At 41.8% G+C, this 144,179-nt stretch overlaps 3 protein-coding genes across 7 annotated transcripts; 2 read left to right on the top strand and 1 right to left on the bottom strand.

Moving 5' to 3' along the window:
• Positions 1–32,722: 32,722 nt before the first annotated feature.
• SUPT20H (SPT20 homolog, SAGA complex component) lies at positions 32,723–70,393 on the top strand. Of its 5 annotated transcripts, none has more exons than XM_086476412.1 (22): positions 32,723–32,802; positions 34,982–35,017; positions 36,146–36,204; positions 36,289–36,355; positions 44,505–44,631; positions 45,651–45,754; positions 46,268–46,384; positions 46,513–46,566; positions 47,432–47,571; positions 50,322–50,478; positions 50,571–50,627; positions 51,649–51,720; positions 52,546–52,703; positions 54,369–54,401; positions 56,500–56,617; positions 58,714–58,819; positions 59,053–59,214; positions 61,234–61,303; positions 62,378–62,532; positions 64,914–64,969; positions 68,616–68,721; positions 70,251–70,393. In XM_086476412.1, exons 1-22 carry the CDS (start codon positions 32,800–32,802, stop codon positions 70,358–70,360), a joined length of 2,067 nt encoding a protein of 688 aa, XP_086332538.1. In that variant the 5' UTR covers positions 32,723–32,799; the 3' UTR covers positions 70,361–70,393. The 5 variants fall into 5 exon arrangements, 4 of the variants coding, with proteins under 4 accessions (XP_086332538.1, XP_086332526.1, XP_086332531.1 ...); XM_086476400.1 differs by having other exon boundaries at positions 44,502–44,631; positions 60,991–61,303; XM_086476405.1 differs by having other exon boundaries at positions 44,502–44,631; positions 58,711–58,819; positions 60,991–61,303; positions 70,254–70,393.
• Positions 70,394–70,728: 335 nt separating this feature from the next.
• Positions 70,729–83,796, bottom strand: EXOSC8 (exosome component 8). The gene is made up of 11 exons (XM_086476421.1): positions 83,752–83,796; positions 80,835–80,871; positions 79,668–79,731; positions 77,267–77,340; positions 76,646–76,691; positions 75,510–75,615; positions 75,377–75,422; positions 75,040–75,136; positions 73,914–74,034; positions 71,343–71,449; positions 70,729–70,943 (listed from the first exon to the last, which is right to left on the bottom strand). Exons 1-11 carry the CDS (start codon positions 83,766–83,768, stop codon positions 70,828–70,830), a joined length of 831 nt encoding a protein of 276 aa, XP_086332547.1. The 5' UTR covers positions 83,769–83,796; the 3' UTR covers positions 70,729–70,827.
• A 213-nt stretch (positions 83,797–84,009) lies between these two features.
• ALG5 (ALG5 dolichyl-phosphate beta-glucosyltransferase) lies at positions 84,010–107,389 on the top strand. Its single transcript, XM_086481902.1, has 10 exons — positions 84,010–84,087; positions 85,044–85,215; positions 86,486–86,532; positions 87,224–87,292; positions 88,925–89,017; positions 90,521–90,634; positions 91,922–91,981; positions 95,155–95,306; positions 104,906–104,991; positions 106,184–107,389. Exons 1-10 carry the CDS (start codon positions 84,010–84,012, stop codon positions 106,294–106,296), a joined length of 984 nt encoding a protein of 327 aa, XP_086338028.1. The 3' UTR covers positions 106,297–107,389.
• The last annotated feature ends 36,790 nt before the right edge of the window (positions 107,390–144,179 follow it).

Below are 144,179 nucleotides of genomic sequence, written 5' to 3'. Positions count from 1 at the left end.
TATGCCTGAAGTCCACCTTGTATCCAGTGGAGGGAAAAAAATGTGTCAAACCACTTACAAATCACCCTCTGAATTGCTCCAGTAAAGACTGTGGTATTTAAGACAGACGAAAACTAGTGACACTTTACTTTAAATCATGACACTGCAATTTTTCCACTTCACCAGCTGATAAATAGCAAGTTCAGCTGTCCTCACACAACAGAGGGTGAAAGAAGAGGGAAGGTAACGTCATTAGCCATCTTGCTTTCTTCTCCTTTCCTCATGAATTGAGGCTCAAAGCAGAATAGACTGATGAGCAATGGGAGGGAAGGTGGTTGTCCTGCAGACTCATAATGGTTAGAGACAATATTTTGAACCCAGACTTTTCGAGTGACTTCTCAACTTCATAGCAGAGAATCCTCATAGACCATATGGTGTATTCATAAATCAGTTGATGGAAATCTATGTTCTGCTCTGTTTAGAATTATAAATAACATGAGGAACTGACGTGCATTGTTTAAAACTACTGAGTATACTTGCATCGGCTTTGGCTGGATAGAGTTAACTTTCTTCATGGTAGCTGGTATGGGGCTATGGTTTGGATTTGTGCTGGAAACAGTGTTGATAACTCAGGGATGTTTCAGTTACTGCTGAGCAGTGCTTACACAGAGCCAAGGCCTCTTCTGCTTCTGCTTACGTGCTGGAGCATGTCCAGAGAAGGGCAAGGAAGCTGGTGAAGGGCCTAGAGAACAGGTCTTATGAGGAGCGGCTGAGGGAACTGGGGTTGCTTAGTCTGGAGAAGAGGAGGCTGAGAGGAGACCTTATTTGCTCTCCACAACTACCTGAAAGGAGGTTGTAGTGAGATGGCGGCTGGTCTCTTCTCCCAAGTAACAAGCAACAGTACAAGAGGAAATGGCCTCAAGTTGTGCCAGGTGAGGTTTAGTTTGGATGTTAGGAAAAATTTCTTTACTGAAAGAGTGGTCAAACATTGGAACAGGCTGCCCAGGGAGATAGTGCAGTCACCATCTGCAGGTGTTCAAAAAATGTGTTGATATAGCACTTCTAGATGCAGATTAGTGGGCATTGTGGTATTAGGTCAACAGCTGGGCTTGATGATCTTAGAGTTCTATTCCAACCTAATGATTCTATGATTCTACGATTCTATTCTCTCACCATCCCACCCGTGAATGGGCTGGGGGTGGGCAAGAAATTGGGAGGGGACACAGCTGGGACAGCTGACCCCAGCTGACCAAAGGGATATCCCAGACCATATAACATCATGCTCAGCATATAAAGCTGTGGGGATGACATTCGGAGTGATGGTGTTTGTCATCCCAAGTAACTATTACGTGAGATGGAGACCTGCTGACCTGGAGGTGGCTGAACACCTGCCTGCTGATGGGAAGTAGTCAATGAATGCTTGATTTTGCTTTGCTTGCACACAAAACTTTTGCTTTATTTATTAAACTGTCTTTATCTCAACCAATGACTTTTCTCACTTTTACCCTTCTGATTCTCTCCACCATCCCACTGGGAGGGAGTGAGCAAGTGGCTGTGTGGGGCTGAGCTCCCTACCAGTGTAAACCATAAAATGCTGTAACTACAGTCTTCATCTCAATGTTATATTGCCTTTTCCTCAGAAAGATATACAAAAAACCCCAGACAAACTAAACAAAAGCAGTAGGAGAAAACCTGATGGGATAAAGAAAGCTCTGTGTCTAAGGGAGGAATATCACTGTGGTTACAACAGCTTAAAAGAATTTTTTCTAAATGTTGAAAACATTTTAGTAGGTTTTTTTTTCAACAAGGTGAACTGCAATGTCCTACACCTGGGGAGACACAACCCCAGGCACCAGTATATGCTGGAGGCCACCCAGGTGAAAAGCAGCTTGACAGAAAATGACCTGTGTGTCCTGGTGGACATCAAGTTGGACATGAACCAGCAATGTGCCTTTGCTGCAAAGAAGGTCAATGTTATCCTCGGTTGTATTAGGCAAAGTATTGTCAGCAGGTCAAGGAAGGTGATCCTACCCCTCTATTTGACACTGGTAAGGCCACACCTGGAGCTCAGTTCCGGGCTCCTCAGTACAGCAGAGACAGTGCCATACAGGAGAGAGTTCAACAAAGGGCCACAAAGATGATGGAAGGAGCATCTCTCCTATGAAGAGAGGCTGAGAGAGCTGGGACGGGGGGATCTTCTCTAAGGGTATAAACACCTGAAGGGAGGTCTAAAAGACAGAGCCAGGCTCTTCAGTGTTGCCAGTGACACAACATGAGGCAATGGGCACAAACTGAAACACAGGAGGTTGCCTCCGAACATCAGGAAACACTTTTTTTACTGTGAGGGTGACCAAGCACTGTCACAGCTTTCACACGGAGTTTGTGGATCCCCCATCCTCAGAGATATTCAAACCCACCTGGACACAGTCCTGGGCAACTGGCTCTAGGTGGCCCTGCTTGAGCAGGGGAGTTGGACCAGATGACCTCCAGAGGTCCCTTCCAGCTTCAGCCATTCTGTGCTTCTGTAAAAAATAAGCAATTATAATATTTACAAGTGCATACTCATCTGCAACTTATTGCATCTTTTCTTATTTTACATTTTATAAAGTAGTTGTAGAATGAAATGAAGAAGAGACTTATCACACAACACTATCACACAGCCTGTCATATACATGCTTGAAAACATTATTTTTTGTTGACTGGAAGTCTTTAGTACACTAAGACCAGGATTCACCTTACTTAACTCTATTTCTGTAGGTAACAAAGTAAATTAGTTGTCTGGGCTCCTGCTACAGGCAGTATGGTTTATTCCACACATCATTAACTGTGTTTAAATGGGCACTTTTATGCAACAGAAACCTGAACTGCCACCAAAAGAGGTATTTCCACATTCCCCATGCTCCTGCATCCCTCCATGGAGACAGGTAGTAGCTGAATCCTGACCCTGCTCATTCCGCAGCTGCTAAAAGAGACACAGAAGGGGCAATATGATTAACAGGTCATGAGGGGATACCTCCTTCAGCAGCATCCCAGAGGCATGCTAACTTAAACTGGGCCTCTGACCATGACCTCAGTCTACTTCTCTCCACTGCCTGTAAAGGAAGTTTAAAAATATAGCTCAGACTAGGCTGTCTGCTAGACACAAATTAATCTCTTCTGCTGTAATAAATGCAGTTCATATTAAATCTGACCACTGCTGTTCCCCAGACAGTAGCAAAACCCTACAGTCTTCAGTGGTTCAAAATCAGGCCTAGTGTATCTGCACGCAGTTCCCAATGATGACAATATATGCACAAAAGAAAGGTAGAATTTTATTTTTGTTACTTTAATCAGATATCTTTAGGTCAATTGTTGGTATTTTAAATTTATTGAGAGTACAAATCAAAACTCCTGTTACTGGGATCTACCTAGTGCTATATCCAAATAAAAGTGAATGTGAATGATAAATCTTCAGAAAACACCTGCCTAAAAGTTCCACTTAGGCACAGAAAAATACATCATGAACAGCATGATAATAACAAAGAATGTGCTAATTATCAGAAATGACACTAAAACAGAAACACGCTGTCTTTGTGACAATAATGTGATTCACAAAATCTCTCACAAGAGTAATGAGATCAGTTTCCAGTTATTTTTAACATGGTCATTTTTCATCTGTTCATTAATCTAATTGCTTTCTCATTTACAATTATATTTACATTAAAGATTTGCATATTTAACTCATTGGACATCTGTCTGTTGCTTTCAGTCTAGCTTGTCTGACACAGTCATATAAATGTTCCCATATGTCAGTGACTTCATTCTAGTAAACACAGAAAAGCAATGAGGGTGCCAATGAATATTGCTAAGCTTCTTCCATAACTGAATCACCGTGGCACAAAAAATCAAATACTATAAAAGAATTACTAGTCACGAGAAACAGCTGCATAGTTCCCCAGGCAGGATTAAAGCAATACAGCTAATGTTGGAACCTCTGGGGCTATGACTCAAAGGAGAAACAGACTGTTTGTGGATATTCAGGCTACTTCTCAGTCTTTGCTTTCCGTATTACACAGCAACACCCTGCCATCCTACTGCTCCAAGCAATGACCTACTGACTGTGTATGCCCAGAAATCCTAGAGAAGTGCCAGCTACACAGGTACAAATCTGTTCTACATACACAGTCAGTCTAATGTAGGGGACAGGGGAAACTAAGCATGTCCAGGTTTCTACAACTTTCTATCCAAAGTTCATTACTGTTCAAAGCGCAGGCAAAAGTTTAAAACAATCCTACCAGAAATGTTAACACTTATCTGCCAGAAATATAAACATCTGCATTCATGTAAGTGAAGAAAGCTGCAGAAGCTATGCAATACCTTTTTGAATACTGAAATCACTGATTCATTACAATATTTGAACATGTTGTCAACCTATGTAAGCCACTACGGATTTTGGTGCCTCCAGCTTACTATAGCTTTCCTTCCTGAACATGGATTTTGTAACAAATATGACCATCAGAAACAGAGGCTAGGCATGGGATCCATCTCACCTAACTTTAGATCTCTATACAGAAACATTATCATTATGGTTAAAAAGACAGATACTTCTACGGTATGGTTTGTCTGTTCTATATTTGGTGAACGCTCCAAGATGAGATTACTTCCTTGAATCTTTTTAGGATTGATTGTTTCGTACTGTTGAGCAGAGATTTATCTCATTGTCTTTCAGCTACTCAAAGATTTACAAATCTGAACTGAAGAGCAAGGTCCCCTCAACAGTCACTGAGGAAAGGAATCTCCAGAGGGTGATCCCATCCAAATACGGACATCTAAGATAGGAACAATGGCAGGCTGTGGAAAAAACTCACATCATTTCTTAACTCCATTGTTTCTCCTGACAGCATAGCAGCCCAGGGTGGGAACATATTTCCATAATTATGTATGAAGCTAAATCAAAAAGCATATTATCCCACTACTCATATCAAAGGTGAGCGGGTCTGTTTCTTAAGGGTTTTCTTCTAAACGTAAAGAGGAGATAAATATGACTACCCAATTGATTTATATAAGCACTGAAAGAAAAGAAGAACCAAATTTTACTAGGTTGAGAAGAGTGGTTTTTCTTTGAGACCTTTTTTTTACTGTATTGTACTGTAATCCATACATAACACTGTTGAGCAATCCATGGAGTAATGTTCAGAAAGTGTTAACTCCACTGTCCTGCATTATCAGTCCTACGGGCGCTATCAGATTCCTCCTCTAAAACCTCTCAGTCCCAGAAATGCATGCTGAGCAGAAGCACCAACCCACCACAGTTTCCACAGGCAGGCCCATGAGCCTCAGTGCTTGTTCTTTCCTTCACACAAGAACCTGAAGCAGACCAGAGAGTCTCTGAGATGCCAAAGGGTCAAAAAATGGAAATAATATTCAAATACATGTCTTTTGCTTAACTTATATAGGTTCATCCATTATCCGTGTGTTTCAGCTCCTGGAGAAAATAACAGATGGATGGAAATAAGCTGCCTTGAATACAAACTAGGAAAAAGATGTCTGACAGTGATACACGAAGATAATCACTTCCAATACCTTGTGGCCACACCAGTCTCAACTTCAGTCATGGGCTGTGATCTCCTATAAGCAAGGCAGCAGAAAACCCAGGACTCGTACAGGTTCTTCACTACTACACAATCTGTAGAGCGACAAGGAATGTCCTTTGCTCCTGTGGCTCAGCAAAGAAATTCTGTTACATATGAGAAATCTGAGACAGGGACTCATTCTGCAACTTCTGCCTTTATGGTATGCTGCTTTGAGTCATTGAACCTACAGTCATATCTGGCTACTGTGTGAACAGCTCATTCAAGTTGCTAGAGTCAGCTTAATTAATGACAAAACTAAGCATTGACACACCTCCTCCATGCAGGCATCTTCCCCACCTTTCTGCTTGCTTCTGCCTCAAAACAAAAGTCGCAATATTAATTTAAGGCCCTTAGAGTGCTGGGACCTGGTAGACTCAGGCAGTTTAGCAGCTACTCAGATAATCTGCAGAAACGCTGCAAAAAGAAAAATGCCTTCAGGTAGATGGCAGGACACAGGATTCTCAGTAACAGGCTATCACATATTAATACAAGCCCTAATTTTAAAATGCTTTGCTAAAAATACGAAGTCCTATCATTGCTAAAACTTACCCAAGAATGAAAAATAAGAGAGAGTAGAACTCAAGTACTGAAGTGGAAAGCCTGGCAGTGAAAGGAAGAGGGAATGATGCATTGTTCTGTAAGTCTGTAGCATTTCCCTCACAACAAGAAACCAAGCGCACTTCCACCAATAAAAAATTAGGCCCCGGTTTTAAACCTATTTAATCTTTATTAATTATTAGCCTTTATACTGTTATTTTAACAGTGCAAATGTATGCTGAGTCATCTGCATGAACATAAAAATATCTGTCCTTATAAGTTTATAAGGATCAATTTAATTTCTCCATCTAATTTAGCTGAGTTATGCCATCAGACCATTTGAGACATGCAACTGTGAACAAGGTGGAAGCAGAGGAAAACCACCAAGAGAAAAGTTTTCTTCCAAGTACAATCCATATTTGTCACATAAAGTTCTTCATCTCAACATCCAGTTTGCTACCCAGGTTTTCAGTTTGCACATGTGTCACAGGTAGTCTTGGACATACGGGAGTTGGGGAGTTGCGAGTAGAGACCTAACAGTTCAATTTGTTCCCTGTAAATCAATGTGGCAAGCACAGGGATCTCCTCTGTCCAAATGACAACCTGCAGATTGACTTCCCTGGTCACTTGCTTCCAGCTGCTACAACATGTGCCTGGTCAGTGGCAAGAAGACTAGTTTACAGCTTTACCTTCATTTCTAAATGAATGGTTTGTTTCATTCAAAAAAGACTTTCTTGTGATCATCCCATAGCTGTTTTTCCCAGTTTTTCACATCATTTCTTCATCATATGGAATACACAGAAATACTGAAAAGTATGGCCTGCAGCCAAAATAATTCCACGCTCAAACATGAAAACACTAAAACATGAAAAGTCAGTGAGAGAGCCATGCAGTGACTCAGCAGGAAACATGTAGGACACAGATGAATGTGAGTCAGAGACACAGAAGTTTATTGACAGTATTGACTGCTACATGTCTTTCCAAGAGAGATACGTCAAACAACGGGCTCTGAAACATTCTACTCTCAAACTGGAAATCTAAAACAAAGAACAATATTTCATTCATAAGGCAATCTGCATGGACTTGAAAAGAAAAATATAACATTAATTAAAGCAGGTATTAACACATAAAATAATCTAAAAGTGAGGACAGTGTGGGAACCTAAGAACAGAAGAACTGCCCTTACAGATACAAAACCAAGCTCATGTGATTCCAGCACTGGTCACTAGCACCTGATTTAAGGAAAAGAGCAGGAAAAATGTAAGTATAGAGGGATCTGCTTTTAGTAATATTTTCTTCATTCCCCACAATGATAAGTCCAAGGACGTGCTGAGACAGAGTCTGTATCTAGACCACCATTTCTAACAGTTATGCAGATCACCATCCATCCATTTGACTAGTCAGAAATGCCCATTTTTGCTCTTCTTGTATCATGAGAAATTGTGCATTCTCTTACTCAGCTCTCTACCAAAAGGTATAGAGAAAGCATGAAAACTAATGACTGAAAACAACTTTTTCTCTTTTCAGCACTCAATACAAATGAGTTAGTAAAGTTCAGAAGTTTCCCACCACATATGCACATATTTTCTCTTTCATCCTTTTTTTTTTTGCTATTTTATGATTTTTTCCAATGAAGAGGTTCTAAAACTCACAGAGTAGAAGGGAAAAAAAAAAAAAGAGAGAGAAAAAAAGAAAATAGCACAGGTCTTAAATGTTATTCTATTCCATTCTAAGACAAAAAGGAACAAAGGAAAAAGTAGCAGTGAAAAAAACAACCCTAAACCATTTATTCCACCTCTTGCTGGGCTTGCAAGATAATTCCAGTTGGAAACCCTAGCTAGTATGTGGTTTTATCATTTATCTGTCCAAAGTATATCTACTATATCTGCTATGCAAGCCACATGCTATTTGCAGTGCGCAGTTTGGGGGTGTCGGGGCAGGAAAGGAAAATCTATCAGCAGCAAATCAGACATATAATGAGAGAATGACATAATCTGTTTTTTACTGAAACCTCTCCTATTCTTTCATGCAACTTTGAGCTTTCCATTTAAGTGCTTGGCTAACTTTCTCCAGGTTTACAGAGGTTGCTCTTTTTCTTAAAGTGGAATTGATTGGAAAGATTGGGGGGCAGGGTTCTAAAACAACAACTGGATATATGAAAGAATTGTTTCTTACTGGGTGCATCTTCAACCGCTTTTTCTCTGAATAATTAGAAAAACTCTGAAGCAACAAAATTAACAGGCAAAGTTTACTGGTCAATCAATTTAATTATGTGGTTTATGTGCCATCAATCTGTTGCAGGAATCATATTTCTTTTACCTTGTATTTCAGTGTAGTCATTTCAGTACCACTCAGCTGTAAAAATAGAATACCCTAAGCTAATAAAAAAGCACCTCTCTGTGCAACACTTTTGTTACACAGGACTAGCTATGTCAGGACTAGGCAGACAACCTATGTGAGGAGCAACAGGTGACACTGATCAAAAGGGGCAGAAGGAAACCATTAGCCAGAGGAACCCCAAACAGAGAATAAAGTATTAACATTATCTGAACAACTTTTTCTCATGCAGTTGCATGGGCAGTTTTTCCTGACTGTAATAATCAATACTGATAAAATTAATAGAGTACCAAACTAATGAAAGTGTGAGGAAATATGGAAATAAACCATGCAATATTCACTGAACTATACAATAAGTAATACTTTCCAAAAAAAATTTGTGGAAAAACATCTGTGCAAAAAAGTGCACTGGTTACAGAAGAGAACCTGGTGCCTGTGTGATGCTGGTTTGCTGACATCTGGAGAGCAGACTTTCCTCGGTCAAAACTGCCATGTTGCAGGAGCAACACTTTGAGATAAAACCCACAGTCAGCGTGGCAGTGAAGGTGACCTCAGCTACAACACGAGTTCTGATTACCAGATCATGTAACCATTAATTTTCTGTCAAATCTTTTGTCACTCGCTTCACACACAGACCACCAATGTGCCAATGACCAACTGTTTAATGTTTTGTTTACTCTGTGTTCACTCTCATGCATTATTCATTGTAGGCTATTCAACGCTGCTCTAAAGACAAAACTGTATGTTTCTGGGTAATTTTTCATACTTATTCACGGTAACTGAAAATGTATCTGTTTCCTGAGTGTATTGAGCGTTATGTGACACTTCAAAGGACAGCTCCATCGACTTCCATCCAGCTGTGAGTCCTTAGCACTTCTACAAACGTAACCATAAAATCTCAAACTGGGCTGCTATTTGTTGACCATTTATTGGCCATCAGAAAATTACTTTTCCGGTGGCATAACATATCCACGACAAAAACACAGGATTCGCCAGGGCTGCAGTCATACATATAACTAATAAACCTAACTTTTTTCTTGCAAATATTTACTAACAGAAACTTTCCGGTTTCAGTAATAAGTTGTGGGTCCTGCAGGTTCCTGCACATAAACCTCATTCATGTCCAAAGTAGGTGCATTGGTTTTACACAGCAAGGTTTTGGTACCGGGGGGCTGCAGGGGCGGCTTCTGTGAGAAGACATAAGAAGCTGCCCCCTCATTGGACAGAGCCAGTTCCAGCCAGCTCCAAGATGGACACACCACTGGCCAAAGTTGAGCCAATTAGAGATGTCGGTAGTGCTTCTGTGATAAAATATTTTAAAAAGGCTAAAAAGTGCTGCACAGCAGCAGCTGGGAGAGAGGAGTGAAAAACTGTGAGAGAAACAACTCTGCAGTCATGAAGGTCAGTGAAGAAGGAGAGGAAGGAGGAGTACAATGTAGCCTGTCGTGAAGACCATGGTGATGCAAGCTGTTCCTCTGAAGCCCATGGAGGACCACAGTGGACCACCCAGCAGCCTGTGGAGGACCCCACACCAGACCAGATGGGTGTGCCCTGAAAGAAGCTGCAGTCCATGGAGAGCCCACACTGCTACAGGCTCCTAGCAGGAGCTGTGGCCTGTGGAGAGGAACCCATGCTGAAGCAGGTTTTCTGGCAGGACTTGTGATTCCATTGGGGATCCTCACTGAAGCAGTCCATTCCTGAAGGACTGCACCCTATGGAAAGGACTGGTGCTGGAGCAGTTCTTGAAGATCTACAGCCTGTGGGAAGGACCACGTTGGAGAAGGTCATGAAGGACTGTATCACATAGGTAGGGACCCCACAGTGGAGCAGGGGAAGAGTGTGGGGAGAAACGAGCAGCAGAGACAACGTGTGATGAACTGATCACAGCCCCACTTCCCAATCCACCTGCACCACTAAGGGGAGGAAGTAGAGAACTCAGCAGTGAAACTGAGGCCAGGGAGAAGGGAGGGGTGGGGGGAAAGGTGTTTTTAGATATGTTCTTATTTCTCATTATCCTACTCTGTTTAATTACCAATAAATTAAATTAATTTTGCCAAGTTGAGTCTGTTTTGCCTGTGACAGTAATTAATGAGCCATCTTCCTGCCTTTAGCTCAATCTACAAGATTGTTACTGCATTTTCTCCTCCTGTCCTGTTCATGGAGAGGAAGGGCCAGCCAAGGTCAACCCACCAAAGTAGGACAGGAAAGCATTGGCAGATCAGGGGTATACAGCCCTGTACGTATGTAAAGTCCCACAGCTAGTAAATAAACCTTTCTTTCTTGTGACTTAGCCACAAGAGTGGTGTTTCTTCAGTCTTCCTCTTTGCCCTGTCAGGAGTCTTCCTACAACATCTTGGACTGTGAATGATACAGCATTGAGACACCATTTGAGTGTTATCTGATATGGGTCAATCAGTGCTGAAATAAATCTTCAGCAAAACATTAAAAAAAACCACTGAATCTAAAGGTGTCTCTTTACAAAGAAACACAAACCTAGGCCCCACATACTCTGACCGCTCTTTGCAAGTCTCTGAAGTCCAGGAAGGCAACCCTAATACCTGGATAAACTCAAATTAAGGCATTTCTATTAATTCCTCACAATTCATTCTCATTCATTTATTCTCATTAAATGTACACTTTTTCATTTATTATATAGTAAATGCTGTGTTTGAAAGAGGTAGCTGTCTGAAATGATATAAAACTTAGTTATTGTAGATGGCATTAGTTTGAGACAGAAATAGCAAAAAGCAATGCCAGAGACTTCTAAAGCTTACAGCTGGACTGACTTCAAAAGCTGATTTTTTTGTCTAGCAATTCAGAATATTCTTTGCTGAGGAGAAGAGTGAGGTTTTATAATTAAGCCTGTTCATATCATCTGCAGAACTGGATAGTTGCCATCTACATCAGAATAATGCTGGAGTTTCTTAAAAGATGATGTTATGAAGTCAAGACAAAGGACATCCAGTATTTATAACCCACATCATTAGATAAACTGCATTGGTGGTAAAACTTTTATTTAAAGCAAATAACAATTACACCAATGACACTAATTCAGAAGGATCCCAAAATTGCAATTAAGAATCTCTTCATGAATAACTGAAACACAGCACAGACTTGCACTTGAAAAATTATGTTACATTATTCATAAGGCATTTTGTAAAGAACATACAGTTATATAATCTCCAATTCAAATTTCTAATTAAAAAATTTATCAGTATGTTTAACTGTCTGAGTAGTACCGTGAACTTAAAACAGGATTATCTACATGACATAAAGTTTGAAACACACACTGCCCAATACTTCAGGCATGACATAAAAATCTGAGGCAGATTAACGGAGAGGTGATTAGCGGGACAATGAAGGACAAAGGCTGGAATCAGTTTCAGATTTTCAAGATGACATTTTGATGTTCCCTTACCAGATCTAAGGTGGACTCACGTGGCCTTAAGAGAGATTATCCAGTGTCATGGACAATCCAAAACATCTGCACAGAGCTAGCAGCTGTGTCACAGGACTTGCAAGAAAAATGTGAAGCAGCAGCTGAAGTCCAGGAATGTACCCCTACCACCAAAAAGGACATTAAACTCATATGCTTAGGAAACTCCATCTTCCTCCATCCTATATAATCAATTGAGCTTATAGGGTAATCTAGTTTATCTTAAAAAAAAAGACACATACAGGTGATCAGTCAAATAATCTTCTAAGACTGTTGGGCTGAATTCAGGCAATCGAATCCCACCCTGTTCCCTGTATTGATCTCTCTTTACTGTATCAGCATCTGAGGCATCGCCCATAAATGTGGAAACTTCTATTGAGACACAGAAGCTTAGGTGTCCATAGCCTGGACATGATTCTCATTTTGGGTTCTTGAAGATACAAATACTTGAATGATACTTGCAAATGTTTGTAAGAATTTAAAATAGAAATAACATAACCTGTCTGGAGCTCCATAGAGATTACAAATGTACAGAAACATAGGAACAGATGGATTATCTTCAGGTATCAAGTCTACTTTTCCACATCTGTAGAACGACAAGTCCTAAGCAAGAAATGTCCATTCCTTGCCTTTACACACACCAGAAGCCATCACACACTTTCTATTTCCCATACTAAATGTGATACTATTAATACAAAAGACCAGAAGCATCAAAAAATAGCCCTTGATGTACCAAGAGCTTAGACAGGAGACAACAATTAAAAGCATGATCGAGTTGAGAATATACAAACACGTATTGTTGGCAGAGTCAAAAAAGCATATTATTCCCCAGGCAGCAGTTTGTCCTGGACACAGTAATTAAATTTTCTAGCAAAACAAAACAATGACAAAACAAAAGGCATCTCAGATTGTGGAGGCATCCAGGTTAGTGAAAAGTGCACTATGCTTCTTTTAAGGCCACAGGCCTTGGGCTGGCCAGTCTCCTCAGTTAGCCTACCTGGTTACACACTCTTCCAGGACTGAAATGGACTCCATAGGAAAAAGTCCTTAGAATCATGAAGAGTATGTGTTAGTATTGATAAGACATTTATTTTAACACAGAAACAGAAATTACAAACCAACTTTTCATTACCATATGGACAAATTGGCTTTGTTCATGTAAGAAAGTGCCAAACACTCTTGATTTCAGTAACAGTTCAAAGTTTTGGATTTATTTATCATTTACAGCATACTGTACAATAATAACAATAATAATACATTAAGGAAATAAAATTAAAAGCCAAAATGAAAAGGAAACAAATTCCCATACAAAAGCATTATGGATCCTCTACAAAAAAAAAAAAATTAAAAATTTAAAAAATTGCAGTGACTATTCTATCTGGAAAGCAATAAAAGAAAATGGCTTTGAGTCAATGTTCTTCTTAACAGACACACTTGAGTCTCATAAAGCTGAAAAGCAGAGGCTGCCAATAGCTGGAAAGAAACATATATTCTCAAACAAAATTATGACCTGATATATAAGACAAAGTTACATCATAAGGATACTTGGCCTTCTCACCAGGTGATTTTTTCCATGCTATGTCAGTTTAGGAATATTTAATCTGACTTCTTTTCATAACTACTTCTTCATAGAAGTAATACTGTTTATACTAAATAACATTTTGAATTGACTTAAAACAGAGGTATATTGAAAATTTTAAAATTTTGAGGCACACAAAGAGAAATATAATGTAGCAGCATTCTTTCCGGGCTTGAGAAAAAAATGAAGGGCCTTGCTTTCAGCTTCTCCATTGATCAGTTATTAATTTTACTACAGTTAAAATTAGTATTAAATAACTTAATCCAGATTTCCCTTAAGTGCCCGAGTCTCACTGTAAATGAGTCCCAACTGCCATTTTAGGTGTGTTAATTCAAAGTGTAGCCCAGCAAAATCACCATTTGGTACCTGTTCAAACTGGAGGGACAGAAATGGTGCAGCTTGCCAAGTTTCTGGTACAAGAGTTCATCTGATGCCTAGAATGCTGCACCTGGGAATTCTCAGAAGAAATGTACTCCTGACAGCTCTGAAAAGCCCAGCACCTATTTCAAGCATTAACCAGATTAGGTGTTCCTCCAGTCCCAGGCCTGTTACTTTAAGAGCTCAATTGATGAGACATGTTCAGAGCACACACAGTGGATGAATCTCTCCATAAAGGAGAATGAAATGTCCCTCTTTCCATCATTAGTGGTTGCAGAATATTTAGCGTGATTACCAAAGATGTGGGTGATGGGCATTTAAGTGCAATCCTTGCTTGGGTGATTAAAGATACTGTTCCTTCTTTCCAAGGGAATTGCCTCCCCGCAGCTTTAGGATGTTCAGGAAAATGTGCTTTTGTAGTATAAGATAGTGTGAGGGAAGAGTGGAGAAAATTGGAGCTGGTTTTGATAGCTCCATTCAAATTAGGCAATTTTTCATGGATCAGAAAGTGTTCTTCAAAACAGAGGAGAAAAGAACATGGAAGAAAGTGAGGAAAAACCCAGAGAAAGGACTGATAAAATGTGTCTCTTGAGAGAAAGGGCGGATGTCTCCTCAGTTTTGTTACAATGGCTTTACCGTCAAAGGAATTTCTAGGCAGTGATTCTGCTGTGGAGAATGGTGGGAAAAGTTACAATTAACAACACTACTGTTTTCCACAGTTTTGAACAATGTAGCATGTATGATTTCCCAATCAGCATGTTGGCATTCATGAAACATTCATAGGTGCTTAACTCTGCCTAATTTGGACATTACAATATGTTTCCACTAGTAAAATGAAAGCACTTGCTCTGGCCTTCCAGCAGGTTGGCACAGCATGGCATGCATCCAGGCTAGTAAACTCATCACCTTCCAAAACAGAGTGACCTTGTGCCGCACGGCAGAGACCCAGGCACAGAAAGTACCTCTCAGTGCTTTGAAGTTACCTACACACCTCTCTAGCATGTTGTATAGGCCACACACACCCTTATCTACCCCACATAGCGGACAACTTCAGACCCACACATGCTCTTACATGGGCAGTTACTGAGCACGCTGTGTCTTAACATGCTGACTCTGGATGCTCATATTCCCAAAGCTCCTACTGCTTTGAGGTTTTGTTACTTGCATCCATATCAGACAGCCTTCCATGCTTTCTCAGGCTTGCCTTCTTGGTTGGGGCCAACAAAACCGCTAGTCAACTGCTAGAGGCTCCACAACACACGCATCCCACACCTGGTTCTGGGACATGGCAATGCACCAAAGAAAACTGCTACTGAGGCCCAGACCTCTCTGCCAAGGCCAAGAGCAACAAGAAGGCTCCAAGTCTGCTATACATCACCTCTTAAGAGAGGGGAGGTCTAAGGCCTGAAAGATTAACACCCATTGGCAAGACTACATTATGCTACAAGTGGGGTGACCAGCAATGGATGAAGAACTTCCCCATACAGAGGGCCACCTTTGAAACTCTCCATGGAAAACTGGCCCTGGATATCAAGCCTGAAATCATCACAATACATCAGCCCATCCCATTGGAGAAAAAGAATATCATTCTTCCCTCTTTAGAGCCTCACTACCCCAACTCTTGCAAAATGATCTGTAACCAAATTAGTTTCAGAAAGCTTCCTACATGCAGAAAGATGTATGAGGTTGCTAAGGCTATCAGCTACATCATCTACACATGAGTACTATGTAGCAGCAACACTTAAAATTTAATTTGGCATTTATTTTGGCATAAATAGTACGATAAAGATGCACTGAAAAGGTAACTCTTCTTAAATTGTGTGTCCTGAAAGACAATTGTCATGGTTTGAGGCTGGGCCGGCCACTAACGAATGACAGACGCTCTCTACTAACCCCTCTCCCCTCCCAAAAGGGAAAAGGAGAGAGAACAAGGGAGAGAGACTTTACGGTTTGGAAAAGAAAACTAAGACAGCTTTAATGGAACAATAACAATAAAAGAAAAGATAAATAATAAGAATAAGGAAAAAATGAAATATATACAATATGTACAAATATATACAAAACCAATACCAAACCCAACTCCCCCCACCCTGATGACAATACGTCACCACCACACCGCAGGGCTGGCACTGGGGCAGTCCCAGGCTGGACTCAGCAGCAGACAGGGATGGGATACAGGAGCTGGACTCAGGCACTGGATTCAGGGATGCACGGATCAGTCCTCCTCAGATGTCGGCCATCGAAGAAGAGAGGAAGAGACCAAGAGAGCGAGACCCTCGTGATCTCTCAGCTTTATACTGAATATGACGTATATGGGATGGAATACTCTGTTGGTCAGGTTTGGGTCACCTGTCCAGTTCGCTCCTCCCTGTAGGTGCGACCCTTTTCACTACTGGCACCCCAACACGGAGTACAAGATTTAGCAGTGACCTTGGTCGCCATAAGAACAAGTATAAGCAAGGGCCTCTCTGCATACCATTCCTTGGTACGAACTATAAACATCAGGCCTTATCACTGCTAGGAGCAGTCACTGTCTAGAAAAACGTGCTGCTGTTTCAGAAAGTGCCGTTAGTTAGAGGGGACTTAACTGAAAAGTTAAAGCACTAAAACAGAATTAGTTCTGATTTAGCCCAAACCAGGACAGCAATACCATGGAAAAGTAAAATGTGAGAGTCAAAAGGCTTAAAGCAACTGAGGTTTCAGAGTGGCAACTTGATCATACTGAGACACAGGTCAGGCCAGTCAGGCCCAGCAAAAACCAAAAGAGGTGATCCTGGACTGCCAACGTGCTACAGCAAAAGTAGAATAAAGTCTGTGACAGCAAATAAACAATTGGTCAGTAACTCTCTTGCAAATCACCTCACTGATTTATTTTCCCTCCCTGCCTACTGGAATGGCAAACTGTCTTCCAGAGGCAATGCTGTGCCATGCAGCTGTTTCCCCTTTTTTGGAACAAACTCCACATATAGCATATCAAACTATACACTTAATCTGATAGAATTCGAGCTATGAGAAATTTACAGGTTATTTTACAGTGTTCCTCACAAACATGTTACAGAAAAGGATCTCTGCCTCCTCTTCTCACAGTATATCATACAGTCATAGATTAGTCTGAGTTGGAAGGGACCTTTAAAAGTCATCTAGTCCTGACCCCCCTGCAGTGAGCAGAGACATCTTTAGTTAGATCAGCTCTTTCAGTTTGAAACCGTTACCCCTCATCTATCGCATGAGGCCCTGCTAAAAAGATTGCCCATATCTTTCTTACAGTCCCCTTTTAAGCACTGGAAAACCACAATCAGGTCTCCCCGGAGCCTTCTCTTCTCCAGGCTGAACCCCAACTCTCTCAGCCTGTCCTCACAGGGGAGGTGCTCCAGCTCGCTGATCATCTTTGTGGCCCTCCTCTGCACTCACTTCAACAGGTCCATGTCTTTCTTGGGCTGAGGGACCCAGAGCTGAACACAGTACTCCAGGCAGGGTCTCACCAGAGCGGAGTAGGGGGCAGAATCATCTCCCTTGACCTGCTGTCTAAACTTCTTTTGATGCAGCCCAGGATATGGTTGGCCTTCTGGACTGCAAGTGCACATTGCCAGCTCATATGCAGTACTTTATCCCTATACCGACTCATGGATGGTGGCACATGCCCTGCGAGGGTAGTTACAGCAGTGGAAGCAGAGCAACGGGCAACGCAGATGTAAACCCATCTCGGCTTCTGAATTATGGCAAGATATTGCTGCTTGGGTAGAGAACCTGGTTGTGAAAGTATGTCCCCTAGATGCCCATGTACCCAAGAGCTGGACCACTGAAGAACATTGAAATAACCACCAGGTAGATCAGGCTGTTAAGACTGAAGTGCCTCAGGTGTGTTTTGGACTGGCAACATATGAGTGAATTATTCATAGCTCAGTGGGCCCATGACAGCTCAGGCCATCAAGGAAGAGATGCAACATATAGATGGGCTCATGACCAAGGGGTGGACTTGACTGTGGACACTATCACACAGGTTATCCATAAATGTGAAACATGAGCTGCAATCAAGCAAGCCAAGTGGTTGAAGGCCTTGTGGTATGGAGGGCAATGGCTGAAACATAAATATGGGGAGGCTTGGCAGACTGATTATATTACACTCCCACAAACCTGCAAAGGCAAGTGCCATATGTTTACAATGGTGGAAGCAGCCACTGGATAGCTGGAAACACATGCCATGCCCCATGCCACCACCCGGAACACTTATCCTGGACCTTGAAGAGCAGGTCCTATGGCAACCCGGCACCCCAGAAAGAACTGAGTCAGACAACAGGACTCATTTCTGAAACAACTTCATAGACACCTGGGCCAAAGAGCATGGCATTGAGTGGGTATATCACATCCCCTATCATGCAGCAGCCTCCAAGAAGATCAAACAATACAATGGACTGCTAAAAATCACACTGAGAGCAATGGAGGGGCGGGACTTTCAAATGCTGGGATATACATTTAGCAGAAACCACCTGGTTTGTTAACTAGAGGATTTATCAATTGAGCTGGCCCTGCGCAATCAAAACGCCTGTGTACTGCATAAGGGGATAAAGTCCCCATAGTGCACATGAAGAATATGTTAGGAAAGACAGTCTGCCTCAGGCAAGGGCAAACCCATCCGTGGGACTGATTTTGTTCAAGGACCTGAGTACACTTGGTGGGTAATGTCGAAGGATGGGGAAGTTCTATGCATACCTCAAGAGGTTTTAATTTTGGGTGAGAACAGCCAGTGAATTAAATTGTATGATGTTAACTGCTAAATAACCCTGTCGCTGTGTGTTATCACTACCGCAGTTGCTGTGTGTCATATCAATGGTGTTACAGTAAGAATCACTCAAATCAATGAAGGATGGACTTTTATGAAACTGAGTGAGGAGCAGCAGTGATGGAACTTGAACTGGCTTCAGAAAATAGCACCCAGCAACTTCCTCAAGATCAACATCTTCAACCTGCAGACTATGAGCATGGGCCATGCCAAATACACCAGCCGCAAGCTCTGGATGCAGCATGCAACAATCCAACACCACCTCTCTTGCCCTGAAAGACACATTGCCCTTCACACTGATAGAGATAGCTAAGTTTGTTCTGCACCATCTTTCAGTATTGCGAAGAATTCAGAAGAGTCCACATTGCTTTCTCCACATTTAGTTCACAAAGACAGATTGAAAATGGAACGCTGACAAATCCCAGCACATAGTCAAAAGGATTTCTTTTGCTAGAGCATTGACAAATGTGCAAACCCATCACACTGTATTCTCCCACAAATATCGGTATCAGAGCTGCTCGGAAACATAACCACAACTTCCGTTGTTCAAATTTGAACAAGTTCTGTAAGTGTGAGATTTCTAAAAGAATAATTAAGCCATAAATATAATGGAAACAATCTTAGTTGTTTGGGGTAAATACACAACTGCATTTGTGAAATTTTAAATTATTGACTTTTTCAAAAACTTAGGGGGGTTTCACCCTATGAAAAACGTTAAAAACAAATACTAGCAGAAACCTAGAAACCTGCCAAACCTCTCGCACTCAGTTTAACTCTCAATCTTCTGGCTCTGCCATGGTACCTTCAGTTTTGCAGCTTCACTACTCCAGAGCCCCACATGTCAGATGTCACACGGCACCCTGATCTGGGATTTGTTGACTACTGGTCAGGCAAAATGGCTACTGGGCTGGTAGAATGTCAGCAAAGCCAGGAGCTCGATCCCACTACATGAGCCTCTAGAGCAGTGCTCTGCACTATCAGCCCTTCGCTGCGGCACCCCCGGCACAGTGCCCAGAGTGCACCTACTCCAAATGCACGTGTGACTCACTCCTGCGGTGCTACAAGCACAGCAAGGATCTGGTGCTGCTGTCACTGGCCCCCCACTTGCAGGCACACATCCATGATACAAGCAGACATCAATCTGGCAAATGAATCCTGTGTGTTTGAAGTCCGGTCACTTGAGAGAGATGGTTTAGATATTTTAGACGCTGATGTCATAGCAAACAATGCCGAAGGAATGAGTGCTACTACTAGTCCCAGGACGAAGACTATTAATTTCTCATCTGTTCACGTTTCCTTTTCTTGTCACAAGGTGGAGCTATCTACCTCAGGCTTGCAGTCTATATCAGGAAAAAGAATGCCTCCTTTCTTACACCAGAAGCAGTACTAAGCTCCGCGCTCAGCCTTCCCTCGGCTATGATGTACACCGACGTGGTCCGTGTAATTAACCCTTTGTATAGGTTTGCCATGAGCCTTGTGGCTCCCTTTTGCTTTAGCACGCACGAATTTTACAAGACGGACAATACTGAAGAGCAGAATAAAATAGTGTTAACAAATACTGATCATGTGCTATGTTTTATTCGTTCATAACAAGATGAAATAAGTTCTTACAACCCACAAGTAAAGAGCAAAAGTCCCTGAACTGAGTGTCAAGCTATGAAATATTATGTAAAAGACCTTGCCCATCTTTTGGATTACAAACTATTACTATTGTAACCGACTCCTTCAAAATGCAGCTGAGAAGGCTACACGACTGGAATTAACCCTTGTTCTACAGAACTAAGAAAAGTCCCTTATACTTGTCTCTGATCTTCTTTAAGTAGACATATAAATAACCAATGTATAAAATGCAATCAGAAAGCTGGAAATAAAGCTTCAACATCAATTAAATAGAAATTTAGAGATATATGGATTAAAAAACATATTATTGGGGGGGGTTGTCATTGCTAAATCAAGCTATATAATTTTATAATAACCATGGAACTGCCAAATAGGCTTACTTCACCAGTATTAAATACAGTGGATTATTTAATATTAACTGAATAATATATATATAACATCTTTTACATCTCTAAAATTTAGAAGCCTCTGACAAAACTTTCACCTCTGGTAACATCTTAAGAGATTTCTTCCTAGCTGATTTTTAACCATCTACATTAGCAGTACAGCCCTGACCTCTAGTGGGTTGAGTGAAACAGTCATTGCAGGCAGGATAACGCACTAATTTGGTTTCATAAATAATTTCATTTAAAGCTGGAAAATGCAGAATTTCCACCAAAGCCATACAATCAGCCAAGGATTACCTGTTTTATTAAACAAACGAAAATCAGTTACAGGCCAACAGCAGCACTGTGTTTGCCTTATGCCAAGAGCTATCTGACTGATGAGGTGTTTATGATGCTCAGCAGCTGAATGCTCATTCCTGTTGGGCGCTCTGCATCAAGTAAACCCTATTATTAGCCTCTTGGCTATCTGCATAGTTCGGTTGACTTATCTTTTTTCAATTAACCTACCTTTTGCCCAAGAGATATCTATCATTGGATTCAGAAAAACAAATAAATCAGATTAGGGATTTACAATTTTTTTATAATCTAAGAATACTTGATTGCTGCGAAGACTTATGAACCCCCTGTTACATCCAGTGAAAACTTAACGCTTCCATGATATACTCCAGACTTCGAAGATTAAGGATCTTAGACTTCCTGTTATTTTTGTCCCACAGTGAAAATTAATTCCAGAGCTTTGAAAAGATTGCTGCAATGATTTTCCAGTGAAATACGGGAGGCTTCCATATGAAGACTGAAGAAAATATCCAAGATGGAACATTAGATTTAGCTGTCTTCATCCAGAAGGCCAAAGAAAGACACAAAATGATGGGAACGAGGGCTGTCTCTTTCAAATTCATAACATAGGGTAAATGACGTATCAACAGTCTTAACAGGATAGCCATAGTTACTCTGCTCTACTCCTCCCTGTATATTCTAGTCTCCAGCACAGAAGTGCTAATGAAAGGACTCATACAGTTGACTGTCTTAGTCACATTATCTACCTACATTTATGTAAGTAATGTTGTTCCGATTTACCATGAACTAAGCAAAAGGGAATCAGACCAAACTAGAAATACAGAACACAGCAACGACATCATTATTGGAATAAAAAAAAAAAAAAAAGAAAAAAAAAAAAAAAAAGAAAAGAAAGAAACAAAGATAAGTCTTCCAAAGAGTCACAAGTGTGCCACACTTTCACAACATCTGTATAAGTTCAAAATGCAAATATCCAGATATTTTTTCCAGGCTCTCAGTACTGCAAGACCAACAAATCTGTTGCTTATGAAGTCTGGAAAACTCAGCCAAAGCAGCTCATCCAAAAGTTGATTACGTAGAAATGTTACATTTCTTTGCTTATTAATTATAGAAGGAGCTCAATAAAAGATGCATTTTTTAATCTTTGAAGGAAAATAAAACATTCTTTTTCTATCATTATTATAGATTAATTAACTCAATATCCACATTAACTTTGTTCATAATATAAATACATATATATATTTTACCAAACGAAGAACAATTTGATAAAAATTTCCAGGGATTCCTAAGGCTGTCCTAAATTTTGTTATGTTGAGCTTCTTGCATTCAGACATCATTACCTTAATTAGAGGGCTCCATTTTATTGTTCCATGATGGTTTGCATTGGCAACTTCACTGTTTAGTAAAGCCAAGTTGACTGCTATGTTCTGTCATGTTGTACCAACTGCTACTGGACAAATTCTCTCCCCTGAAATACTCAAAATTTAAGAGATGGTTTAAAGGTAATCCTCCCTTTATATGCTAGCATTCTACAGTCCATTACATAAGCTTGGCATCATAGACTCATACTTAAATTTTTGGCTGTATCTGTATTGTCTGAAGTTCTCCTCAAAGTGCCCTGAGAGCCAAACTCCTCCAACCACAGGTTCCCTGGCTTTTGAAAAGAGAATGGCAGCTATCCCAACTCCAAGAACAAGCAACTGAATGTATGCCAGAATCCTGTGACAACATTAATTATTAAAAGCATGCTTTGGCAGAGTAGCCTTTCTACATAAATTGTAACCTGGACTGCATAGCCTCCTCTGGCCCTAGCTAACCCTGACTGCCTTCCTCCAGATCATCAGGGAGCTACTCTACATTGACCATTGATCATCTCCCCAGATCTCACTTCCTTCTCCCTCTCTTTCTCAAGGAGGTAGAAAAACCACATCCTAAAATCACTCCTAGTAACCTCAGCCTGTGGCTTACTCTCTGTGGCCCATGACATTTCAGATTTACCACCGGTCTGCTGTTAAATCTTCTTGCTTTATTGGCTATCCTAAAGAGGATGTCAGCTCCTAAATTCAGTTTCCAATCTCCACATTTCTGTGTACAGAAATTCCAGCAAATCTTTACTTCATCTCCTATTGACCAGTTTTTGCCGTTCTAGTAGGAGCTGTTAAGTTCAAGCAAAGGTGAAGCAATGAAGAAGGGATGGTAATGAAACACTCTGGGCCAGGTTGCCCATCCTGCTCCTCCTTTGTGTCCATGAGATGGTAGGAGTAAGACAGTCTCTTACGTAGACTGGGAAGTAAAGTGTTAGGGGTGCAAATACATTCAGGGTAGAGCAAGACTGAAATGTTGAAGTTGAAACGGTCTGGGGAATAGAGGTTGCCTCAAGGTATTTCATACATCTGCAGTATGAATGCCCTGTTCATCCTCCTAAGGCTTCAAAATGTCTTGCAATGTAGAGAAGGTAGTCCAGCTTTGGGTAGCTTCACTGCAACTGCCATCAGAAGAGAAAATTCAAAATAACACATGTGGTTGGAACTTAGTAGCTTCAACTGTTGTATTTTTCTGACAGAAATCATAAATAATTTGCAATGATAAATCAATTTCTTTAGCTGTCACACCAGAAACCCAACAAAGATGCCTGAATCACTGAGTGTAATTCAGAACATTCTGAAAATCAAGGCTGTTTTTAAGGTGTCTCTGGCTGAGCAGCCCAGAACTGAGGCATGAGAACTTCTGCAGAAAAACTCACTTTGAGATGGAGACACCTAATTTTAGGTGTCTACATGTGTTAATGCTCCCATAGTCAGAAGAACTCATCAAGACAGCCAAGATGTCCAAGAGAGTGACTCAGCTGATCAGCCACAGGTGGACTAAAGACAAGGGTGTAGTACTATTCCAGACTCCATTAGGTAACCTCTCCAGATGAAGAATACAGATGTCCCTCAAGTTCTGTATCGTATCTGCCCGTGCTGAAAAAGCATCTAAGATCCAGCAGGGGCATCACAAAAGGAACTAGATACTTATTTTCAAGCAACTGAAGCTTACCCAAGATGCCTTCTTTAGGGAGCTGAACGAATTTCTAGGCTTTACTGAGTATGATGAATACTTACGCTCCTAGCTTAATTACAGTTACTTTGTGTGCCTTAATTATACACTGAATCCTACCCCAAGTCACTTCAAAATATTTATTCCATGGTGTTTCATGTTTTCTTGACTTCTACCGCCTGAAAATAAATGAAGGGGTTTCTCTGTAATTTTCTGTGTGCATTTTCATGAAGGAAAAACAAATGTTCATAAATTGAATAAGAATGCTGTTCATCTCTATTCACCAATTGTAAAATTCTATTTAAACAGTGAAATTAAAAAGATCTGCCTATGAAAAAATGGCTGGTTGTACTTGATAAGGTGTATCTGACCTTAAAAATAAATAGAAGCTGTGTGTCTTCAGCATGTCTGCAAGTCATCTAAGCCCTTGACTCCAGATGTACATACCCAGGGTAGGAAATGTTAGCCACAGGGATTTGTAACTGCCCACTAAGAAAGTCAATGACATAACTGAGTCAGAATTCAGGAGTTCATGGCTCTTTGCCCTAAGTTTCATTCACATGCCCACAGTCTGTCTGACTTGAACAAAGAGCTTTCTACTCATAGCATGCTGTCACTTTTTTCATCTGTACTCAAAATGAGAGGGACCGTAATTAAATCACTGTCTCAGGCTGAGCATATAAATCTGACTCAGATTCATATGCCTGCATGCCATTTAATTTTGGAACAACAAAGGAAGATGAAAAACAGTTTTGCAACTTTATACTGGGACGTGTGTACCACTATGGCTACAGAACTCTAGTACTCTGTTCCCATGAATGCATCAAACACACTAATCACGCAAGTCTGTTGGTAGGCAGATAGATATTATGAATTAAAGTTTTTTATTGTTTAAGAATAATCCAATTTAGATAGATTAATAATGTGACTGACTTTGCACCTACACAGAAATTTTTAAAGTTAAAAACCCCACAGTCCCATCACAACACTTGGATCTGAAAACTCTTGCACTGTCCATTCTGGCTTGTATTTTTACTGTTCGATACAATCAGCAAAGTGAAACATATATATCACAGAATCACAGAATGTTAGGGGTTGGAAGGGACCTCAAAAGATCATCTAGTCCAACCCCCCTGCCAGAGCAGGACCACCTAGAGTAGGGTATATAGTAAAAGTTGCTTCCTGTCTAAGAAATTTTGAAAAAAAATCTTTTTTAATCTCATAATAAATATCACAGATTCAGAGTCAGTCTTTGACTGATCTTATAGACAAGTGAGCTCACTGCTCTTTGTAAGCTATGTCATTTATAAACCAGGGCATCAAGAGCCATAGCAGGTTCACAGCAGTTGCTGTTATGCAAAAGTCATTGGCTCATCGGATAATTCAGGACCTGAAGAGTCCAACCTCCTGTTCATAGCAAGTTCAGTTGTGTAGGCAGACCAGGTTGCTCAGGGTTTTGTCCAGTCAGGACAACAGATAGGTAAGAAAGATAAGGTAAGAAACTGAGAAAGCTTTGGCTTTTGTCTCAAGAAGGTAGCTGAGGTTGCATGTGCAGGGAAGTACCTTTCCGAGAGAATTAATTATTTACACAGATGCTTTATAACTCTACCTTTAATCATGTTAGATGTATTATTGTCATATATGTGATTTTTAGCTAGTCAGCTCCAGCTGCAAGCTATCTGCAGTAAAAAGACTGATTTTCAGTAAAATACATGTGACTAATACATGCCAAGTCAAGATGAAGAAGGAAAATGACCATAATAGAACAGACAACAAGTGTTCAAAACACCTTTACAATACTCCTTATTATTGTGTAAATGTTGGCCATGTGTTCATCTTTTATTCCATCTTCATACAATAAGGAATACATTTTTATTTGCTTCTGATAAGGGGACAAAGCCGGGATAAAGAGACAATATGCTTAGACAATATGCAAAACCATCTGTGATTCTAACACATGCAGTTCCTCTTTTGAGAAGAAAGCCCATTTCCAAATCCAACACTGAGCTGCCTTTGTAAACAAAGGCTCACACTGAAGTAACAGCAATATGTTGTTTCTCACCCACCACAGCATGACATTCGGCAAGCTGAAACCCACACACAAATAGGTAGGTTGTGGCCAGATTCTCCAGTCCAGGCATAACCTAACTTGGAGGCAGCTCTGGAGGAAGCTTGTAGGCCCTCCAGAAAGCTGAGCATAATACAGGTTACTGCCTAGGTCTGAGGAGACATTTCTGCCTTGGATACAAGTTATTTTGGGGAGTCTTCAGGCGGATCATGACTATGCATTACACCACTCTTGAGAGGTCAGATCTCCTCATTCCAGCCTAAAGTGAACTGGTGAAAAAAGACACTCAAAATGTGAGCTCTGATGGTACAGGCTAAGAATATAGCTCAAGTGTCAATCTTTCATTTTCTATAGCCAGACAGTGAATAGTGGAGATTCTTTACGTGAGGATCTTTTTCACATAATCTTTTTACAACAACGGACAGGGAAACATGACATTTGCTATATTAACTAAGCCTTTCGACAGGAGGTCTTACGGAACGTGGAGCCTTCCTGAAGCTATTCAGGTCACAATTTTTCTGCAGTGAGTCCCTGTGGGACTTTCCGGCATTTGGCACACCGGCGCAGAGCTGCTCCCAAAGGCAGCACCACACAAGCCAGCCAAAGGCCTGCTCAGATGTGCACTGAGCAGTGACAGAATGTGCAGTCAACTCAGTGTTGCCATCATGGTCACCAAGCTAGACTGTGGCAACAAGAACATGTTAACATGCAGGTCCCTCAAAGGGGATGGTGATGTTGCTGGGTAGAAAGAGGTTGCCTGCCTATCCCAAGTGAAATGTAACAGAGTTCAGAAACATGACAACTTTCTGCACATTGCCACTCTGGTGGTGAGCCAGCACTCCACAACCTTGCCCTAGGCATCAGATTAAGCTGAGGTGAAATAAGATTTAATTTATGCCTGTATTTTGCAATCTTCAACTCTGACTAATCATATTAAAATACAGAAAGCTACAGACTTGAGCAGAAATTAAAAAATACAATTAATCCTTTCAAAACAAAGCCTAGCTAACTATGTAGCACTCTCACATTCCCAGTGTTCTTCAGTTCACAGAAAAAAGTGACCAAAAATGGCTTCCATAATGACAACTATGTTCTGATAACTTTTATAGTTACTGGGTGATGTAAACCAGCTGTACACAGCACAGAACTATGGAAAAAATTAGGCTGAAAGATAGTCCAACTGCCTACTCAGAGGTGGGCTAGCTTCAAAGACAGATCAAATGCAGCTGCAGAACTGCTGTACTGGGCACCTATTAGGACTTACTGAGTCCAGGAAGAACTGTCACCTGCTTCTGGACCAGGATGAGACCCTGGTCATCTCTCCTCTGGTGTTGAGGAACAACATGGGCTCCTAACAAACCATTGAAGTAGCTTGTCACATACCGAAATTAGGTGCCCATCTTGTTTAACCCCACAGCTGAAGGACATTGATCCCATCAGAGTTTTTTATTGTATAAGAACCTCTGAGGAATTCTACGGCATCAACAGCAATTATGACTTCCAACATTTTGGCTACGCTCTGAGTGTGAGACACTCAGGGCTACAAAGAACCTCGTGCTGACACCAAAACATTGTCAGCACCAACAAGACATAGTACCTGGGTTGTCCTGCAGGAAGCACTCCACTCGTTGCCCAGAGCTCCCTGCAGCTCCGTGTCTAAATTTCCATGAGTTTTCCTTTCACCACTTGTTAGGACATGTCAGCACTGCAAGGTTATCAAAGGCATTAAAGGGTAGTGCTAAGTGTGGTCTTTCAGGTAGGACAGGCTGCTGAATCACAGGGTAGCACATTTGCTCATTGCTATGAACAAATGAACTGTGACTCAGCCAGAAGTGCTAGAAAGGTCTGGGAATAACAGACAACGAGTCAGGTAAGTGCTGTGCCCAGGGACAGTATGTGCAATGTATAGCATAGATGTGCCTGGGAGAGCTCAGAATTACTTAGACTATGGATACCAGGAGTGCATCCCAACCAGGAACCCTCCCGATGGGATGCAGCACTGTAGGGATCTCTTGTGAACCCAGGAGCAGCTTATTTTAGCCATATCCTTTGACTTTCCTGTCCATGCTGAGGGACGACGAATTTAATTTTTTTTTTCCTAATTCTTACTCTTCTAAGAACAAAAATCCTACTTCAAACTGTTTTTCTAAAACGATGATGCTTCAATCCTTTATCAGAAAGATATTTTATCGAGTAATTCTGATGTTTGTTAATTTGTAAGAACATATTATTTAACTTTGCTTACAGACAGACCTAACTATTGTTATACAAGTATCTGTCAAAAACAATACAGGCATTATGTAACCTCTCTGGAGGGAGAGGTCACAGTAAACTTCTTCTCAGGTTCCCTCCAATCCTTTGTTGTTTACTATGTAATTCAAAGAAATTCCCAATATATACACGAACATATATATGAGACCTGGCTACCCAGGATATGGAAAAGGCTGAGTTACTCCACAAGTTTTTTGACTCAGTCTTCACCAGCAAGTACTCCAGCCACACCACCCAAGTCACAGAAGGCAAAGGCAGGGACTGGCAGAATGAAGAACCACCCACTGCAGGAGAATCGAGACCATCTAAGGAACGTGAAGACGCACAAGTCCATGGGACCTGAAGAGATGCATCCGCGAGTCCTGAGGGAACTGGCAGATGTAATTGCTAAGCCACTATCCATCATGTTTGAGAAGTCATGACAGACTGGTGAAGTTCCCTCTGACTGGAAGAGGAAACATAACCCCTGTATTTAAAAAAAGAAAGACCTGGGGAATTACAGGCCAGTCAGTCTCACCTCTGTGCCCGGCAAGATCATGGAGAAGATCCTCCTGGAAACTATGCTAGGGCACAAGGAAACTAAGGTGACTGGTGACAGCCAACATGGCTTCAACAAGGGCAAATAGTGCCTGACTGATTTGGTGGCCTGCTACGATGGGGTTACAGTGATGATGTATAAGAGAAGAGCAACCGACGTCATCTACCTGGTCTTATGCAAAGCATTCAACACTGTCCCACACAACATTCTTGTCTCTAAACTCGAGGCACGGATTTGACTGATTGCCCACTTGGTGGATAAGGAATTGGCTGGATGGTCACACTCAAACAGTGACGATCAACAGCTCAATGTCCAAGTGGAGACCAGTGACGAGCAGCGTTCCTCATAGGTCGGTATTGGGACCAGTGCTGTTTAACATCTTTGTTGGCAACGTGGACAGTGGGATTGAGTGCACCCTCAGCAAGTTTACCAACAACACCAAGCTGTGTGGTGAGGTCAACACACTGGAGGGAAGGGAGGCCATTCAGAAGGACCTTGACAGGCTGGAAGGTGGGCCCGTGCAAACCTCATGAAGCTCAACAAGGCCAAATGCAAGGTCCTGCACCTGGGTTGGGGCAATCCCAAGCACCAATACAGGCTGGGTGGTGATCAAGAGCAGCCCTGCAGAGAAGGACTTCGGGGTGCTGGTGGATGAAAAACTGAATATGAGCCAGCAATGGGCACTTGCAGTCCAGAAAGCAAATTGCATCCTGGGCTGCATCAGAAGCAGTATGGCCAACAGGTTGAGGGAGGTGATTCTGCCCCTCTACTTCACTCTGTTGAGATCCCCCTCTGCAGTGCTGCATCCAGCTCTGAGGCCCCCAGCACAAGAAAGACATGGACCTGCATGAGCAGGTCCAGAGATGGGCCAAAGATGATCAGGGGGCTGGAGCACCTCTCCTGTGAGGACAGGCTGAGAAAGTTGGGGTTGTTCAGCCTGGAGAAGGCTCCAGGGAGACCTTATAGCGCCCTTCCAGTACTTAAAGGGGGCCTACAGGAAAGGTGGGGAGGGACTCTTGATCAGGGAGGGCAGTGATAAGATGAAGGATAACGATTTCAAACTGAAAGAAGAGAGATTTAGATTAGATATTAGGAAGAAGTTCTTCACTGCGAGAGTGGTGAGACAGTGGCACAGGTTGCCCAGAGCAGCTGTGGCTGCCCCCTCCCTGGCAGTGTTCAAGGCCAGGCTGGATGGGGCTTTGATCAACCTGGTCTAGTGGAAGGTGTCCCTGCCCATGGTAGGGGGTTGGAACTAGATGGTCTTTGAGGTTCCTTCCAACCCAAACCGTTCTACAATATACCAAATCTACTGTGTCCTGCTTTATCTATTTCGTCTGATTTTACAGAAAATTGAACATTCCAGAAAAACAAACAAACAAATTAATACTGCAAATGAGGCATTTTATCACTTTACAAACAGCAGGCTTTTAATGCAATTTTAAAATTAGCTTTTATCACTTCAAATTGATGGTTGTGTGCATAGTGGTCTGATGAATCACCCAGCAGCTCTAGCAAGTTACTCAGAAGCAGCAGCTAAAACACTCGCAATAATCTCTTACAGAGAAAAGAGGCTTAAATATTCCCAGTATCATTCTTTAGAATAATTCCTATATACTTCAAATGGGAATTATGAAAACACAGAGCATCATGATTGCGTAAAATTTACGTTCAGGCACTGAGCTCATACTGAGCAAAGCTTCCCCAGCCATGTGTCCACCATACGTTTTCCCCACGTAATCCTTCTCTACCCTTGAAATGCCGTCACACCGCCCACCGCCCAGCCTTTCCTCTCTGCCCTCAGAGAAACCAGGTTCCACAACGCGCTCCTGCCCGCGAGTCACACCCAAAAACCTTCAGAGCGCCCCACGGAAACCTGTTCAGACCTTCCCAGCGGCATTACCCCTTGGGCCTGCAGGGGTATCCAGGCTCTTTATTACCACTGAACCCTACGGACTCCTCGGCCTTAGGTCCCGTCCGCCCCTCCCGCCGCCGCCCGCCCCGCCCCGCCCCGCCCCGCTCCGCTCCGCCCCGCCCCGCTCCGCCCCGCCCCTCAGCGCCTAACGGCTGCTCCCGGCGCGAACGGGGCCCGCGGGCCGCCTGCCAGGGGGCGGGGCTTAGGAACCCTCCCTCCCGTCTCTATGGCGACACTGCGAGTTACCTCCCGCCCTCAACCTAACCCACCTCGTCGCCATGGCGACTGCTCCCGCCCCTTCCGGGAGCGACTCGGAAGCGGCGGGGCGGAAGCGGCCGGGGGCGCCGCGGGGGGCTGAGGCGGGGGCGGATGAGAGGGCGGCGGGGGCCGCTGTGCGGGGGGCAGGGCCCCGCGGGAGGCCGGCAGGTAACGGCGCTCGGCGTCGCGGGGCTCCCCCGCCTGCGCCGGGGAGGGGGCGGTTGGTCGGGTGGCGGCGGCGCCCCCCTGCGTCCTGCCGGGCTGGGCCGGGCGGGCCGCGGGAGCTGGGGGCCTGGCCTGCGGCCTTGCGGCTTGGCCCGGCCGGGCCCGGCTGGCTGCTACGGTCGGTGACTCCGTCCGGTCGCGCTCTGCCCTGGCAGATAGGCCCGTGTCCGCGGAGGCGGCGGGAGCCCCGGCGGGTGCGGAGGTGCGTTCAGCCCGACTGTCCGCCCGGCGGCGCTCGGCGGGGCGGTCACAGCAGGGCCTGGGCGGATCGGGCCGCCGTCCCTGACGGGGCTATTACCGGCGGCTCCCTCGCAGTCGTGCCGGCTGCTCTCCGTCTCCCGCTCCTAGGACCTGGCTTCAGCGTGAGCCGGGGCGGGGGTGGAGAGGCTGCTGGCTTGTAGGATGGCTCGGATGGACGCCCCCCGGGCCATGCTGTGCAGGCTTTTTTTCGCCCACCACCTCGCCATCTGCCAGAAGCCAGCAGGTTGCAGTCTTGCGCGGAGCTCCGAGTCATTCTCTGTGGGTTTTTTTCCCTCTATTGAAATTGGTTCCACGCTGAAACAGCTGAGTAAGGTTTAGGGAGGTGTGAGGTAACAGGCATATGTCATCTGAAATCTAGGAGGGTGTTTGCCAGAACCAAGGCTGATGTGAAATGTAGCTGCAACAGAAATATTTCTACAAATTAAAACTATGTGTGGTGGAATTTCTGAAGTGAATGTTTCATATATAGTGAGGCACTGTAATGTTCGAATGTGAAAGTAACATCGACTTGAATTTTCACATGTCTTCGTTGGGAATGATACAAAGAGTGGGATTTAAAGATTGGGGGGTTTGAGCTAGTTTTTTCTTCATACAACTATCTAGTTGAATTTAAAAATGAAATGGTGTAGGGCCATGGTGTCAGAGGGCACCGACATCTAAGGAAGGTGCTAGTGCTGTGCAGATTTTATTCAGTTCATAATTGACAGCCTACTGTGAGTCAGTATTAAACTAATATCTCAAAATAGTGCTAGAGGGCACTGCTAGTGGAGGTGTTGTCTGTGGAATAATACCTTCATAAAAGCAAAACAAAAAGCGTAGTAGGTTATGCTAAGTATTCTGGCTGCTTGTCATGAAATGTCCTAGCCTTTTGTGCCTCTGTGGATGTGATATTTGGGGTGTCTAGGTAGACTGCTGCAGTAGAGTACTTGGCTAATAATTGCAGTTATATGCTTATTGTTACTTTACTATGTAACTACTGTAAAGTGATCGTGCAAAGTGTTAGTAGTCATTAGAATAGAAACCTCTGCACTTACACTGAATGGAACTTTTTCTGTTTCTTCTTTTAGGGGAAAGGATTCTATGCAAATGAGATTTAAGGTCAATTAACCACTGAAAATGTTATATTTAAATAAAATGCTTATTTAGTTTCTTACTGATTTTTTTTTCTTAATTTTTTTTTGTTTTTTTCAGTACCCCAAGTGTGACCATAAGATATGATTCTTTGCCTGCTGCACCAAACTTCTTAAGTACTTCTTTTGCCACTTGGTCACCTGGCTTCAACTACAATGGTAAGTTATCATTCAGATAATGTATTTGCAGATCCTTTTGCTGTAGTCATAGAATCATAGACTCATTTTGGTTGGAAAAGACTTTTAAGATCATCAAGTCCAACCATTATCCTAACACTACCAAGCCCACCACTAAACCATGTCCCTAAGCACCACATGTATACATCTTTTGAACACCTCCAGGGATGGTGACTTCACCACTTCCCTGGGCAGCCTGTTCCAATGTCTAACCACTCTTTCAGTAAAGACATTTTTCCTAACATCCAATCTAAATCTCTCCTGGCACAGCTTGAGGCCATTTCCTCTTGTCTTGCAATTAGTTACTTGGGAGAAGAGACCAACACCTTTTAGGTAGTTGTAGAGACCAATAGTCTGTGAGCTGTCTGGCTGATGAAGAGAATGCCATTAATGTTTCACATCTTCTTAAAAAAAAAAATAAAATAAAATTTTGTTTGTCAGTCCTGAGTTCTGATACTTCTTTTGTCAGAGATGTCTTCCTTCATAGCTTGTGAGTACTTCCAAAGACTTAATCACTGTCCAGTGCATCACAGGAATTATCATATAAAACCAGTGGAATGTTTTAAGTTAGGACTGGTGTTAGACAGCTGAGTGTGTATAAATTCTGCCTCCACATAATATTCTTCTATTCACAGGTGATAATATTGCCATGGATTTTTACCTCAGGCAGTCTGAACTGAATGTCTGAAATCATGCAGTTGTCCACTAGACTTACACAGAAAGCATGAGTATTTGACATTTTCATATAAACACCCAGACACTTGAAAACTGAAATGTTCTGTAGCGGCAGGTTCTAATGAGTGATAGCATGTTGTTAAGTGCCTTTTTTTTTTTTTTTTTTTTTCCGAAAACAGGTAGGAGATTTTGTGTTAGACCCACTGTAGCTAAATGGTAAAAGGCCTGAGTTTTTTTACTGTATATTTCTTTGTTGTTACTGTAGTATGTTTTTCTCCCCTGAAATCTATTGTAATGTATGAAATAATTGGTACTCCCTTGTATTGTACATGGCTCATGCCTTCTGGTCCTTGAGGTATGAGTAAAGGTATTTTCTTTCGTGAACAGCTGATACAGGTTAAACTGAGGAAACAACACAAATATATATGTGGGAAGAAGTACCTATTACAAATGTTTCTAAGCTTTACTGAAGAGTGGAGGATTCTCCAAAATGCTTCTCTTTATTTTTTTGAATAGTGTAGCCTATTTAAAAGGTCCTGGCTATGGGGATTATGTGTAAGTTGTTTTTTTGGGTAACAGGTTTTTCTACTGTATTAGAGCTTGTCACCAATACATTCTTAAGGACTTTATCCACCTGCCACTGAAGTGAACGGATTGCTTCTCTTGACTTCTCTGGAGTTGAATCAAGCCCTAAAAATACTAAGAACCGAGGTCTTGTAGTAGAATTGTCCTCCCTCTCCTTTCTACCCCTTATCAGTTCCATTGTCTGGTTCATTTAGCAGCTGTACATTTTTCCCTGCACAGAGTCTGTGTCAGAGCTAAAGTAACTGCCAGAGAAGGAAAGTTAGGGGCCAAGGGAGACTTTCTCTTTCTTTTTTGGGGCTGTGTTTGTTTTTTGGTGGAGGCTGTGTTTGTTTCTTAGCCATCTAACAGTATGTTCTGAGAAACTCTTCTGAAATGGTATTGTGCACAGAAGTAACATTCTGAGCTCAAGATCGTTGTTTCCATTTTGTAGAAAAATAACTGTGCTTGGGCACCAGCGTCTAAAAGTTAAATGTTTTCTTCCCGGGCGACTGTTCAGGGATACTTTGGGCTAGTCTTTCTGTTGAATTAGTATCCAGCTTAAGAAGAGAGAACAGATTTTCTGCTTGTTATCATCTCTAATTGTTTTGGTTAATATTTGTTACTACTTTTATTATGTGTAAATTCAGTTCCTACTTTTAATTCTAATTGCCTTTCATCGTTCTAAGACTTCATAATTTAGACAAGACCTTCCAAGTGTAGACACTTGTTAGTGAGTTTAATTACTGTTGATGCAGTTACATGATGTTTCAGCTGCTGATTTCAGTATGTGCCAAAGAATGTTTGAGCCCATCTTCTAACTATAAATTAATATCAGTAGTAATACAGTTGTTGTGGTTTTTTTATGTATGAGGATGTTTAAACAGTTAATGTAATTTCTAAAAAACCTTTGTAATTCTTGCAGCAACAAGCTTTAGAACTGGCATTGGATCGTGCAGAGGTAAGGAGTAGCTAAGTTATTTGTTTGCACATAATATATTGGTCTCAGTTAAAAAATAACTATTATATTTTTATGTGTCTGAAAAGCAGTGGAGGAGCACATTATGTAAATATATATGTGTGTATAAATAATTACCCATACATGTAACACTGGTTTTGCAAAATTCTCACTAATATTGCTATGTCATGTGTTTGTCTCTTACCTGTTGTACTGGGAACATCATCAGATGCAATGATGATAGACTATGCAGGACTTCAGTTTCCCCCTTTTAACCAGCACATCTGTGTGCTATGAAACAAGCAGAGCTGTACAGAGGCAGTAGGCAGAAATGTATGGCAAAATCCTATTTGTTTTTTTAAGGGCAGCCCAGCTAGAGCGAAGAGGCAAGTGCCTTCACGTTCCTGTTCTTTCATGCTGTCCTCTGATACAATGGTTACCTTGAACCCTGTTATGGGAAATGCATGTTTCTGTGGGAGAACCTCTTCATTGAAATTCTGAACTGAGCTGTTAATCAAAATACTTCAGACAAACAGTAGAGATTTGGGAAAACCTTGTTAGAATAGAAGCTGCATTTAATGTAGGATGATATTTTTCTTACATTAAATATTTGAATTAAATATATGAAGTGTATTTATAATACACAGCTCTAGAGGGTACATGCAAGAGACAAGAAGAAGATTAAACTTTCTGAAGTTGGTTTTGTTGAGGAATTCTTGATTTGTAAATGTTGTCAAGCCAGTACACATGAATTTGATTGTATCTTAGCATGTCAACTTCAGTGTGTTCCCATGTTAATTTCAGTAGCCTTAACTAAGTACAGTAGTGTTACTACCACAGTAGTGTTATTTACTACTGTAATTACAAAACATGAATGTTAAATCAACACTTTGTGTGCAACTCATGCCATAGCCATGAAATGCCGTGTTTCACAGCTAAATTGAGGTGTGTCCTTGTTGATGACTATAACATACCCCAGATCATGTTTAGTACACTTTCGAAACAGTCATGTACAACAACTGTTAATGACTTTGTATACATAGAACGCTGTCTGGTAATGATCTAAATTTGCACGGTAGCTGGAATTAATTTTCTTTGTAATATATATCATTTTTTGCTTTACTTTTCTAGTATATCATTGAAAGTGCCCGTCAGAGACCTCCCAAAAGAAAATATTTATCCAGTGGAAGGTAGTAAGAGTTTCGGTATTTTGTTTTTAAATAACGTTTCTTTGATGTAATTTTGGTTACACTTTAAGCTTTTTTTAATTTCAGAAAATCTGTATTTCAAAAACTCTATGACTTATATATAGAAGAATGTGAAAAAGAGCCTGAGATAAAGGTAAGTGGAAATTGCTGAGAAGCTTTTCATTGCTGTCTAAACAGCCAAGTTCAGAAAATACTTTTCTAATGTCTCTTAATTCTTTTGTTAAGAATAAACTCTGGTTACTGTAGGAGTTACCTAAGACTACGTGAGAAACGATTATTACAACTTCAGTGTACTAAACTGTGTAATTTAATAGCATCATCTTAGTTCAGGTGATGGGAGGGCCAATGACTACCTGGTCACCCTGAATCTGTTTTTCAAGGTAATAAAGTAGGAGCTGGCAAAGGATTGCAAAGATTGTGCTCTTGAGATGCTTTTCTATATATGCAAAGAGAGAATTTCAAAAGAATGGTCTAGAACGGACATGTATATCTGACAAGTTTATTAGATAACAGTACTATTAAAATAACTGAGTGTTATAATAGGAATAGTAAGGCCTAGACTGGCTTGAGTGACCTGTTCATTCTGAGTTAATCCTGTGTCACTGAAGTCAGTTGTGACCAGCTTAAGGGCCAATGTCAATGCCACGTGCGTTGTTGTCAGTATCACTGTTTCAGAATCAATTGCTTAGCATGACTGCCGTGGGAAAAAGCACGGAGAACTTTTTAGAATCCACGCTTTGTTGTAAATTCAGATTTATTTCTCGATAACAGATGAACTGCTAAAGATGTCTTGTGAAATTTTTTGGTAACGTTAGCAAAGAATCTCAAACAGGCTTAGCAACAATAAATCTAAGATGTAAAAGGCACAAGCTACTTTGTGAAACTGGGAATATGAAATGGAATGAGAACGAGCTGTGGAATCTGCTGTACTGCTGCTTCTCAAGGAAGTAAAAACCAATAAGAAGACAAATGGGAATGAGGTGGTAGTTACTGAGCACCTGTAATTCTTTTTGTTGATTCTGGTGCAGTTGGTTTTATTCAGCATATGATGCTGATTCGAATCACGAATGTGGGTAAGGTGTTAAACAAATTACAGGCTTGCATAGATGAAAATATCAGTACTGAACGGGTAACAAAATATTTGAGCAACAGGGAGAAGGTCGGTCTTGCTAGACTGGAATCTGAGGAAAAAAAAGTAGAATTTTAGTGTGATGGTTGTTGCTAGACTAGAAGGCATTCAGCAAACCTACCCAACTATAATAAAATAAAAGTAGTAAAGAGGGTTATAACATCACAGTAGATGGAAGTGGATTATTGCTGATCTAGATTTGAGTAAAAATTTAAGTTCTTTATTGAAGGATGAGAAGCTTATCGTGATAGAAAAAAATTGTATTTAGAACCCTTATTCACTGAGCTAAGATGTGGGTAGTTAATATATATCTTGGTCTTGTGTTAGGGATTGTAGTTACTGAAAATGAGAAGCTCAAAGATTGAGGTGCAAAGGTTAGAAGATAATGCTATTGTGAAACTTCACCCATGAGCATAGGACTGTTTATTTGTCTCTTAAGTTGCACAATAAAATTGAGGAAGGAGGAGATAATATTCTGACTAGAGTTTGGCCAATGACTTGAATGTAGCTTAAAGGTTTTGCTGTATAGAACTGTCAAAGTTTCTATTCCAGTATTGCACCATTTTGTTGGTACAAGTTGTAATTGTTGTCCACTCAGAAGCAATTTTTAACTTGGCACTGAATATTATTTTTCAGTCTTAACTTTCTCCCTTTATCTTAGCTCTTCTAATACGACATCTCTCCCATGTTCCTGTTTTCTACCCTGCAGTTTACTTGGTCACTCATATCCTTGTTCTTGGTGTTAGTTGGGAAGACCAGATTTTCCACAGTAATTCACAAAGTACTAATTAATTATTCATCCTCTATTAGTCCAGTCTGCCCAGCTTCATTACTTCTCAGTTGCTCTTCTATTTGTGCATATGCACACTGGAGAGAGAACTAACTACGTTGAGGTGATTATTTAGAGCCATTTGTTTCATCTGGACTGGAGTGCAGCACTCCTGTAACTAAAAACTGAAAGCAATAAAAATCAACACAGTAATTTTGGAAGCAGTGTTAAACTGCTTGAAAGTAATTAAAGTTCAGTGATCAGTCGCCCGTTCTCAACTGATGCCTTCTGACAGCTGCACATGGAAGCATCAGTGTACAATCAGGAAAAACACCTCAGAGTAATGAAAGTTTCAGAACACCGTTAACAAAAGCCACTTGAGTTCCATGTTGGACTAGTGCAAAAATAATAAAGCACATAGAAGCATTTTTACAGCGAAGTAGCAGATAAGAGGTACACTGGTAGCTGTGGGGAATGAGTAATTATGATACATGAATAAACCAAATGATGCCAGATAAGCGGAGAGCGGTTTTGTTTGTTTTGGTGGGGTCTTTGGTCCTTGATGATGAAACTGTAATAGTGATGAATGATATGCAGGGTTGGATGTATTTGGGAAATTGTATAAAACATCCTATTGCATGCATCTTTCTGTTCTTGAAGAAGATATAACTCATGTTTTGTGTGTGTAAGGTGAGGAAACAAGTGCCTGTAAGAACATACTTTAAAGCAAGCTAACTTCTTTAGGGTGAAACAAGCAGGCTTTGTTCAGATTACAGTATTTCTGAAGTTAGATCTGCAAAAACTTACCTTAGGCGTTACTTGGGAAACTGAAACATTTTCTTGCCTCTACTACAGCAGCTGCATGGCCCTTTCCTTTGAGCTACATTAATACTAGTCTGTATTAAAATGACGGCCTAAAGATTGACACAGCCAGTTACATCCTAGTGGAAATATACTTAGTTATGAGTTGCAGTCCTCTGGGGATCTGATTTTGGTTCAGCTAGGTCACAAAGATCTTCAGTTTATTCCTTGTGTTTTGTAACCAAAAAGTGATGCTTCCTCAAGTTTTACAGAGTTACTTTTCAGTCAATATGTACAAAATTCTGCTTTGCTTTTTCTGCTTCCTGAAAGAACAATGCTTAGCTTTGTTCGTGAAGTTAATTTTCAAATACTTAATAGTTCGGTTACAATTGTGACAAAATTATACCTTCCAAGGTGCATCTTCTATGCATTTGTAAAGTGGTGCTGGGATTAATGAAACATGTCCAAAGTCAAGGGAAGAACCTGGGATGGTTCTTGGAGATTTCCATTTCACAGTGACATAGTAAATAGCTACAAGAGCTTTTTTTATGGAGGTGATCTATTTAAGTTTTTTTTTTGACTGACTTTTCGGTCTTAAAGGTAAGTGGGAAAATCAATTTAAGATGCTACAGTGAGGGACAAGAAAAGCAGTCATGATAAAAGCAAAATTTTGTGTAACACCAGTGCACCATTGGAGAAGTAGGTATTAGAATTAACATTTCACTCATAGCCAAGGATGAGGGAGTAATAAACAGCATAAAACCACTACTTCAGTCTTGTTAGGCAGGAGTGCTCAGTATTCTTTATTCAGTGGTAGTTATCAGAAGTCACTGGGAGCAAAAGGAAACACCTGTGGCTTCTCTGCGCTGCTTCCCAGCCATCATGCAGTCACTGCAGTGCGTGTTGAGGAGGGAGGAGTGCTGCTTTTCTGTGGATGAAGTCAGAGAGGGTTAGGAGTTTTAGCTGATGTTACAGAGCAGTGTAACTGGCCCAGTTGCTTGGTATCTGATCTCTTGCAATATACTGCGATGGACGTTTAAGAAATGTAATATACCTCAGGCCCCTCCTCAATCTTTAAAATCATTCCAGACGAGACCTGAGCTAATGCTTAATATCAGCTCTGAGCTGGTATCTCACAAGGATCGAAGCTCAAAGGCAAAAGCTGATTTTTGTAGTCATGAAAAATTTTCATCCTTAGTGAAATGTAACTTTACCTGCTTATTGAAATGTTTGTACTTAAAATGCTAATTTACTTCAGTGTCTTGGAGAGGCTTTATATATTAAAATGTGCTTAGAATTGTGATGGGTTGACCCTGGCTGGATGCCAGGTGCCCACCGAAGCGGCTCTGTCACTCCACCTCCTCAACTGGACAGGGGAGAGAAAATATAACAAAAGGCTTGTGATCGAGATAAGGACAGGGGACATCACTCAGCAATTACAGTTACAGGCAAAACAGACTCAACTTGGGCAAAAACTTAATTTATTGCCAATCAAATCAGAGTAGGGTAATGAGAAATAAAACTAAATCTTAAAACACCTTCCCCCCACCCCTCCCTTCTTCCTGGGCTTAGCTTTACTGCTGATCTCTCTACCTCCTCCCCCTGAGCAGGCAGGGGCTTGGGGAATGGTGGTTGTGGTCAGTTCATCACACACTGTCTCTGCTGCTCCTTTGTCCTCAGGAGGAGGACTCCTTGCAGTCCTCCCCTGCTTCAGTGTGGGCGTCCCTCCCACAGGAGACAGCCCTCCACTAACTTCTCCAATGTGAGTCCTTCCCATGGGCTGCAGTTCTTCACAAAATTCTCCAGCGTGTGTCCCTTCCAGGGGGTGCAGTCCTTCAGGACAGACTGCTTTAGTGTGGGTCCCCCATGGGGTCACAATTCCTGCCAGCAAACCTGCTCCAGCATGGGCTCCTCTGTCTCCATGGGCCCACAGGTACTGACAGGAGCCTGCTCCAGCACAGGCTTTCCATGGGGTCACAGCCTCCTTTGGGCACATCTGCCTCTCCAGTGTGGGATCCTCCATGGCTGCAGGTGGATACCTGCTCTACTGTGGACCTCCATGGGCTGCAGGGGAGCACCTCCTCCCTCTCCTTCCCACTGACCTTGGTGTCTGCAGAGTTGTTGCTCTCACATATTCTTCCTCCTCTCTCCGGCTGCAATTGCTCCTGAACAGGAACTTTTTCCCCTTTCTTAAACATGTTATCACAGAGGTGCTGCCACTGTAGCTGATGGGCTCAGCCTTGACCAGCGGTGGTTCCGTCTTGGACCTGGCTGGCGTTGGCTGTATTGGAGATGAGGGAAACTTCTAGCAGCTTCTAACAGAAGCTGTGCCTGTAACCCCCCTGCTAACAAAACCTTATAATGCAAATCTGTTACGAAAATATGTCTTTAAGAAGTTCAGGTCATGAATGCAGTGTCAAAAATATTCTTAGGCCTGTATGATTGTCCTCTCCTCTGTCCTTTACCTGTCTTTACCCCCCTCAACATCTGAGCCTCCAAAAAAATGAAACCTACCAAAAAAAAACCAAACCAAGCCATAACTGGCCAACTATTATTGACCGAAAGCTAAAAATTAAAAAATAAAAGTAACATGTCATTCACTGAAGAAATTTAAATTAGAGAGTGATGCAATTAACTCAATCTAATTACATTTACAATTGAATTACTAATCTGTATTTTACTCGTGAGGTGTTTAAGGTGCAGAGGCCTTGCATAAAATAAATCTCATGGCTGTTTCTTGCATGCAAAGACAAATTTCTATTGAAAAAATATGAACTGTTTAGAAATTCTGAGTGGTTACTATGTAGTATAAATTGAGTACCTGTATTTTGGATTCAATAATGCTCTTAATTGAGTGATCCTTTTCATGAAAATGATAAAGTTGAATTAGAAATGTTAAAAGTATTATCAGTAATAACTTCTAGAAGCAGTATTGATTCTGTCCCAATAATAGAGGAATGGAACTGGATTTTGGTTTTTTATTGCCTTTTTTATTTTTAAATATAACTTTAGTTTCAATAATTAATTTCTTCTTAACCTGTCTTGCATAACTGGATGATCCTTTTTTAAGTCAACTGTTACAGAATTCTCATATTCCTTTCTGTCCTAATGCCATTGCATATCTAAATATGAAAGTATTAATCGTAGAATCATAGAATCATGAGGTTGGAATAAACCTCTGAGATCATCAAGTCCAACTGTTGACCTGATACCACCATGCCCACTAAACCATGTCCCGAAGTGCCATATGTACATGTTTTTTGAACACCTCCAGGGATGGTGACTCCACCACTTCCCTGGGCAGCCTGTTCCAATGTTTGCCCACTCTTTCAGTGAAGAAATTTTTCCTAATGTCCAATCTAAACCTTCCCTGGTGCAACTTGAGGCCATTTCCTCTTGTCCTGTCACTTCGTACTTGGGAGAAGAGACCGACCCCTACCTCGCTACAACCTCCTTTCAGGTAGTTGTAGAGAACGATAAGGTCTCCCCTCAGCCTCCTCTTCTCCAGACTGAAGAACCCCAGTTCCCTCAGCTGCTCCTCATAAATTCTCCAGTCCCTTCACCAGCTTTGTTGCCCTTCTCTGGACACGCTCCAGCACCTCAATGTCCCTCTTGTAGAGAGAGGCCCAAAACTGCACACAGTATTCGAGGTGAGGCCTTACCAGTGCTGAGTACAGGGGCACGATCACCTCCCTACTCCTGCTGGCCACACTATTGCTGATACAGGCCAGGATGCTGTTGGCCTTCTTGGCCACCTGGGCACACTGCTGGCTCATGTTCAGCTGGCTGTCGACCAGCACCCCCACGTCCTTTTCTGCCGGGCAGCTTTCCAGCCACTCATCCCCAAGCCTGTTGCATTGCATGGGGTTGTTGTGACCCAAGTGCAGGACCCGGCACTTGGACTTGTTGAACCTCATAGCATTGGCCTCAGCCTGTCCAGATCACTTTGCAGAGCCTTCCTATCCTCCAGCAACACTGCCACCCAGTTTAGTGTTATCTGCAAATCTACCCAACACTGAGGGAAAAAACCCCCAAAATAACAAAAAAAAAAAAACAAAAACAAAAAAAACCCAACACCGAAACAAACAAACAAAAAAACCCCAGCTTTTCCATCAAAAGATGACTGAGTTCTTAAGACAAAAGAAGTCAGGGTAGTTGAGTGTTGACTTTGCTTTCAAAGGGCATTTACTGTACCTGAGGTTGCATCATACTATTTCTGAGTGAAAGCCCAATTGCTGCTCAGTGATGTATCTGAAAATTGAAGTGGTGCATGTGCAGCCTCCTGTTTTAGGGCTGATGTTGTGGAGGGGTTAACAGGAGTTTTAACTCAAGAAGGTTTTGCTAACAGGCTGTGTGAGGAACTGGCTTTCCTGAGCACACTCTGCATCTGTTGCTGCCCTGGCATGTTTTCCTCCATTGTCCCTTGCTGCTACAGTTCTTTCCCCATTAATTCTCTAGGGTTTATGTGCTACTTTGTCCTTTTCTTGTGTTAGTTTCCATGATTTCTAAACTCTAAAAGCCAGTAAGATGTAGTCACCATCACTCTTGATGCACAGGGAAAAGTTGACTTTGGGCAATGGTTCTAAAACTACATAGCAGGAGATGGAAAAGATTCTCCTTTTTCTCTGCATACCTGTTAAAATGATCTGTTGGTTTGTATTGATGTGGGATTTGGGGTTTTGGTCTTTTTCTCTTAGTTCATTCACCTATAAGTAATGATTCTGCTTTCTATCTTCTCAGTATCTCTGGAAAGATAAATTTGTTCAGAAAGAGATAGCCCACTACTACTTAGTTGGGTGTAAGTGAAATGAGTGGTTAGGTAGGCTTGGTAGAGCACTAGGGTTAATTTCCCGTGAATGGCTCCACCCAGAGCTAGTGTTCAGCTAGGAAAACTAGCCTCCAACCTGAAGGTATAAAATTATCTGAGGTTTAGAATTGATTGTTTTAAGTTATAAGTGGGCTTTTAAAACGTTTAAATTTGTAGAAAGTATATGGGGTCTTTGAAACATACTAATTAATTTTAAAAATCTTGTTATATGTGGAAAAGGTAGTTCTTACAATTAAATAGGGGAGTAGTCTTTGCACCTGCTGGATTGGATTTCAGCAAATGCAGACAAGGCAATGCAATTGAGAAAGTTTCCAAGTGCTGTAATTCAATATTTTGATCCTAGAAAGAAATATCTGCTTCTGTTAGGAATATCTGAAAGTAACTAAATAATGTTGTTGTTATCAAAAAATGTGTAGCGTATAAATGATGCTCATAGAAGTGATACAAATAATAGTGTAGAGTAGATTTACAGCATTGTAGCGTAGGGTCGTTCTTGTTAACTGTGTTGTCTGTGGACTTATAATTCAAGGGTTTTTTAATTTAAATGAGTGGGTTTTTTAAAAAAACCTGTGTATGTAAGTATGTATAATAATACTTAATGTATATACTCTGCTGAATACACTGCAATTAAATTTAACTGGGCTTGTTTAGATATATACTTCAACATTAAATAGTACTCATTCCTGCAATTGTTTTTATTTCTAATAATTGCTTGATAGTATTATGTTCATGAGCAATGTTTACTTTTAAAGCAGAAGCTGAGGCGAAATGTGAATTTACTTGAGAAGCTGGTTATGCAGGAGACGTTGTCATGTTTGGTAGTGAACCTCTATCCGGGAAATGAGGGTTATTCACTTATGCTCAGGGGAAAAAATGGTTCAGGTAATATTTTTTTTTCTTTAATTTTTTAAAATACTCAGAATACTCTATATAGAATGTGTTGTTGCTTACATTTAACTGTTTCACTTCTAATGTAGTCCCATCTGAAAAAAAAACAACAATTGTACTTGAACCAAAAATTTACATAAAGCTGTGAGGTACTCTGAAACAGTCTCTAACAGTGCAGCATAAATCAGTGGATTTGAGCCTTTTTGGTAGCCTTCCATTCTCTTCTTTTCCCATAGCTTCCTGAGTTGCTTATCTGAGTTTCTTCAGCTTCAGGTTCCTTCTGTCAAATTGTTTCTTTTACTTCTTCCTGAATCTAGATCTGACTAAAGGCGTCTGTGTACCACTTTGGTTGCATCTTCATAGAATCATAGAATGTATTGGGTTGGAAGGGATTCTAAAGGTCATCTAGTCCAACCTCCCCCTACAATAAGCAGGGACATCTCAGAGCCGCATCAAGCCTGACCTTGAATGTCTCCAGGGATGGGGCTTCCACTACCTCTCTGGGCAACCTGTTCCAGTGATTCACCACCTTCATATTAAAGAACTTTTTCCTAATGTCCAACCTAAATCTACCCTTTTCTAGCTTAAAACCGTTACCCCTTGTCCTATTGCTACCAATCCTTGTGAGCAGTTCTTCCCCTGCTGCCTTATAGACCCTTTCAGGTATTGGAAGATCACTATAAGGTCCCCCTGGAGCCTTTTCCAACTCTCCCAGTCTGTCTTCATGCCGCTGGTACTGTGGTGTGCAATAAAAGCATACAGTGTATCAGCTGGGAGCCAAAATTTTGTCCCATTGAGCTATGGAGGCATGTTGCCTTTTGGCACGATAAGAGCAAAATCAAGCTCTGGGAACAGAAGTGGATGTAAAAATTAATACTGTGTGAAAAAGTTGCCTGTTTGATTAGATTTCCACTGGCCCTGCTTTTTCCTGTGGCAAGCTTGTTTTAGATTTCATGTTGGAGAAGGTTGAACTTGAAAGGCAAAAGAAAGCAATATGTTTTGTTTAAATCCAGATTCTGAGACCATTCGGCTGCCTTATGAGGAAGGAGAGCTGCTTGAATATTTGGATGCAGAGGAACTACCACCTATTTTGGTTGATCTTCTAGAAAAATCTCAGGTCTGAAAGTTTTGTTTTCAGAAAGAACTTGCATTTTGTACCCAGATAGACCTTGATTTTTTTGAATGCTTTGCATAGGTGATAGCCACAAGATGTAAAACACTTGTGCATTTGAAACTGTAATATTTTTATGCCCCAAATAAATATTTTATTGATGGATAGGAAAAACAGTAAAATACTGGGGAGAAAGGGACAGAAGAGAGATTGCTATGGTTTAGGCTGCCAAGCAACTTCAGCTCTGCGCTCTAGTAAAATGTCCTTTGTTCTTTCTGTTGGCATAAGAATTTCTTAGAACTACATGGCTGGCATATGAGAAAGCTACATTTGAAGCCTGTGTTTTAGGTATGTCTAGGTATATAGTAAAGACTGCTGGTCTGACAAAATTGGTGATTGGGATTATTCATATTGTTATTCAATTTCGTGTGATCTATAACAAACTGCTTTTTGAAGGGAGGGGCTGAGGCAGACTGGTAAGTATTTGACTATTTACAAATTTTTTTTTGTTTCAACTAGGTTAATATTTTTCATTGTGGGTGTGTCATAGCAGAAATACGTGACTATAGGCAGTCTGGTAACATGAAGTCTCCAACGTACCAAAGCAAGCACATTCTTTTGCGTCCTACAATGCAGGTGAGAAGCGTTTTAAGTCATTCCTCAGTGTTGTGGTAGTTCCTAGGCTGGATATGAACTGTTACTGAACATATGTCAAGAAATCTTATTTAGTTGAAAGCTAATTCCTGTTATATCTTCTTCCTCAGACTTTAATTTGTGATGTGCATTCTATAACAAGTGACAACCACAAATGGACACAGGTGGGTTAGGAATTACTTTAAAACTTTACAGTGATGCAGTAAATGTAAAATAAAATGTATTTAAATTGTTTGTTTAGTAAATTCTGATAAACAAAACTGATGATATTTTTTATTAATTCAAACTGTCAGTCATGAGCATAGTGGTGCATGGTGCACAGTCCAGAGAGCTGTTAATAACATCTTCCCACAAGATGCACTAGAAAACAATAGGATTTGCTAAAAGTTTAATAGAATCAGACCTTAATTTTTGGTAATGCAGAATTATTCTAACTAGTTTATCTTGCTTCATTCATCTTCAACTTACAGCCCCAGAACAGCAGTTGGGGTCTAATGACACAAGTACTCCTCTAGCATCATTTTGCTATTGATAAAGAGAATCCTAAGTAACTACAGTTGTACAGTTAGAGTTAGTTAAATGCTGAACAGCATGGTATACTCCATGTGCTCGTTTGTATTTCGGAGCCACAACCATGCTCAAATCCATTTCACATTGTAATCTGAAGTCCCAGGTAGATCATCTCTATGGCACTGATTGTGTCCGTTAATATAAGTCACTGACAGGAAAAGGATTTCATTGCCCCTAGTACTGTGTTTAAAACAAACACAGAAAACACAAAAAAGCAGAACATGCCCCCTACTTTTCAGAAGGATTTCTTTTCCTGTTAGAAAACCCACCCAGAGCTCTGTAACACATAATGATGGTTAATGATACTTAACTGTTGGATATTTTCTTTTGTTGACTATCCACACACAATATTTTCAGTTTTCTTAAAGATAACATGCACATATGCATAGGTATATATCAACTTAATTAGTGTAAAAGTCCTCATATTTTGACGTTTATTAATAGCTGTGTATGTTACAGGAGGACAAACTCCTACTTGAGAGCCAACTTATTTTGGCTACTGCAGAGCCTTTGTGTCTTGATCCTTCAATAGCAGTGACCTGTACTACAAACAGGCTCCTGTACAACAAGCAGAAGATGAATACTCGCCCCATGAAACGGTAGGTTTCAGTGTGAAGCACGTTGAGACTTTCTGTGAAATTTTATTAAGTGTTTTAAAGAAAAATATAAGTAATGATTTATGTGAAAATTTTGCTTCTCATATGTCATATCTATTTAAGTATTAGGAATATGAGGAACAGTCAAGAAATTATATCTTATTTTTTAGTGCTCAATATTGTACTATGTATCAATTAGTAGTAGATACTGTAATGCTTATTTTTGTATATCATAAGAATGTGTATATAATTCTCTTAACAGAATGCATTATATTGCAGGTTTGATTTTGTCCTTTTAGAGAATTCAGCTGTAAGCTGAGACAGATGGCAGCTCAGTAATGTAAAACATATAAATGGATAAGATGCATGATGGTCTACGATTTGTTAAAAGCTATGTACAAATTTAACCCTGAACGAGGAAATCAAGGGAATTTATTTATATGCTTGATGTTCAGACTAAACAGAAGTGTAGGCATACTAGAATCTTAGAAAACTTAAAAGTAATGTGGAATGCACTATATACAAAGCATTGAAATTGTTTCACTTTTGTGCATGGTTGTTCACTTTTTTTCCACAAAACCTTGAAGTGGTTCACATTTGTTCTACTAAGAGAGTTGCATTCACTCTGTAGAATGAAAATGTACTAATGGTCTGTCAGAATTACTGAAATATTTAAAACTAGATTTGCATTGCAATACTATGCTAATGTACAACCAGTGGTAATGTCTAAAAAAGTGTAAACAGTGAAATTGATTGAGCTGTCACAGAATCACAGAATGATAAAGGTTGGAAGGGACCTCTGGAGATCATCTAGTCCAACTCCTTGCTAAAGCAGGTTCTCCTAGAGCAGGTCGAACAGGACTGCATCCAGGTGGGTTTTGAATATCTCCAGAGAAGGAGACTCCCCACCCTCCCTGGGCAGCCTGTTCCAGTGCTCTGTCACCCTCAATGTAAAGAAATTTTTCATCATGTTGAGGCAGAACTTCCTGTGCTCCAGTTTGTGCCCATTGCCCCTTGTCCTGTCACTAGGCACCACTGAAAAGAGCCTGGCCCCATCCTCAGCACCCGCCCTTTAGATATTCATAAGCACTGATAAGGACCCCTCTCAGTCTTCTCCAGGCTAAAGAGCCCCAGGTCTCTCATCCTTTCCTCATAAGAGAGATGCTCCACTTGCCTAATCATCTTTGTAGCCCTCTGCTGGACTCTCTCCAGTAGTTCCCTGTCTCTCTTGAACTTGGGGGCGCAGAACTGGACACAATACTCTGGATGTGGCCTTACTAGGGCAGAGTAGAGGAGGAGAAGAACCTCCCTCGACCTGCTGGCCACACTCTTCTTAATGCACCCCAGGATACCATTGGCCTTCTTGGCCACAAGGGCATGTTTCTGGCTCATGGATAACTTTCTGTCCACCAGGACTCCCAGGTCCTTCTCCGCAGAGCTGCTCTCCAGCATGTCAGCCCCCAACCTGTACCTGTACATGGGGTTATTCCTTCCCGGGTGCAGGACCCTACACTTGCCCTTATCAAATCTCATCAGGTTCCTCTCTGCCCAGCTCTCCAGCCTGTCCAGGTCTTGCTGAATGGCAGCACAGCCCTCTGGTGTGTCAGCCACTCCTAGTTTTGTATCACCAGCAAACTTGCTGAGGGTGCACTCTGTCCCTTCATCCAGGTCATTGATGAATATGTTGAACAAGACTGAACCCAGTACTGACCCCTGGGGAACACTGCTAGCTCCAGGACCAGTTCTCAAACCACATCACTGTCCACTCATTTATCCCACACTTCTAAAGCTTCCCTATGAGGATGTTGTGGGAGACAGTGTCAAAAGCCTTGCTGAAGTCAAGGTAGACAACATCCACTGCTTTCCCCTCATCTGCTCAGCCACTCATACCATCAAAGGAACCTATCATGTTGGTCAGGCGTAACTTCCCCTTTGTGAATCCATGCTGACTACTCCTGATAACCTTCTTTTCCTCCACCTGTTCAGAGATAACAGCCAGAATGAGTTGTTCCATCACCTTTCCAGGGATGGAGGTGAGGCTGACTGGCCTGTAGTTTCCTGGGTCCTCCTTCTTGGCCTTTCTGAAGACTGGAGTGACATTGGCTTTGCTCCGGTCCTCAGGCACCTCTCCTGTTTGCCACAGCCTTTCAGAGATGATCGAGAGTGGTGTAGCAACAGCATCTGCCAGCTCCCTCAGTGCTCACTGGTGCATCCCATCAGGGCCTGTGGATTTGTGAGTGTCTGTAAAATCAGAGCTTGATGATCAACAAACATTCCACCAGAAAAAGAAGCAAAGGTGTTAAATGAATGTCCAGAACAGCATTAATGTAAAAATGGGTTTGGCAGATGACAAAGAATGGAGAGTAGTTACTGTCTTTCTAACTTTATAGTTACATAAGCAGTACACAGATCTTGTGACAGAACTGAAATCTATAATATAGAAATATTTTAAGCTTGGCAACTTCTCAGTTAGTTACTCATTTTGACAATGTACTTCAATCATGCATTTCAAAAATAACCCCATTCTTAGTGCTGAAAGACATGAACAGAATACTAGTATTTTTTAAAAATATGAAACTAAGAGTTTGATTTGTACAGTGTAATCCAGTATAGCAATTTTGTATTAATATTTCAAAACCTGCCTTTTCGTCTGAATGTAAGTAGCATTTTTCTGCATATTTTTGTGTTTGTACACAGGCAGTGGGGAATTTAATTTTGATGGTTTCACAAGCTTATCTGTCATTTTACCATAGGTGCTTCAAAAGGTACTCAAGGTCGTCTCTGAACAGACAGCAGGAAGTAGCTCACTACTCAACTCCACCTCAGCTTAGACTACTTGACTACTTACAGAAAAGAAAGGAGAGGAAAGGAGCCCAGCAGTATGACCTCAAAATTTCTAAAGCTGGAAATGTAAGTGTTCTGAGACATCGGTGGGTATACTTCTAACTATTTATTTAAAACATTTGATATATTAATACTTCTTCTTTTTCTTCACTTTCCAGTGCGTAGATATGTGGAAACAGAACCCTTGCTACTTGACTGCACCTTCTGAAGTGGATGTAAGTCCTGTTGTTAGCATTAGCAATTATTAGCAATTGTATTGTATAAAGAAGTGACTACAGAGTATCCAGTGTCAAAGAATGACCTTTAAAAAATGGGAGTGATTTTAATGTTTAAAATTATTTTTCTTTTACTGTAAGGTATAAACACAAGCTAAACCACATTGGAATACATTGCAACTGTAATGTGGTAGTTTGGATGAGATAAGTAGTTCAAACAGACCTTTGGTGTCGCTCATCTGTGGGTTCAGTGAGCACATGTCTATTTGAAGTTTGGTAATATAACAAATAGGAAAAGTAAGGAGAACAAAATTATTTTAAAATTAGTAATTTCTCAGCTTGGTAGAAATACTTCTTTTTTGACATGTTACCATACTATGAGACATCGTATTTTCAATAGTTTAATTTTTTATACAGAGAACTTGAGTTGGGGATTCTTCTGATCACTCTCTGTTGTGCGTTCTTCTCTCAGGGACATTCACATTCTCAGTTTCTGGCACTGCCAGAACACATACTACTAGCATGCAGAAGGGACTCAGTAGACTAGACAAGACTGTAGCTTTGGACTTAATAGGGCTGGCAAGAGTGTGCATTATACATGAAACGATGCTGTAAGTTTGTACAAACCTCCTGTCTCTTTGCACTTCGACAGTGTTGCACCTGACCTCGTCGGAGTCTTTAGGAGTTACTGGTACTGGGAAATTCTTAACCATTCCACATTGCAGGCAGTGACTGCGGTCTGTAGTCTTAAGCCATGTTTCAAACCTCTGTTAAGTTTATGTAGTAAATGTGAGATAACAGAATAAATGTAAAGTTCTCCAGTTTACTTTTTCTGAATGCATAACACAAAGAGGGGATGCTGTACAAAGTTTCAAGCTATTCTTGTCTTGTTTCTTGCACTCACTTTTTAAGCCCATAGTGTTAGTCACAGTTAAAAACAAGAAGCTGTGCTAGATGGACTTTAACTCTGGCCCAATGTGACTGTTGTTCTTTCTTTCCTGGTATCTCCATTTTCTTTAAGGTGGAAAAATATGCCAAAGTGGAAAAGTCTATCAAGCCTGATGACTCACAACCAACTGTCTGGCCAGCACATGTGAGTAGGTTAGACCTTTGGGCAAACTTCTCTGTCTTTAATTAAAATGCCTCTTATTTCAACAAAATCAAAGTAATGTGGGAATAATCTTCCCTCCCCCAAATTAATTAATTAATCTTCCATGTGCCATATAGACACAGAAAGATGACCACAGATAGTTGTCATTTCATACAGTGCAGTATGCATGTGATCAGTCTTGTAACTTCCTCAAGTTTTCCTGAAATACAAGGAAAAGCAAATTTAATGTCCTAAGTAACATGTGCTGTTGCTGAATAGTAAAGAAAGCATAATACTTTACAGAGAGCAGTACTCTGCTCGAAAAATTGCTTTCTTCACACAGATGCTCAAAAGATTCGTGAAAAAGAGCTTCTGTTAAAATGTTAAATTTAGAAAGAGATTAAGTAATATTAAATACCTCTTACAAAAAGCTCTTTCTGCTGTGTTTAAGTTGAACCTTAAGTTTTTTGGCACAAATTGCATGACTTGATAAGAAGTAGGCATACAGTATAATTAGCCATAAATGAATTCATTAATTCTTTGTAATTCCAGAGGTGAGATACTGTTTTTATTAACAGCATCTATCATGATGTCTTTGTAGTTTCATATTAGCAAAAAGTAATACCTTCTCATAGAACTTAATCTTCATCTCCAACTTTTTACTCAGAACAACTTCTTCTCAAATCACTTTCATTTTAGATAATGCACCACTTCTTATAGAGTATATATACTTACCTTTTTTATAGGGTGTTTCTTACTGTATTGTATAGATCTGGCATATTTTACTAGCTCTAAGATTTACTTGGTTATTTTCTCCCATCTTTTTAGGAAATAAAAGATGATTATGTGTTTGAATGTGAAGTTGGTAATCAGCTTCAAAAAACAAAACTGACGATTTTTCAGTCTCTTGGAAATCCCTTGTATTACGGTAAAATTCAGACACTCAAAGGTGATGAGGAAAATGACAACCTATTAGCTCCGTCACAGTAAGTTACATGTTCTTTTAAGTTGTGCTGTGGTCTGATAGCTGAAGGAAGACAAGCATTACTTATCATTTTCAGTCATAAAAGTACTCCAGAGCTAGAAATCTGATCTAAGAGTTTTGTTTGAAAAATTCAGCTAATGAACCTAAAGTTTTTTGAACAAAAAGAAAAAAACAAGCAACCAATATATCTTAAATTTATGTTTATGTTACATCTTGATGTCTGAGTGGAGATCAGTGACGAGTGGCGTTCTTTAAGGGTTGGTATTGGGACCAACCAATTGGGAGAGAGAATCAGAAGGGCAAAAGTGAGAAAACTTGTGGCTTGAGATAAAGACAGTTTAATAGGTAAAGCAAAAGCCATGCACACAAGCAAAGCAAACCAAGGAATTAATTCGTTGCTTCCCATCGGCAGGCAGGTGTTCAGCCATCTCCAGGACAGCAGAGCTCCATCACATGTAATGGTTACCTGGGCAGACAAACGCCATCACTCTGAATGCCCCCCCTTCCTCCTTCTTCCCCCAGCTTTATATGCTGAGCATGATGTCACACGGTGTGGGATATCGCTTTGGTCAGTTGGGGTCAGCTGTCCCGGCTGTGTCCCCTCCCAACTCCTTGTGCACCCACAGCCCACGCACTGGCGGGTGATGAGAGAAGCAGAAGAGGCCTTGGCTCTGTGCAAGCACCGCTCAGCAGTAACTGAAACATCCCTGGGTTATCAACAGTGTTTCCAGCACAAATCCAAACCACAGCCCATACTAGCTCCTGTGAAGAAAATTAACTCTACCCCAGCCACTCCAGCACATGTACTTGGTACTGGTCTTCCTAGAAGAGAAGTGCTGCCTTACAGTTGTGTAGTAAGCCTAAGAATTAGAAGGTTTTATAGGTTTTAGGTGCCTGGGGGTTTTTGGAAATCACTGCTCTAGTCCATTATTTTTAAGACATTAGCAGTTGAAGTTCATCAACATTTGGATACTTCCTCATTAGAAAGCGGTGTCATGTGAAGTGAAAGGTGCGGAAGACATTTTTGTTGTTCTGCTGTAAAATAAAATATTTATTTTTTTGAGCCAGAGAAACAGAGAAAAGGTCTATAGTGTTTACAAAAACAAAAAAAAAAAATCACTGAAGTGCTAAGTTTGCAAGCCGTAAGTATGACACAAAAAAAGAAATGCTTATTTAGGAGTTCTGGAAGATCACGAGGAAATTGGAATTTGCATAAGTGAAATCAAATAATGGGAACAAAATGTTTGTTAAAATATTACAGGTAGGGGTGTTTCTGCCATACCCACAGGACACATGTTTATATTTCAGTGTGAGCATGTTGATAGTTTTATTTTATACATAACTTTTACCTTGTGCTTTTTACAGTAGCAATTCTGTAGCAGTTATTCACTTCCATTTTTTGGAAAGTGTAAAATAGAGAACTTCTACATTCTGCCTTTTGCTTTCTAGGTAATTTACTCTTAAAGGGCACCATATTAGACCATGTGTATACATAGTTCTGAAACCAAGTTTGTATTTCAAGTACTAAATAATACCCAGTCCATTAAATGGACTTCTATTTTCAGCAGGTGTGAAAAAAGAGCAGCATTGACAGTTTTGTGATTTAAAAAAAATATTCTTTTAGTTCAATTCGTGACTGAGAACATGTTTACATTTTCCATTTCAGGTTCCTTATTGGTTCGAAGACTGATGCTGAAAGGTAAATTAATATAGTATGTACAACCATTTGGCTTGATGCCAAATAATTAATTTTGTTCCTTGTAGTCATTATGACTGCTAATGTTGTGATTATGAAAACAGATGCAGAACAGATGAGGAAAATAAGATTAATTAATCATCATAACAAGAAATAGGATATAGTGTGCAGTTTCTGTATTTAACAAGCAAGGAAGAATAGAGGAAAGCAAATAAGTGAATACAGCTTTTTCCGCTACCTAAATTTCAAGCATGTTGCTACAGTTATTTGCACAATTATTCGTGATTACACAGGTAATAATGAAATTCTGAGAGCATTTAGCAGGAATTTCGTCTTGACATTTTGTATGGTAGATTAGCAATCATGGAAATTGAACTTTAAGTGTAATCTAGCACTTAATATATATACAACTTATTTTTGTGTGTTGTGCATTACTGGATTCAGCTTTATTCGAGAAGCAAGTTACAAAACGGTTTTCCAATGTATTTTAGTTGTAGCGTGATTAGGAGTAGCAATTCTTGGATAACTGAGGCGGCAGTTATCAAATACTTGTCAGTGTGCATCATGTTACAGATACCTCTGTTTCTTTGTGCATATGAGCACAAGAACCTTTAAAGAACAATCTCTGTGAAAGCCAATTCTGGATTTGTGCCTTCAAAGGAGACCTCGAGGTGATGGACATGCCATAGCTCTTAACCCCCCACACTCCTACGTGCCTGGCAGGGAGATGGGTCCTTGATTTGGTCAAAAGTCAGTAATAATGTCCTTTGTTTTACTAGATAATCTTGATCAAGAAACTTCTTGTTAATATTTGCTTCTGCCTCCTTTGTGCTGATAGAGACTTTTCCTGTTCATGCTGTAAGATGAATTGGGGGATTGGTTGGCTGAAAACTACCTGAACAATGATACGAGGGTCTAGGGATTGATTTCCTGATAGGTTTGTCGCTGGGTTGTACAAATCCTTCTATCAGAATAAGCCGTTGGGTTTCAGGGACTAGGACAAGAAGAAACAGTAGAGGAGGAAGGAGGGCAGGGCCACCTTTTTGAGTACACGGCATTTTGTTACTTTGATTCTACTGTAATTTAAGGCAATGTAAAATGTAATTGCTGAAAAAAGTACACTGCCCCCTTTCCTCTGCCGTGTATCTTGGGGCCCTTGCTTATGTCTGCATTAGTCACGTAACAGCATATTGAATCAGTGCTATACCAAAATGAAGCGTGGTTCATCGCATTTGGGTGTAAGCTGGGGGAAGTATTGCAGCAGTTTTTCATTGAGGTTTGTTCTGCCAGAGTGTGACAACAGCCCTTCAGCTGGATTTTCAAGTCTGCTTGGTCACTTTGTATATTCTGCTCATATTTGTGAAACAGTATTCACTCAACTTAGTTCTCGCAGGTTAGTAGAGGTGCAGTATTTGATTTGGTAGAGCAGTATTTTAAACTTGTTTGCCTGATGCTATTCATGCTTTAAATTCCTGGATCCATCACTGCTCATTAGTCTCATAGGGTAAGACCTGGCTGTCCTGGTGCTCAGAGAGTGATCACTTTTGCTGTGATAACTGGTTCTTGGACGTACATTCAGTATGGACCTCTTAGTTCATCCCTTGCCTTCAGAGTCCTCAGCTGACCTAGACCTCCAGTTAAAAGAGGGTTGACTGTTCCACAGGGGGCATAAGCAGAGAACACAGCTTTGTAAAAGATTCTGGACCCCTGTGAAGGGAATGATCCTCATTGACTGACAACCCAAAGAACTGCAGTTGCTTTTGGGAAGGGAACTGTTCTGTTGGCTGTTTTGCTTGTCCCTCCAAAAGAGTGTTTCTTGAACTTGTTTCTTAAACTGTATTTTGCATTAGAATAAAAATTAAAATAGAATACATCTAAGAAAAGAGCCCAGGAGCATAAAGTAGAAAGATATATAGAGATATAGATATATTTTATATATGTGCGTCTCTATTTTATATATATATACTTACGTACTATGTAATTGTGTATAAAATATATATTATATGACTATGTAACACATACAATTGTATGTTTACATATATGTATCTACTTTAGAAGTTCAAAGTTGTTAATCTTTTTATGTCCTCATTGTTTGTTTCAGGGTGGTGAACCAGTATCAGGAGTTAGTACAAAATGAAGCTAAATGTCCTGTGAAAATGTTTCATAATTCCAGTGGATCAGTCAACCTTAGTCATCTTTCTCCAGGGAAGGAAATGGAAGTGAGTTTATCAAGCTGTATATTTCTTTTATTTGCAATTGATTATTGAATTATTAGAACAATTTTTGCTATCCACATTTAAAAGTAAAATAACCTAAAAATTTCATTCTGAATTAATTTTAATGTGTTTTATTGTCATCATCATTCCATGTCAGTATATTGAAAAAGTTGGAGGAAAGCACTTTTGTTTCCACTAGTCAAATGTTGTGTCTTTTAGCCATACCTTTTTTTTTTTCCCCACGTATAGTATGGTCAGCTCCAAGGTTTTGTTGTAGCATTTTCCCCTCCCTGTTCATCTGAACTTTTCACAGAGCAGTATAGTAAAATGCAGCTATGCATTTTATTTTACAGGTCAGTAAACACAGAAGCAGATTTAGTATCTGAGAAATTACTAAAATTATTTTCTCTTTACTTTGAAGAGGAAAACTTTCCAAAAAATCCCCAACCAAAAAAAAAAACAAAAAACCACCAACAAAACCACCCACCGAAAACTTTGAAGTGAATGTGTTTGCATGCACACATCCGGTAGAAATCCCAGCATTCCCAAATTCTCGTGCCTGTTGGCTTTGCCTTGTGTTTTACTTGCTGCTTCTGGCTTTCTTAGTCAGATTCAGTACTCTGGTGCCAAGCTGTATTTAGGCTCCAACTAGTAAATGAATTTTTTACCCCTGGGCTATTTCCTTTGCTACATCTTTCCCCTAAATGGCTACTTTTAAATGTCAGAACGTTGCTCTGAAAGAGTCAGTTCTTGGTGTCAGCCGGAAGAACAGCATGCAGAGGCCAGCAGTTGCGGAAAGGAATATGAATGTTTCTGTGTGTATGCGCATACAGACATAGGCATGCACATGTGTGCATATATATATGTCTGTGTGTATATATAGATTAAAATCATAGAATTACTTAGAGTGGGACGGTACTGCTGGAAGTCATCTTGTCTGGCTGTCCAAGCCCTCACTGAAAGCTGGACTAAAGTTACTCAGGTTACTGTACTTAATGATCTAGTCCCCTTTTGAATGGGGCATCAGTCTTTATTTTTAGACTGAAGAAAGCAGGTTTTAATAGTAGAAGAGAAAGGTAGTCCTCAGAATTTGCCTCAAAAGATTCTTATTTATAAGCAAGCAATTAGAAACATGTAGAGGGACTGGCTTTTATTACTGAGAATCACTGGAAGCTAAGCTCTCCAAAAATGTTGATTCTGCACAATGCTGAATGCTGCAATTTGTCAGTCCAAGCACATAAGATTTAGGCTCCAACATTGAAATGTTCCATTCACTATACTGACAGCCTCATTTTCTACTTTCAGCAGTTTGTGGACTGTATGTTTGTTTAGACATTAATTTATGGGATACATGCTTTGTAAGTAAAAATGTATAGACTATAACTGTAAATGTGTTTCACTCAAGTCTTTTGATGGTGTCAGCTGTTGGAATTAAGGATTTAGGGTCTATTGTGGGTGACTGAGAACCACAGACTTGCTTAGCTGAAGTCAATTTATGAAGTCAAACAACCTGATAAGTAGGTTATAAGAACAAACAAAAAGGGAGCACCTTCCCTCTAAAAAGATTAGTGAAGTTCTAAGTTTCTGAAGTCAGTGGGAAAATGTCTGTTGATTTCTGCTTATTCAGGATTTTCCTGAATGTATTTAAGTTCCTGCTCCCATTCTCTAATTCCATTTGGTTGGAAATGGCAGATGTATACAGATGGAGAATGAACAAAATGATGTGATTTTTCGAGTAAGACCAAATTATCCTTTTATTTAAAGTCCATCTGTCCCTCTTGCATTTGTGAAAATTACTAGGAAGGATTTCAGAATTGCGAAGAAAAGTGACACTTTTTAATAGTTTTTTTTAATTTTTTGCTTGGTTTACATTTTACAAACACTTTCAAGCTGTTTCTTGATGGCAAGCACTTTATCTAAAAAGGGTCGGTCATAGGTTGTGTTTTTTAAATAAATAAATAAAAACCTGAAATGTTTGAAGGGAATTTTGTCATGGTTTTGAGAAGCCTAATACAAAATAATATAATTGTCTTTTCTGCTGAATATGTGGAAGCTCACATTATGCCGTGGTAGTGTTAATTTCTCTTTCCTCCTAGCAGCCAGAAAGTGTATCAGGCTCTGTTCAGTCTTCAGTATTGGGGAAAGGTGTAAAACACCGACCTCCTCCCATCAAATTACCTTCAAGTTCAGGAAGTAGCTCTTCAGGTAATTATTTATTGACTTGGGTGTCTCCTTTTTATGTGTTCTGCCTGCTGTAGAATGACATGATATCCCTTTAGTAAAGATTTAATAAAAAAACAAAATCAGTATTTTTATCTGTGAAAAGAGCATCGTTTTTTTTATTTCCTATTATATTGTTCACGAAATTGTATCCTAATGAATATTTGAGTTAACATGTACTCGCAGAACAGTAATGTGTTTTAATTATACTTTTTCAGGTAATATTTTTAGTCCACAACAGTCAAGTGGCCATCTAAAATCCCCAACTCCTCCTCCTCCTTCTTCTAAGCCTCCTGGTCTTTCTCGGAAACAATCTATGGATCTTAATCAAGTTAGCATGCTCTCTCCAGCTGCCATGTCTCCTGCGAGCTCTTCACAAAGTGAGTCACGACCTAAATTCTCCATTAAATCTTAGGCTTTTGCATAAATGCTTCCTGAGATAAACTTCTTAACCTGTGGAATGATGAAACTGAAGTGTACAGTGTACCCTAAATTGTATAAGTTGTGCAGCTTTAGGCAGGTCTCTTGTTCACTGTATGTATTTTATGTTTATTGTAACTGTGTTCGTTTTTTCTGTATATATGTATGCACCCTCTGTGTATACGTTTTAATACATTTTATGCAATTAGTATGATATCCTCATTTATGAAAGGCTGGTAGATGATGTGATGAGATAAAATTCCGAAGTGTAGATTTTTTTTTTTTTCCTCCAGTGTAAAAACAGTATGTTAGATCAGTTTGCCTTTACATAATTTAAGCATCTGGTTTTTTTAAATGTTATAGGAGCTGGTGCAGTTGTATCTCTGTGTATGTATATAATCTGATCAGTCCCAAGGTGGTGACACAATAAACGATAAGATGATTTTTCTAAAACACTCCTACACTGTTTTACAAATCATTGCTGATTGAAAAGTGTGGCGGTGATGCTGATGCTGATGGCACCATATTCTCAGGCGTTAAAATGTATATTTCAGTAAGAAGTGGCATCCTAGTTTAAGTATTTTCATTAACACTGACAGGATCATTGTAATCATAGGTATAGGTCATAAACATTTTTTAAAACATGCATGCGTCTTGAGACATTTCGTGAACAAATTTGTATGAAGAGAAGCCCTAGCTGCAGTTTTTCAGGTTTTTAATGAATAATTGTATACTGCACATCCCAGTATCCTGCACAGTATTATAATACACTTTTTGCATTAAATAATTTAAAATCTGGATAGCTCAAAGGGTGTAAATTTTCTGCCTTCTTGTTTTGCACAAAGAAAAAAAGAAAACTTGTAAAAGTTTTCTTCTAACATATCTACTCTGTTTTTATGTCAGTGCTATGAGTCATGTCAATCTGCTGCACACAGTTGTTACTTTAAGGCTCTGGTCACAACAGCTGGACATCCACATCTATTTCCTTTCTTTCTGCAGGACATGAAAGCTAAAAACAAAAGGAAAGGAAAAAAAAAAAAACACCTCAAGCTTTTTGGGGTTTTTGTTTTTGTTTTCTATTGATAAGCTGTGCTTACTGCATCCACAACAAACATAGCTATTATACATGCTACACTTAAGCAGAAGGCATTACACAGTAACTTTTAAAGATGCAGTATTATTCTCTAGTGCTTAAATATTAAAAAAATATTTTTATTTGATCAAAATTTGGCAAATGGGAGTTTAGCTATCTAATGAAATTTAGATTGACCCCATGATTATTGCAATAGTGTATGTTCTTTGTTGGATCTGTTGTTTTCCATGATATGTTTTTAACACGATTCTATTGTGCAGGCAGTGCATATAGACTATATGTTTAACACTTCAGAACAAAAACATTAATTAGGTTAAAATGGTCACTAAGAGATTGTTTTATTTTAAGTATTTCTGAATGGAGTTGTAACTTAATGTACGATAAATTATGGGAGGACTTACTGGAGGATACAAATCGGTGTATGGCTTAAGGAATTAAGCATGGAGAATGGGTTTTCTGTGTGACTATACTGCATCCTTAACAATGAGTGCGTGCTGCAACGCTCGTGTTGTGCAGAAATTAACACTTGCAGTCTAAACTGGAACAAACTGTCAGTGCTAAATAAGATTCCATTAACCTTATTATACAAAAAGGACTGGCCTTTTATAACAAACTAGCACTTTTTATTTTTCTCAATGAGCAGGGTCTGGAACTCCTAAACCATCTACTCCTACTCCAACCAACACCCCTTCATCGACCCCACACCCTCCTGATGCTCAGAGCTCAACTCCTATTACCCCTTCTGCCACCCCTACTCCCCAAGATTCAGGCTTCACCCCTCAGCCCACTTTGTTAACCCCATTTGCTCAGCAGCAAATGTCTCTGAGCCAGGCACTGCCTGTAATGACCATTCCTCTTTCCACCATGGTAACATCCATTACTACAGGAACAACCTCCACCCAGGTCATGGCCAACCCCGCAGGACTTAACTTCATCAATGTAGTGGGCTCTGTGTGGTAAGTTTTTTTTGTTACAGTGGTTTCTTAATTTGCCCTGGGTGGGTTGGTTGTTGGGGCGGTGGGGTCGGGAGGGTGGGAGTGGTACAGAACTGTCCAGCACCCATTAGGATAGATATTTTTCAGGATCTGCAATACAAAAAGATGATTCATTTTGTAATTACAAAGCAAAGAGCCACTAGAAATTATTTGTATTTCTCAAATATGAGGCACCTACCAGCAGAATATTGCAACGGTCTATTAAGAAAGACCTTTATTGCTTTTGGCTTTTTGGATGCGTGTAGTTTAATTTCATAAGGCTTACCTCAATTTAAGTTTTGCCCTGTAAGTTTGAAAACTTTTCTTGTTAATCAGCGAGGAAGTGGAATATTGTATGCAGACCACTTTAAATGAAAAATGGAAAGAGATTTGATGTTAAAGTGCCTATGAATGAAAGGTCGTATGTAAAATATAAGAAAACAACAAATTTGTTTTCTAAGAATTCAATCAAACATTGAGGTTAAACATTCTTTAAAACTCACTTTGTGGTTTTAAAAAAACAAATACTGCTGTCAAGAGTAGATTGTATGGTGTAACAGGAACTGTGTTTCAGACTAAATGAAATTCTGTGATCGTTGTAAGTTGGTCACTGTAAGACACAGTGTGCTTCAAAGCAAGTATCAGACACTTGAGTTACCCAAGGTGTTCAGCAGTTGATCTACTATTGATTAGTTAGAGAAATCTTTTTTTAAGTGCAAAAAGAAAACACAAACCTGTTCCTTAAATTTTTGTTATGATAGTACAACTATTTTGAAGACTGTTGATCTTTCAGTGTTTCTAGAATAAAAGAACCACTTGTGTTTTATTTTCCGTAGATTATACCAGAGGAAAAAACCTGTATGTGCTGAGATTATGGATTTACATATTTGTTACGCCCTAGGCGTAACAGTTCTTTAAGCTGCCTTGGTGCTTTATCCATAATTCCATTTACAGCAAACAATTTATTTACTTGCAGTGAGACAGAGGGCAAAAATTTAGTTACTTAGATTTACTTGTGCCACTTGGGTTTGATGTGTTGTCTTTCCTCTTCTACAGTGGAGCACAGACACTGATGAGTGGTTCAAACCCTATGTTGGGGTGCAACACTGGTGCCATAGCCCCTGCAGGTATAAATCTGAGTGGCATTTTACCATCAGGAGGTCTGGTACCAAGTGCGCTGCCCGCTGCAATGCAGTCTGCCTCTCAAGCAGGTTAGTGTGAATACGTTGAAAAGCCACTCTTCAGGCAGGGACATCGTGGAGACATATTGTGAGAACAATGGGCGGAAGTGGCCATTGTGTGAACAGGTTGTGTCTGTGGTGACTGGAGCTCAGGAGCAACGTACGTATTTTTGCGTTCGAAGTGTAGGCTATGTTCGAGATTTGGGTTTTGGGGAGCTAGGCTGGGGACATGTACTCTAAACCTGGTATGCTCAGGGGGAAATTTGAGCGAAACTCCAAATTCAAATGCAACTTTGATAGTGATGACTGCCAGAAGAAAGGCGTGACTGAACTTAGAAAGAGGCCTCACTTTTTAGATGTGCCAGGCGTTTTATTCTGTCAGTGGTGTACTGCTTTTTTCTGGCAGGACGATTAGTTAGTTCCTTATTGCCTTCAAATATGACTATTGAAATCTGTATGCCTCAGTATTCGTTAAAGCAGGATTTAAAGTATTAGTTTATTTTTTCTGAATATATAGCAAAGAAAAAAAACCCTAACATGTGATTATGAAATTAGAATGATAGAAGAGACTTCAAGATATCCATCCCTTACGCCGAGACAGAGTCAAATCTGCCTAAACGATACTGAACCAAGATTTATCTAAACTGTCTTTAAATACCTTCACTAAAAAAGGTTCTTATTGCCCGCAGTAGCTGGTTGGAGTAGTTCATTTTCCGTACAAAATGTTTCCTTCTAATTACAATGCATCTCTTTAATTGCCAATTAAATTAATTTTTTTTTCTCCTATTCCTCACAGACATGAAAAATAGTTGTTCACCCTTTCTCTATACCTTCTAAGTATCAAACATGCTGTCATGTCCCACATTCGTCTTCTCTTTCTGCTAGGTTGTGTTTTTCAGACCTTTCATAATCCTGTCACTCTCTTCTAGACTGTCCAATTTTCTTACATCCTTCTTAAAATGTGATAACCAAAACTGGACACAAGCCTGAGCTTGGCCGATTTACCACTGTGGAGCACAGCAGAATAAATGCATCTCATCTCTTTCACGGCATTCCTGTTAACATTTCCCCAGATGAGGTCTGCCTGGTTTTTGTCTGTGTTTTTTTGCAACAGCATTACATTAACATAAGAATGGCTCTACTGGTTTAGGCCACGAATCCATCCAGTTTATATGCTGTCTCTGATAGTTGCCATTAGAGGCTACTTAGGAGAGAGTTTAAGATGAGGCAAAATTGTGAAGTGAAACATCCCTTGTACACAACTGTACCTCTTCTGGCAATCTACAGCTTTGAGACTTTCTCAGCTGGGGAGTATCCACATGGATCTTTGTGCTTAATATCCCGTGCCAGACTTCTAGTCTGTGGAGTCATGGAACTGGTTTTTGAACCCATTTGTATTTTTGGAATCTGCGGCATCTTGTGACAGTGAGTTTTATAAATGTAAACTGTGTGAAGAGGTTCGTTTGTGTGTTCTGTAGTTTGTGATATGGATGATTCGGACGTGTTTGTGACTTACTGTAATTTCTCATGTCCTTTCTTGCTGTATAGGCACAAAGCTAGTTACTCACAATTTCGTACTTGTGCATTTGTCTTTTTTTGATTCAATGTTACTGAATTTTGAACCCTTCTTCAATTCACTAGGATCGCTTTTAATTCTAATTCTGTCCTTTCAAGCACTATCAACCTTTACCAGTTTGGTGTCGCAGATTTTTACATGCTACGCTGTCGCCCACATCACAGATGGGAGTAGTGAGCTGAGCTAGGGCCGTGGAAGACCTCTGGGGTTCTGTTTGACAGCCGCTGTTTTACTGGAGCGTTTGTATCAGTTCTGTACCCACCTCATAGCTTACTGCATGTACGTCTTTTTAGCATAGCTTTGAAGAGTGCCATGTGGAATAATGCCAAAAGCTCTAGAAGTTAGATGCATCTTGTGAGAAGTACTTCGGGGGTGGGCAGTTGCTAAGATTTTGGGTGGGGTTGTTTTCTGTTAATGATTGAAAAACTGAGAGCATGTTACTTCTTTGAGCCCTTGGACATTTCTGGATTTACTGTACCAACAGTAAAACTTTTTAAACACAGAAGACTCACTGAAGAATAACTGCTATGATATTCTGCACATTCACCTTTGTGTAAATGCTTTAACAGGTTGTAGGGTACAGGGTACAATGTTTAGTAGTGATACAGATTTCTTTCTGTTCAGTCAGCTGTCTTTAACTTTGAATCTGGATAACTGTGAACTTACCAACATTACAGAAAAGGCAGCATTGATTCCAGTATAAAATTTATACTTGACAGTTTTCCAGTTTCCAAATGCTTAGAAATAATCCCAGTGGAAAGGTGTATGAATTTGCAATACACATATATAATTAAGTAAAGACTTCCTACTAATAAAAAGATGTTTTCTTTAACAGGCAGCCCATATGGTTTGAAAAATGCATCAAATCTTCGGCCCTTAAATCTTCTACAGGTAATTGATATACTTGGACACAATAATAATGATTATTTCTTATATTTCTTTAAAGATGTGTTTAGTGCTGCTTACCGCATTGCCCCCCACAGATCTTTGAAACCAGTTGCTCAGACAAACCATTTACTGCAAAATTTAATTGCTTATTTAAAATGCTTAGAGTAAGAGAAAAGGCTACTTCCATAAAGATACCAGGTGGAAATGATATTTCCAGCTCACAACAAAGCAGCTAGTTCTCAGTAACAATCTAAAATTGCTGACATTTGAATTCAAGAAATTAATCCTAAAATACCGTCTTCTATTTTCAGGATTTGCCTAAGCTTTTATTGCAAATCGTTCTTTAAACTGAAGTTACAATTATTTTAAAAGTACAAAACAGTACAGAGAGTCATTCAGGGGTTACACAGACAGTGCCTAAAAGCCGAGCTCAGCATGCACAGGTAGGTGCAGTAATAGCTGTAGCGAGCTTCTGGTAATGGAAATAGAAGTTCAGGTAAGAGAAGGTGTTTAGAAGGTCTGTAGATGTTTTCTTTCCACTAGGCTTACCTACAAATACAAACACAAGCAAATTATGCTTATTACAGAACAGGGAGTGTTAGTGGAACTGGGTGGAAGTCAGCTACAAGTTACAGGTGCTGAATTGCAGCTTCAGTGTTCCACAGCTGCTGCACCATGCTTCGGAAAATCCATACCGGTAACAGATGGGTTGTAGCTTTGCTGCTTCCTCCTCCCACTCCTGTACACGCTCCAGAAACATGGAAAAGGGCAGGCAGAGGAGGCAGTTATGCCAGAGAAGAGCTGTTCTATAAAATTAGGCACTTGTATTTCAGTGATTCCACATTGAAGTACATCCTTCCAAGCAACCTCTGCCACTCACGTAAGGCAAGAACACCTTGGCTGAAATCAGTGCAGTTAAAGCTGGGGTAAGGGAGAGGAATCAAGACTGTTTCACTTTAACATTTTTCTGCATCAGACCTTACAGCTTGTTCATTGGAAGCATCTATTAAAATTCAATGGAATATTCTGAAAGTGAAAATACTATGCAGTGCTTTTGAAGACTAGCCCTTACATTTCCAGTGTCGGTGCAATCTCTACTATTTTAATTAGAATAATAATAACGTATTTTCCTGTGTAAATATCTTGCTATAATTTAAGGCAAGTCCGTTTTCTAAGCATAAGGCTTTCTCACAAACAGCAGCAATTGAAAACTGATTCCTTTAAAAAAAAAAACAAAACCAAACCTCCAAGGAGTACATCATTGTCAGTGTCCTGTTCATCCTACCACAGTGGGGAGACTCAGCAGCTTGATTGAATTATGCCTTTTGGTTTTAATCTTCAACACCTTCCAGGTGGGTCACTTATTTTTAACCCACTCCAGCAGCAGCAGCTGTCACAGTTTTCTCCACAGCGGCAACCTCTGCAGCCTACAAGCTGTGGTCCTCAGCCACAGGGAGAACAGGGGTGTGCTAACAGCCCTCAGTCTGGAGTGCACGGATGAAACAGTTCCTCCTGTTCTCCTCATCCCCACAAGTAAATGAGCCTTTACCCAACAGATCTGAAGCAGAGGGAGAGGAAAGTCTTCCTCCAAAGCCACCTCAAACTGCAAAGACTGCAGTGGCTTTGTTGCCATGGCTGGATCTGGGTTGTGCTCCTTAGTTTATATCCTGTGTAGAAGCGCTGTAACGAAGCAACAGGCTAAGCATTGTCTAACTCCAGCGTGAAGGGAGCCAGCCCACTGTAGGAGTGGTGTAAGGTGCCGTAGGAGTGGTGTCTGTCATAAGTAGCAGGCACATCAGATGAACAGAGAAAAAACAGAGTCAGGATTTCTACAGAGTAACTAGAACCTCTTCCTTCCACCTGCTGTGAGTTGGCTTACCATCCTCACTGCTGCAGTTCAACAGCATCGTTCACTTGGCACCAGAGAGAGTATCAGTTGGCTTTAAAGCTGTAATCCTGAGCCACTTGCTCTACTGCTGCCTGTGATTAGTGTTAAAGGCTCTAATCACTGAAGAAATCTGAAGTCTCAGTAGAGACCAATCTGTCTGTTCCTCAGAATGACCAGTTTTGAGTGATTGGTTCTACCTGTGCCAAAAAATCTTTACCAGCACTAATGCAGCAATTGGGAAAACTAACTGCTCTGCTTCTGCGTTCTTTACCTTTGGTCTTCCCAGAGATGCAAGACTTCTGTTTACCAAATAGTCTCTACTGGATACTTGGTTTGTCATAGTAATTTTGCTTGTGCTTCTGCAGACTGTTATCCTAAATAAGATGCCTCTTTCAAATGTTTTTATGGTGTACAGCCTCCTGTGTCACAGGCCTTGTTCTGGAATGTGGGACGGTTTAATGGGAAACTTTCAGATTTGTTCTCGGAATCCAAATGTCAGTTACTAGCTGAATTACTACCAAAAAACCCCCATGCAAGCTCATACTATTGGGTTTATTTTCTAGACAGTGAACTTCAAGGGCATTTACAAAAAGGCTGATGTAAGCCTAGTCCTTCTTGTGGCAGAAAGTTCTTCCGGAGGAAACCAATCTCTGCATTGCCTAACTTGCCCTAAGGAACTTCTCTCCTGCCTCGCATTAGAGAGTAAGAGTAGGGCCATGAGCTGAAGTGAGCTATTATGGATGCTGGATTTCTTAGCTTTCACTAAAGCCAAGAATGTGTGTGTGTGTTCAAAGTGCCATAAACCAAGTGCTTAACGGGGAAAAAAAACAAGCCCAAAAAATCCAACAGTTTTCTGTGCTGCCAAGCAGTCTTGTCCCATACTTAGGTTTTTTCCCCAAATGTTGTTTCTGTGACTTTGTTAACCTTTCTTAGTCATCTTGATCAAGATGATGACATCTTCTTAATGGGCAGTCTTTTGGTCAAGTTTACCTAGACCTCAGTGGCATTATTTCATATGGTTATTCTAAAGAAGCATTGCAACTCCTGGAAATGCACCTGCTCAAAAGTGTTTTGGTTTGAGGTTTTTTTCCTGACTGATAAGCCATGTGATTTTCTTAAATCACACAAGAAATACTTTATTTCCCCACCTTATGAATCAATGCATACTTTAAGTTCTAGAAGAGGTCACAATTCAGTACCCTTTGACGTCAGTAGACACTAGGTCAGACCACTAATTCCATTTGAGCAATTACTGTGAGAACTACTCTGTTCTGAAAATAAAATTTTCAAAGCAGGGTTTATATTTTGGATGAAATGAAGGAGTGTGTGGCACAATATGAACATGTGAGTGGAAGTTTCAGACTTTTCACATTTTGCTTGATTAGGACCTTTGCACGTGGATGGCTTCAGGTGTCACCTGAAGACTTTGGGGTTGGGAGTGGGACAGGAAATTGTTGTAAGATTACAGCCATAAACTGGAGTCTCTGCTGACAGCAGGGAAGTTGACAACTACATGGGACTGCTGCTGGGTAACAGGCGTAACACCCTTTCTGCCAGAACAGAGCTGTTTTGGGGCATTCAACATATGTTCGTTCTGCTTGAATAGTGACTACATTATAGCCCATATCTACACACACTGGAAGATGTAGAATGAAATGTTTTTAAATGGCACTTCAAACGTTTGCCTTCGCACTGGCTTTATTTGCTTATTCGTCGATACCGAGGTTTGGTAATAAGGATCAAGCTTTTCATTTTTGCTAGGGGTCTGACCAAGGTCCTTCCAATCAAGATCAGGCATTATCTGCCCAACAAGCTGCTGTAATTAACCTGACTGGAGTAGGGAATTTTATGCAACCTCAAGCCACAGGTATGTGCTTGCTGAGCCTCCTGTCGTAGTTACTTGTGTATGTTGATAAATTCACACTGAAATGAAGTTTGGTCTTAAAGAAGTCTTACGTTAGATCAGAACAATTTAATGTTTATTATCAGCACATGTATTATACAAGAAATACTGGACTTTCTAAGCATGCACTTTTCTGCTTTGTTTGGCAGTTAAGTGTAGTAAATTGATAATATCACACGAAAACAAGTCACACGATACAAAAAGAAAATACAGGGAACTTCCATGCCAGACTTCATTGAGGAATGTTTCTTTAACTGTGTGCTTAACATCCAGTACGAGAAACCTCTTTGTGTCTCCACAAGTACTTCGTGATCCAATTCTGTTCTAACTAACAGAGTATGTATATCAATCACGTATACTTTATTCTGCACTGTTCCCAGTTTGGCTCTGAAACTAACTCTATTGATCCCCTTTTCTGTTACACTCTATTCCTATGTCTTCCTTCCCTGACCCTCACAAACGTGACCTGACCTCTTTGACCTGCCTGCTTTCCCCTTCTCCTTTCTTAGTGTTGTCTCAGCTTGGCTCTGCCGTGAACAGACCTGGGCAAAGCCTTCCTCAGCAGAGACTCCAGCTCTCTTCTGCCTTACAACAGCAACAGCAACAAGCCTTGCAGCAGCAGCAGCAACAGATACAAGTAATCCAGCAACTTCACTCTGATTGTTTAAAAAAAAAAAGAATTTAAAAATACAATTCTCAGCTCCAAAACTAAAAATCTTGCCCCTTTGACTTGTGGGGTTTTTTTAAACTGGTTTTTTGTGGTCTCACAAATGAAAAAAAAAAAACCAATGAATTTGGCAAACTATATCATGAAAGTTTTAAAGTCTGGGGTTCTCTCAGCTTGGAGCACTGAATTTATTTTTATTCCCCAAAGCCATCCACCCTCCTGATTTGCTAACATTCAAGGAGTGCTTGTGGCACGTACCTAAATCAGCTCTGCCAGGTGCCAACAGATTTCAAACCAGCATGAATGTAAGCGCCTGTAGGTTCAAGTGGAGCACTGCTACAGTCAGTACGTGGAAGCAACAGCTCTGGCAAAGCATTCCTTCAGCATTCTGTCATTCAGATGCTTTATGAAAATATTTTAATATTTTTTTTTAGCACACAGTCTCCTCTTTGTGATATATACAGAAAATACATACAGCGCATACACCGAGAAGGAATTGCGTTAAAAATGTACCATGTAACCCAAACATTCACTGAAGTTGCTGAGTTACTGCAGTTACTGCAATGGAGAAAAAGGGCAAAGACACAAAGCTGTCCAAGGACACGTGTAAAATGTTAGCTGCGCCCTCAGCAGGCTTCTGTGCCACTGGTGCTGCTTGACTGTACTCATCGCCCCCAGTACATGGTCTTTCCTTTTGTCAACCTGGTGCTTCATCATTTCTTTTCATTTCCCCACCACCACCACCTTCCTCTCATTCTCCCTGACGTGAAGCACAGCTTTAGAGTCACGCTAACAAGCTTTTTCTCCCCCTTCTCCTTCACGGCAGCAGTTGCGATTCTTGCAGCATCAAATGGCTATGGCGGCGGCGGCGGCAGCAGCAGCACAAGCAGCTCACCTGCGTCATCAACAGCATTCAGGCAGCCACTCAAAAAGTAAAAGGAAAAGAGGCACATCAGCCCCTCCACAATCCTGAGATGGGCCTTCCCCCCTCCCAAATAAAAACAGATTCAGAGGGGATTTTTTTTTTTTCCCAGAGTAAAAGGGAGAAAGCTTAAAATCAAATCGGTGTTTTATATTACTGGTGGGAAAATGAACTTTTGACGTTACACTGAAATAAAGGAACTTGGTTTTGGAAGCCAGCCCTACAGAATTTAAGAGATTTCATCTATAAAGCAGCTGAGGTCTGGTTTCCTTAAGTCACTTAATTTTTTAACAGAACGTTTTATCTTGTATTTTTTACCACTCAGCAGCTTTGTACATAGTATAAGGGTGAAAAACGTTTTAGAAGAAATGAACTTTGTAAATGTAGTATTGGTATTTGTTTATTTAGTATAAAAGGTTTGTGAACACTGTAACAAATACAATTTTTACAAATCCATTTCTGAAAAGATCTCTCCTTTTGTTCACTTGGGCTTTATACTTTTTATTACTTTGTCTATCAGCTTCTTTACTTCTTTGTGCCTTGTAATTGCTCTGGTGATACAGTCCTGAAGCTTGGCTCCTGTAAGAGGACTTCCACCTAAAAATTAGAGGGAACAATTTGATTTCCTGTTTATACTTCAGTTACACATCTGTGCATTTTCCAAATGAGTATTAAGTCATACAGTAATTCTCATGACGAACAGCCTCCCCAACTCTAGCCACGGGCAAAGAGAAGAGAAACAAAGCAGAGGTATAACAGGAGACATTAAATCTGCCCTTTGCTGTATTTAGGGTCAAGCTGTGATGACTTTTTGAACTTCAGTCATGCCGCCTTTTTGGCAGTGTGTTTCAAAAGCAAGTCATTTAGTAAGTACTCAAGCTGTCAGTCCGTTACCGTAGAGCACCCACGTTTTACAAAGAGCAGCAGGTACATAATGTCTAGGACAAGAAGAGATTATCATCCCCATAGGTTCCTGCGGAATACACTTGCCAGTACCTGGTTTATGGACAGAACAGAGTCTGCCTTCATCATCAGTTACAATGGTTACTGTTCCAGTCGCCAAGTCTTCTTCTTCAGCGGTTGGATCAACAATGAGCAACGCGCTTGCGAAAGAACAACATACACAGACGTGTTAGTGCGTGTTGCTCCGTTAACATCACTGCAAAATACACGTAACATTAACTTTTACTGTAGTCTTACAAAACACCTGCAGGTGGATTTAGTGCCCAGGCTCATCAGCCTTACGCCCAAGTTTCACAGATTTGTGACGCCCAGGTTCTGCAGGAACGTGCCGTTAAACTGACACTTACAGCAGTTGCTTATTTTGTAGTTACGCAAGACAATGGCATTGGTTTTAGGTGGAGGCTGCACTATCACTACCAGACCTTAAGGCAAAACTCATTTCCGGTGGTAAATACACCAGAGTAGTTCTCAGTTTCTTGTCGGGGAATTCTTACACCACTTGGCCTGGGAAGAGTTCAAAAATGGATTTACTGGGTTCTTTAAGGCAGCCAAAATAAGCTGTCAAACATTCCATGATCCACATCACTAAAAGAGATTGCTATTTTTGAACCATTTAATAAGTTAAAAATAGAACCAACCAACGGAAAAAAAAAAGAAGAGGATCTAAAGCCAACTTGGCACAAGAAAAACTTGAACTTAAAAAAAAAAGCGGAACAACCACTGTTGTTTCTTTAAAAAATAAGAATAAAAAAATGACTACCGCTACAAACACTTGGCTGAAGTGCAGGTGTCATGACAGGAAAAGCTTTAGCTGAAGTTTCTGTGAAGCCTCCGTTTACACGGGTAAACCAAAATTCAGTATCGATGTCATCAAACTCCCTTTAGCAGCTGGGTACATGTATGCTGAGTGACATTTATGACAAGTTGCAGGGGGAGGGGAGGGAGTCAGCAGCGAGGCTGTAGGAGCTGATCACACAAAACCGACGGAAGGGTAATGGAACTTTTCAGTCTGAACTCATACGCTATGCGTAATCAAAAAAGGTCTGCTGGGTAATTTAAACCTTCACTAATGGTTTCTGATTGCCACTCAACAGCAATGGGGTAACGCAAACGCCACTCCACAGCTCTGCTGCACAAAACTACCGCTCTAGTCATTCTATCCAGGGACAGCATCGGCCCTTCCCATGGCGCCGGGGCTTGGCACTCACGGGGAGCTCAGCCCATCAGCCATCGTGTTCCCCTACAGGCTAAGCCCGCTGGAGCCACCCGCGGGGCTGCACACCTCGCCCACCGCCACACCAGCCAGCAACCCAGAAGTGTTTATTTGTTCAAGGAGGGCTTTTACGCTGAAGAAGAACGTCTCTGGAAGCCAGAGTATGCAAACCGTATTACTTAGAGGGCTGTGTCAAGAGCTGTAGAAAAACTAATTAAAAGAAATAAACCAAACCCAAACCACACGACACAGGCCCACGCCCCCTCAGTGTTTGGTTTTAGGAGGTAAAGGGAGGCTTAACTAACTTGTTTGATGCAACAGTCGGTTTCAGCAAAGGGAACAAAGCCCAGCAGACTGTCACTGAAAGCTTTCTTCCAAAGGCAGCTTTTTTGTCTGTTGGCAAGTACGTGTGATTTGTGTGCAAATAATATCCTACCGACAACTGTCCGCCTGTCAGGCTATCTGAACGGTCTTGCTTCCAGTCTATGCCAAACTTCAGACCCACAAGAACTGGTGTTAGAGCAATTAACAGAAGCAGTCTGCTGACTTTCTGGTCTGATTCAGTTTGGTTATCACTTGGTCAGGGGTTGAGTTTAATGCTTCCCCCCACCCCTTCCCCATTTGAATGAAAGGGCCTGTCAATCATTTCTGCCAACGCAGGTTAATGTGCTGTAAACCCTGATGTCTCTAAATACACCTGAACCTTAAATCCAATTCATAGCACGGTGAGCATTGTCTACTTTTCAAATAGATTCCACCATAAATAACTGCATTTCCTATAAACGGCAGCAGAACACATACTTAACACACTTGGACTAAGGAAGAGCCAGTAAACAATTTCAGGTGAGGAGTGATGTTATCAGATGTGATTATTTTGAATTCTCATAATCTGATTCTTTACCTACATGAACAATGGTCATATCTTGGGTAATTCTGTTTTCAGTTACCCAGAGGTTATGCTCGTCTAACTGGACCTTTACTTCTTACTTTCGCTGTTGACTAAATCCTTGGTATAAGCTGTTCAGTTATTTACATGGGCTTCTAAAACACAAAGTGCATTGGTGATGTTCTTTTGTCTCAAAGACACTGCAAAAATATAAATCAATCCCTATTCCCGTACTTTCAAGCGTATCTTTTAGGCTGAGAACCAGTTCTGCTTTAAGCCAGAGGAAGAAGTTGGACAGACTTGGTTTTGTTCTGCATACTCCTGCATCCCACAGAACTACAAGACAGTTCACCAAGCGATTTGAGATCACCTGAAATGGCGCTGGTTGGCTGGGGCTGCGTGCTCGTCACTAGCACAAGTGCAGAAACATCACTGGTAGCACCCTCTGCCTTTCACTTCTTTTACATACACGGTTGTTTTCGAAGTACAAAAGTTATGAACTTACTCATCAAATATAGCAAATGATGTGGCAACCGGATGCTTTCTGATAATCAAAGGATTCTTCTGTTTTAAATTAACTTCCGATGAACCAGTTTCTTCGTTCACAGTAACTGATGGCAATTGTACTGAAAAGATGAAAAAATGACAATGGTATAATAAACACTGCTGGATGTAGTAGGCCTAGAGACACCCAAGACTACTGAAATACTTAAGCTGTTCTTTTAAGCCACTGAAAATTGATCAGAATAGAGTTTTGGCTAAATTACAGGTGTTCTGTACAAACAAATTCCTGAATTCAAGGAAAGCATTTAGCTTAGAACTACCCATTCAAGGACGCATTTCATTTTTCCCCTCAAGGTAACATTCTTCCTTACACAGAAGCATTTTCTGCTTCCAAAATGCCATGCAATTTAGAGCCATATTTAACAAAAAGTATTTTTCCCTAAAAAAGCCTACTGGACGTGTAAAAAACAGGAATAGTCTCATCTCACGGATTTTATATATCCATAGAAACCATACAATCTGATCTTCAGATAACTCTTGCTCTGACAACCCGTACAGTGATGGAGACAGGGAAGTCAAGAGGAAAGCAGCTGCAGGAGTTCAAAGGCAAGCAATCCACAGCTCGGCAAGGCCTTGCTGTAAGCTTCCCTTTGCACGGCCTCCTGCCTGTGCTTATAACCCACACACCTCTGAAGCACCAGTCCATGTGCCGCGTGCATGGGAACAGTTTTTCAAACTGCCACGCATTAAGGCAGGCATATTCTGCTGTGACAGAGCGTTTGCGTAAGCAAAGCGCCCAACAACTTACTCTGCCTATGGAAGATACAGCAACAAGGCCAGACCCTGACCCAGACAGGGAAGTTGTTTATGGCCACCGCTGAGAGATTCAGACCCGACACAGCACACAGGGCATAACAGCTGTTTGCCTCAGAAGAGAGCAACGAGACGCACACAGACAGATCCTGCTCCCCAGCTGGTACACATCCACGGCATCCATACCACCGTTTCCACTCTGTATTCCCGTTTCAGTAATTCAGCATTCAATGACAGGAAACAAGCAGTCTTAAGGAACTCTGAACCAGTTACCTAGTCAAGATTCAAAACCAACGTATTTCTCAAAGACTCACCACTTTTTAATGCTGCTAACAAAGCAAAGGCACTGGCATCCAAAATGTTTCCATCATAGTCCAGGCAGATGATATCACAGTACAACACCCAAGCAAGCTACCAAAAAAGGTTCGCACATGTGAGAGATTGCAGCAGCTAAGCAAATGGTGCAATATATAAGAAAATGCTGGGCATGTGAATAAAGATATTTATTTCTATATATGATTTTTACACTTCAGATGTAACCCAAGCTATGAAGACTAAAAAGCAGAAACCACCACCTAGAGCCCCAAATACCCTCTTTAACATCTTAACACTGCGGCCTTGTTAGTATCTCCATTCGGCAACACGACTTACCTTGCCGCTTGCAATACAGAGATCTTCTTTCGCTACTATCTGTGAACTAAAATAAAATGAGAGGGTAAACCAGGAAATAGAAAATTGTCTTGCAGAGTTGTTCCTGTTTTAAATGCACCAGGATGGTTCTTACTTTTCAATCACATCTGCGATGAACTGGCTCGCTGCTTGAGCCTCTTCACCAGGAGGCCCTGAGCGAAACTTCGTTGAACAGAGGGATGGCAGTTCTACATTTGGAACTGGGTAGCAAGAATCATTAGTCATAAACTGAAGAAAGCACGAATAGAAATAAGACAATACACACTCTTAATACCATTTTACGTGCTTCAAACAAAAGGCAAGAATTTTGCAATCAAGCCTTCCTACCTCTCCCCTCAAAAATAAGGTTATGCATGAGTTCGTATTAAAGAACTTGCCTTACTCTGTACTCAGAAACTATATATTCCACGGAAAAGCACCTACTCCTAACTACCATTTTCTGTTTGTAACCCTGCTAAGAATATCATGACCCCACATAAACTCTTCTTTAAGTGTTGAGCATTCTTAAGTAGATCAAGAAACAACAGCGTCTTCATCCCACTGCCTGACTTTACTGGTATGCTATCTGTATCTTTTTCATCAGCCATTAAAACCTAATGCTTTAGACTTGAAGCAAAAACATGCACAAATATTTGTGGGGAAAAAAAAAAAAACCACAAACAAGCGTAATCAAGTTCACTGAAAACCACACTTTGGAGATGCCTCATAAAAAGGGGATTTAGTCTAAGCTCTCAGTTCCACGGAACTATCTTCTTTCAAAAGAAACTGCAAACAGGAGTGAGGATGTACCCCAAGACTTCTACAGTTCTCCAAGAAATAAATAGTTTATTTCACTGGTTTTAAGAGCCAAAATTTTTGCCTACTAGGACTTCAAGACAAAAGTTAACGCACCTTTGCACACAACCTTGCATGCCGCAATCCTTTACAGATGAACTACCTTCCCACCCTTAACATACACACTTCCCCTGCTGCAGGCTGGCTTTCAGCCTGGCCTGGAATCAGCAATAAGAAGGCAGCTTTACGCGGAAAACTCACAAGCAGAGCAGGGGGAATTCTGAAATTTCTGAAATACCACTGCCTATATGTCAGTTTGGAGACTGATTTTAAGGCAAATAATACAATTTTACTCAAATTAAAAAGTCTTCACAACACACTCAGTATGTCCTGTCATTACAGCCTTTTGACTGAAGCAATACCAGGTCTGAGTAAGAGCCACGCGGAAAAGCTCACCAATATAGCCCTTATTAGCAGAATCTACCGCGGGTGCAGCAAGCTCCTGGAGAGAAAAAAAAAAAAAGACAAAAATGAAGAGCTGAATTTTGTACAAACAGACTTTCCAGCTGTTCTTTATATGAATGGTCATTTTCTTCGCAGTTACCATTACAATGAGATTTACAAGAGCCAGTTTTAATCAGTCCCTGGCAGTATTTTTCCTATGGGAAAACTCAACACAGGGACACGCAGTGCTTTGTCTCACTGTTCATGGCAGGCCAGCAGTAAAGTTGAAGCTACAGAGCACTTAACAGTCCAGCTAACCAATTACCAATACATTCAATACCAATGATCAATGTTCAGTAACTCTTCAATAATATAGCTTTTATCTAAAAATAACAAAGACTTTATTTTTGTGCATACCTTTCCTCATACACAATACACACCACAAAAACATTCTCAGACTACACAAGTGGGATTAGGCAAATCATGTATTAACTTTCATATCTGAAAGTAAGTCAAGTGAAAGACTGCAATTGTCTCTGACAGGCATGTTACTGTAACTCTGCAGGAGATTCATTCTGAACAGGAACACACAAGTTCAGCTAACAGCCGAGTTAAAACAAAAAACAACCATACCGCTTTAACGCCACAGATCACCGTGGTGTTTCCTAACTTGACCAGGGCAGAACCATCTGCAGTTGTAATTGAACCTGAAGAGAGAAAGTGGTATTCAATAAAATCTGGTTTTCCATTCAAAGGGCCTCAATTAATATCCACCTTCACTAAGTGTTTACTTCCCATCATTTTATACTAAACACGGGCTAAGCAAAGTCTCGATGAAACCAGGGTGGGAAAAGAATCTCCATATTAAACAGTCAATCACACAGAATCACACAGAATGGCTGAGGCCAGAAGGGACCACTGGAGGTCACAGAACCATAGAATGGTTTGGGTTGGAAGGGACCTCAAAGATCATCCAGTTCCAACCCTTGTGCCATGGACAGGGACACCTTCCACCAGACCAGGTTGCTCAAAGCCCCATCCAGCCTGGCCCTGAACACTGCCAGGGAGGGGGCAGCCACAGCTGCTCTGGGCAACTGTGCCAGTGCCTCACCAACCCCACAGTGAAGAACTTCTTCCTAATATCTAATCTAAATCTCCCCTCTTTCAGTCTGAAACCATTACCCCTCGTCCTATCACTGCACCCCCTGATCAAGAGTCCCTCCCATCTTTCCTGCAGGCCCCCTTTAGGTACTGGAAGGCCGCTATAAGGTCTCCCTGGAGCCTTCTCTTCTCCAGGCTGAACAACCCCAACTCTCACAGCAGAGGTGCTCCAGCCCCCTGATCATCTTTGTGGCCCCCTCTCTGGACCTACCTGAGCAGGTTCATGTCTTTCTTGTGCTGGGAGCCCCAGAGCTGAATGTTGTACTGCAGATGGGGTCTCACCAGAGCAGAGCAGAGGGGGAGAATCTCCTCTCCGGGTCATCTGGTCCAACACCCCTGCTCAAGCAGGGCCACCCAGAGCCCGTTGCCCAGGACCATATCCAGATGGCCTTTGAGTATCTCCAAGGATGGAGACTACACAATGTCTCTGGTGCTTGGTCACAGTAAAAAAAGTGTTTCCTGATGTTCAGAGGCAACCTCCTGTGTTTTAGGTTGTGCCCATTGACTCATGTCGTATCACTGGGCACCAGCAAATAGAGCCTGGCTCCGTCCTCTATACACCCTCCCTTCAGGTGATTATATACATTAATAAGACCCCCCCTCAGCCTTCCCTTCTCCAAGCTGAGCAGTCCCAGCTCTCTCAGTCTTTCCTCATAGGAGAGATGCTCCAGTCCATTCATTATCTTCATGGCCCTTTGTCAGACTCTGTCCAGTATCTCCATGTCTCTGCTGTATTGGGGAGCCCAGAACTGGACACAGTACTCCAGGTGTGGCCTCACTGGTGTTGAATAAAGGAGAAGGATCACCTCCCTCGACCTGCTGGCCATACTTTACCTAACGCAGCCGAGGATAACACTGACCTCCGCAACAAGGGCACATTGATGGCTCATGTTCAACCTTGTGTCCACCAGGACTCCTTCATCCTTTTCTGCCAAGCTGCTTTCCAGCTGGGTGGCCCACAGCGTATACTGGGGCCTGGGGTTGTTCCTCCCCACGTGCAGGACTTCGTGCTTCTCCTTGTTGATTTTCACAAGGTTCGTGTCGGCCTGTTTCTCCAGCCTGTTGAGGTCCCTCTGGATGGCATCATGACCCTCTGGCATATCAGCCACTCCTCTCAGTTCGGTGTCGCCCGCAAACTCGTTGACGGTACACCTTGCCCCATCATCCAGATCATTAATGAAGATGTGGAACAGGACTGGAGCCAATATTGATCCCTGGCGTACTTTTTTAAACCAGAAATCGCAGATGGTTACCGTAAATCCACCTTCTGGCTGACTTACAGAAATGAATGAAATGAAACGCGGCGTTGTACAATGGAAGAGACCTGCAGCGTCAAGTCTGAGCAATAATCAGCAAGTATTCCATGGTGGTACGCTAACCTGCATTTTACTGTTAGAAATGATGAGGTGTAAGACAGGCAGGTAAGGTGCTGCTGCTTACTGCGTAAGAGGTATCTTGCCTCTGCTTGAGACAGTTGCTCATCACACTTAGAACAAAGCAGAAGCCAGGAGTCATTGCCTCATTCAAGATGCCAGGGCATCAGATTTGCGCTGGTCAGTATATGCCTAGACACTGCCTTCAGCATCTATCACGTACGCCGCTGATCTTAGTGAGGGACAGGCTTCCACAACCACCTGAATTGTGCTGTGCATATCAGCCCAGGAGCAGAACTGAATAACAGTGCTCAAACATATTACTTACCACACATTCTCTTTAATGCTTGCTGAAACTATAAATAAAAAATCCTTTGTCATTCTTGTTTCAAAATGCAAGCACCAAGAAAATTGATTAGTAAGTCATTAGGGTCACTAACTGTTATAATCTGAGATTATTAATACCTCCCCCATTATTATTATTCCAAATAAGCACTTGCCTATGTTGACAGTGGTTGCTCGGAATTCACCTAACTCCCTTCCATCCGGTCGACAGTTCTCTTTCTAAACAAAAATTACAAAGTTAAAATCAGACAACATGTTTTATTAAATAACACGCCAATATTTATGATACACAAATTCATATAAAACAATATTATCTTCTTTTTAGCAGAAATATGCAGTTACAAAAATGCCAGGGAAAACTTGATCACATTCCAGACAGTTTTTCATCAACTGAAACGCAGTTTGTGGTCGCAGGCCCACAAAAAAACTTTTTTTTTTAATTTATTATAATTTATTTAGAAAATAAATACAACAGATTGATTCTCTCAAGGGCAAGTACTACAGGCTAGATTCAGAAAATCACCCAAGAATGAATTCTCAATGCTACCTTAAAACAAGCGTTTCTACCTGTCTGCACTGTTTAGATTTTGTAGGCAATTCCCCTCCCCCATTCCCACCTAGCGGAGCTCTTAAAATTGATGTTAGAGTGAACTAAAGGAAAAAAAACAAAACACCCCCTCCCAGAAGACCCCAACGTTCAGATACTGTCAGTCAGAAGCTGTACAATACCTGAACCTTAAGCTAGAAATTGCACTGATTCACCATCGTGTTGGATCCAAATCATTACTCATCACAATTTCAAGCTTCTCAAAAGCAAAGAGTTTTGGTTCAATTATGAGAACCAAAACTGACTGCAATAATACTGGACCCATTTCTAAATCGATACTACCTTAACAATGGCTTGACTAATTTAATATACCAACAAGTCAGTGTTTTTCCTTCACAGTTACGGTGAGCATGGTTAGCAGCAATATTCGCTGTTACTTGGTCTTAGTGGCATCTAAAAGCCTGGTCTGACGTAATTTTGTACTGGACACAAACCTGCATCACCATCTTGGTCAAATTTAACTCACATTCCTTTTGAGGACAACAGAAGCATTTACCCATCATGTTGAACACGGACACAACCTGCTGCAGCATCAATGTCACAGACAGATGGAAAAACATGTTCTGAAGAACGTGAATAAACTTCCCCTGCTCAGTGAGCTTTTTGGTTTTCCATTAGAGCTGCAGGTTTCCATACAGACGGATTAAAAAAGCAGAAGCAAGCAGGAAAAAAATTATTACAAGCAATTTATATGTGCATATCATGTTTTACTCACCAAAAACCTTCTGTAATACTCCAGTGGTTCCACCGTTCTGAAACAAATAGAAAGAGAAGCTCACACGCAAGCTCCCAAGCAGGTAAGAGAGAGCAAAAAAGATAAGCAAGCGTGAAACTACGTCAGATAATTTGAGAATCAAGGTGTCTGGCAAAGCTGCTTAGAAATATCGTTATAGAAATATCTTTGTCGGTGATGTGGACAGTAGGATCAAGTGCACCCTCAGCAAGTTTGCTGATGACACCAAGCTGTGTGATGCAGTCAACAAACTGGAGGGAAGGGAGGCCACCCAGGGGGACCTGGACAGGCTGGAGAGGTGGGCAAACCTCATGAAGTTCAACAAGGCCAAGCGCAAGGTCCTGCACCTGGGTCAGGGCAATCCCAAGCACAGATACAGGCTGGGTGATGACTGGATCAAGAGCAGCCCTGCAGAGAAGGACTTCAAGGTACTGGTGGATGAAAGACTGAGTATGAGCCAGCAATGTGAGCTCACAGCCCAGAAAGCCAATCACATCCTGGGCTGCATCAAAAGAAGGGTGGCCAGCAGGTCGACGGAGGCGATCCTCCCACTCTACTCCACTCTGGTGAGACCCCACCTGCAGTACTGCATCCAGCTATGGAGTCCTCAGTACAAGAAAGACACGGACCTGTTGGAGCAGGTCCAGAGGAGGGCCGTGAAGATGATCAGGGGGCTGGAGCACCTCCCCTTTTAGGACAGGCTGAGAGAGTTGGGGTTGTTCAGCCTGGAGAAGAGAAGGCTCCAGGGAGACCTCATAGCGGTCTTCCAGTGCTTAAAGGGGGCCTACAGGGAAGGTGGGGAGGGACTCTTGATCAGGGAGTGCAGTGACAGGATGAGGAGTAACAGTTTTAAACTGAAAGAGGGGAGATTTAGATTAGGTATTAGGAAGAAGTTCTTCACTGTGAGAGTGGTGAGACAGTGGCACAGGTTGCCCAGAGAAGCTGTGGCTGCCCCCTCCCTGGGTGTGTTCAAGGCCAGGCTGGGTGGGGCTTTGAGCAACCTGGTCTGGTGGAAGGTGTCCCTGCCCAGGGCGAGGGGTTGGAACTGGATGATCTTTAAGGTCCCTTCCAACCCAAACCATTCTGTGATTCTGTGAAAGATGAGGAAACTCTAAACTGATCTAAGAAAAAGATGTTTTCCTACATTCACTTCCAAAATGCTTCTTCAAGGAACCTGCCTGGACGTACACCTAACAAGAACTACTGGCTTTCATCTCAATAATTTTGACTATTAGTTTTAATTCAAAAGGAATGTTTCTGAAGAAATGTAGAAAGGGTTATTTTATTACAGTGCCTAAAATATTCGTTAGTTCAAGAACTGCATTTAGATGTACAAAATGGCTTAAAACAAGTTCATTCTTGAAATGTTAGTTTTTCTTAGAATCTTCAAAAAATATAAAATTAAGAAATACGCTTCATGCAGTGCTTCAGTTGAGAAATAATTAATGCTTATTATTAATTATATACTACTAACAATGTTTATTAGTACTTTAAGCACAGAACATTAATGGTTTTGAGGGATTTTTTTACTTTAATATTTGAATCAAGCCTTCTCAGTTTTGTTAAAATAAGCACTTCTGGGGAAAAAAAAATAACTGGAAAAGGCAAGTTTTCCAAATGCAAACTAACATACAGGGGTATCACAACTCATGATGGCAAGCATGAAGTAACCCCTCTTGGTTTCCCATATGTGGGTCCTGGACTACTGTTTTTCAACCACAACACAGGGCCTCTTCTCCTCCAGTTCACATAGGTGCACTTGCTAAACCTTGTTTCACACATTTAAGCTTTAAATCTGGAAGCAGCAAGGAAATTGGAACAGGTTGCCCAGAGAAGCTGTGGATGCCCCCTCCCTGGCAGTGTTCAAGGCCAGGTTGGATGGGGTTCGTTCCACCTAATGGAGCAAAAGATGTCCCTGCCCATGGCAGGGGGGTTGGAACTAGATTATCTTTGGAGGTCCCTTCCAACCCAAACCATTCCATGATTCTAAAAGGAGCAGTTATAAACGGGAAGCTGCTGAATTCTCTAGTCTTAAGCTCCTTGTAATGCTTCACTAAACTCATTCTGCCTGTACCTCTTCCCTCCGACAGAGAAGGCTGCCCTCCTCCGCTTCTAATTCCCCAGGAACCACGGATGGTTCAGGCTGGCAGGGCCTCTGGAGGGTGATGGATCCAACCAACGCTTCACTCAACCCAGCTCCACACGGAGCAGACAAACCGCTCAGGGCCCAGTCCAACTTCACTGCCTGTCTCCAAGGATGGAGATACCACAGCCTCCCTGTCTGACCACCCTTCACCACGACCTCCACACCCCGCAGTTTCTAGCCAGAATCACGTCTCAACCTCCATCCAGGTTGCCTTCTCCAGCCCCCATCAGGCAGCTCAAGGCCTTCCTTAGGGCTTAGCCATTCCTTTTTCAGGCTGAACGACCCCAGCTCGCCCAGCCCCTCCTCGCACACCTCGGGGCTCCAGTCCCCCGCCCGCCCACATCTTTCCCGTACCGGGATGCCCTGCGTCGGGGGTGGAAGCCCCACGGGAAGCCCCCGACATCCACCCGCGGCCCGTAACGCGGGGTTACCTCAGCAAACCGGGCGGCTGCCGGCTCTGCCGTGCAAATCACCCGGCAGCGGGACCCAGCACCGCAAAGAAAATGGGCGCAGTTCAAGAGAACGCGCTGGAGCCCCTTCCCCTCCGGGCCCACGCTGCCGGGGATGGCGCAGGGCCGCGGCGGTAACGGGGTAAAGGCCCCCACGGCCGCCGGGACAGCGCTGCCGCAGCCCTCGGGAGCGGGCAGAGGGGCGCGCTCGCCCACCCACCCACCCACCCCAGGGGACGAGGGACCGGCGGGACACCCCACGCCGCGGAGGCGGCGGACGACAGCCGCCAGGCCCGCCACTTACTTGAAAGCCGTCGCCATGGCGTCCCGGATGTGCTGCCGCCCTGCGACCCGGCCGGCCGGAAGTCCTCCCCGGCGGCGGCTGCAGCGGGCGGCGATCGGGGCGGCGGCGCTTGGCGGGGCCCTGCCGCCGGGGGGCGCCGGCGGCTCCCCGCGCCGCTGGCCGGGTGGGGCGGCCCCTCTTGGCGGCGAGCGGTGAGGCGCTCGCTTCCGCGTCGCTGTCGCTGCGCGATAGGGCGCCGCCCGCCGCCCTCCGCCGGCTATGGCGGTCCCGCTGCTCCTGCCCGCCGCCGCCGCGGCGCTGGCGGCCCTGGCCGCCCTCCTCCTTCTCTTCCTCCTGGTGAGAGCCGCGCCGCCGTCACCGCGGGCCCGGGGGGGGCCCTCCAGGACGGGGGCGGTACGTGGGGCCGCCCCGCCTCCGCTGCGCGGGGCAGGGCCGCGGGGGCTCGGCGGCCTGCGAGGGCCCCGGGAGCCCGAAGCGGCCGCGCAGGCGGCGGAGCTGGTGGCTGGCCTGGCCTGGCCCGGGCGGCCCGGCGGCGGCGGCGGCTGGCTCCATCTGTGCAGCAGCTGGCGGGGCTGCCCTTGTGCGTGGTTTTGTGCGGGGAACGCGTTTTCGCAAGGCGCGGGGTGAAGGGCGTTGCGAACGGGATGAAAATGGAGCGTTTCGTCCTTATAGTGCGTCTTGTGAAATACCCCGGTAAGGCGCATTGCCGGTAGCCTCTGGGGAGACCCGTCTGTTTCGGAGTGACTGAAACACCCTGCGAGCTTGAGAAGTTCGATGGCCGTGAAATTCTGCAGCCCACCGGCAGCACCTCACGTGTGGGGTTCCCAAGTGAAAGTACTGCAAAAACTCAGTTCTACAGGTTTATTCTATCCATGCCTAAACATGATCTGAGCCTCAGTTCTGCAAGCACATACGGCTGCCTGGGCACACGTAGAGCCGCTGGTTTCAGGGGCTCTGCGCAGGATCGGAGGCAGCACCAGCTTGTGCGGTAGAGATTGCTTGGGGAAGGGGCAGTGGGGCTTGGACCACGACTGTGGAGGCATCTGCACGCTTTGCAGCTGAAAACGGCAGCAAGCCGATGATGCTGACAGCGGTCAGAGTAAGTGAAATGGAGTGACCCAATGGCATGAGAAGGTTTTGGTCCTGTGCGGCTTGGTCAGTGGATGAAGTACTGCACCATTGACCCATCTTATTACTGAAATATAATTGGTTGCCCGTTGCAGCACATCCAACAGCTAGGTAAACCTTTAATAGAATGCGCAATGATTTTTCTTATTTCTTTTTCATTACAGGTTTGTATGATTGCCCATGTAACTGCCAGAAAAATGCCAACCCTTCACCGACACGAAGAAGAAAAATTCTTCGTAAATGATGAAGGCAGGAAAGAATCTGTACCCAGTATACATGATCCCTCTACAAAGGAACTCTCTGTTGTTGTGCCTTCATACAATGAGGAAGATCGGTGTAAGATTTTTCTTGTTTTGAGAAAAAGAAGAAAATCTATCTGTTGTTACTCTAACAATGCAGAGGTCAGTTTATGTTAGCAGTAGATTCTGGCAGGCCAGATTATGTATCTGATATTTGGACACGGTTTCCAGAAAACAGTCCAAGTACATTGAATTTCAAAATTAAGACACTGTGTAACTTGATTTCTGCTGCTAAAAATAGCATGGGGCACTTGTAAGAATCCTCTTTATTTTAATGAAGTCCAACAGAATGGCTGCTCATTGCCACTGTAAATGCTGTAAGACAAGAAGTAGAAAAAGACTTTTAAAATTTATTTGAGAGCTTCCCGCTCTGTAAACAACAGCAGCAGCTACAGACGGGCAGAAAAAAGGATGATCTCATGGATTTCTGTTTGACTTGGCCATGTATATGAGTACCTGATACTAAAAAGTGAAGGCTTTCAGATGTGATAGAAATACTGATGCTCTAAAGCTGTACTTGAGGTTGACGTGGTAGCTCACATTGTCATTCCTTTTCTTGTTGAGTGAAAATACTGAGCTGTTTGGAATTGCATTAAGAGAAATGTTGACAAATAAATTGTATCTGGACACAAGGTAGGCCCGGCCCTTTCTCAAGTCCAGTGCATTTCTCCTGAGTCCTGGTTCTCATACACCTGTTTTCAGTAAGCAAGATCTTAATATACCTCATGTGATTTTCATCTAGTTGTCCTTCTCCTTGGAGACAGAATAATCACCTCAGATGTTCTCAGGAATGAACACGCACTGCAAAGACAGCCATAAGGTTGAATGTCTTTCTAACCTGCAGATAAATCACCTGCAAACGTAGTTCTTGTTCGTTGGCTGAAGCTTCATGGCCAGCAGCCTCAGTAAGAGAAGGCATGTTACTGACTAGTGCTCCGAATTTCTCTTGTTGCCTTCTCCGTCAGGTTACTTAGACAAAGTCGGTGCTGGTTTGCAGGGTCAGTCATGGAGAATGATTCTTTTTTTTCCTTTAATACTGTGTTGAGAAATACATATTTCAAAATGGAAAGTTGTTTCTTAGGAAGAAATGTTTTTATCCTGTCTTACATGTGTGATTTTCTTCAGTGTTCTTTCTGCATTCAGGACTCAGAGTTGTAGGTGCTGAGCTTGTTTACTGAAGGTAGTGTAGTATGGAAGAGGCAATTCCCTCAGCTTTGCTTTGTGGTTGTTTGCAGCTTGCTTGTGCAGGTGCCTTTTGGGGCTTTGCCTGTTATAATGTACTAACTTGACCTCTACCTTTTCTCTAGTACCTCTTATGATGGATGAAGCTTTGGATTATCTAGAAAAAAGACAGGTATTTTCATTTTGCATTTATTACTTTTCTATATATTATGTATAATAAGGCAGTGATCTATTCACTTTGTCATTTTGGCATGTGTTAAAACAGTATTACCTAGCCACTTAGAAGTAACACTTCTGTCTCTTATTAGTTAGTTTTAGATTCAATGCTGGAAGGTATTTTTAAATTAATTAAAAAATTAATATATTACTATATGATGAAAAAAATCTTTGTATGCATGATATCTCTTCCAAGACAGAGACTAAGGATTGACTGTACATTTAGCTTTCTAAGCGAAATCCTGGTTTCTTCCAACAAGTTTCTTAAGCATCTGTTCTTCATTAGAATTTGTTCTCTGGGTAGGAAGGCCATTGTGAAGGTTTGTGGGTTTTGTTTTGTTTGGGTTTTCTTAACAGTGCTGTTGTACTGAGCTTTCATCTTTTACAGCTAAGTAGATTTTTTTCAGTTCTAGAAGGTAGCTGAGGAAAACTATGACAAGCCAATGCAATGCAACGCAACATACATCAAGTACAGCAAAATTCTTTAATTATGCCGTCTTAACAAATTTACTACATCATATTGGTGTCTTTTGGCAACCATGAATGAGTCAAAAACTGCTAGGGAGAAAAGAATGCTGATGCTTGAAAGACCTACTGCCTACTTAAGAAACTGGATGAAATGCATTATTTCTGTTCTTATTTTCAAGAAACGAGATCCTTCGTTCACTTATGAAGTAATAGTGGTTGATGATGGTAGTAAAGATCAAACTACAAAGGTAAGAAAAAGAAGTGTCTTACCAGGTAATCAGAGGTAGGGATTTTTGTACTGCACAAACATGCAGGGCCACGGAGATGATGAGGGGCTGGAGCACCTCCCCTATGAGAACAGGCTGAGAGATTTGGGGCTGTTCAGCCTGGAGAAGAGAAGGCTCCGGGGGGACCTTATAGCAGCCTTCCAGTACTTAAAGGGGGCCTACAAGAAAGGTGAGGAGGGACTCATGATCAGGGAGGGTAGTGATAGGACACCACACTAGTGATAGTTTTCAATGGAAAAAGGGTGGGTTTAGATTAGGTATTAGGAAGAAGTTCTTCACTGTGAGGGTGGTGAGACTGGCACAGGTTGCCCAGAGAAGCTGTGGCTGCCCCCTCCATGGCAGGGGGGTTGGAACTGGGAAGTCTTTAAGGTCCCTTCCAACCCAAACCGTTCTGTGATTTGTGAAATGTAACAGTGTTTTGCATTTGTATTTTGGTACTTGAAGTAGTTGACAATTAAAATTGTTTCTGAATACTTAGGTCATTGTCCTATATGCATTGTGGATGTCACATACACACATGCATACGCATATCATTCTTTTGCAAATACTAGTGTTCTTGATTGTCAGCTGTGACACCCATTTTCCTGTAGCTGAGATTCTAAAAATTCTGATCCTAACTTCAAGAAATTTCCCATGAAATAATCTACGTATGCATAGTGATGTGAATGTGAAGTTGAGGAAGGTAAAAAGCCTTATAATATAGCTGGTTTATACTGCGATTGACAGAACAGCTGAGATGTTGTATAATTCTTTCCCATACCCTTCATGGCATTGTTCATTTAAAAATTCTCATGCCAGTAGTAGTATTTTCAAAATAGTTCAGCATTCTTCCGCTTCGACTTTGATGTATGTCACTGGAAAAGAAGGCTGGTGAACTGGAGGGTTTTTTTACTACTGCTTGAAAGGTGTTTGAGTTAGCTACTAAAAACAAATGCTGCTTTTTAATTTACTTCCCTTAACCTTGTCCGTTAGAAGTTGCTCATATGTATTTTTTGACTGCTTTGCATTCCTTCCAGCATCTTTTCTAATTGAGCACTCTATGGCCATGTGCCTCTGGACTTATAAGACTTGAGACAACCTTTAGAAAAAATTAGAGGAGAAAACTCGTGCTTTCTATTCTCCACAACATGGAACAAAATGTGCACATCCCTGCAGGGTGAATGGGATTTTAGATCACTCTGAATTTTTGTTTAAAACCACAGGTAACAGCAAGAGAACTGAGAAATAGGTAGCAGTAGTAGAAAATATTTTTCTTTGTTTTAACTATTGATGTTGGTATGAAAGGTCTGTAGTAGTATGATATAAGTGACATGAGTATTGAATTTTTTGGACTTGGGTGAATGGGGTTTAGAATCACTTGGGGGACTATCCTGTTCTTACTGAACATGAGTAACTTCTTCAGTCTTCTTGTGTTGACTGTGAACCGGTTTTTATTTTCCCAAACAGACTCCAGCAAACACTGGCAATGTATTTGTGCTGACTGAAGTGCTCACAGCTCTGTGCTATTAAATTTTTTAAAAAAGGGTGAGCAAATGTAAACTTCTACCTTGATTCCTGTTTTTGTTTTATGCTGGTTTTTTGTATGTCTATCAGGTTGCAATGAAGTACTGCAAGAAATATGGAAGCGACAAAGTGCGAGTGCTTTCTTTGGTAAAAAATCGAGGGAAAGGAGGAGCAGTCAGGATGGTAATTGATACTTTCATCTCCTTCTCTGTCTGAACTACCTGTGCCCAAATATGCAGAAGATAGAGCTGTGCTGATTGACATTTTGAATTTAATGCATTAACAAAATTATTATCAGAAAATTGAGTACAGGTTCTATAAATTAAGGCAAAACATTTTCAGTATGAGCTTATTATACATACTGGAAACTGTATTTTCTTGCCAGGAAGATCAATAATAAAGAGTTTTTTATTTGAGAATTCAAAAGAAAAAAACAAACAAACAAAACCCTTTACAGATTAAAGTAAAGCTTTTGTAGAAAAAATACAGCTAAATTTGCAAAGCTTTCCATCTCATAGTTGTGGTTTTAAAAATGGCTGACGAACAGTCTCATCCAGCAAAGTTTGTGTTTACTGAAGCCAACTGCTATCACCCACGCTTGACAGTAGAACCAGCACAATTTATGCTTTCACTTGTTAATTTTCAGATAGATATTATCATAAAATCATCGCGTGCTAAAAATTAAAATAGCTGTTACACATTTCAAAGGAATGGTTTTTCCTAAGATGAATGACACCTTATGTTTATGAAAAACAGTGGTATCATTTATGGATTATCAGTGACTGCCTTTACCTGTACTTTAAGCTGTTATCTTTAGTATGTCGATTTAATTTTTTTTTGTGAAACATTACTATAGCAGATGGAGGGAACGTTAAATTAGAACGTATGGAGCTTTTGTAAGGGATATAATTTTGAAGTTATTCCCGGAGAAGGAGAACAATTCCCTGTGTGATATATTTTTGCACTGCAGGGTGTAGAGTGGATGTATATACTATTGCTTCCTTGACAGGTTTTTCCAAAGTCACACGCACTTGGTTACAACAGTACTTGTGGCAAACCCACTGCTAATTGTCTTCCTGTCTGGACCCCTTCAAAAATTGTCAACTATGTCTGACCAAGAATATGGCAAAACAAGCTGCGAGACCTGTGCATCACGAATGTTTTGCAGTGATGCTGTGACTTAAGACTTACTTCTCAAAACTAATATAAGATTATCTCTTGAATTCTTTTGAATTCTCAGTGTTAGGAAGAAATAGCACTGCATCCTCCTTTCCATAGCTCAAATGACAAAGAAAAGCTACCTAGTGCAGTGGCAGCTGCTAATCACTGCTTCTTTGTGCTCCCCTGTATAGCTTGACTGTAGCAACTTGTTGTCTTTCGGGATTTTGGTGTGTAAAGCTTGTAGTTTGCAAGTTTTTTTGGAGAGGGATTGTTAACCTTTCATGTTCATGCATTGTCTGTCACTGTGGGACACTATTCAGTGTGTGAAGTCTCTAGATGATACTACAGTATAAATTGAAAAATTGTTTTTAGTAGCAGAATATCAAGACTCACCTGTTGTGTTGAATGTGGTTTGAGATACCACTGTTCTAGTTACTTTATTAGGTTTTTGGAGTGTCTTGCAACTAGCTTAAGACAAATACTGATTTCAAAGATGTTGATTTTTATTGATTATTTTGATTGCAGGGTGTCCTTAGTTCTCGAGGGAAAAAAATTCTTATGGCTGATGCAGATGGAGCTACAAAATTTGCAGATATTGAAAAAGTAGAAGAAGGTCTGAAAAATCTTCAGCCATGGCCTGTGAGTATAAATTCTCATGGTTTTAGGTTAATACACGTGTATACAGACTGATTTTTCTAATTCTCTTTACCTGGAGTTTTTTGAGGTCTGGTTGAAGATCTAGGTGTAAGCCTGAGGACCTAGGTATAAGCTTAGAAGCTGCAAGAATGGGCTGTCAGAAGGTATCTTGCACAAAGTTCGTATTTCTTTGCATTCCCTGTGCCTATTTCAGTGCAGTATGTAATGGTCTATTTACCGTTTTTCATTTGAAGTTGTTCTACTCTGTATACATACCATCTGTTGCCTACTTAGTAAAAAACCATTTTTTTTCTTTGTTAACTGTTTTGTATTTTCTTTTTATCTGATGTCATCCCACATACTTTTAAGGATTCATCTTAATGTCCCCCTATTTTGTAGAGGCTCTGTTTTCTCAGAGTTGTTAGTTTAATGACAGTATTTGGAAGAACTTTTATTGAAAGTAAAAATTCAAAAACCTGTGGGACAGGAGCTGCTCCCTGCATAGTCATTCTCTTCTGGGTGCTTGACTTGAAAGAACTGAGGTTTGTTTTCTGCTTGTATGCAGATGAGGGAGGCACTTGTAGCTAATTTCCCGAAGTGCCAGAAGCGATGTGCAGCCTTCCAGTGGGAGCTGCAAGGGGTGCGCTGGTGTGAAGGGTCGCGGTCCTTGAGTGCAGGACCCTGGAGCCGCCGGGTGGCCGTGTTTCCCTGATGCTTTCTGCCACGAAGGCAGCAGCAGCTGCTGGTCCTCCAACATCTTAAATATAGATTTGAGAGATTTCATGTGAGAATAATTTTAAACCTTTTGTTTTGATCACATCTTTTCATTTAATTTGAGATTGTATTTTTGGCTGACGCCATGGAATTTTATTTGTTTCAAGGTACATCAGTGCAGCAAGTACTTGGTTCTGTTCTCCCTTCCACAATGCAATGTTTAGGGAAAACATACATTATACCATTAAGTGCCTAGGAATGCTGAATGCTTATCTGTGCTGTTTAACACGTTGACCATATGCGTACCTCAGAGGAACAATGCAAGCTAAACCAGACCTGCATAAATTGCAGCAATTTGTATGCACCATATGCAAAATGTAATACACTAGATGTTCTGCTAATTGTAGAAAAGACTGATTTTAGCCTCAGAATCTAGCAGTAGAAAAAATGCAGCTACAGGAAGCAGAAAAATATACTGCTTTGAGGTTTTTTTATTATACAGCTCTCAGCACAAGATTCCACTGATTCAGAAAATGTTAGTTTAAGTAATAACTCTTCAATTGTATTCCTGTGCAGAACCAGATGGCTATTTCTTGTGGTTCTAGAGCTCATCTGGAGAAGGACTCAATAGCAAAGGTTTGTTGCCGTTTCCTGCTGTGTACTAATAGTCAAATACTTCCATTATCTGATTCCACTCTACAGATTTTACAATTAAATAATCAATATTTGTAAAAGAATGGACGCTAAAGAATAGGAAAAGCTTGTCATGAGTGTAGCATGTGCTCCATCATATGCAAAGGATGTGTTCTAGATTTCAGGCACTTTGAACTGGTGTCAGTTAGTGTTCCAATTTGTGGATTTCATTTTCCTGGTTAAGAACATCTTATAAGCAGAGCTTCTAATCCCTGATAGAATTGGTAGCTAGTAACCAGTCCTGGGGCTGGAGTGGAAGGCAGCTGATGAGTTTATTTTTATTGATTCCCTTCCAGTGCAAGAGCTTGATCTGCAGATCTTGAAACCTGTTTAAAATGAGTTAGGATAATTAGCAGCAAACTGTTTGAAGAGTATCTCAATTCGTGGGAAAGTATTGTAATTTTTCTGTATTACTCATAGTAAAATTTTAGAGTTTTGAACACACAGTACTGTTCTGTGTGGGGCTCTTCTGGAATAAACAGCGATGCATAGGCACACAGTCTTATCTTGCATCTGGTTTTCTGATGTCTTGGCAGACAGTAGTTGACAAAGCACAGGCATGGAACTTGTATTGCAACAGACACGTTGCTGGACAAATTTTTTCAGCATCGTTGGATGTGCTTGTCATATTGAATGTTCTCAAGAGTAAGCTTTGTTTATACTGATGTTTAATACTCAAAATGATTCTAAAATATATACACGACTACTAAAATAGTTACAAAATTTCAAAAGAAGTTACACTGGTAATGTTTGGCCCCTGGTAGATCTTTAATTTTTTCTTCTGGTTTATCAGGTAGTATTGGAGTGGTTCACTGGGAAGACTTCTTGTAAATACTTTTAAGTTAGCATCCTCACCAAAAAAAAAAGGCAAAAATCCAAAAAAAAAACCCACACCCAACAAAACCAAAAACCGAATCCAAAACCTTCATCATTATCAAAAATTAGGGTAAATCTTTACACGGTGCTTGCAGTACAGAATGTACTATCTGCAGCTATTTGTTAACTGTGCAGCTAGTGAATCTTGGAGATGTTGCTACTGTGTGGAGAACATGTAGCTGATACATTTGAGCCAGAAAAAATGCTTCATTGTGTGGTCAGGTACTGAATATAAATAAATTTTCTTCAGTGCATTCATATTTTTTTTCATCTTTGAAGGTCTTGCTACATAAAGGAGCAAGACAAGCATAACAAGACTATTTTTTGATGCAGAACTACAATTTGTAGGATGAGTCCATCCTTTGCTTCCTGTTTCTCCCCATGTTTCTGACTTTTTGGTAAGGGAATCACCAGCTGGTTAGGTAATACTGCTCTGTTTGAAATATGTAGCCCACTTTGTCACCCAGCTGTCCCTAGATTGGAAAGGAAAGACTGCCTTTACCACATTGGAAAGAGATTTGTGTAGTGTAATGAGTATAAAAAAAAATTGCAGAATAATCCCTGAGCAGATGGGATTTCTCTCTGGGCTTAGTGGTATCTAAAACAGTAGAATGAAGCTGTGAGAAGCAGCCGCCTGGGATTTATTATTAAGACCAGAATCTTACCCTTAAATTCAGTCTCAAGATGTCAAGAATTCTGTTCTGCCTCCAGAATTGTTAATGTTCTTTAATGAATCCCTAGTATGACATGCATAAGTAGTCCTGGGAGTGATGAACATAACCTAGCAACTCCTCTTCGTGGAGTAAATACACAGTTTCACTGGCTGACAGGCATGCAGCCTCTTAAAGCTTCCCTTTTGGGACTAGGAGCCTTGTGGTCACACAGTGGTTCACCTTCACCAAAAGAGCCAGAGGATCCAGACCAGATCCACCATTAAGCTGGGGCTACAGCAGTTTTCTGAGAGGCACAAGCTGTGAATTTGAATTTCCTTAAGCCAAAGGCTGTTACGTAAGAAGCTGAGCATCTACTCGTTTTTCAAGTGAGGTTTGAAATTATTAGCTTTAAAGGCATCTCTTTTCACCCAGAGATGCTTACCATTTAAATTGTTGACTCCTAAAGTTTTGGCATGGTATTTCACTTGCGGTCCCAGATACAGTCACCTAAACTGAGCTTAAGGCCAGCAGTGAGTTCAGAGGCCATTTGTGGATCAGAGTTCTAGTTGTTCAGGAGCTGTCTTGAATAAAAGACTAGGAGGGACCTCTGCAAACCCAGAGTCCAGCCTCTGGATTCCATGGACGAACTTACCTGTATGATCATTATGTCAAGAACAAAAGTGTAACCAAAGAGTAGGCTGGGAGAACGTTTACCAGAGACATAAAACACATTTTCAAATTTGTGAAAGCGAAAGAACAAAAGAAGTGACTGTGTAACGCTGCGGGAAATATAAAATGAAATACTGTATTGCACAGCAGCTGTTGCTTTATTCTTGTTTTTGCTTGGTCCGTCATATAACTGCAAAAAAGTGCATTCTCTAATTGCATTCCTTTAAGTGCCTTAGCATGCTGCGTGCAGGCTCTGGAGATCATGCAGTCTTGAATGAGAGATGCTTCCATCTGGGTTTTTTATACTAGAAAATTTTTTTTTTTTTTTCATTTCAGTGTCAGAGTAGCAGCTAGTAGCAGCTAGTATGTACTCTTAAGAACAGCAGTCTCTATGCAGTCCTGCTGGTTTATTCTCCATTGTTTTTCTTGGTAACTTTTGAATTTGTTGGACTTGTTCAGCCAATTTTTAGGAAAACAAGAGGACTAGATAGAAGAAAAAAATAGCTTATAAGTGTCCAGTGGAATAGAGCATGTAGCATGCCATCCCCCTCATCCTTCACTCTTCTTGGGGAAATTCCCAGAGAACCATGCAGAAGATACTATGGCTGTCTCACTCACTGAAATCCAGTTGCAGGTTCCTGCTCCCCTTAGTGAGGAATTATCCAAAATTAAAAGCTGTTCTGAATTAGGAAAAGCAGAAAAAGGAGCTTGGACTTCTCATATCTTAGGCCAGCGTCCTAACCATGCACTTGACTGGCAAGTCTCTGCTTTTCAGCTGTAATTTTGTTGCACTGTAACAATTGAAAAGTTCTGGGTTTATTCCAGTTGACAAATTTTGAATGCTGTCTTGAAACTCTGTTCAAGTGCTTCACTCACCACTTAAATGCAACCACCTAACTTCTTGCCTTTTGTCCACAGCGCTCTTACTTCCGAACTCTTCTTATGTATGGGTTCCACTTCCTTGTGTGGTTTCTCTGTGTCAAAGAGATCAGGGACACGCAGTGTGGATTTAAACTTTTAACCAGAGAAGCTGCCTTGCGGACCTTCTCAACTCTTCATATAGAACGCTGGTAAATTCTTTCTTTTTTGTTGTTGTTGTTTTTTTTTTCTAATTGAACATGGTTTTGAAAAAGAAATTTTGGTATTGCAGCTGCTACATAAAGCGTGTGATGTCTGTATACAAATCCTAGCTGCTCAGTTTAAGCAATTATAGTACTACTTGCTTGGCAATTTAGATTTCTTATCATGCTAAAGTATCCTGGGTTTTCCTAGGAATCCTATTTTATTTTTAAGATACACTTTAGGAAATAGTTGAGTATTTAATTTTATTTTTCTAGTCGTAATGATAGTTAGAAGAGAAACAGATGGGGTTACTAAGTTTTAATTTTAAAAGAGTAACTGAGATAAACTCCAAGAAGGATTTTAAGACTACATTGCTGAGATTTTGAGTGGCAAGAATTGACTCGTTGCAAGTCCATTTGGCTTTGGCATGTGGTATAGCAAGAGCTGTGTAATACTGAGAAGTGGGACATTTTGGTTTTGCCTTGTCAGAGCAACTGGTAATTGATTAGGGGAGCAAAGAAAAAGAAAATCCCAAGAACTTTTCACTTTTCACCTCTAAAAGAAATCCCAGGCTAACAGTTTTTGATTGTGTTGTGATCCAGTCCCTATTTCTGAGAGTCCTCTCTCCTTTTATGTGTATGAGCCATGCAAGCAGAGTAAGAAAAGGAGAGCAGCTTTTGTTATGATAACAAAAGTTAAGAGTTATTAATCCTATTCAAAAATTTTATCAATCTATTTTTATGCATTACAACCTCATAATTCAGTGCTGCTTAAATGAAACATTTTACCTAAAATCCATACCTGATGTTTGTAACTGCTGAAAGCCCAAAGTGAAAGAACTTACTTTCTTGCTGGAATCTTTCATGAGAGAACTACTGATAGATCTCATTGATGTAAGATAGTAGAAAATGATGCGTAGTCTTTGAATTACTTTAGAGCTCTGTTTCATTATAATTTAGCTAGAACAGTTCCGTCATGGGAGTGATACAGTCATGACAACTGTTACGGGACTGAAACACTTTTTCCACACAAATACCATAATTTCTGTAAATTTCCTACACCACAATTATTGTTGAAAAGGATGGTGACAGTCCCCGGACTTAATTAAGTGTAATCAGATCTTTTCAAACTATTGTCTTAATCCAAGAAAATTTCTCGAGGGCTACTGCTTGCTGACAGGGAACAGAATTACTGAACAATATTCTCATGTGAAAATGTGTGCAATCCCGCAGTCCTAGTCAACTCCAATACGTCTAGTTTTAGCTTGAGCTTTGGTGGTGATAGTTGAGCTGTATTTCTCTTCCAGAGTGGAGTTGCAAAAGTAATGTTTGGGTGCACAAATCTGATGCAGAACATGGAGCTTCTGTTCATTTGAATCTGGAATTGTGAGCAGTCAGTGTTCACAAAACCACTTTCCTAGCTGAGTGCTTTGCTATTGCCCTAAAGAAAACTATAACTGAACCAGAAACATGTTTTCTGCTGCTGCCTCCAAAACCAAACTTGATCTATAAAGTTCTGTGAATTTCATATATAGGAATTTTCTGAATACATGGTTAAACATGTGTGCGTAGTCCAGAAATGCACATCTCAAAGTTATCCCGTTTAACTTCACTCTCTAAATGAAGGACTCCGAGAAGAAATACTGAAAGAAATTAATGAGGATAATCAGTTTAATCTGTAAAAACACAATCTTCAATCTTATTCTGTTGTAAATGGGAGATTTTGAATATAATTGTACTTACTGGGTGGACATATTATGTCAAGTGGTTTTTATTTAAAAAAAAAATCTCAACAGGCTTTGTCCTGCTACTCAGATTCTCTAGCAACAAAGGAATGAAAGAGTAAAAATAGTCATGCTGTACATTGTCATCTGTACCCCATTATCCAGGAACAGAGGCAGTGAAAAATGGACATTGCGAACTTATTTTATAGTAATTATATTGCTAGTGTGGAACACACCGGATCTTCAGGTCTTGGTGTGTTAATTCATTGTGCTTATATGTGCTGATATAAAATTAGGCTTCTATTTTTGCTCTTTTATTTACAGTAATCCATAAACTGGTTAGTGACGAAGAATGTTTTTGTTAGTCAAGAAAAGAATGACTCAAATTCTTCCAATAAACAGCTCTTCAGATACTTCCAAGTCACAAATTTGCTTAAAACAACAATAGAGGGTTTTTTTATTTGGTTTAATTTTCTGCCAAAACAGGCAATATATTGTTTGCTTTTATCCTCATCTGTCCTTCAGGCGGTCCCTGTACTTCCCTACCTTTATTTTCATACTTACTGGCTAATTTTCAATGAAATCTGACAAAAAAGTAGAGATCTCAAGATGGAAAGCTTTGGCGAGTTTTGTGGCAACTGAAGCCCTAGTAGAGGAGAGAAACGCAGATTATTGCTGCTGCTGAAATAAAAAACTGCAGTATGGACTCAAAAGTTGCTTATCGTCAGCTTCATAGATAGCCATTCAGCATGTGTAACTGGAAGCTAACTTTTCAGTGCACAAAACAGAGTGCTGTCCCTTTCCCAGTTAGTATTTATAAGATCTGGAAAGGAAACTGGGAAATGGGGAGGTATAAGCATGTGGGGAAAGCGTGGGTATATTAAAGGAAACAGTAGTCATAAGTGAAATGTCTGTGGTGTGCAGAGAGTTGGGATAATTGCAGTAAGAAATGATACAGGATCATCAAACATTGATCCCATAGAACCATACGCTGGATTCCTTTGTAAGTGGTAATGTAAGAATCTGAAATAGCCAAATAATGGAAACTTCTTATTTTAAACGAAACTGGCCCCTGATATCTTTCCATTGCATAGCATGTGTGTAAAAAAAGGAAAATAAAAACTGGTTAGACATTGTGCCATGGAGGTTTTGTACATGTCATAAGAATGAAGATGTAAGAGAAGAAGTGGTAGTTACATATCTACTGACTGGGAACAACAGTGAGTCTCTAACTGGGTCACAGAACAACTCGGACTGAGACCATCAGCAGGAGGTTGCAGAGAAACCACTTACTACTGAAGAAAAGGCTCTGAAATCTGGGTTTATTGCCACCTCTGCATCACTGCATTGGGGCTGTTTGACATCTGAAGAAATTATTTGATTTTTTTTGAATCTTAAAATCCCATTAGTGAAGTGCAGCTCTGTTAGGTATTGAAAGAAGAATTCAGTTCGGTGTGGTCGGTGCTCAGATATTCTGGTAATAAGGGAGGAGAGTGCTGGAGAATATTCAGCAAACAAGCAGCATTTAATAGGATAAAAGACATCTGAGAGACAGCACCGTAGTCATTGAGTCTTTCGAGGGCTCCCCTGCTGCTGAGCTGGAGGGTGTGGTGAGCTCTTGAAGAGAATGAACGTGATTTGGTTTTTGCAGAAGCCTCATCTGTCCTGTCTGCTCAGGTGTTGTCAGGCTCAGATTTTTTTGAGGTACTACAGTGTTAAGTGAACTCTTATGTATTAATGTTTAGTCTAAATATTTATTATGTTCTCACGTAACATATTTACTCATGATGTTGGTATAAAGTGGCTATAAAATTGGCTATCTAATAATTCCTGACCTGAACTGTTAAGCTTACTGCTCAATAGAATATAAATACACACACAGAGTAGACAGGATTTGGTCCATCGCTTCTAGAGTGCATCTACTTGTCATCTAGCCTCACTTCTTAGGCAATAGAAGAAGGGACAATTTTAGCATTATAATTCATTTCATCCTGATAGAGGCCTCTAAAAGTGCAGCTGACAAATGCCTATTTCCTGCCCTCGACTATAAAGAGACTCTTGACAACTTGTACAGAAGGAGGTATCTCTGCTGTAGATGGCTGAGGTTCAGCAGGGTAAATTCAACACATAGCATAGTAATATGGAGGAAAAAACGTGTGTCAGGTTGCTGGTGCCTCAGTTGCATCAAAAGGATGAAACATTCAGTAAATCCTGAAAGTAGTGGGTTAGAATAAAAACTACTGAAGCAATTTTGTATCTAAGGCAGCTCACTTTTGGGGCAGCGCCCGTTGTTTCTGTAGACAGAAAGCCCCAAGGATTCTTCCCTTTGACTAAAGGACTCCAGTAGTGTCTTTGCATACAAGAGAGCACCAGTGCTGAATTAGTACTGGGCAGTAGGAGACTACCCTGAAGTGCTGGATATTGGCAATAGGGCTCCAAAACGCAGAACAATATGCATTCAAGAAATAATACAGGTTTTATTTCTGTGTGTCTCAGCAGGCTGGTAACATCCCTCACTCAAAGAGCAAGTGTTGGGAAGGCAGTCTCTAGGAAGCTGAACATCTTACACTCTGGTAATAGATATTTCAATGTAAACAGCATGGCTATGCTGCTGCTAGGTTGGACAGACTGAAATATTTTGAAGTTTCTGTACTTAAATAGCTATCAGATCCACCCAAAATAAATGCATATGGTGTTTTCAGTGTTTCACCAGCACCGCAAATAAAATGGCGTCTTGTGTTTCCGTATTCACCTTTCAGATGAAAAAAGAAGGGAAGAACATCAAGACCTTCCTTTATATGATCTTATGTGCATCTTTGACAGGTTCAGTATTAGTTTCATCCTAAGGAGATAATCCAATATCAACTGCATTAAGAATGAAAAAATAATTGCTTGACCTTCCTTTTTTCTGCTTTCTTCATGCTCTCTCTATTCCAGTTGACATTGAATTGAATATCACCTCTTTAATGTTAAAAATACTAGAAAACAGAAACCACAGTTTTCTTCTTGCTGTGGTGAGTTTGATTTATAGGTGCTTATATTTAGGAAATCTTAAAAGCAAACTGAAATATACAAGGAAAAATACTGTTTTATCGTTATGGTGATAAGGATCATGTAACACTTTCAGAGAGAGACCAAGGTTTTTCCTAGAATATTTTGTTAATCTAACCCTAAAGTTTAGAAAGCATCTGAAAATTAATAGATACTGGAAACTGTTTATATATTTGAGACTAAGAAATCATGCTTACATCCTAAACTAGCTTTTTTCTGTGAGTGTTCTCGTTGACTTTTTTGTTTAACTGTCCTTTGGAGAGCTGTCTGTGTATATACGAATACAAACCAAACATTCATGAAATTTACTCTCTAAATAGCAAAGTTTTGACATTAGTTTGAAATGAGAGCAACCTTTTGAACAGAGAGCATGTGCTGTGCGTTTTAGGTTCTGAATCTGATTACACCACCGATCTGTTTTTCAGAAATGGACGGAGCATGTTTTTTAAATTAAAACTTAAAAGAAAATTAAAAGGGGTGTTTTAAAAACATAATAGAGACAGTTGGAGTTACTCACTTTTGGACTCCGAATGAAGCTTTAGTTCTGCATCTACAGTTGACCTGAGAAATATAACTCTATGTTAAATTTTAATGCACAGGAGGAAAACTCGAAAATTTAATGGTCTCACTGGCAGAACTTTCCTGTCCTAAATTTAGTCATTGATTTCTTCTGACTACAGAAAAAAAAAAATTTCTTCCAGCTGGAAAATATCTTTTCTTACCTAGGAGAACTAGGCATAGCAGCAGTTAGCTGTCCTACCTGGAGTATTGATAAAATGAGGGGAAAATCAAAACATATTTCTAGTCCTGGTTTGATTGACATACTTTTGTAAAGTGGCAATTTATAGTGATATTACACAACTCAGCAGATCACTGATTAGATCAAATTGTTGCTATTACTTTTGTCTATAAAAATTTCCCCGTGCACTGAGCAAGCCATGCTGTTTCACCTTTAAAACTCGACAGCTCAATGTAAAAAATTAATTCTTGTTTCTCCAGTTTGTCACTAATCTCTGAATGTGAGTCTCTATAGAAAAATTACAGAAAAATAAGCATTCATATTGCCACAGGGATTTTTTTTTTCCACTCCTTTGGCATTGTAGACCAACACAAGCAGTGAAATTAATTGTTTTTTCCTGGTTTTGTGTACATCAAGTAGAATTGTTTATGAACATCTAAACAACGCAGAAATATTTTGCTCTTATGTCTGTTTTGTCTTGTAAAAAGTCCTGCTCCTGGCGGACATATGCGGGCTTTCAAAAGCCCCACTACAGCTATAGCAGTACCGGCAGTGTAACCTTCGTGACGTCCCATTTCATTCTTGGACCTCTTTAGCCATTGAAAGTTTTCTCTCTCCTTTAAGAGTTTGCTGGAACAACATATCTTGGGTGTAGAAAAGTCCTAAATTGCAGTTAATACAGTATTACTGAAGGCCTAATTTTGGTATTTGAAACACTTAATGTTAGACCAGGAGGAAAAAAAGAGTCCCAGTGCAATTTTGAAATACAGAATAATTTTGTAAGGTGGATGTTTTATAAGCTGAAGCATTTTAAGGGTTCATTTTAAAAAGATTGGATTCAATTAAACACCTCCCAGCTTGGTATTCAACTGAATTTTGGCTAGCATCATCTTAAATTGTAACTTAACCAATAGTACTCCTAGTGTGAACATAGGCACATGGAGGAGTTTCTCTTTCTGTATTTTACACTTCATGTTTGCGTTAATTAATACATAATGGAACCACTGTTAGAAATAGATGGGGAAATCGTTTGCACCATCTGGTTTTGTGTCTCTAACTTTGGGTACTTAGATTGGAACCTGAATTCAGTCAGGCTGGAGACGAACTTGGGTTTTCTGAGCTGTATCCCCGCTCCCCAGAGGCACCTACTTTCACTCTCTGCAGCAGGATCCGGCAAAGTACATGGTGTGAATAATTCCCTGCTATTTCTAACTGCGGTTCTGTGAGGTGTCAACTAGTCACAAACACTTGTATTGCACTCGGCAATTGCTTCGTGTCAAAACACATGTATTGCACTCGCCAACTCGTCCACTGGTGTTGCTTTGATCTCCTCTAGGCTCCAGCTGACCTACCCACACTTAAACCCTGACTGTGGAAACCTCTGTATGGTTCTTGTGTGCCATCTGAGTCTGGTGGTCTGCAGTACAGGTGTCATTGAACACAGCGCGATCTGTATTCCCCGATTAACTATTCTAGCATGTGTATGAGGTGTACTGAAAGGTGGTGGGGAACAGGGGAAGAAAGGAGGTATCCACCCCAGCAGTATGCTACGGCAGTCATTCTCCTTTCAGCTTTGAATAGGTTGGTTTTTAATTTCAGGATGTGTTCACTGTTACACAAATGGCAACCACGTGTAACAATATTAATGTTCAACCTGATTAATTCCTGTGCTTTTAATCTTTTACTTTGAGCGCTGTAGGTCACCAGACTATTTAATGTTGTTGTACTGTGATGTGATTGCTGACATTCCAGTAAGCGCTTGTCCATAGGAATCATTGCAAATAACTGTTAGTTCACTAGGCTAATACTTTAAATAGTAATATTTTTAGAGCAGCTCATACAGTATAATTCATCAGACAATTGTTTTGTGTCTCTTAAGATTTTTAATAGTTTAAGTTAAGTACTATTACGAAATTAGATTTAGTCTTAATACACATGACTCATATACGTTCAAAGGTGAATACATGGGGTTTTGGCTTACAAATGTAAAATGTCAGCAAAAAATCAAATAATATGACTTTAGTAGAAGAGACTGTGGAGTAATTAATAAAATAATATTCAACCCTCATTTAAAGAAAACTGAAATGGCAAGGCAGCCTGGAGCAGATTCACTGAGGTAAAAAATAACACAAAACATTTATTTCTGTAACTTTTTTTTGTGACAATTAGAAAGTCTGTTCAAAATCAGATTTACCAACTTAGATTTACTAAGTTCTCTATACACAACAACTGTAGTCTCTGTAGGTAACCTCTGTTCACACTGCCTTCGCGTATTTTAATGCTGTCCCCAGAGTGGTATCAGTAGCTCTCCTGTAACGCGCACATGCAGTGCGAGTTCAGGGTCGCGCGTGCTTGGTAACGATTTCACCAGTGAGCCAGCGTGCTGCGCTCTGTGCTTCGATGGGAACCTGCGTGTATGTGTCATACCTAAGTGCACATTTCGGAGTGGACTTCTGTTGCGTCGTTAATGGCTTTGCAGAAAGGCACTGCGCTGCTTAAAAGGAGAGGGCGGCTTGAAGCGGAAGGAAAGAACGTCTGAACCTGGCTAGCAGCCTGCTAAAGTATGTCTTCTTGCCTGCTCTTGATCGCCTGTCTGTCCCTTTCTGCTCTTTCTGTAGCATTCTATGGCATTACCAATGACTCGAACGCAAGCAGCTCTTGAAGCACGAACAAATAATGTTGGTTTTTGTTGCATACATTTTTTCCCAGTCGCAAAAGTTGGGTTTTTTTTTTCATTTCAAAAGAAAATTGTCTTGGACTTAGCAATGAGAATTTAAGGAGATTCTAAACTTACGAAGTTATTGAGAGAAAATGTGGACTAGTGTTAATTGTACTTGACTGCCTCGCAGCCATGTTTTCAAGACCTGTGTAAGCTGGTTTGGAACATCTGTTCCCTTGACTTCAAACTGGAAACCTTACCAAAGGCTCAGCTAAAACGTTTCCAGTTCCTTAACCTTCAAGGTTTAGGTCCCCGGGAAAAACCTCTGTGTTTGAACGTGTATTGAATATAGTAGAAATCAGATGTAGGTGGGCATTGACAGGTTTTTTCCCAATACAGACTAGTATTTTTAAAAAACTTTTTTTTGGGAGGGGGAGCTGTTTAGCTTAAATTCCAATTACTAGAACTCATTTAAGGAACAAGAACACCCCTGCTGGCATTTGAAGACTACAAAGAGGAGGGGAAAAAAGACCAAGTAATCAATAAATCTAAGAAATTTAACCAAAATCATCAGAATCTTCATAATTGTGATTTGCATTCACCCTTGTCAATAGTAGCTAGTGGTAGTTTCATGTGCTGATTTCTATGTGAGTGTTACAGGCTGTGGTTGCCAAAACACTTTAATATCAAAAGCCTCAGTGTCTCAGATCCAGAAGGCCCACTTGTGCATGTGGTTGCAAGAACGAAACACACAATTCTCTCTGCAAAGAACTGAGAGGATTAGAGTGTAGTTTGGACAAACTGGTCAGGGAGGGGCAGCTGACGTAGAGTAGGATCACTTCCCCCATTCGTTTTGGTGCACAACCTGCAAACAATCGTGCCAGCAAAAAAGACAGGTCTCTCAAGAGGGTGTTTGTGTCGTAAGTTAAATGGTCACTGGGTAAGGTACAACTGTTGTTCAGGTTCTGTTACGCACAGTAACATAAATCCTTTGTCGCTTCTGTGCTGCCGCCTTTATTCTTGACTTAGACACAGAGAAACCGTCAGATCAGAGCAAAGCCACAGCAGGTAGTTATCCTCTTTGATGACACTACTAGAGATGTAGATCAAGACTGCACGTCTGACTGCTTGGTCTCTAAAAACGTCTAAAGCATGATTGCGGCAGAATGAAAAGTGGGCAGCGGTCTGAACGCAGCGTGACCTACACCTTCAAAAACAAGACGCAGTGAAGTATTGTCTGTATCTTGGCTATGTTCTGAGCTGTTCAGTCAGGGAAATTAATTTCCCTTTCGTGTGCTTCTGACCTGTAGAGCATTGGTATCAACTTCATAACTGAACGCCAACCTCCTTAAATCAGGCTAGGGATTTAATTAACAGTGCCACCATCTTCTGGAAATAAGTGTGACTGTATTTGCTATGTCTTGTTCTTCTTCAGGGCGTTTGATGTGGAACTTCTTTATATAGCTCAGCGCTTGAGAATACCTATAGCAGAAGTTGCTGTCAACTGGACTGAAATTGAAGGTAGGGAAATTGTGTATATTCTCATAAGATTCCTTACGTGTCAATCCAGAATAAAGTATCTGAGGGTCTTCCCATATTTTACCCAGTTTTGATAACACACAGCCTGCTTTCCGTACAAATTTTTAGTTTCATGTCCTTGCCAGCCTTCTGCCATGGCATGGTAGAGGAAAAATAGGTGAAGGGAAAGCAAGGGAGAGAAACTCTGCACCCCCACTGGAGGCAAAAGCAGGACAAGGCACTACTTTGGCATGTCCTCTTGCTGTAACGTGTTAATAAATATACTGCAATTGTAAAACAGCGTGCAAGAAGTCTGACCGTTGTTTATTGGTTCAACTCCATTTCACTGTGTCTTGCCTTCCAAAATTCTCAGCCCAGCTATTAAGGCCTCCTCTAGGGCACCCTCTCTTCTTAAGATGTGATGTTCTTTCAGACCTGTAGGGTGATCTGTGTTACTGGGTTACTGGAGAGTATAGCTCCATACATACTTCTTCATAGCGAAGCCAGCTGAAAAGGTACTGCTTGTTTCTGCTCACTTCCTCCTTCCCATCAAATGCAGTTCCTTCTTTTTCTCCCTTTCGTGTTTTTTTTCCTTTTTTTAATCTGAATTGCTTCTCCTCAATGCAGCCCTGAACAACAGAAAGTATAACGAGCTGCAGTGGTGATGAAGGGTGCAAGTAGAGAACAACCTAAGGCAACTTTACTAGAAAAGAAATGTTTTCTTGCAATGCAGTTCCACGTGTATATTGCACCTAACACAAATGTTGGCAGAGATGGAAGAGGGCTTGGTTTCATAGCGGGGGTTCCTTACCTTGCCTGAAAATTGGCACTTTCCTTACCACTGTAAGACAGCATGGTAGTCCTCTTCTACAAAGTTGCTAAGAAATCATTTGCTTAATTATTGGTGTTTAGGTTTCTATTTACCTGAACAAAGCCTCATCACAGAGAAGATGATGCATCTTGTGACATGCATAGAATTGTGCTTCTTGCAAACTAGAATCTCCCACCTATGGGATAATGTAATTACTCTAAAGCAATAACTTTCGCAATATAAATTTTTATTAATGTTAAGGTCTAGGTTGTGGGGCTGAACGTGCTGAGAATGCAGAGGTTTATGGCTACTTAAATGTGTGTCTTGCCAATGCTCATTTTTTTCTAACAACATCCTTCTGATTTTCTTCTTCATTAACCACAGGCTCTAAGTTAGTTCCCTTTTGGAGCTGGCTGCAGATGGGCAAGGATCTTCTTTTTATACGACTGCGATATATGACTGGTGCCTGGAAGCTTGAAACGAGAAAATATAATTAGGTTATTTACATTTCCCAAATATATTATTATACTTAATGGAACATGAGAACAGTTTCAATCAAGTGAAGTGGTGATGAAAGCTGAGGTAATTCTTCATTGCTCCTGTTGTATGTTTCGTTTTTGCAGCATGTGTGTTTTTTATAAGATTGTCAGCAGGGAATTTGTACAACATTTTGAAAAGAGAAGGCATTTCCAAAAAGATTTTCATATCTGGTAATCAGGTTTTTATTTTATTAAATAGTAGCTTTAACGTGTCTTATAAATTCACTCAAATAAATATATCTGCTTCTGTCTCATCATACATTTGGAATTTCCTTATACATATTAAAAAGAGGCACTCTGTTCTGCGTTGTGGAATACTGTGTTGAGAATGACCACAACCATTTGTTTCTCTGGTGTATGGAAATACATGGACATATTGCAACTTGGAATTATCAGTTAGGGTTCACACCAATGCATGTTTAGATTCAGTGTTACGGGAAACGTTAGTGGGTTTTATTGAGTTATAACACTAACATTCATAAGGCAGTTCTGAGAACTTTCAGTAGTCTCTTGACATTCCAGATGGTTTTATCTGAAGCTGAAATTGTCTGAGATCAAACTGCAGATCGTCTCCAGACTGTAGAAGGTCCAAGAAAAAGCACATTTTGTTTTAAAGTGTTGTCTTTTATAAACATGTTTTGTTCGTATGTACTAATTAATACTCATGCTCAAGGCTAGGGGTCCTTGGCATCTACAGATCTGTAGTGAAAAGGGTATGGAAAGCTAATTCAGAGCATACAAAAAGGAGATGCAATGTACGCTGGGGGCCTGTGCGTTAGCCATGCCAGTCTGACGTCGTCACGCGTTCAGTGGGATCAGAGAAGGAGGGAGGGGTCTTGAGTCTGTCTTAGTAGTGTCATACTCTGTTACAGTATGCAAGTTTCAGCAGTGCTTTCAAAACGGTTGTGGATTGCCAATAAGCTGAGCCAACCTTTCTTTCGGAATCATGTACAAATTTGAACAGATTGAAAGACTGAACAGTATGTGGTTGTACTTTCACGTGTGATTCCACTGGTGATTTTTCTTATACCTTCTACAATACTGAGTTGAGTTTCGCACCTGTTAGGGTTACCTCAGTTTTCTACAACTATGAAGTGTTGGAATAAATTCTCAAAAAGTATCTTCAGTTTGATTTTGCAAGCCTTATTCTCTTGCCGGGTGCACATACTTCTCCATCACTCCTGCAGAATCAATCACATGACTCCTCGTTGCCATTGCTAGGATGAAATACCAGCTCCTCAGTTTTTGTGATGTGAATTTCCCTGATCAAGCCAGGAGAGTGGTAGCTCTGCCTATAACTGAAGTTGCCAACCAGTTCTCAAAAGCAGATTCCTAAAATTTTCCTCATGTTTTACCTTAAAATTGACCTTATTTGAAATTTTAACCAAAATACTTCACCTTTTTTCAAATGCAGTATTTTCTGCTTGACAAGTAAACGTCTGCTGACATCTTCTTTAAAAAAATTCACGTTTGAATTGGATGCCGAAGCTTCAAAGGGGAGTGCTAAATTTATGATTTCTTTTTAAATAATCTGTGCATTTTCTACAACGTTCTTTCAAAACTTTGCAGATAAACTCTCCAGTAACTCTCTGCTTATTGGCCAGTCTCCTTTGGCAACTGTGCATGTGTCAGTCCAACAAAATACTTGATATCTTCCACTTCAGGGATGCGGAGATAGGCCAGATTTACCATCTTTGAGCTTTGTGGGGCTGAATGCTAGAACATGGCAGCAGGGAATTCTGTTACGCTTTCAGGGGATTTGAGACATGGATAAAGGTCACTACGTGTCTTCATAGTCCAGAGTCTGCGCCCTGGCTCTGAGGTTGATAGACATGGCACTGGTCACATCTGCTTGCCTACATCTCCCTTTTCAGCTGCCTTTCAAAACAGGCTTTCTACACCTGAACTGTCTGATGGAGATAGTCCTTGACCTGCACTGACTGCCACACTGTGCCCGAAAATACTTTGAGAACAGGGATAGGCAGCTGTGGACACCTGGCACGGTGTAGTTTATTTGTATAGGCGTAGCCTGACGTTCTGTGGCAATGGGGATAAAAGCTGAACTGGGATGGGAACAAAAAAAAAAAACCAAGAAGTAAACTGGGACAGAAGGAAAACAGGGAGAAACAGAAAAGAAACTGATCTGGGGCTGAGACTGAGAGCCAGAGAGTGAAATGGAAGATGGGAAGTACTGAGACCGCATGAGGAGTAGGGGTGGAACAGCAATGGACTCAGCAAAGAGACTGCAACAAGGGAATGTGGAAGGAGACAGATCAGTTAAGGATGGAAAAAAGGAAATGTTGGGTTCCAGCCCTTCTCTGTGGGATATTTGCTGTCTGTTTACTGTATATTTACTGTACGTACTTAGGATATCATGTGACAGATTTCTCGAGAGCACTACCCTCCCCTGTGTTCCTTCAGGCCCAATGTTTCATCTGTTGCACAGAGATCCCAGAATCAGTGGGAGATTCTCCCAGGTACCGTGTCAGAAGCAGCTGTGCCGGTTTAATTGCACAGAGCCCTGAAGAGGTGTGTTCCTGCTCCCTCTACACCTGTTCTGGTGCTGCTTGGAGTCTCCCTCAAGCCAGCTCAGCTCACTAGAGTTGCAGAATGTCATCTTCCACTTGTTTGGCATTATTTTCCTTTCTTTCGTTCTGAGATAGTTTTCTGCCATTTCAGTGATTTGAGATGACTCACTGAGTGCTCCAGCAGGCGCAGGGTGCAGCAGCAAAAGGAGGACTTCTCCTTTTGACAGCTGTGAGCTCACCACAAGCTTAAAGAATGACTTGTCACCTGGAGGCTAGGACGCTTTTCTAAAGTAGGAAATGTGAATTTAAATCCCTCCTTTTTTAAGCCTAGACAAGACCTGAGGTCTTGTTGCCCTCTCAAAATGAGACCTTTAATTACGGAGCTCGAGCAAGCAAGTCCTTGCTCTGTCGCTTGATGTATTCCAGAGCTCAAACTGATTTTGTGGAGTGCCACAACACAGAATGGGAGGCTTGAGTGGAACGTTTCCTGATCATTCCTACTAGGAGAAAGCCTCTTTGATTCACGTTTGATGCAGTCCTACTTAATTGTAGAGACTGTGTAGAGAACCAAGTTCCTCTGAGCATACGTAGACAGCTTCCCTGATCACAAAGTCTGTCATTCAACCCAGTGCTCTCCCTAACTTGTACTTACTCTTCTCGTTACAGACGTGCAGAGATACAAAAGGTCTCCTCATTTGGATTTCAGTGGAATCTTAACCTTTACTGTTCCCTCCTACCCTTGCATTTGCAGGGCTGACCCATGGAGATGGAAGTCTTCTAGACTACTCACTGTCCTGCATGACCCAGCCCTCCAAAGACACGTCAAAACAAAGTAGTCCCACAGACTTTGAAAAGGAAATAAAAACAAATAGAGAAGGTCTACATGGTAATTCCACACCATTCTTACCAACAATGCCTGCATAGTTAGTGCTTTCGTAAATACAGATTTCACTTTTTTAAAAAATATTTTGATATCTCTGCATAAAAACTTATTTTTCTGCACCACTTTACTAGCACTTCATAAAAGACACTTTCAATAGGCTACTTACTTAGTATCAGAGTTCTCTTTGAAAAACACATGCAAAAAACCAAGTTGCTGAAAAAGATTCAGTAGTTTACAGAAGTTTTCTTCACTGTTACCATTTTTGTCATAACTCCAAGCAATAGCAGTGTGAAAACCCCTGACACACACTTAGTTTTTATGCTTAAAAGCCATTTTTTTAACTCGTGTTTAAATACCAATTGGAAAAAAAGAGTGAAAATTCTCTCTTTTTACTCTCAGCCATGTCCTGCTGATGCAGATTCCTGTGACAACTCCAGCAGTTAACTCACTATCATAGAATCACAGAATGGTTTGGGTTGGAAGGGACCTCAAAGACCATCTAGTTCCAACCCCCCTGCCATGGGCAGGGACACCTTCCACCAGACCAGGTTGCTCAAAGCCCCATCCAGCCTGGCCTTGAACACTGCCAGGGAGGGGGCAGCCACAGCTTCTCTGGGCAACCTGTAACAGTGCCTCACCAACCCCACAGTGAAGAACTTCTTCCTAATACCTAATCTAAATCTCCCCTCTTTCAGTTTAAAACCGTTACCCCTCATCCTGTTACTGCACTCCCTGATCAAGAGTCCCTGCCCACCTTTCCTGTAGGCCCCCTTTAAGTACTGGAAGGCCGCTGTAAGGTCTCCCCGGAGCCTTCTCTTCTCCAGGCTGAACAACCCCAACTCTCTCAGCCTGTCCTCACAGGGGAGGTGCTCCAGCCCCCTGATCATCTTCATGGCCCTCTTCTGGACTCACTCCAACAAGTCCATGGCTTTCTTGTGCTGGGGGCCCCAGAGCTAAACACAGTGCTCCAGGCAGAGGATATCCCTAGCTGGTTTCAGAGACACTGCAGCATTATCACGAAGCAGGATAACTCTTAAATGAGCAATAACACAGCTTTAATCAGTTTTAATCTATATAAAGTATTTGGAGATCGCTACTATGAAGTATAAGCGGACAAACATAGATGGCAGCTCCGGTCCGTTCTGCAGAATTGTGTGCAGTAATACATCAGTTTACAGCTCTCAAAGCTTCTGTGCAGACCCTTCCACCATCACCAATGCAGAGGAGTCCAGGATAGGTTTTCACCATGGGAAATGAAAGTGTATTGATATGTATAAGGACGGCAACATCTCCAAGCCATTGAATAATCCCAGCCAGTATTTGAATCCTCTGCTAGCATTTAAGGCTCTGAAGACCTTCCCATAATTATTTATGTACCTATTGTCCAAGTGTTCCTTGAGTTCACAATCATAATGCTGGCTGCAAACTAAAAATAGTTGAAGAGACAGGCGAAGACAGAAGGCTGCAATGAAGTTTCTGTATCTCGGTGTTTATTACTTAAAATAACATCTAACCTTATTTACGATCCGTGTATGTTTCTTAGGGATGCAGTGGCATGTCTGTTATAGCTCAAGGGGCATGAATTAAAGTAGTGTTCCAGCATTGTCAAAGGCTGCACCCTGCCAGCTGAACCATAAGTTATCTACCTCTTTGGGATAGGGATTCAGAGGTTAAGAATTGGATGCTACTGTGTCGTGCCTATTGCGTTAGCCAACAGCACATAAGGGAGTCTTGAGCACACCAGCCCAAGGGGTCATCTAGGCTCAGGGGAGAAGCTACAGACAAACCTTTGTTTCTTACTGGAAAATGAGATGGTATTTTTATATGACCAAGCTTAAGTAATAGTTGTGAGATCATAGCCAAGAGGGGTGTGCTAGAATATGATTTCATTTAATAGATCCATCAGAAAAGAAAGAGCTAACCAGCCTCCATTTTCCTAGATATTTTTTAATCCATTTTTCTTTATAGTGTTCATCGATCTGTTCAATTGCCCTAAATGCATGATTAGGAATTTCCCTGGTATGAAGAAAACCCAACATACTTTTCCAGTCCCGCTTGCTGAGCGCAGTCTTCCAAGTACCAGTACACTTTTGCAGGTAACAGTGAATCACTGTGAGTTGTCTTATCTATCTGCCAGATTCTTGCACTACACACATACACACACACAGCCTTAATATGTGCACATTGGTGCAAAAGGTAGATCTTTTTTTGCTGAAGCAATGTTCTCCATGACTCCCTTTCTGTGGAAGGAGATGAACTCTTACTGGATGTGGAATGCACTGGTAATAGCACTCCCTGCCTGACAAATGTGGGACGCCCATTTTAAAAGAAAGAAGTTAAAACTGTCTAACCCATTTCAGACTAGCAGCCAGGTCCACAGTAGCTCTTCAGTACACTGTAAATGCATGGCTGCAGTTATTAGAGCTAATCTGACTTACTCGAGGCAAACAGCAGCAAGCAAGCTGCAGCAGCACAGGGGGTGGGTCAGCTAGCTGTGTTGGCCAACTGCAAAGGAAGCATTATTACAGCAGTTCACCAGGCCCAGGAGAAATGCTTCCAACTTCTCTTGAGAAAAGCCACACTAGCAGGGAGTACTCCTTTTTGGCCTTCCTGCAGTTCCCAGGTATTGGATTAAGGCCTCCTAAATCTCATACCTTTTCTGAAGACACAGCCTACCCTCAGTGAGCAGTATTCAGTCAGAAGCTCTCTAACAGGCTGGGGGTGGTTTTCCTTTGTCTACATTTATCCACCACACTTCCCAGCACTCCTGTGCAAGCAGCAAATTATATAAATAACTTATACTCACAGTCTCTTTCTATGTGTACACTTAGTATTTGCTGAACAGCTGCAGACCAGACACGCATCCTCCCAAAAAGGCTTAGCCACAGGTGATCCTTCTTACCTGCATGACTTAACTCTCTCACAGATCCATGCCTTTGCATCAGTGAGGCTCTACCTTCCTTGGGTCTTTGTGTTCTGCTGTCACGATCACTTTCCTCCTTTGAACATTCAGCAATTTGTTGTTTTAGCAGAGTGAACGTCAATATCTAGACTGAATCCAAGCCTTTGTCACTGGCATGTTCTATACAATATTCGGTAAGAATGAGGTGATGTTAACTCTGGAATTCCCATCTGGTTTTTGCCATGTTCTAGTGTTTCATCTGGGGCTATTCTGAAGCTGTATAACGATCCCATTACAAAACAAAGGGAAATATTGAGTGTCAGCTTTTGGACTGGAGATCAGAAGAGCTGTTTGAACCACAAGATGATGAAGAATCACTGAGTTCTGCAAACAGTTTTGGCAAATTCACTTTGCACCATCTCCGGAAAACAGCCTTCCACATGTGGGATAAACCTTTATCTTCCTGTCTTTGTAGAGCAGAGAAAGGTTTAGCTAAATATGTCAAGGACAGGCTTCATCCTGTAGCCACATTACAACCTCAGTTGCACAGGCTGTCATAAACTACCCCGCTGCATACTCAATCATCTGCTGTCAAACTAGGAACTAGGTCAAAACCACAAGGAATTTCTAGCTCTTTTTGGCTGACTAGGTCTGGTGCCATTTAAGGTCTCAACAACAGAACTGCTGATAACTTTCGTATCTTGTTGCCAAAAAAGCAAACAACCAAAACCATATCCATGGCCATCTTCCAATCTTTAAGCCAAGTCATAAGTTTTGGAAATGGTAATCAACTGTGTCAGCTCTTCCTTTGGTAGTTTTACAAGTCTGGCTAGGTTCTTCCTGGTAGAATGCTTCATGATAATAAAGAGTTTAAGCACAGAAGAGGTTAGAACAACCTTTACTGTTTTTTAATCAAACAGTAAAATTCTGGTCTCACAAAAACGTTTTCTAATGTTATGTCTGATTTTACTATTCTTGACAATTTATTTTCTCAATAAAATGCTTCATAAGAACAGGAACAGAAGAAAAATAACCGGTTTTCTGCAGAAGTAATGCAATGGGACTACAAAAATGACCGATTATTCTCATAAAGGAGACAGCAATCAATTTCATTCCAATATTTGCTAGAAAGTGAGAAAAAAAGAATGGTTGGCTGCACAAGAATGTATTAGAAGAATTTAAACAACTTCTGTGTGCACTATTCATGTTTTCATGCATTACCTCAACTTACACCCCCACCCATATCTGTATATAGTGCAAATGATCCCATGGCAAAAAAAAAATCTGGACCTTTTCAGTTCACTTATCAAGTGAATTAATTCTTGGGAAAGACCATTTACCAAAACAAATAAATACAGTTAGACAACTTACTAGGGCCATTTGTCTTTAAGGGGCAAGCAAGGAATAAGGAATGCTGTGATTGGTCAGACCCTACAGAAATACTGCGGAGAGGAGGTATTCCTGTTTTTTCTGCCTGTGTGATGTTTGTCTTTCACATACTTGCCCTGCTAACCAAGGAAGAGCTAACTTCATATCCTGGATGTTGCCTTCTTCAGAAATTAGAAGAAGGTCACAATAAAATCCCAAATGCGGGTCACGGCCAAGGTGTCCTAGAAATTAATTACACCTGAACAGTCATTCAAAGGAGGGACAATGTGGTTGCATCTTAACACTGAGAAGACTGAAGGAAGGAAAAGGCTGTACAAGGCCCACTCCGTTCCTTGAAACCACAGATGCTCTACCTCCGATACCAAAACAGTTTCAGAGAAAGTATCAAGGGAAGGCTGATCTTGCTGCATGCGCCCTCCCCCATCACGAAGGAATTTCAGGAGTGACTTGAACAGACCTGCATGTGTAACGGAATCTAATTTTACATGTACTGATTTCTCTGGATTGTAAAATAATGAAGTATTCTTTCTATTTCTGGCTACTACTGATTTACTCAAGATTGTACAGTACATCAGTCTATCCCTAATCTGGAAGATGGGCATGATAATTTATTTACCCTCAAAAAACCCCTACTGAATTTTCCAATAGTAGCGCAAAAGATTTTAATATGTTAGAATAGCAGCTCCTCACTGTGAACAGCAAACATTCACAGGGGGGTATGAAGTGATTTCATTGATTACTCAGGACCCCAATTACCCTGCCTGCAGGCTGCACTAAAAATCCTGGGGTTTTAGCTCCTTTCCCCCCAAGATGTTTTCTATTAACGTAAGCATTATGCATATAGCCCTGTAGGTGTGCAGTCAGCAGCAAGAAATTACATTCCCTCCTTTAAAAAAGTTTTGTTATGCACAGTGATTACTTCGGGGAGAACACCGTCTTTGCTACTAAGTGCAAATCTAATGCATAATATAGCTGCACAAGTTTGAGCAATGTGCTCAATGTGCTTTTGTTTTTCCATCAAGCAAAATGTTTGGGGAAAACATTTCCAGAGTGGTCATTCATAAAGCCACTGCTGCACTCAGTCAAATACGTAAGAAATAGGAAAAGTCAGCAAGCATGTAGACTGCTAGTCTCAGCTGTGCCTAGATAATAATTTACAAGGACCCTAAAAATTTCTTAGGAAACTCACATTCCTAGCTCTGCAAAAGGTTCATTCTTTCCATGTTTCTGCTGCAGACTTGTCAACATTTTGCCCCTAATTTAATCTGCATTTATATTCACTCACAGATGAAGCCCACACAGTCCTTCTAGATAGCACTGTGTCCTGTACAGATTAATTCTTCATTCTCGGAGAAGACAGATCAAAGTGAGCAATGCACCTAAGATGGCTGTTGCCTTCATAGTCAGTAAGACACTAAAGAACTTCAAAATAAATTGGCTCACATTTCCCAGGGCTTTGCTGAACACAGCAAAAAAGATTATGGGAAACATTCACTGGGTGTAAAGTGAGTAGCAAACATTATCTTTTATATCTCAGAGATGATGTAATTAAAATATATATATATATATATATATTTGTCATTTTGCTAAGATGCAAACCTGACATCAAAATGTTATGTGGCAACACACCGTTTGTGTTTGACAAGCACCACTAAGTCAGAGGGAACATGTAGAAGGTTTTGCAGCATAGAAGTTGTTTCACCAAATGCCAGAAAAAAGCCACAACATGGTAGTGCTACCAGTAGTATGTTTTCTGTTGCGAGGCATTATACGTGCACACAGTATTTCAAATATAGATGTCATTTAGTAGATCGATTACATTAGTGCAAGGCTTCTCAAGTTTTATGATGCTATGGCTTTCTCAACAGCAGGGAACAGTCACTCTTACAGATCTACTACATTTTTGCCAGAAAATAAAAGGCTAACAACTTGAAATATGAATGCCACAGTAAGGCACATGATTAATAGCCACGGAGTAATAAAATCACTGCTGACAAAATATGTCCAATGAAAAGTTTAAATCTTTTCCAATGAAAACTTTAAATATCCCCTTGGGAAAAGAGTCCTCAGTCTTGTTTCCAGTGCTGCGGAGGCATCTTGTCAGGCAAGTGTTGTGAAGCAGTTCCCTGCACATGGACAAGAACCAAGACTTCCTGACATTCCTGTGTAAAAAAGGCAGCTGTTTACCTCTCCACTTAGTCTATGTCCTCAAGAGTCTTGCACTCTTTGACAAACAGCAGCCCAATTTCAACAAGAGTTCAGTGACTTCATGTTAGACCTTTCGATAGCTCAGTGGCTATTTCAGAAATGAGGTACCGTGGCTTAAATTCCTTTAAGCTAAGGAGGACCCAGAACCCCTCTACTCCATTTTGCTGTAACCATTACGTTGCTGTGATAACACAGTCCCTACTTCCTACCTCCCTCAGAAGATGGTCTGGTGCTCCCTCTCCTAGAGAGGTGCAAGTCCCTTGTGAAGCCCTGAATCAAGTACCCCTTGAAGCACACATTTGAAATGTCATGTTTTTCCTAGCAGCTGACTCCAAATGGCCTTGCTCCCACACACATAAAACTTAACCCAGATATTGCCACGCGAGGCATATGGGGCCCCCATAGCATCGAGAGATAGCCACGTCACTAAGCCTACATAAGGTTCCCCTACTGCTGTAAGGTGTGGTCCTGATCTCCTTGTTTGTCATCCTCATGTCTTCCTTCATGTCACTACTGCACAACCACACCTACATCAGTATGTTGTCCGGCTGAATGCTAACATGTTTGAGGTGTGCTTCATTTTCAGCTGGATCTTTTAGCCACCAAACTCCCCACATGGAGACCAAATCCAATGCCTGTACAAGGGAAGGGACAAGAAGGCACAGCCAGGGAAGGTGGGATAGTCCCTACTGATAGCAGCCCTGCCTTTAGGAGCTGAAGACCATTGTGCAGCTGCACACACACTGCACTGACCCCACTGTGGGTGCACCCAGTCTTGTGTGTTACAAAGAGTCAGGCCGCCTACCTTACACTGTGAGAATCACCCTGCTGTGACCTACTCTTATGCTCAACAACTTTTAACCGAGGGGCTAAGGCAGGCAAGGAGAACTCTTAAACTGCTGTCAGAACTTTTACAGAAGGGGATTACACAGCCATGTTGTGGAAATCCATTCCCCAGCTCTTCCTTAAGCCATAATTAATTGGGAAATCATTGTTTTGTAGCATAAGACTAAAAGCAACAGAATGATCAGTTACTTCTGCTAGAGAAAACAAGACTGGGAGTACCATGGGAAAAGAAGCTGAGCAAGGAAATTTTTCAAAAATATGCTCAGTCCATGGTCTCATTTCTCCATCCCCCAAAGGACCACTGTGCAATAGTTTTTCATAGTAGTCAGTCATAAGCCTTGTCTTCACAAGATACACAGTACAATGCCCTAGTGAGTGGCACCAGTCCGCTGGAAGGACCAAATAACATCAAAGAAACCTGAAGGGTGAAGTTGCTTCAGGCAAGGGGAATATGGGCCAGCTGACAGATGAGTTCATGGAGTGGCTGCCCCCACCAGAGGACGCCTGACACTGTCCATCACATAGTCAGCCAGAACATAGTCCCCTAAGCCAAGGTGAAGATCTGACCTGACATCTAGAGATGTATCTCCATGACACCCTGGCCACTCCCCTCACTCTTTTCATGTTCTTAGCATCCTTGGTGTGGCACCAGCCACTCCAGTCTAGGCCCAAATAACTGGGCTGTAAAGGGGCATCCAACTTTTCTTCTAAGGCTTTTGATCATTCTCCTTGCTCACATCAGTCGGCCTCCTGGACCTGATACAAGAGGCTACAACAAGCACTAAGTGCTTGCCCCTCATCTTCCCTATCCATCTCTCTTCCCAGCAAAGCCCTGCAAGGCTGCACCCACTCCTGTTAGTCATAGTGCAAGCAGCTCAGACAAGAATTACTGCTGGCTCCTCATGGCTTTCAGTGGACCTCTGCTATGACTGCAACTCTCATTGCTGGACCAAAACCCACAGCTGCTACTGCTGCTGCTTTCCCCCCATCGGGATACTGGAGTCCTTATTTCCCTAAACTGCAACCTCCCAACCTGCATTCTCCACCACTGTGAGGCTGCTAGGCAGGAGAGCAAATACATGCTGGTGAAGAAAGTCTTTATCAATTTTACCTAACCCGACAGGAGAAGAGGGTAGCCCCGTCCAAGTACCAACAGCGGCACAGCAGGCCCTTGTCCCATTCACATCAGAAGCGCCACCCTTCTAGGCAGCCCTCCATTTCCCAGGACTTCCCCACACAACCTTCAAAAACCAAGTGAACCAAAAATCATTCACCCCCAGGAAGCCTTTAAAATCTGCCAGCTAGAACATGATCTCCTGTGCTGATCCCTAACACCTGCAACCTAGCTCTCCTACACAGCTGGGCTGACGGTGGTCTAGACCATTAAAGGACCTGGACACCCTGGTACAGGCACAGGTCAGTCCAAGCTACCATACAAACTGAATTAGACGTAAAGCCCTGGGCACAGCAAAGGGTAACTGAGTTGTGGTACTGCTGCAGTATATATTAATTATAAGGCATCTTTGCCTGGGACCTGGTATTTTACACAGTGCTGTGATTTGTTATCCACACCAAGGCAGAGATGCCCAGGCCACATCATATTTTTCTCTCTCGTAAGAGCTTAAGAACTCTGGCTTCCCTAAATGTAAATGGAGAGTTTGAGGAAACACAAGCCTTTGATGTGTGTGGGGAGATGTTGTGCGTTTAGGCAGAATATTTTAATTATGTGAATTACAACAGGACAGCCTGCTCTTTTTTTTGCATGCTGAGTCATTTCCACTTGGACTCTGCAAACACGGACCCATGCACTGAGTGTTTAAGTATTTGGAATAAACTACTAATGCTGTGCTCTAGCTTTGGCAAGCCTTAAGCAGAAAAAAGAAATCACTCCTTTTCTTCTTTATTTCCCTGCGCTTGTTAGTGCCTCCTTTGGAAGAGACTGGAGCTAGTTGAACGTCCCAGCTTGAGATACACAATGCCAAGGGCCAGTATGCTGAAACTATCTCACCCAGTTCCCAGGGACTGACTTCTGAAATGTCTCTGAGGCTTTCAGTTTGCCATCCAGTCTCATTTGTGTATAAAATATGGAGAGATGAGTCAGAGTAATTTCTTGCCCTTTATGAAGAAAACCTGATACCTTGTGCATAGTTGTGGTATTTCTATACACAGTTTACATACTTGCCACCAACCTAGTTTTATTTTTCTTTTGAGTCTTTTGATTTTTTTCATACAAGTAATTGTTCTGCTGAAGTCTGCAGCTAAATGAGGTGTTTATTCAGCATCTGTGCCTTCTAAATATTTACTAATGAAGATCTTTTTAAAAACGTTTTCCCTCAGTCTGTTCACTAGGCAGAGTAACTTTTTCCATTTCTTTGATCCTGAAGCCCCTCTTATTTTTAATTATTCTTCCCTTGGCAGCTGAAGGAAAATGTGGCAATACATACCAAGCCCTTCCCCACCCCTCCAGTTAAAAAAGATACCGGTTGGACATCAAAGAATCCATCAGAACAAACTGCTTCCTATGCAATAAGCCCTCTGTCTCTGGAATAAGCAAGTTTATCTTCATTGTGCATTCCGATAAGATGTTATTACAGTAGTGACTTTAATTACATTTCTCATTATTACATTAGTGTGCAGTAACATAGGGTTTCACTGAATCTAAATGTGTTAGTTTGTAGAATACGGTGCCTTTAAGTCTTGTGATGGAGGGAAGTAAAACTTCAGAAGCCACAAAACAACAAAAATGTGCTCAGTTGGGCAGAGGTCCCTGTGGAAGGAATGAGGAAATTTTTCTGGAATATGGACTGGAAGATGGAAAAAGATGAAGAGACATCATAAAAAGGCAACAGTATATGCACCTCTGTACATCCCTGTAATGCAAACATGGTAAGATTCTAGAAAACAAGTAGCTGCTTTATGACTCGAGGCCTAAATACTTTTTTGTCCAAAGTGATATACCTAGAGGTATATTTTAGTGGCACATCTTTAAATGTTGGTCTATTTTCCTCCACAGGAAAACAGCTGCTATTTCTTCTTTTATTTTTTTTTAATTTTTTTTAAGACTAGAAACTGTAAGACTAATGTGCTATGTCAAAGTGTTTCGTCTTAGGCATTGAGTGGGTTAAAAAATGTTTTTAGGTATAAAAATATTCTTTAAAAGATTTGTATGTTTGGGATGTCTAACAAATAGTCACTGAACTAATACTCAGTAAAACAGATTTTCATGTAACTCAGCTTCTCTGATAACTCAATTAAACGTGAGGCCTGGTATTTGGTGCCAGGTGATTCCCAGGGCAGTGAATATATCACATGCTTAGTCTTGCAATCCTTACTCAATAACTGCTTGATCTATAACTTATTGAAAATGGTTGTAGTTCCCATGAACTGCATTCAACTTCAAATCAGGGCATAAATTACCAAATGCATCTCCCTTGGAAAGGCAGAGACCTCCAAACAGACCACTGTTACTGGTCCTACGGAGCAGTAATAAGTTCATGATCTCCAAGGCAACTGCTATTAACGTATTTGCAAGGAGTGGATTGGAGCGCAACAGTTTTCTTCTTGGAACCCCTAGGCAAAATATTCAGTCGGTCCCCAACTTGTTTTAAAGCAAACACACGGTAAAATGATGCATTGCTTGACCCCTGTTGCTTGAAGCAACTATAAGTTTATGAGGCTCTTTTTACTTCTGCCAGATAGTGAAAATACAGATAAATCTGATCGATATAAATCAAGCTTTTAATTAAAATACAGTGGGTTTTCTAATAGAAATGGCATTTTCCCTTCTTCTCACCACATCCTGCTTTAATGCCGACACTGAACAAATAAGCTGTGCTTATCAGTACAGTGTTCTTGTCTGTCAAATATCACTGAGGTTTTTTTTTTTTTCCTCTCATTATACTTCAAGTTTTAAACAGTCTCGTTTACAAAGATGTCCTCCCCATCCTGCCCCCCTGGAAGGCATACATACTCTCTTTGTTTATACCATGGGAGTGTTTTAAGATAAAACATTATTAAGAAGATGTTTGCCATCCACATGAATTGTGAACATCTTTTCATGTTTTCATCTGGAGAGGGAAGTCCAAGGACACCATTTAGTGAAAAGAGTTTCAAATGACATTCCAAGATGGACCTTCTCAGAAAGTGAAACACATTTTCACAGTCTTTCATTGGAGACATTTGTTAATGAGGTCGTAATCCCACTGAAAAAGGGACAAAACCCCTAAAAATGTTAACTGGCCCATTGTTGTGACTGTTGTTTTCCCCTTCTGCAGCAAGAATATGAAAAAAAAACCCACAAGCATGTGCGGATCCAAATAGCCACACCTTCTAAATAAACACAACAGGCAAGAGCTATTTAGGGATCATTGCTGCACTATGGCTGGTTAATGAAGATAAAACATTGGTGATAACTATTAAGAAGTTCACAGGCGACTAACGTAATGCTTCGGGATGCCCATCCCTTAACATTGTAAAGACAGAAGTATTTTCTTTCTCTTTTACACCAAACCTCTGTAGATGGAACTATTTCAGCTGAGTTTCAAATGGAAAAAGTCCCACAAGAACTGAAATTAGCTCATTAAGATGATCCCACTCTTAATATTTCCAAAGCATGCTGATCTTCTTCACGCCTCAACTAGACCAAGTGAAAAATCTCTCTATGGACTCGCTTTTAAATGTACTGTCAGGAAAGGTCAGGAACAATATCCTGTCAGGTCAATAATTTGTTATGAAAAGTTCTGCTCAATAAGGATGTCTTCCGTAGCCCCTAAAATTCTGCATCTGACATGAAAGGAACATGTGCTAGACTCAGTCTTGACTGGTAGAGGAATCTATCACTAAATTAAAGAGATTGTCTAAGTGCAAGGTATTGTGACTTGGTTGCATTTGTGATGTGTGACCAAAAGGCAGTTCAGACAGCTATAGGTGCTCTTGGTAATTTAAAAAAAAAAAAAAAAAAAGAAAAAAAAAGACAACAATCCAGTCTCACAAAGCTGAAAACAGTTAAAAGCTGAATCAGCTGAGAAGAAAGAAAATAAATAGAAAAGGGAATAATAATTAGCAACTGCTCAAAATGTTTTAGGAGACGCTTTAAAAACCACAATCCAACTGAGAAAAGAGGCTGTTCTGCTTAACAGAGAACAGACAGATGCAGAAGGGGCATGAATGCAAATATATGCTATAACACACAGGAGACAAAAAAGAAATAGAGCTTTTATTAAAATAAAAATAATAATGGAAACAAAAGGAGGAGAAATCTGTGGCTAGCAGAATTAACAAAGAAAGGAGTTAAGCATCCCTGAAATTAAAGTAGTTCAAACAATTATTTGTAGCAGTAGTAGGTGGAAATGATAGAACTGTGCACAATAAAGCAAAGATTTCAAAAAGTATCTGGGAAAAAAAAAAAAGTTATATGATACATTACTTACACTGCGAGGTAATAGCCTATTTTCTATTTTAATGATAACTGAAGATGACATTAAAAAGCAAACCCTAATTTAAGACATTTTGAAATCATCAGATCCTGACACCTTGCTCTCAAGAATTTTAAACACGAGCACTGAGGATCTCTCTGACCAACGCATGCTGCTTCAATGGATTTTGGAGGGCTGGGAACACAAAAGGGGAAGGCAGCAAATATTATGCCAGCATTTTTAGAGATACATGGAAGAGGTGGTGTAATCAGAGGTCTTTCAGAGCTAAAGCCAATTCCGGTTAAAAGGGTGGAATAGTTTACACAGGTCATAGTCACTAAAGAATTAAGGGAGGACAATCTAAGTACCACCAGTCAATAAAAATATCTGGTGAAATTAAAACTGAATTGAAAGTTTAGCTGGTAAAGGAAATGGGTTTGATATTACAGACTTCTCAGACATATTCAGCTTCACGCTACCTGACATTTTAATTAGGAAATTAATGTAAGCTGTATTGAATTTGTATTATTCTAAATTGATTAAAAACTGACTAGTTCCTAGGTCTGAAATGTCACCATAAATGGGGAAAATTTTATCAACTTGATGGATTTCTAATGAGAGCTCAAAGAGATCATTTCTTGACCTTACAGTATTTAACTATGTTTTTAACAATGATGCAGAACAAACTATGAAGTTGTTACTGAGAACTTTGCCAATGCACAAATTACAGAATTGTTGAAAAGGGAAGAGAAAAAAATCAAGGGGATGATGTAGTTAGATTGTCAGTAGGGCAGGTGAGGACCTGGAGGTCACTCCACCCTTTCCTCTTTCTGAGGAAGGACTAGCTGTTCTGACAGACTTTTGCCTAATCTGCTCTTCAGGGGAAGAGATTCCCCCCAACCATAGGGAGGTTACTTGAGTAATTGCTTGTATGCCTGGTGCAAGAAAGCAGTGCATATTTCTGCACACTCAAAGTAAGGTGACATGCAGGAGTGAAGAACATTTTCAGGCAGAGGTATGAGAAGATGGAGAGTCTAACCTGGAATCTAAAGATATCTTGGGCATCGTCTCAGCATGAGCCGAAATTATTAAAATGCTAGTGTGATCTCTACAGGTTGAAATACGGATGCAATAAACAAGGTCAACAAAGTTGACTGAGCTCTGTGTATGTCCCCTGATGTCTGGTAGAGCTGCAGAACCCTGGATTCTTGACGTCCACAATTCAAAAAGATGTTGAGAATTTGGAAAGCAACTCTTAAGACGATTTAATCACCTGATACTTAAGGGCCATTCTCAAGTGTATGAAGGAAAAGGTAGCGTAAGCACAGGCCTTAAAGGAACAGACATGTAGTAGTAATGAGATTTTAGCCTCGTGTGTAAAGATACAAGATCAAGTTGCTAGAAGCTGAAGCTAGAAAAATTTGGAGCAGAGAAAGCCGTTTTTCTTTACAGCAAGGATAAGCCTAACCATGGAACAACACAGCAAGACTTGTAATGGATTTTCCATCACTAAAGATTTCAAAATGTATGTTTTTCCCAAAGATTTGCTCCAGCTCAACCACAGTTATTGGTTTTGATGCCAAAGTTCAGGGAAATCCTGAGACCTCGGGGTATGTGTGAAGTCAGAGGACAGTGGTTCGTTCCTACTGTTTCTTTTCATCCAAGCAATCAACAATAAGAAAACAGTTCAGGACAGTGAGATAAAGAGTGGACTCAGATGAAATGGCTGGCAGTTCAGCTGATTCTTCCCAAGTTTAGGTGTGAAGTTCAGAAGGTGAAGTGAAGGCAGGGGATTACAGTGGTTCTTGGACCAATGCCAGCTGAGACTGGAGCACGTAAATATTTCAGCCGGGTCAAGCAAACAGCAGGGAAGTGATTTCTTAACACATTTCAGCCGATGCTGGCTAAAAAGAATGGAAACAGAATCCTTCTAGTGTTTGCCTTCTAAGGTTTACTAAGTCAGCGACACTGTAATGCAAAAGGAACAAGTGCAAAATAGGTTGCCTCTGTCCTCTTCCTCCGCAGTGTCTCATGGTTTTGAGGAGGAAGCAATAGAATGTCAACTGGGAGATCTTGTACTTCAAACTAATCTCAGCTAGTCTGGGGTCAATCCACGTCTCTTGGAATAAAAAGCCATCCAGCAGTTATATTGTTCTGAGAGCCTCGGGGTCCTGTTCTCTGCAGCACAGAACAAACTCGGCACAAATAACAAGACAGGTAGCTGGATCACAGTGCTTTAAAAACTTTTGTGGATTAAAGTCAAGTCTTTGTATGTGGATCAAAAAAAGGAAAAAACAAGGGAGTCTATGGAGTTTTGGTATAATAAGATGATGACGAATTTCACTGGAATTACTTAAAATGCATGTTACTGTAGCTCAGAGCAGAATCTGCCCCCTAAATCTTTAATCACAAATAGGATGATGCACATTCTTGTGCAGCTGCTTCAGCAGTTACTTACGTACACACAATAACAAAAATCTTTAGCTCAATTATGGTGCTGGGTAGGAAATTATCCTTTCCAATTCTAAAAACTGTAGTAACCTGGCCAGTTCAAATGTTTTCCTGAATCTTTTTTGATTGCTAATTGAAAGTTATCAAGAATGTTTTAGGTTCATTTGTCCATATCACAGTGTGCTCATTTGCTCCTTGACACCTCCTTCAACTCCGGATGAAAAGTGCCATGAAGCTAAATGATAAATCTTAGATCTTACTGGTCATCTGACCCAAAAGGGACAGAATCCACATTCTGGTGACAGTGCATGAAGCCACTCAGCCTGCTCACCTCGGTGCCTCCCCGTATTTCTGAGCTATGGCTTTACAGTCTTCTCAGGTGCTCCTTGTTACATGTCCACTCTGCCTCTGATTCCCTTTTTCCTTCTTTCCCTTTAGGCGCGCATCTCCAAACCTGCCTGCCTACCTCCTTCATCTGCCTCTCTGAATTCATAGCTTCACTTTCAGAGTCTGAAGCAAAGAGCAGGGAGATGAGTGACTCTAACGCCTTTGCTGGGAGGGAACAGAGAACCCAGCTGCCCGGCACAGTCTCTGCGATGCCACATTCACCAACATGTTGCACAAGATTGCAGCTGCTTTTTCCACCTGTTTTTCTTCTGAGAATTAGCATCTTAAGCCACAAACATGCAGGAAATTGATGTGAGTAGTATGGGACGTGTTTGTATGGAGCAAATGTTTTATCTTGCTTGTGCTGGAAAAGATGTGTGACAGAAGAGTCCGTGATGGTTCAAGTGTTTATCATTAAATGTGATATAGTTGTGTCCAAACTGTTCAGACCTTAGTTAGGGTACTGAGATACCCAAACTGCCTGTGAACAGGAAGCAGGGTAAACTGAGCAAGCTTCAAGCTTCTAGACAGCACAAGCAACATCAAACTTACCTAAACTTGAGGATGAAGGTTTGGGGCTAGCCCATTCTTACCCTGGGAAGGGGAGAAAAGGTGTAGAGCTAGGCATCCTGGCAGGGTTTGGGCTCGTTGTTCATGCGCCCACTGAGGGAGTGAGATGGCGATTGCTGCTGCTTGAATAGCCAGCTTCTCCTCTCGGCAACGCTGCCCGGCACGTCTGACTCCACCCTGAGATACAGGAACAGCCCTCGCTTTCCAGGGCTCTGGCACAGGCGAAGCGGGCAGCAGAACCGCAGCTATGTTGCTGTTCCCAAGAATCTGCTGCCAGAGGCAAGTGCCTGCTGTGTCTTTGCCTAGAGAAAGTGCATGAAGAAAACGTAACTCACACAGTAAATCCATGGCACTGTGGCTAGAAGACTTCGAGTGCCCGTGCCAGCACGCTTGGAGCCGTTTGAGGCACCTCTATTGCGCAGCATACGACACTGCTGCTGTAACAGCTATTTCTTGTTCAGCGGTGGACAGTGCCAGTACTTCACTGGAGCCCTGGAGCAGTACATACAGAGTCGATATATTTACAGCTCTTAGGAACTTGCAGTTCCCTCCGAGTGGAAAATTCATGTTATTCTATGTGTTTTACACGGTTTCAGTGCTAAAAGAAATCCAAATCCTTCCTTCCTTTTTACAGCTACATCCAGTCTTCACTATTTTCTACATATGCTTTTACCGATGATTTCCTTTACAGAGCAATCCAGCATAAAAAGACAAAATTCAGACCAAAAAAAGGAGAATACTCTCAGATTGGGTTTTAGTTTATCAGTAAGGAAGGTTGGTCCGTGTTTTACGGGATGGGATTTGAGAGGGGAAGTCACACTGTGTGCAGGCTAAGGGAGGGCGTTTGCACTTACAAGGGGCAGGATGGGAAATGAGGCACTCGAGAGGGATAATGGCAAATGAGAAATGGAATTAGCAGAGCCCAGGCGGTGCAGAGGAGTGACAGGTGATGAGTCACGCTGACAGGAGGAGGGGGGAATGGAGCCTTACCACGAGGACGCAGGCTTTGAAAGCCACACAGATGAGGATTTGGATTCAGGGATGGGGCTGAAAGTGCGTGTGGAGAGAGAGGGGAAAGGAGTTCTGCCTTCTGAGAAGGTACATAGTCCAATAGGTTTAGCAGATCACAGGTAACACCAGCATATATTCAGCCGTTGTAATAAAACAGCCACGGGCGCTTGCCACATGATCTGAAATACAACTGTATGCAAAAAAAAAGTGTTCCCTGCTGTGTAATCTGTACTATATCACGCTCTAGTGAGATATATACCCATGTGACTTCTTTTAGCTAGACTCCTTCAAAATGGTGTCGTTAAAATTGGCACCACACAAACATGAGCGGAATTGAGCGCTTTCACAAACAGTTTGTGCCTATTTAACTTCAAGCTAATGTCAAAGTAAAGATCTAGGAAATGGCTGATAAATCTAGGCAGTGGCTCTGTCTCTGTCCCCTACCAGTTGGGATCACTCCAGTAGCAGAATTGGCATTTTAATTCACCCTGCCAAACAAAGATGGGATGGAGATAGCACGGCAGGCTGTGCACCACAGAGTTGAGAGTATGGACCCACCTTGTCCCGGCACCTCCTTGCTGGCAGCAGCAACTGTAAGCAGAGGCATGAGGAACCTGGAGGTTTCAACACCTGGCAGAGATGCAGGGAGACCGAGCAGAACCTGGGAATAAGAGCCCTCAGACTGATGATCAAGAGCTGTGCCTCAGTAAGTTACACAGCACACCTCAGCCGAGCCACCCTGACCATCCGCACGGATAGCATTTGCACTGTGATGTCTTAAGTGTGTAAGTTAAAAATAAACAGCAATATGGATATAAAATCTCAAGTCATGCTGAGCTGGAATGTGTGATTGGCACTTTATAAATGTTTACAGTGATTTATAAATAACAGCATCTCTTCTGCCACTCATCTGTTGAGAAGTCTCCTGTAGGAGAAGCGAGACAGCAGCGGGGAAGCCACTGGTATTTTAAGAAGTTTCAGGCCCAAGTGGGAAACAGAGGTATTTGGGGCATTACATTGTATCTCCCTGTTCTACCACAACCCTCTGGCACACATGCCTAGATAAATTTGCGCTGTGGAGCTCTAATTCCATTGTGGCTTTTTGATGTCTACTCAAACAACATTAGCTTTTCTGTGATGTTTTACAATGTAAAAAAATTTTGGCGAAAATGTCAGCAGGGTGGTATCTTTAATCATGTTTAGTGATTGACCTCAAAAGGCTCAGTGCAATTTAACTGGAACCCCTCCATGCAACCAGGGTCAGGTTCAGCCAGTACCTACCCCTAGCACTGCCTAGAGCCCTGATTTCACAAGCACTTTTTATTTCTAGTGTCCTTGAAGCCACTTGATGACTTCTCCGATATTTCTGGTTTAGCCCCTCCTTCTTACAGCTAGTACAATATGCTACGTAGCTAGAAACGGTTACTAGTAGGTAATATGAGGGTTTGATAGGTAATATCTAGAGCAGAAAATACATCTGCAGTTTGCTGTTCTCTGACCAGTCCCGTGAACTGATGGGACCATTCAAAAATCCTGTGTAGGTATTACTAATCCTATTGACAAATTTTTATATGTTTTTAATTTTTTTTTTTTTTTTTTTTTTTGCATTGCATTGCATTGCAGTTAGAAGCCAAATAGAGGTCCCATGAGCCCCACTCATGAAATGGCCGGGAAGATTTTTCAGGACAGCAAATTCAAGACGCTGACTCTGCAGTCAGCGGGAGCTCAGCAGCTGGCTGCCATGGCCCCCAACACCAGTGCGAATACCGAAGGAAGGGGATTTCTGAGGACACCCCACGCAGGTGACAGCCCTGGTGTGTGTCCGGGTGGAGAAGCCGAGGGCACGCCTGGGGGAGAGCCGGTGGCCTCCGCACAGCGCGGTGTAGGAAGGCGCAGCCTGGCCCCCATATCCCTCTGCTGTTGTCCAGCCGCCTCAGAGGGGGCATTTCCCAGTCTCTCCCCACAGCCGGAGTTTGTCCCCTGAAACCAAAAGCCGGCTCAGCATCACCTGGAAGGGTGTAGGACGGAGGTGAAGCTGCCCCGCGCCCCGCTTGGCCACTGTGCCTGTCGTCGGGTGCTCAGAGGCTCGTGTGAGGCGCGGAGGGCTGGCTGTGGAGGCACCGGGCAGAGGCTCTCCTCCGGGGCGGCCCCGGCGGTCACGTACAAAATCCTCCCCGACCCCACACAGCCCCAGGCCCGGCCTCTGCCGCCACCCTCACGTTGGACCCCGGGCCGCGCCGAGCAGGGCAGCGACCGGGGCGCCCCCTCAGCGGGGAGACGCGGGGCAGAGAAATGGCGGCGCCTGAGGCGGCTGCCCTCCCGCGGGGCGCTGAGCTGGGGGCGAGGGTGGGCGTGTGCGTGTGCCGGGGCTGTGTGTGAGCCGGGGCCGGGTGTGAAGGGTGGATTCGGAGGGATGTGTGTGTGTGTGTGTGCCGTGGGGTGAACTCTGTGAAGGTGGGTGACCGTGTGCTGGAGGGGGTGAACGGCTGTGGTGGACCTCGGGGGGGGGCACTGTGTGTATGTGAGCGTGGAGAGAGTGTGTGTGTGTGTGTGTGTGTGTGTGTGTGTGTGTGTGTGTGTGAGTGTGTGCGCGCCCCGCAGGGGCGGGCCCGCGGCGGCGGCGCTGCTGGCCGTGGTCCAGCCCGGCGCACTAATACAGCCTGGCGGCTCCCGCCTGACTGACGCCGGCCGGGGCTGCTGCTGCCGCTGCCGCCGCTGCTGCCGCTGCCGCTGCTGCCGCTGCGCCCTGGCCCCGCCGCCGCCGCCGCCGCGCAGCTGCAGCCCCGCTCCCGCCCGCGGCGCGCCGAGACCCCAGCCCGCGCCCGGTGGCAGGTAAGAGCCGGGGCTCCCGGCCGCGTCCCGGGGAGGGAGACACACAGAGACGGCAGGGGGGGACGGGGGACAGTCCCGCCGCCGCTGCCGCCCCAAACTTCCCGCCGGGGCTGCCCCGCATCTTTCTCCGCGGCGCGTCGTGCCGTGCCGTGCCGTGCCGGGTCGCGGGGCGGCGGCGGGCCGCAGCATCCCTCCCTCCGTGCGGCCGGCGGGGCAGCCGCGGCGGCGCCCCGGGCCGGTGTCCCCGCGGGTGCCGGCCCCGGCCCCGCTGCGCTGGGGCGGTGTGCGGGCGGGGGCCGGGGCCGGGGCAGCGGCGGGATGAGACAAACCGACGCCAGGGCTGGAGGCGAAAGGAGGAGGGCGAGGGAAAAACAGTTTTATGGATGGCTAAACGCTGACAAGTCTTCCCGCTGTTAGGATTTCTTTCCTTCTTGGTTAAGTAGGAGGAAAAAAAAAAAAAAAGCTAAACAAAACAGCCCGACGAAACCCCGCATGACATGTTTGGAAATACTTTTCCTTTCAGAGGTTATTTTCTGTTCAAGAAATCCCGCTCCTGGCCACGCTCCCAAGGAAAACGGAGCAGAACTGCTGGGATTTGGGTTCGTATTCCAGCTACAAACGCGGATTCTCTCTTCTTTTGGCTCTGAAGTTAAAACGTTACTTGTTAGCAAATAACGAACGTTTTCAAAAACAATTGCCCTCGATATGGCAAATTATGAATTATTGTAATTTTATCTCCTTGCCCGGGCTGCTCTAAGTGGAGGGAATTCAAAGTTCAGTTCATTTGTAACAATTCGAATATTGTGCGGTAACTTTGTGTTTTCTTACTTTGACTTTATAGGTAAATTTATTTGATGCTAGCCAGGTCTGCTCTAAAAGAGGCATTAGTGGGAATAAAAATAAATGACACACACATGGACGCGTGCGCACACACGCACGCGCGCGCTGTTAATTAATTGTGCTTTGTAAATGAGTGAAAAAAAAATTTCAGTGCAGAACGATCAACTTTTCAGTGAATGACCTCTCCCTTGGCAGAAGTGGGAAATGATGTGCATGGCTGGGGAATGCATTCAAGTTTGCGGTGGTTTGGGAAGGACACTGCAGATAATGCAAGTTTCAGTACTTTGTGTCTCCGATGTGTGGAAATGTGCATCTCTATACGTGCATGTATTTGTGCGGTAGGAGTAATCTTCTCATCTTCAGGAGTATAAGCTGAAGAAAGCGCTGCAAAATTCTTTCCCTCAGCAATGGTAGGACAAATGTCATCACTCAAACAAACCTCATCCGTTTTAATCCAGCCAGACAACTCCCTTCTTTCAGATTTGATAAGTACCAGTGTCTGGCTGGTTCATGTTTGCTTCCTGTTAGATTTTAAAGCAGAGGCTGGGGATGTTTGTGGTTTGTTTGTTGTTGTTTTTTTTTTTAATATTGAGTTAATTTTAAATAGTAGCTAAAATAAACGTGCCCAAAAATATATTTAAAGTGAGTTGCATCAAGAAGGATATCTTGTGTTATATTTACTAACTTCAGCAGTAGTTTCCATTCTAGTCTGTCCTTTGTGATGAAGTTATAAACATTTTCTTCTTTGCTTTGTTAACTCACACATAAGCTGATAAACAGTAATCTACAAAAATGACTGGCATAAGGGTCAAGTGTATTTTATCATGAATCCTTATGATAATCGGGGTTTGTAAATTGATAGGAGTTGGAGATAGAAGCTTTTGTTTACATGCAGCAACTGAAACAAATACGCACAAAGCTGTCAACTGCACAACTTTGAGAAGAAGTTGCATATTAATATTTTATTAACACACTTGCCCAAGGCTAAGAGGCGTGCACACACACGTGCCGAATATCTGCAGAAGGCGGGGATATGTGTAGAGGAACTGGGTAGCACCTCAGGTTTGGAAGCTGCTCTCACGGAAACTGGTAGTAGTGCCCCATGTTGTCTTCAGTGGGTGCAAGATGAGGCCTAATCACTAAAACAGGAGTGTATAAGTGTCAGTATAATGTATCACATAACATCTGGACACTTAATCCTCCTTTTTCTCTTTTTATTCTTTTACAGAGTTTCTGCATCTTGCATTTGAATCCTTAGCTATCTGCTGTTATCAGCCCTGGAGATAGTGTGTCATGTAATCCTCTCTCCTGAATGCTAAAGTGCTGTAATTTTGATAGCCAGGCTAATCTATCTCTATGAAGTTTTATTTTTCCATTGTTAAATTCAAAGGACAATGACTACTAATTACAAGTGACCTCTAACCATAACACAAGCTAGAGTTTATCACCGGTGCTGATAGTGGCTAACAGTAATTCCAGCATCAGCAGTACTAAGCACCCTGTTTCAAAGAAACTTAACAGAATAAGGAGAGCTAGAAGGGAAAAAGAGATATGCTTTGGTAATTTGTCTGCTGCAAAAAATGTAGAGAACATGTACAGAGACTCCATTTGCTGTGCAATACACCCCTTACAAATAATAATTGCAGGGATGGGGAAGAAGGAAAAAAAACCCATCATAAATATTTTAACTGAAAACAGCACAGCAAAAACATACATAGGAAAGGTTGTGCTGGTAGGCTGGCTAGTTTCCTGCTGCAGGCAGGTACAAAGAATCATTAGTGTTGTTGTACATTAACAGCAAAAGATAGTAATAACAATGAAAATTTGAGAGAATCATTGCTGTCCTATTACTGTCTTTGAGAACATTTATTTTAAGGAAGCATTAGACTCTGAATACAATATAATAAAATTAATTTTTCAAAAATATCCCAAATTATTTCCCATCTTATATTTTGTCTGTAATGTTTTAATGGTTAATACTGTGGGAATTTTACAGATGAAGAGGTGAATTAAGGAGTCTAGGGCCCTGTGTATTTATTATAGCAGCTGAAAACCTTGCTGTGCTTTTGCAGATGAGCTGATCTGATAGACTGTGGGATCAGAGCCCAGACTGAGATCCTGACTAATACATGTATGCATTTAAATTGAAGCAGGTGAAACATTATCTGCCCAAGTTTTGTGCAGATACCTGTGATTTTTAGACGGATTGTTCTACAGGACCACTTGCAGATTTCTCCAAGAACTATTGCAACATCTTAGACAGATGTAAGGTTGAGCAGTTTGCTTTGAGGTTCAGCATCTCTGGACAAGGGCACAGCAAGGACACGATGGAGGTGGACATGGAGTGGAGTCCATTTCCCAGTATATGCAGTTGCCCCTGCATAAAAACACAAAACAAAACAGAAGAAGAAAATCTGATAATGGATCTTTTTTTCTGAGACAATGTTAAGATCGAGGTGTGTTTCTGACTGGGAGGAGAAATGCCTTATCTTTCCCACATCCTTCTCTCCAGAACTTGTTTTCTTCCCACTCTTTTTCCTTGTCAGCAGCATCACCATCTTCCCCTCTGCCAAATGTATCATCATCTTTGCCTTTTCTATTTCCTCACAGGTCTTGGTACTCCCAGATGTATCTTGACACTTTTTCTTCATGTTACTTCTTACATCCCTCCTTCCTTTTGTTTGTGGCTGCCAAAGCGTTAGTCCACACTGTGGCGACCTTCCAGCTTGATAGTGCAACCTCTCGTTTCCCAACAAGCTCCCTTCTCCCACCTACGTTCTTCACCCAGTCAGCAAGACCCCTGCCAAAATTCTGCCTCTTTTGCTTTTCTTTCTGAAACATCTCCATGCAGCCTCCTGTTCTGGAGTCTCTCTATACGCCTCGTCTTTGTTTAGGCTTTGAAATTGTTCCCCACTTCCAGAGTTCCCCAGAACTGTTGGCCTCAAACTCGCTGTCCACTGAAAGAAAGAAATGAGGAAAGAAAATTAACAGACCTTTGAGTCATTACAGTTTGTTCTGCTTCAGGCTTCCTTTCACCCTCATTACCTGGCTACAATAGGAGCCAGATTGGCCACTTCTTGATAACGGTTATTCTGTTTGTTTGGTCTGGTGGTGTACTCGGTCATGCAGCCATGCTGTGAAGAACAGCAGGCAGGGAGCTGGCGGTGGTGGTACCCTTTCCAGAAAGTGGTGTCTGCTGGTAGCTAAGCTCCATGTAATGAAGAATCCTTTATAATGAAATAACCCTGCTGCTGAGGTCAATACATTTCAACAATCTTTGTTGTGTGTGTTTTCTTGCCATGTCTTTCCTTAACAAAAAATCCTTTTTCTTTTCGTAGCATTCCTGTGCAGCGTTCCTCATCAGGAGAGTTCACAGTGCTTTACAAAGCCATCCCTGTCAGGGTACCTGTATGACAGATGCAGAAATCGAGGCACCTGAGGGAAAACCATTTACCTAGAGACCTGTTGCAGGATGCGATCCCACACGCTGCCCAGTAGGCGCAGGACTGACCAGAGGCACAAGCAGTTCATGTGGCTTTTCAAGACTCCCTTATGGTTACTTGCTGGCCTGGCCTATCCAAACTAACTTGTCTCTGTCAAATTACTCTGGCCCAGCTGCCAACGTGCAGTTTCTTACCCTGCAGCACATATGAGGTAGCTAATTTATCTCTTTCTCATCAACAGATCTTGAATTACTTCATGCAGGGCATGAGGCCTCCACAGGGACATCTAGAGTACAGAAACCGAAATTCATTCCTGTGGAAGGCAGCAGCCTGCGGCTCCCATGCCTGTGCTGCTGCATATCCTACAGGACTGATGCTGGGACCAAGACTTCTTGGTGGTAACCTGCTTGGGATTCTTGGGCTGGAGGGTCTGTGTGGGGCACAGTGGAGTGCTAGGAGGGGAGAGGAAGGGGGGAAACAGCCCTGGAGAGGCGGGGTATTCCTAAGACTCCTGGGATGGGTTTGCAGAAGAGAAATACGTTTCTTTTAAAGACTCAGGGCCCTAGTCCTGCCTTTTGCTCTGTTTTCTGGAGCTGGTTGTTAGCATGGCATGTCATCTTACATGCGAAAGAGAATCTAGCCCTTGTTTTATACTCCCAGGCTCAACTGTAGGCATATGAAGCCTGTTTAATCTCACAAGCATGTTCCAGTTTACAGAGAAGCTGAGCACCTGCATCTTCAGCTGAAGTTGCTGGGAATGGACAGCTGTCTCCTCCTTTCCCCCCACAGGAGGGAACTAGATAGACAAGTTCTTGCTGCTTTTGTTCTTAGTCCTGTTGTTGTGAAATAACTTCCATAGAGAGTCCAAGCATATCCAGATACTTTTCATGGAAAATGCCTCAGTGCTTGGGAGCATTGGTCCCTTGTCCAAAGCAATCCCTGCCACTGAATCAGATCTTTGCATGGATAAAACACACTAACATTAGTACTTACCTGTCCTCCACACTCTTATTTTTTGCTATTTTCCAAGACGTAGGCCCTGTGGATGCTCCACCCTTCCTCCCCCCTGCAGGGTTTCACAAGCCACTGAGGGCTCAATTAGCACAGATTACTGCGGATGTTCATGCGAGAGAACATATATGTCAATCTTATTGCATTAGCAATTTCCCACAGTGATGCACAATGAAAGCCTTTTAGGAAAAACAGATTTGAATGTGATATGGTTTGAACACAATGAAATGCTAATGTGATTCCATGGAAAACTGCTAACATGATGTATATGGAAAGCCTTTTGTGTGTGAAAGGTACCCCCCCATATGCACTTGGCCAGGCTGTCTCATCTGGGACGAAGGAGAGGTGGCTGGCAGTACTGCTGCTCTGTCTCCAGGCCTGCTGACAGTCCGAGAGGAAGCACTTCTGGAAGTTCTTCGAGTATTTTATTGATAATCTGTATGATCTATTAGTCTATATTTCACTTGTCAAGCTGTGTGATGCTAAGTCTTCTGCAAAAGATGTCAGCTGCATTAACACCATAACTGAGTAAGTAACCCTTCAGGAAGACCTCCCAGATGTCTCTCTGTCTCTGGGACCCGGGTGTTAGGCAGGGAGCCTCTGTGCCAGGCCACAGCTAGGAGCGTGGCTGGGGGTGTCCTGTCAACAGCGAGTGCTTAGAGGCAATAGACTCCCTGGCTGACTCCCGGTGTCACAGCCTATCTCTGCCTTTGTGGCACTAGATACCTGGCACAACCAGCTAGCAGCTCTCAAAAGCATGAGATGCAGTCCTTGCATGGGGAGAACCAGGCGCCAGCATTTCCTTTGCTGGGATCAGACCTTGCAGATCTGCCAGCTGGAGCCAGCCTCCCGTCAGTTCTGTGTATTCCCTCAGGAAATGAAGGTATACGGCGCCGTGTTGAAACTCACCCAGCTGGCCCTCAGGTCTCCTGTTAGGTAGGTGGGATGTGCCACCATACAACAGGAGGAGAACATTCGCTTTGTCATTTTCCCTTGTGTGCGCTGTGAATGTACAACCAGACCTCCAAAAGTGCGTTCCTTTGTAACAACTTAAGACACTAGACTTTCAGGATAGGTTCCATCAGACTTGAGCGCCACATCCTTGGTGAAGTAATTGTTCTTTAGATGTATCCTTATTCGCAACATTCTTAATGTCTAACTCTAAGCAAATCTTTTTCCTAAAATGGGTATTTGGGAATGGCTCCAAGAATGCCAGTGATTGATAACGAGGATTACAGGATCTGATTAGTGTGGATATAAACTTTAGGCCAGCAATGAGGCTAAAATTCTTTTCTAGTCCCCTTCTTCCTTTGTGAAGTGTTTGTTCTGGAGGCACTTGGCTGTGTGCTTTGTATTAGAGACGAGTCAGCGTTTATTTTAAAAGCAGGAATTCTATTTTTTGCGTATTTCCAACCGTTCCATTTTTAGAAACACCGATGAGCTTTGCTACAGTTTCTCTGGGAATGGTGGGTATGTGAGGAATGCAGGACCGACCATCTATAAAACGGGAATAACCAGAGCCATGAGAAGACACTTTGGCTCCCCAGGGCAGGCTGATGCTCCTCCCCATCATATCCCACTACCTCCCGTCTTCTCTCACAAATACGTCCTCAGAGCTCCCCCATGGCATGTGTGCTCCTTAGCCTCTGGTGCTGCAGGAGGAGGGCAGCTGAGAGAGGGGCTCTTCCTCAGAGCTGCGGTCTGAGCCTGAGCAGGACAGCCACAGGAAGGGGTAAGGCAGGGACTGGGTGAATGGGTCTTCCTCCTGCCTGTGGGGAGCAGGGTGTGGGGTAGAGAAGAGGATGTGTCCCTGTGGGATTGCATTTCAGAAACTTCGGTGTGGCCCAGCCAGGGAACAAAGTGTGGTTCACTCCATATAAACATCACAGTTGCTGGTTTCCTTTAAAAATTAATACAGAGGAAGTGAGTGCAGTCAAAGAGAGATCATAGTGATAAATTGGTCCGGTTTAATATTTTTGCACAGACGTTGGTTGTGGTAATTTTGTGGAGTGCCTTCAAATATTGTGGGAGATTTTCAAAGGCAAAAATCAGTGATAACATGCAGCCCTCTGGTTTGGGTTTACCCTCAGCAGCAGGATGCAAGTAGCCCAAGGGCCAAAGCCGGTGTAGCCTTGTTAGCCTAGAGCTGCACCTGAAGAGAGGGGCTCTTTTGCTTGGTCATAGTCAGGGACATAGGGTCAGAAGGGCTCATTTGAATGAGTTTTCCAGTCCCTTCTTCCTTCTCAAGGCCAGCACAGTTATTCTTGAAGAAGGCTGTGTCATGTGTACTCACAGACCTCCAGCAGCGGTAACTGTCCCAACATATAGCTATCCTATTCGCATGTTCTCCCTGTTTCTTCAAGTGGACATGAAAGACAGATTGCCCCTATCCTGCTTGCAACAGCCTTTTGCACATTAGCGTGCTGTTACCATGTCCATGCCCCCCTGTTCTCCCAATCTTAAGTCACACTAGCGAAGCGTTGTTGAAGCATCTGTCGATGTACTCAGCCAGAGCAGTCCCACTGCAGGAATTAGTACACCCCTTCCCAGTCAGGCATCATGGGCATACTGAAAGTGAGCTGGGTACTTAATTTTCTTTTGTGTTGGGACTTACACCTCTTAAACACATCCACAAGTGTTTGGCCTATGCAAGTTTATGTAGCTGTGTTAAGGTGTGCAGCCTATATACTTGAATCTTTCCTTCTTTGTATCAAATAAGAATGTGTTATTCCTGTCAAAAGAAGCTGAACGACACTGAGTAGATGAGGTAATATCTGAGTGATTCCACAAGCTCAGAGGAATTCTTTGAATGTCGTACTTTTTTTTTTTTTTCTTTTTTTATCTGGGAGGCAGTGAGTTTAGTGAAGACTCCACAGTGTGGATGAGTGGCCGGAGAGTCATGAAGCTCTGTGAGATTTGCTCTTTGATATTGATGGCTTCACTTAAAGTTCAATGTAGAAGGGCTTTCAGAACAAACTTGAAAAAAACCTGAGAAAATGAGTTTGAGAACTTTGCTTTATTTATTTAAGCTTATAGGAATAAACAATGAGATGTTGCCAGGGCTGTGTGAAACATGGATAAATTTGAGTCTCAAGTACTTTACCTCCTGTCATTGCAGCTGTTTTCAATTGGAGCAGTCCAGGGTCAAACCAGGAAGAAATTTAGTTTCTTAATTAAAAAAAAAAAAAAAAAAAGAACAACCTTCTTTACATCCCATTTAATTAAAACCTTGGGTGTCAGATTCTGTGGTTGTGGAAGAACTCGGTAACATTGTAATGAATAATTCATTCACTGTATTTTGTTGGGTGCAAAACACAGTGATTTCAGATAGGTTCATAACAGTACCCTTGGCTGGCGGGTCCCAAGCACAAGAAGAAGCCCCAGGGGATCCCAAATGATGTCGTGGGTGCCACAAGTGGAACATGAGGCTTTTCAAGTGATTTACATGCATCAAGAGTAACATGTGGCCACCGTTCCCAAGCCAAGAGCTGGTTACTAGAGTGACAGCAGCAGTAGCTGTGCAGCTCAGGTGTGCACTTCCACGCCGCTCTCCCAGAGTGAATGCACGTGTGCAGCCTCTCCTGCCCAGCTCTGATCTGCTGTGCCTGCAAAACCCTGGTGCCAGGATTGGTGCATCAGGCTCAGGGTGTGGGAGCAGGCCGAGGGCAAGGCTGGTGAGGTTCCTTGCTCATTTGAGGCCCAACTATTTGTAAATGCACTTTTTTTGTTGTTGTTTGTATATTGATTTATTTATATGAAAACTCTTTCCTCTGCTAAGGTGTGGAAGATCCCCATAGCGAGTGGCAGTGACAATGTGACCTGTGAAGTTCTTTGCCAGCCCTGGGTGCGTGCTGGCTGCTGCCGACTGGACACGTTTGAAACCAAATCGAGACTCGATTGCACTGAGAAAGCTTGCATGCATCTCTCTTTCATAGGAGATAGATGTAACCGAATCAGTGCTAGATTAAAATAACTAACCAAGTGCATGTTCCCAGCATTCACCTTCACGCTGTTTGACTGAAATAGTTTTCTCCCTTCCGATTCTGTTGTGATTCAGTCACCGAGCGGCAGACTTCCAGCTGTAATTGTCTCACTACGCCATTTTCCAGCTGCGTGCATCTCTAAGAACTGCACAGCTTATGTCTAGACGACCCTCTGAGAAATCTCTCTCTGTGGCCTTACTTAGCTGTTGCAGTGACACCGAGACTGATGATGTCAGCCATTTTCGAGACTGATAGCCACGCCTCTCACGGCTCAGTTAGCCGAGGCAGGCATTCGAGTGGAGGCAGCGTCTGGGAGCTTTGTTCTGAGACCAGATGCATACACACATCTGCATCCACGCATGCACAGATATGCTTTTGAAGGAGGCTGGACACTGTGCTTTTACACAGGTGTGTTTTAAGCCTGTTGTTTTGGTTAGCATCCCTTCAGTTTTCCTTTTTGACTTCTGCATAAAGCTTAGAGTGAAATGTGGCAAGGACTGGTACGATTCCCCTGCTGTGCCCATGGGAATTAAATTAGAGGGAACTTCATCAGCGTGTTGGCTTGCACAGACATTCTGCCGCGGGGTGATGCAAGTCTTCCCCAACACAGTGGATCCTTTTTATGTTAAATCTAAATTTCTCAAAATTGTTCCGTAGTGTAGGTGTCAGCATGCTGCCATGTGAGACGCAAAAGAGGGCACATTTAATTTCCATGAGCTCTGCAACTCCTACTGACTTCAGCAGGACCTGGCTCTGGTTAGGAAACAGTAAGCCCACAATGACATCTGCTTTTCTCTGCCCTTGGTGTGTCAGCCTCTTTAGTAGCACAGTGGAAGTTACTGCAGTGAAGCTCCTGAAGGAACACGTTTCTAATGACCTGATGACCTACAGGCTAATTCTACACTGGAGGGTGAAAAATGGGCTTAGGAGTAGGAGAAAGTGTCCTAATCCCTTCCACTTTGTATTCATGTTGCTGTGTCTTAGCCTAGCAGTCATTCAGACTTGAGGTGAGACTGATCTCACCCAGCATTAGCTATATGCAGTGCCTGATTTTGCTAATTTTTTTCTAGATGTTTACTTTTAGGTGGAATGGTCCATGCCGTGTGCATGCATGTTTTTCTTAAGTAGGTACTTAGGGGCTTGAGGGTGAGTAGGTCAAATATGAGTGTCAACAATTTGGACATGTTTATGTGGCCAAGTAAATTCTACTGAAAAGCTGCTTCCATGCTAATAAATTAAACATGCCTAGTACTGTTCTTGGCCTTGAGGCCAACTGGGATGGAGAAGCTTACTTCCATGCACTGGCTGTCTCACCCTCCAAAACAGGGTGAATCTATTTAGACTTATTAGGATTGACCTCTGGTCCCTGCAAACTCTTGAACTACACACAAGAGCTATTTGGGAGAGTGCACAGACTAAAGCCATTCCAGATACTGTGGTAATAATTTATGCTATAGCTAATCAATTTCCCGTGCCCGGAACTGTTCCTCAGCACTAGTGTAGCCATAGCTAAGGTAGGCACCTCATGTTTAGGGAGAATGGAGACAGGAACTGGGCAGAAGCATTTCTGGTCCCACCTTCTCCTGCAGACCGCAGAAATGAAAGGGTGGGTCCATGCTTACGTGCCATATATTTTCTGCCTCTTCCCTAAAGCAATCTTTAGACCTCAGGCTAAACTTGGTGATGAAATAAAGATTTCCAGCATGGAAGATAGACCGTGTTTGGTATTGACTGGTCACTTACCTGACAGATAGACAAAGCCTTCCTTGTAGTCCCAGAGGAGGGACCTGAATGATGCCTGACTCATGCTCATGATGATAGCACATCATACTGTCATTGGGGGAGATAGAGGTGACCAGACCAGAACTTCCATCGTGGTAAGGCCCAGGGCTGCGTATGTGTGGTGGGGATATGGATGAAAACTGTAACACTTCCCTCCCCGTTACCACTGTAAAGCGATGAGCATCGAGAAACATGGTGGATCATCAGCACGGAAAATGCGACAAACACGGTTTTGAAATGTTTCAATGTTGGAAGTTTCCAGTTGGGTAGGAAAGTGGCTTGTTACAAAAGACACACAGCTTAAGCAACTGCTGTCCTGAAAGACTGTTAAAATTAAATTGTGAATTGACATCTCTATCATTGTAGCCCTGGAGCAGAGTGGCTGCCTAGGTATTTCATAATGGAGACTCTAACCCTAGCAACACAGGGCTTAAGTCTGCTGAATAGTACGCAGTATTATGTAATTTAATAACATTAAACTAGGGTGTTCTGATAATAATAATATTTGAAAGCTGTTTAGTTTGTTTAATACCATTTATATTTGTTTGTCAGTTGAATTTGGGAAAAAAAAAAGATTTTAGAAGAAATGGAGGGGAGCGCCGTAGGAAATTGTGCAATGTACTTATCTGAGACTACATCACATGGTCTGCAAAGCACGGCTTTTGCTTTTATACACATAGTCTTGGCGACTCTCCCACTAGCAACAATAGTGCTCAGACTCATACTGATGTCACTGTTGAGTTATTTAATTTGACTGAACGAGATTAATGTGTTTATTTAAAACCTTGGTCAAAATGGAAAGGAAAATCTCGGGACAATACTTTTACGTGAACATGTATGTTTTCATATCTGATGATTGTAATGTTGCATTAACTTATCAGGAGCAGTTGTTTACACACGCTAATGCCTGAGAGACCCCTTCAGATAAGAAGTGTGAGCCATTTTCCCTCTCAGCCTGGAGCAGAGACTTTTACACCACTACTGGTCCTGTGGGCTTTCATCCCACACTCTCCTCGCTTCCTGTTGCTGCTTTCAGGGCTGATCCGTAGAGATCCTGGCATGGTTTCATTTTCTCATGTGAGGATGGGGTTTGGTGCCACCAAGCAATAACAGCAGTGTGGTGGTGAATCCTCCCCAGGTTCTCATCAGGGCAGTGAGGGACAGACACCTCCACTGCACGGGATGCCTAGATGGGCTGGCACTGGGCTCTGTAGGCTGAGCTTGCTCCCGCAAAGCCTGGAGACTGCCTGTCTAAATTTTATCCACGTTATGTTTTACAAGCAGCTTGAGGGTTTTTTCCTGTGATAAATCATTCTGGACTTATTTCATTCTCACATGTACCCTCTAAGTGTTTGGAATAGACTTCAGTTTTGACTAAGAGGCGTTAGTAACTATCCAGTTAAATGCTCCAGGTCATGGATTTTTACTTACAGAGGACGGAAAAAAATCTGGAATCTGAAGTTTCTCTTTGCGTGATGTGACAATTTTGGGCAGTTCCGTGGAATCGGTCATTGATTGCTGAATGGTGTGAGTGAGGGGATTTCTGCTGTGCTCTGTCAAGAGCCTCTCTTGACGGTTGAGGACAACTGGACATGCTCATAAATTGGCAATGTAGAAATTGCATAAGTCAGAGCTCAGTGCTGTGGTGGATGCCTCAAGCAAGGTGTGCCTGCTATTCCTTACAGCTTTGTAGTCCCTCTGTTCATATTTTTGTGCAGGCTGCTGTTCGCTGGTGCTTGGAATATGAATCTCTTGGGGGAACAGCAGCTGCTGCTGGGGCTTGTGACATGCCAAAGGGTTGCTTTTATGCTTCTCTGGGGCCAAGTGCTTCCATCTCCCTAGCTCTGTGGAAGGTTTTTGGGAATTTGAGCCCCTGGCCTCATCATTGCTGCTGTTGTGGAAGAAGGGAAAAAGCTGCTTATGGTTACATGTATCTGCATTTCTCAGGGTTCTGGGCACCTTGAAGGGTAATGCAGTGGTGCAGAGGAATGGGCATGAGAACAAAACAGAAGGGCTAGGCGGAAAACAACTCTAGGTGGTCATTGGTCAACATTTCACATTGTCTAAGAGGCTCGGATGCCCTGGGCCCTGTGTTGTTGCCCTGCAGCATGCTCCAGAGCTGTGTGGTGCTGAGGGTACCAGACTATGCTGAGGGACCAGTCTTTGGGATTGGCCTCCCATTCTCAATATGTTGTACGTGTTCCTGCACTCGCTGATCCCAGGTGCCCTTTGAACTCTGTGCATTTACGGAAACTGCAGAATAATATGGTTTGTGAAGCCCTGCTGCTCCCAACACCGGGCAATATCTCTCTCTCTCCTCAGTGGCTGCATGTAAGCAGTGCTGAGGACTATGTCCAAGCCTTTACTGGTAGGGGGCAAGAAGGACCCAAGTCTTCCCACAAGGGTGGAGTAGGGCAGTCATGGAGCTGCTTCTCTGGAGGCATTGATTTAGAAGCTGCCCCCACCTGTTTCTTTAAGTGCTGTCTGTATGGTTTAGACCTTTGGACTTGGTATGCACAGGGGTCCACGAAGTATATTTAAAGCAGTAAATAGCTTGACATACAGGGATGTTTTTCCTCAGAGTTCCAGTCAGTGGAAATATGTCATTTTCAGCTAAAATTAGACTGGCTCCAGCTACCTTAAAAAAAAAAAAAAAAAGGAAAACCCTCAAGAACTAAACTCTTTCTGTTGGGCTTTGTCAGATGTAGCAGCTCCTAGCACAAATAACTCAGGATCCATCCAGCACAAACCGTGTCCAAAAGTTTGTGATTTTCGTCCAAAAACCTGTGAATTGTTTTAGACAGCAAAGCAGACTGGCTAGGCAAGCAAAGGTTTTCTCTTGCACATGAGGAAATGTAAATAAGCTTAGAGAATAGTGATCTTTCAAAGGCACTAAGTGAAATGTGGGAGTAGTTGCATTTTAAATTAATTTTGCAGTTAATATTGTACAACTCTCGACAGCAGAGTGAGATTGGAGGGGCAGAGAGGGAGTTGAAATCAGAAAAATATTCTACTCATCACTTCCATAAAATTTGATTTCATTTTGTAGAAGATGCTTAAGCTGACCCTACAGCTACCAGCATTAAAAAAACTGTATACTTTCTTTTGTAGTAAGTATAACCCCAACCCTGCAACAATTTGCCTAGTGCATTAAACTCTAAACACAAATTGAAGTGACTGGACACTTAATGCTTTCCAAGGTCCAACTCTAAGATGAGTGTGGAGAGGAGAGGCTTGGACCCAAAATAAATGGGAAAAAACATTGACATTTAAATACATGTTTTGAATAATTTCTCTTTCAAAAGATTTTATTGAAGGAACAATGAAAGGAATGTGTGAAGCCTAACTGTGTATTGTGTTG

Source organism: Leptosomus discolor, chromosome 1, assembly GCF_034619465.1.
Source record: "Leptosomus discolor isolate bLepDis1 chromosome 1, bLepDis1.hap2, whole genome shotgun sequence".
Taxonomy (NCBI): domain Eukaryota; kingdom Metazoa; phylum Chordata; class Aves; order Leptosomiformes; family Leptosomidae; genus Leptosomus; species Leptosomus discolor.
Note: the sequence above shows the minus strand (reverse complement) of the source record. Positions and strands in the feature narration are given on the sequence as shown.

Excerpts from the sequence above, each read along its gene's own strand:
- EXOSC8 (XM_086476421.1), bottom strand. Across the intron at positions 77,341-79,667 it reads AGCAACCACTGTCAACATAG|GTTCAATTACAACTGCAGAT; the intron begins GCAAGTGCTTAT and ends TTCTCTCTTCAG. Across the intron at positions 75,423-75,509 it reads ATCGCAGATGTGATTGAAAA|TTCACAGATAGTAGCGAAAG; the intron begins GTAAGAACCATC and ends ATTTTATTTTAG.
- SUPT20H (XM_086476395.1), top strand. Across the intron at positions 46,385-46,512 it reads TTTTGCGTCCTACAATGCAG|ACTTTAATTTGTGATGTGCA; the intron begins GTGAGAAGCGTT and ends CTTCTTCCTCAG. Across the intron at positions 51,721-52,545 it reads CAACTGTCTGGCCAGCACAT|GAAATAAAAGATGATTATGT; the intron begins GTGAGTAGGTTA and ends CCATCTTTTTAG.
- ALG5 (XM_086481902.1), top strand. The coding sequence starts at position 84,010 with ATGGCGGTCCCGCTGCTCCTGCCCGCCGCCGCCGCGGCGCTGGCGGCC. Across the intron at positions 91,982-95,154 it reads AGAAGGACTCAATAGCAAAG|CGCTCTTACTTCCGAACTCT; the intron begins GTTTGTTGCCGT and ends TTTTGTCCACAG. Across the intron at positions 104,992-106,183 it reads CAACTGGACTGAAATTGAAG|GCTCTAAGTTAGTTCCCTTT; the intron begins GTAGGGAAATTG and ends CATTAACCACAG.